Source organism: Carica papaya, chromosome 3 (genome assembly GCF_054855325.1).
Source record: "Carica papaya isolate Zhongbai chromosome 3, ASM5485532v1, whole genome shotgun sequence".
In the NCBI taxonomy this organism is placed as follows: domain Eukaryota; kingdom Viridiplantae; phylum Streptophyta; class Magnoliopsida; order Brassicales; family Caricaceae; genus Carica; species Carica papaya.
The window spans coordinates 2,239,504-2,352,419 of record NC_142311.1 but is presented as its reverse complement, the minus strand read 5'-3'; the positions used below and the strand labels follow the sequence as shown (position 1 = coordinate 2,352,419).

The window sequence follows — 112,916 nt, the reverse complement described above, 5'->3', positions numbered from 1 at the left end:
GTTCCACTGTGCATAAATACATATCCAACATTGTTAACTAACTGGCCGTCCCCATACTCCGTCCGATATGAACGTCAAAAATATAATTTTTTAATACCCCGTTTGGTATGAGGCAACGTTCACGGTAGGGTTTCATATGTACTTGGTCCGTCCACCATCTCTTATGATATCCAATAAGCCTACCATTCATCAATTAACATGACCAAATAATTTTTTGCTTACATATTAATTTCTAATTTTGCAAATTAACCGTATATCAAGTAATACATATATCAAAGAAGCACAATTGAATCGTTTAACAATTCTAATATATCATCATGTATTTAAAGTTGTAAATTACAAATCAGTTACACAGGACAACATATAAATTACTAATTAGTTTCGGCTCTATTAGTAACTTTTAACTATTCTCAAAAAAATTTATATAACACAAAATACCATATTATTGACTATTAAGCTTTAATTCCATAATAGAGAATAAAGTGAGAGATTGTTACCCGAATCGGTATCTGAAATACCAAACTTTATACTGCGCTTACTGCCAGTTCCTGAATTTTTTGAATTTTCCTACAAAGATTAACACACACTTCACGTACCTAAAAATACCTAAAAAATCTAAAATTGGTTTTAAAAATCTTTTTTCGGCAATTTTGGAACTCTGGCACGGTGGCACCGCCGTGCTCCGGCGATGGTACCACTGTCCGCGGTGACGGTTTACCTCAGCCTAGTTGTTTTCAGCAAGTTTTAGCTAATGTTGGCCGGTTTTATACCCATCTTTGCGAGAAAATATGTTAGAAAATCTCGATTGGCTGAAAAAAGTCAAAAAACAGAAACCAATCGACGGTAGAATTTTATGGTGGGGCGACTCCGTCGGCTCACCTTCGCGACTAGTTGTTTTTCTTCGGTCAACCTGTATAAAACAGAAAGATGAACGCAATGGTGAAAAAATCACAAGAAATGGGAAACGGGAAGGGGCTCATTGTATGTGGTTGCGGGTTCTGTCTCCAGTGGCATCCCCGGACTTTACCCGCAGTTTTTGCTTCATTTATCATTTTTTTTACTTCGCATGGGGGTGCTCGGAATCAAATTTCAAGCGGATAGGAGAATTTTTAAATTTTTTTGGCGGTCGAAGTAGGCTCTGGTGCGGCAGCGAGCGACAATCAACTCCCTTCTCCTACAACTGGTTCTTCTTCTCCAACGGGAGATTGGCGACTAGGGTTTGGCTTCTGAATGATGTGAAATATTTATACCCTTATCGCGTAAATTTAGGCCATTTATCTGTTTGATCGCGACTGTCTGATAGCGTTTAAATAGAAAATAAATTTAAACAATTCATCATGATTTGATAACGATTATCCGATCGCGTTTAAAGAGAGAACAAATATAGACCATTTATCGCGTTTAATCACAACCGTCTGATCGCGTTTAATCGCAACCAATCCAAACCCTCCACACCTGCGGGAATGCTTCCGGGCCATCCGATTGCGGGGCACGCGGATCACGAACATAGCCTCCTACGTTGCACTGAGTCAGTGCGCCTTGCCACATGGTGCACTTGGATTTATCGAGACTGCTAACTGGGCGGTTTTACGTGGCGTACTTTTCTTTAATTGTGTTATGATCCCCCAGTTTCTAATTTTTGTTTTCAAAAACGCATTCCGACCTAAATTTTCACCCATTTTTTTTGCAAAATTATTTTCAATTCCATCATCAATCAGTTTTTTCCATCATTCCTCATTAAAATAAAATTTATTAATTTTAAAAATAGGTTTTTTTATACATTCTTGATGTTAAAATTAATTTTGCACCAAATTTCGACTCCGGGTATTACACATGCACCTATTTATATATCATATATATTATTACTTAACATACCTACGTAATAAGCACAATATATACTCTTTATACGCACAATTATTATCTCAAATAAGTATATATAAACACGCAACACGTACGACATGAATGTACTTGTATATTTACACAAGGCGTATATATATATATATATATTCTATAAGCAAACACAAACAAGTTATTCACTCATATATACACACGTTACACAAACTACAATTATTCACACATATATATACGTCACACACACGTATAACTTGAGAACTAGCATGCAGAGGATATGCATATACCTATAAGTAGCAATATGAATACATAATTATATGTCATACACAATATCATGTAGGTTTCTAATCATATACAATTTCACACATGCAAATAAAATGAGTTCACATAACTCGTGGTAGAAAAATTAAACAGTTTATAAAGTCGGTAAACAATTAATTTTAACAAAAAAAAAAGTTCGTAAAAACATGAGGGATATTGAATGAGACTAACCAAATATCTTACCTACCGTCGAATCAGGAGGTGTAAGAATCCTTAGTGGTTCAAATGTACGGTCATCTCTAAATTTTGACTACTGTTTATATTATTTTCTCATTTACAACTAAAAACATAATTGTTAAATGAAAAAAACTTGCAAAAATAATTAAGATACAAAAGTGGATCAAGTTATTACCATAAATACACAATCTCATTCACCGAAATCGTCATACGCCAACACACGCACAGTTCACCATACACCACTACAAGACCACCGCCAAACCACCGCGCCCCACTGTTAGAATCGTCATTCACTATCGTGACTCGATTAGCAACCACAGTAAAATGCCTCATGCATTCGGATCTGGTACGGGTATGATGGGATCGCACTGAAAAATACCGTGGACCCACGGAATCTTACGATTGGCCACTACGCGCAAGCCTTCTTCTCTGGTAAATCCATTACGGTCTCCTCCTTTCTTGGTCGCACGTCGGGCCCCTTTGTTTTTTTGGATTCATGCGGCCGTCAGTAACACAGATTCTGCTATCGCATGCACTAGACATGTCTTATCTCTCTCTCTCTCTCATGAGTTGCTTTCTTTCTTTTCGTGATCCACTTTCTCTCTCCTTTTTTATTTCTTCTTTTTCTTTTATAAGGCGGGAGGACAGAGTGCCCTGCACGCCTTTTCTTCCTTCTAGGTGCAACTCCCGACTTCTTCCTCGTCTTCTTCCGTAGCAATAAGGTTTATTTCTTTTTTCTGTTTCTATCTGTAAAATGGCATCATTTTGATGTTCTCAAAACGAAGTCATTTTCACCTCCTTCCCTTTTTCCTTTCTTCATATTAAAACGACGTCGTTTTGGTTTTTTCTACTTTCTAATAAGGAGATTGGTTGAATTTTTTTATCTCAATCGGATTGTTATGATAAATAGTATCATAACAATTGATGCAATAAAAAATTCAAAGGTCATCAAGACCACACTTAGGGTTGAGATTTGACATCTTCTCGAAGTGATCATTCCCCGGCTGCCCTATTTAGTTGGGGTCTTCCTCTCCTCGTGTCCTTGTACCTACATTTCATAATAAAGGGTTGAGATTTTAGTTTTATTGAATTGTTCTAACCTTTTAGATAAGCAATGGTTTCGATGAACGCAGCTCTGATACCAATTATAAAGACCCAAAATGTAATTGAATAATAACTTTAAATTTATAAGATATTAGCGGAAGCAATTAAGAATTTATGATTTACATTCCTTGTATAGTTTAATAAGAATGTCAAATAGGATTACGATAATGTTCTTTGAAGGTAATTAAAATAACAAAAAGAAAAGTGTAACTAGAAATCTTTGGGGTTAACCTCCGCTATGCAACCGGTATGAAATGGGATACAACCTTTAATTGCTAACTTTCTTACTGCTCATGATTCAAATCTTGGTCGTCCTGATTTAAAAAGGTTGCTGAAGGAGAGTGAACTATACTAACTAGTAAGAATGTCAATACTTTACTACCAATACGGAAAACCAAAAAGTTGTAAAAAATTACAAAACAATCAATGGAACTATTTTTATTTTTAGATAAATTTATTTAATTTAAAATGTTAGTTTCATACTCAACTTTTAATTTATCCTATACTGCTTATGAATGAAAGAATTAAGATAGCAATATATTATGCACTTTAAGAAACAAACAATAATCAAATTTTACCTTTTTACTTACTTATCGATGTCGTTGAGGGTTCATAAGGGTACTTACTACACAAATACCTAATATATAATATATTAATCACCCGGTCGTCCCCATACCCTGTCCAGTAATGGGCGCCAAATGTATCACTACCTTAATACCCCATCCAGTATAAGCGTGAATAAAAATACTTTCCAACCCATTACGGTATAGGATTTTTCATTTGTGTTCAACTGAGATAACGTTCACGGTAGAGTTTGCCCTATATACTGGGTTCGTACACCATTTCCCATTATGGTTTGATAAACTTAACTAACACATACATGTCCACATCATCATTTAACCATCAATTACTTGCGACAATCTCATTTTATAATTACAGTACAATATGACGATAATTAAATAGACAATGTAATCTAATACACAATAATTAAAGGAGGTGAAATCACGGCATTCGTTCAAGCCAGTTAACTGATAGAGATAAAATGGTTGAGTAAACTAATAAGTGAGAAATCAATTAAACCTAATAAATTAAAGTGCATGTAGTAGTAGTAAACAAACAAAGTAGTATAATAATAAATAAGCAGTATAGATAAACTAGAATAATTATACACTGATCAATTACCTGCTCCATCAGTTACCTCTATTTAATTAATCATGGGTTGCCACTGTTTATAAGTTTCACCGTTTATTATTTATTAAATTTTAGTTAACGTAATGGGAGAAATGATGATAGATTCTTACTCAGTATTCGAAATATCATTTTTCACTACACTTCCCAGCGGTTTTCGATTTTTAAATTTCTTGGATTTTTATGCGAAAACGAAAAAACGCTTCAGATAACACGTGAATACTCGAGAAACGACCAAAAAAGGTTTTAAAATCTTTCAAGGCTCGTTTAGGGTTCCTGCGCAGCAGTGCTGCTGTGTTTTGGCGCCGGTTCCGTCACCTATGATGCTGTCTCCTCTCGATTTGGCTGGTCCTGTCCGAAAACTTAGAAAACTCGAAGTTAGGCGACCTCTGTTGGCAAAAAAAAAATCAAGACTTATCGGCTGGTGGGGTGTGGTAATTTCGCCGTTTCTCTTTCACGGTCGGGATTTTTATTCGGTCGCCCTGCACTAGAAATGAATGAAGAATCCAATGGTCGAAAAATGAAAGGAAACGAAAAGAAAATTCAGGCTCATCGGAGGGGTTCTGGGTCGTTGGTGCGACAGCTCGACCAAGCTCTGTCCTCTATTTTTGGCTTTTTCTTTGGCTTTTCGACATCGATATGGATTTGGAGTGACAAAGAATTAAAATATAGGTCGAAAGAAAAGAAAAAATTCACCTTCCTGCGTCGGCGAGGGTTTTGTTGCGGCAGTGACGGTGGCTAACTTCTCTTTCGACTGACCTTATTCTTATTCTCTGACGGGCTTGTTGCGGTTAGGGTTAAGATTTTGGTGGATGTGGTGTTTAAATACTCCTCCCCTTTAAATTCGTACCGTCTGTTTGAGGATGCGTGACCCAATCTCTGCCGTTAGATCCGTCTTATTTGGGGAACGTATCAAGACTGTATAGTTGAATGCATTAGGACCGTTCGATTGTGCTTGAAGAATAAATAAATCTGGATTGTTCATTCATGCGCGAGTGGATTTGGGTTGTCAGATCGGTTGACATGCGGGTTGACGCGAAGCTTCCCGCGTGTCTACCATGCGGTGCACGAAGATTGGTCGCGCTGCTGACATGGCGGTCCTAGATGGCCACTTTTCAAAATTTTTTCACTTTTGCTCCAATTTTTTGATTTTTTTTTTCGAAAAGGTCATTTTTTATTTATAGTTTGACCATGACTTTTAATTTTTTTTAGTATAAATTAAAATATAAATTTTCTAATTTTATTACTAATATAATTTTAATTATCTCGATCTTAAATTCCGAACTTTGGTGTTACATTACGTTTATGGCTTAAGAAAAAACTAATTCACAAATATGAATTATTTTGTGGGGAATTAATATTAAAATGCAATATAGTTTATATGCTTACTATGTGGTTTTTAAATGAATAAATATATTTTTTAACATAAAAACTATGTATTATTTTGATTTTATGATTTAAAAGTATTAAAATTTAAAAATAATTACAACAAAGATCTAGATCAAACTTTCAAGTATTTATATTTTTAAATAAATTAAAATTAATTTATTACGTAATTATTAGTTAATTGAAATTAGTTTGATTACTACCTTTATAAATAATAAAATTTTTATAAAATATTATTCGTATTTTCACTGACAAATGCAATCTAAAGACATTGTACCACCGCAACCTCTAAACCCTAAAATGAAATTAAAATAATAATAATAATAATAAAAACTCCATATTTTTAAATGTTACAAAAACAGAAATAAATATTAAATGTGCGAGTCAAGGGCGTTTCTTACACGCTCCAGTACATGGGGATCGAAGATGGATGCGCAGCGTGGGAACACAGGCACGCGCTACTGTTGTCGCTTCAGAACACGCGCCAGAACTAATTTATTCCTAATTTTTCATTAATTATATCGAGTAGTTTCATTTATGTTTTATTTTAATTAAAATAAAATATATAGATATATTTAATTTTACATTTTAAAATAATATATAAATATTTTAAATGATTAGTCTTGATTAATTAATAATTAATTTTATGAGTAGAAATGTTAATATTTCTATATATTTTTTTAGAAATAATTAATAATTATAAAGAAAATTAGTTCCTATATTTAAAAGAAAAAATGGAAAAAAAAAAAGAAAATGAGAGGATGTCATGTGACCTGAAACAAGCCATAAAACTACAAGAACAAGAGAACAAAAGTCTTTATACTCTGCTTTTCCCTCTCCATTTTTTTTAATCTCTTTCTCTTTCTATGCATCTCTGCTATTATAGTTAGTGCGATTATTGGAGAGAGAGACAGTGAGAGGTAGAGAGGAACCCACCTCAGTTTTCGCTTTCTAGGAGTAAGCAGCTACTGTATTGTATATTATATATCATCATGTGTAAAAGAATTTAGAGAGAGAAACACGAAAAGAGCTGAGTGATTAAGTGGGTGTTTACTGTTTAGACAGAAAAGAGTGACACATAAAAGGAAGAGGAAGAAGAAGAAGAACAAGAAGAAGAAAGAAGAAAGAAGAAGAAAACGATGATGGTGATGATGATGAAGAGAGAGAAAGGTGGTTGGCAGAACAGATAACAACAACAGAAGATAATACACAGACCCAAGATAGATTTTGAGAGAGAGAGAGAGAGAGAGAGATAGAGAGAGAGAAAGAGAGAAAAGAGGAAGAAGAAGAAGAAGAGTTGTTAGTTAAAAGCTTTTTGTTTTTATTTTATTTTCTTCCTCTGTATAATCATCATCAACAACAGCTACAGGAGCAGAGAGAAGCAGAGCGCTCTTTCAGAAATTAACTCATTCATTTCTCCTTCTCACTTCTCAGTCTCAATCATCCTCTACCTTTTTCCTTCATCAGAGAAAAAGTCAAAGTGACAGTACCAGTAGTAGTAATTCATAACCCACCACCAGATTTCAGAGATCTCTTCCGCTGCTGCTCTTCTCTGCAACTAATAACAAAGCCCGCCAAAACGAAGAAACCTTCTCTTGCTCTTTTTCCTTCCTTCTTTCTCCTTCTCTGCTACAATATCAGAAACCCCACTGAGACATAATACAGAAAACCCTTTGGATATTAAGGTCACTTTATTTTTTCGTACACATATATGTGCCCCTAACCTTATTGTATTTCTGTGTGATTAAGGGAAGCTGCACCGCCGCAACATCAGCAGCAGCTACCCGAAATTTGGTATTTGATCAAGGAAGACGATTATAACATCTGCAGTTGTGGCTACTACAAGGAGGCATCTGCCTTCAGATTCCGGAGCCTTTGCTGATTGGGCAACCTCGACTTCATCCGCAATCCGCGCCGCAGTCCCCGACGACCTTTCTCTCGGCTTCAATGCCGGACCCACCTCCGCTGCCGCAGCCGGCTCTGCTACTGGCCCATCCGCTGCGGCTGCCGGACCTTGGGCTTCTTCTTCTTCACGCCCTATCAATTACGGTCTCCCACACGAGATGGGCATGGTGGGTCTCCGAGATGTTTTCGTGGTGGCCCCAGCTTCCTCCTTCAACCACCACCACCACCACCACCATCATCAGCATCATGAACAAATCATGGGTTCAGCTTCTGATCCAATCAATGGACCCAATGGCGCCGCTGCGGCTACGGCACTTGGAGTCGGAGTCGGCGTGGGTGTCATACCGCTTCTCACTGCAGCACCGTGTTTGGCTCCTCCCCAGAATATGGAAGACGCAGATTTTTTAAGCAACGGTCGTAACAAGCTCGGTGGAATTCAGCTATGGCAGAATCAAAACTCTCAGTACCTTAAAAAACCAACGGCAATTCTCGATCACGGCAACAACGCTTCGATGAATCTGATAACAGGTTGCGGTGGTGGTGGTGGTGGGGGGAATAGTAACAGCGGTGGGATTGGTAGTGGGGGTGGGTCGGGTTCGAGTTCCGGAACAACCTGCCAGGACTGCGGTAACCAGGCGAAGAAAGATTGCAGCCACAGGAGGTGCAGGACGTGCTGCAAGAGCCGTGGTTTCGATTGTGCGACGCATGTGAAGAGCACGTGGGTGCCGGCGGCGAGACGAAGGGAGCGCCAGCTTATGGCGTCTGCGACCGGTGCAGCAGCCGGGTCTTCGGCCTCTACCTCTGGTGCTAAAAAACCCCGACTTATAAACTCACAAACCACCACAACATCTCATACTTCCACTTCCAACACCACTCCACCACGAAGCTTCGACACCAGCTCCAGTCACCAAGGTATGTACGTATGAAAACATGACGGCAGCGGATAAAACACATGGGTTTCGTCCGTTTAGGGTTGAATTTGAGTAGGGTTTCTCTTTTGTTTGTGACAGATGCAAGTTTCAGAGAAGGTTTGCCTGGACAAGTACGTGTACCGGCGGTTTTCAAGTGCGTGAGAGTTACTGCTTTGGAGGATGGAGAAGACGAGTATGCATACCAGGCGGTTGTAAAGATTGGTGGCCATGTCTTTAAAGGTTTCCTATATGATCAAGGGGTTGAACCCAGGTCAGAAACTTTTCCTAACCTCTCCGAATTGCATTTAGGTGGTGGAGGCGGGGGTGGGAGTACTGGTGGTGGTGGAAGAAATGGGGCTTCATCTTCGTCGCCCATGCTCGACCCATCCGATCTCTATGCTGCCTCGGGGGGAGGATTGCTTGGTGGCTCAGGTTATGGTAATCCAATTAACTGAATGAACACCATGAAAAGGAAAGTCTTTTGATTAAAAGCCAGTGAAGTCTCTGGGATGGATTGGATTTTCACTTCTTGGTCTAGTTCATCTCCAGCCTGCTAATTATGGATAGAGTTTTTGGTAAATTGATCTCTTATTTAGACCCCTTTTTTAACATATATATGCCTTTAAATTATCTATTAGATTTTTCAGCTTCTGGGTATTTGTTTTCTTCTTAACCCATATCATGCTTGATAGATCTTTTGTCATTTGCCTGGAAGGATCATCAACATCATATTCCCAGAAAGAAGCTACATTTTCACCTGTCGTTAGGATGATATCATGTGTTGTACCAAATCACAAGATATAGAAAAATAAATGTGAATCATCATCCTGTGTTAGAGAGAGATTATTCTATGATAATTTCTTGAAAGTCTTTAATTTATCTTATGGTAATTAGAAACTCCTTTGTTAAGTCTTTAGTTTATCTTAAAGTTGTTGCCTTTCCTTCAAATCAAACAACTAGCTCTTGGTGTTAAGTGTTTACTATTTCCCTTTTGTAATTCCCTTTGTTCAATTTGATTCTTGTTTGACAAAGGTGAAATCTACAGTGTAAAGTGATATTTTCATCATATGATAAGACATTTTGGTAAGGACCTTGTTGCCTTTTCCTTGTGATGGCGTATTGTCTTGCTTGTAAAAAACACTATTTTAACTCGTGTTGGACAAAGTGGTTTATTTCTTAAGATATTTCCCTATATGTAAGGTTCTTGAATGTGCTGTATTTCCCCTCATCTGTATTATTCCTTGCCATTAAATTTTCGTGGTTGGGATCTAACATAACCTTTGCCTGAGTAATCAGTCACTGCTGTGGTTTGTTTGGTTCATCAAGAACCAGAAGTAAATGCAGATTTCATCATTATAGTGTTGCTTTAGACTTTAGCATGGAAGGTAGCTGTTGGGTCACTGTCATTTATTGTTTAAGAAGAAATAGGATATATATATATATTACATGAATGTCCTTGTCGGCCCACTTTACTGCTATGATATTTTGACAAGCTTGCGATTGCATGCATTCATGAAAAAACGTTTGTTATCATGTACTTTCTTCTCATAAGTCAGTCTAAAAAATGTTTCTCTATCATAATTTCGGTGTTAAAGACCGGTAAAGATCAGACCTTTATTTTATTCTACATTTCAGTCTATGATGGTAAATTGCATCATGAATGGATAAGATTATTCACTCAGCACGTCTCTACATATCTTTCTTCTATTCTTAGCAGAGCTATTTTAAAATATTTTGTTGAATTTAGGTATGTAGAGACTCGGGTTTGAGAAACGGAGACTGTAGTTTTTTTGTACTTTTTCCATAGTGAATCGTGAGTATGAACTGCACAATTTTTTTTTTCTGTATTTTGTACTTTATGGCTCTTAATTTTCTTGATAATTTAGCACCTTAGGCACTATTACGCCTTAGTTCTGTACCCATTTGTCCCTTGTCTGATTTATAATCGACTTGCTAAACAATGTTGTTTGCATTATTCTTATTGGATGCCATTTACTCATGTTTCCCCAATTTTATATTTTGCAAGTAATTGAGAACTATTCAACGTACATGATATCTGGACAATATTGTATCTGTTTGTGGGTCTTGTGCTGTTGTCGTCTTCTTGTTTGTGTCTTTTTAGCTTACAAGGATAATTGCTGTCGGGGATTCTTGTTTGGCGTCTAATGATCGTTTTCTTGGTTATAACTGGCAGATTTAAAAGACTTACCCTCCTGGGATATGATAATCTTGCGTGCGAATGTTGACAAATGTGAATATAATATGGTGATGCAAGTTTTTAATGATTTGGTGCTTTTCCTTTCGGCCCTGTGACTGCTTATTGTCCCTTTAAGATATCTGTTTGTATATTATATGAATTCATAGATTTATCATGTGGATTGCATCATCTTACAATGTTTTCTATATTACTTGTATGGTGGCTACCTTTTTCGGGATGCTGCACCCATATTTGTGAACAAGGACTGTCCCATTTCTAGTGGTTTTTTATGTTTCTTTAGTTTATTAGACATCTCTTATCTATTATACATCATAATCACAGCCATACCTTTTTCTTTTATTTTAATTTTCTAAATCAATTCTTCAAATATAGAATTTTCTTTGTCTTGTTGGTATTTTCTGTGTGACCGGGTATTGACTTGTCATGCATGATTGATAGGGTGCTTGAGAAAAAGGATTTAATTGGTGTTTCTGGGTCTGCAAACTTACTTTTCGTTCCCTTTTTCCTTTACTTTCCCCCTCACTTTCAACTAACATTTCATGTTTATCTTATTAGGTTTGAATAGATTAAAATTTTCTCCATTTTCCATTAAGGTAGATGGAGGCTAAGACAGGAAATTTAGACGCTTTTTGCATTTTTTTAACTATATGGTTGGCTTATTTAGTGTTTAATATTTTCAGTTTAATGCTCATTATATCAACTGGCTTGATACCTTATACTGAGGTCCATGTTTTTCTCCTTACTTGTTATGATTATATTAGATAGAAATTTAATCTGTGCATGAGTTTGATTTTTTTCTTTCATTCATTTGTTCATAGCCTCACATTTTTCATCCTTTGTATGCCTCCTAGCTGTGGTACCAGAACTATTTGAGGGATCTTTGTGTTTGATAAAAGATTTTCGGGAGATCTTTTCTAGGCGCATTTCTTGAAGTATAGATGTGTTCATTATATCTCATTTTTGATGAACAATATATGATGCCTTTACACAATTGATATGTGGTATTACTACACCATTGGATTCACTTATAGTGTTTAGTAATTTACAAGATCTTAATTGAAGGTCCCAGATCACCAGAAGCTGTTGGATGTCCCAATGCATTTTATGTTATACATCGGTTTTAAGTGAAGGTACTTCAGAATTTTCTCTTTTAACTAGTTAGTACTTTAGATATTGAAAGAGAACTTGCCGAAAGGTGGTTAGTTAAATTGGCTAAATCCAATTATAGAGTATTTTAAGGACTTCGATGGCATTATGTAATTGTTGCACGATTTAGTCTTTGAGACTTAAGACTTGTTAGAGGAATTCAATGCAAAATATAATCTCTCATCTTAAAGAAATTATTTCGTATGGGATACTACTTAGCCTACACTCTTCTAAACTAAAATCTTGTTGTTTTCACGTTTTTAAGATCGTCCGAGATTCGCCCTTGTTGGATTCAGACTTCTTGTTGCTTGTTTATTGGATTCAGGTATAGAATTCTACAGTCTTGAAAAAGGTATGCATGACCAGAATCATCTTACATCTGTGTTTTTGTGGAGTTTGTAATTGTGCATACACGTTTATGTTTGTATAGTGGAATACGACGGTGCATTGTTGAAAGGAACAGGGCTGATTAGAATATATTGACCTGTCTATGTCTCTTTGCTTTTAGACATTGACGAGGGAACCATCTTAAAAGTACCATGCTATGCTTATGATGGTTTATGAAGATCAGATATACCTCTACATACATATATGCATGGCATATTTGCACGTACATATATATAATAGTATGTTTATATTGGTAGTCTTCGTTTGGAGATAGGCAAAAAGCATGTCTTCATCTGTGTTTGCTGTAGCTACTGTTGACTGAAAATTCTTCCAAAGTTTGTGGCAGAATGCTGCATGACTTTTTCATTGATAATGTGTGCGTATATATTCACATCAATGCAAGATACACATATAGATATATATGCATGTTGCCATCCTTCTTGATCTGGATGTTTTAAAGCAATTATACATGTCTTAGTTTCTCCCATAGGTACTGTTTGTGATGAAGTTTATGGGAAAATATTGCATGATGATATGATGTAGGGCATTTCATGTGATTTGAAATTGGTGGGTGCTAAATATGGTGTGATGTGGAGTCCACAGGTTGGTTGGAAATCTGATTGAATTCATTATATCCCTGACTTATAGCTCTCTATATATACGTAATATTCATATTACATATATTTGTATATATACCTATGCTTTTGTTGGGATATCATGTCATCAAAGAACAAATAAATTGGACGCATGCATGCATATTTTAGGGTTTTAATGGTGTGTGTTTGTGTTGTATGCTGCTGCTATACTTTGGCACGGATGTATAGAAATATATGTGCATGTATATATGTTGTTTGGGTTGTCAGTTTGAGTGTTGTGGTGGGGTAAAAGCACATATATGATGGAAAATTTTGTGATTTTTTCCATAATTATTTTGACAAATGCTCACGGTATCAGTGGCTAACTATATATATATATATATATTTTTCACAAGTTAGTAGTGTAATGAGATACGTAGATATGTATGTATATATATATATGCATGACCACATATATGTATTGTGGATTAGAATCGAGATAACTGTTGGGTTGAAGTCTGCTGGTTGTGTGTTTGATGTTATCGTATGTGTAATTTCCATTACAGATACATATATGTGTGTATGTATATCAATTAGAGAAGTCATTTACAGAGACGTGCGTATGCATATATCCGGAAATATCTATGGGGGTGTGCTGAGAATGAATTTCAGTGAAAGCAGATTGGCTCTAATTTTTATTTCTATACTTCAATTATAATTTCGAAGTACGCGATAAAGGTTTATATATATTCTTTCTAGTTAATTCGTCTCTGCCCTTAGAAAATATGATGTATAGAAATTATATTTTAATCTTTTTACAGGAAAAACATAGCACCGTTGGTATATATATATATATATATATGTATCTATGCATTTAAAATATTGATTATTTAGCCAAAAATAATGATTGATATATTAAAATAACACTTACATATATATATATATATATATATAAAGGTTTTCTTATAGGATGCTACGATGCCGGCATAATTAAGAAGGTAACCATTTATTCTAAAGTGGTATGGCATGTGAAATAAGAATAAACATATATGTATATATATATATATGTGTGTGTGTGTGCACTTACATTTAATATTTCATGATGGTGTATAAAGGAATCTCTTCTCTTAATTATATAATGTATGTTTTATGTACCCAAAAAAATTAGTGGGTTCACGTGGAACCTTCAATTTAATTTTCTTTCTCCAACTATTCAAAATAACCCAAAGAGGGAGATACATGAAAAATGATGTGTTGAAAATTACTTGCACCCATCCTTTCGAGTTTACTTTTTAAAGTAACATTTAGATTTTGTGAAATAATAGTGATTGGATTAAGTAATGTTTAATTCAATAAATACAAAAATTTAATTTATTAGTGTATCTAAAAAATATTTTAAAATGATTATATTATTTTAAGTGGGTAACCATAAAAAGTTAAAATTTTAATGTAATTTTTTAATTTTTTTTTTTTTTTTCAAAGAAACAAGAAAATATCATCTTCATTATTACTTCCAATTATTGCTACAGAAAAGCTATAAAAAGAAAGTTGTATGGTAAAGAACAGAATCTAATTGCCTTTTAGTCGGCTCGTGCCGGGCATAGGCAAAGGTGACTCTTCATAACAGGATAAGACACTTCTCAATACAAATGAAAAGATTCTGTTTCCTCGAGGGTTTTTGTTTCTTAAATCTATTTGAATATTTATATCATAAAGTTTATATAACTATTTACTTTAAAAAAAAATTGTTTTATATTTGATTATATCATGAAATGTATTCTAATATGCATGTGTTAGAAAATGATTTCCTATAAAATATTAAGAACAATATTTTTTTTAATTTCAATTTTCATTTCTAAAATGAGCTCTTTCAAATATGAAAATAAAATAAAAACTTATTAAACAAATTTTTTGAGGACTTAAAAAAAGCTTCATTCCACCAATCTTCAGCGTGCATAATTTTTAAGGTGAGACTTGAATTCTCAATATCAAGAAATTCATAGAATGGTAATAACTCATATGCTACAGGTTATATTACCATTATGCAATTAGATCTTAGTTGAGAATCTGAATCATAATTTTCAAGATGAAAGTTGAATTCCCGATATCAAAGAGTTTTAAGTGAGAGCGCAAACAACTTAAATACCTTAAATTATATTCAAATTATGCATAACGAAATCGATCTAAGAATTTTTTTAAACTAAAAATTGAATCAAATGCAACCTTGTAACTGACAAAAAAAACCAATAGATCATTTGAAGCTAATCAAAATTTCTCCACTATATATATATATATATATATATATATATTAAAAGATATCATGCACTGTAAAAGCAACCAAAAGAATATATCCGGCAATCTTACAAATATATATGAGAAAATGGATACATGCTTAAAAAAACGACCTTCTTTCATCAAAAAAGACAAAAAGACAACCTTCATTTGAGCTTATCATTATCAGGAAACTGCTACACCACTAAGCTCCACTTCTGCTACTGCTGCATTCATTGCATCAATTATGTCCATCCTTCCTCTGCTGACAGCTTCATCAATCGGAGTTCGATCATGGCTGAACCAACCACAGGAGTGGAATTGGTTATTTAGGACGAAAGAAAAAAGAGAATTTACGACCACGATCCCAGATTAGGAAAAATATTGCAACAGAAGTTTTTGGTTGGCAATAGCAAACCTGTTCAACATGCTTACATTTGCTCCTGCCAGAATCAATCTCTTAACCACCTGCAAAGCCCACCACCATATATCTCTTAAGTTGTTTAAAAATGATAATAACAATGATGATGGTGTTAATGTGTACTATGGTTATACCTCAATATGACCATTTAAGCAAGCCCAGTGAAGAGGTGTATTCTTCTCCTCATTAGCAGCATTTATATCCTGCAAAGATAAAAGCTCCACAAACTGAAAAAGTTTCCTCGTAGAAATCATGTAACTAATAATCAGGGATGCAGACTGTGTGAGTATTAAACAAAAGTGTTGACTTCAATCCCGTTTTTAGAAATATAGAAAAAAAGATAAAGAAAAAATAGTTCAAGATTTGATGCGGAGTTGTATAGAACTGTATATAATAACTAAACAAGGGCAGTTGTGGACGCCAACCATAGGCTTTCCAGGACTAAAAGTGGTGGGAAAGGATAAAATTTTCTGTCAAATGGCCTTCACAAAATTTTATCTTCCATTCTTTTTCCAGCATTCACTATTAATCATGGAATCTCGGAGAAGTTTAACCAAAAAACACAATGATATTTCTTCCACTAGTATTACGAAGCTACCAAGGAAACCAGATTGAACACCTCAAATTGGGGTTGATGCTCTCCTATCACGGGAGTAATCATGTCTCAGGAACCTGTCCTGATTTGTGAAGAAATAAAGGAAATAATTGCAGCAATAGGAAAAGATGGGATCAGAACTAGAATTTAGGAAGAAGAAAGAATAAGGAAGATGGAAAGAGAAGAGGTACATTGCTGTTTCAATGGGATTTTCAATATTACAATGCTTACTTCCTCAATTGGATTCACACCCTTTCCTACTCAATTCCACCGAAATTTGGCAACAACTTGCTAACAATGTTGATAGAAAAACAGAAAGGAAAACACAAAGATATTTCATGAAATAAGGAAATAAGAAAATTTAGAAAAATTAGAAATTAATAAATCCTTATTACAACTGTTACCCATGACTTAATTAAGTCAATCAACTCAGTCTAGCACAAGACACCGGATCATCAATGTATACATTCATATATAATTTCAACTTGAACAATCCAAGTCCAAGCGGGTCAGATGCACTTTGCAGGTCTCAAATCACAGTTATCTAGAAGATTCCTTTCTTGAAAATTTGGATACCACTAACAACCTATATCACTAAAGAACAAAAAAAGATGAGAAAAGGCAGTACAGTTCTGCCGTGTGGTTGATTGCTCAAGATAAGCTCACTAATTCACGAGGTTTGCTTGAGCTTTGCTCGCAAGATGATTTTGGAGCCTATGCTACAAAGTTTTGTTTTTTTTTTTTAAATTTGCTCTTGGGACCAGGCCACGACCAATTTTTATTGAATAATAAAATAGCCAGAAGTGCCATAATTAAAATTCACTATTGTTCATTTAAAACGAAAGAATATTATTTGGCAGGAGAAACGCAATTGGGCAATTAAAGCACTTGCAGATGAGTATAGAGAAGGATGATTTGTTCAAGGGATTGACTTTACTAACTGAAGACTTAATAAAGATCTATGAACCCAATTGACTGCTATAACAACAAAAAGAATCACGAGACCATCACAACAAGGAGCAACTATTACCATGAAATTCAAAGCACAGGGAGGACTTTAGCAACCGAGAGTGCCAGGCAATGGTTAGGACTTCTGTCATGGGTCAGTATCAATGGGTGTTAGGAGAGGAACATGAGACTGTTTGGTGATTCATACAGTGATCTAATTTGCGACAAATGAGAGAATATGTTGGTTTAGGTGTGTGGCTGTTGATGACTGAGGTCCCTCAGAATATCCACTCCTGGATGTCTGGTAATCCTAAAAGTGCCAATATACCTAGATAAGAGAAAGCGAGTACCCGGGAGGATAACAAGCTGACCATAATTTGAATTTTATTCTCATAGTGAATAAGAAATTTGTAAAATAGAGAAAGGATGTTTAATTATATTTCGAGATTCTGAAAGAAGGAAAATTTTATCCAAGTACACTGGAAATATGCTAGAAAGTTCTTTAAATGGGGTAAGGGAATTAATTCATTAGGCTGAACATACCTATAATAAAGAAATATATGCTAAATGTTCCCAAATGAACTACAGTAATATCACTACAGTATACTTCAAAATGGAATGGAAGGGTCAGTCTCGCATGGTATTAGAATTGATTCTACGATAGTTACTTACTGAGCACCCGAAATTCCTCCATTGAAAGAATGGCCGGGTATTATGCTATTAGCTATACACCCTACTAAAAGTTGCACGAAAAATTTCAAAGATAAACTACAAAAATATCAGTCGCCTAATTGTCAAAAATGGGCCTGGGCCATAGGATCTTACTCCACCTCACCAGTTAACTTATCAAGTAAGACTTCCTTTATTGAAATAGTGGGCTGCCACAGAAAGAGAATCAAGGCTGCAAAATAGAATCCAGTGTTGGGATCGAGACATGGCAAGGAAGCTCTCCATCAATTGGCTACCTTATAAGAACTATTCTCCACAGTACAATACTTGAAGCAGACGCAACAAACTGAATCTGGTGGACTGAGAATGTAAAAGAACATGCAGGCAAGTTTCAGATATTGAACAGATCAGTGCATTAGCAATCACGCATCAATTAATTGAAGACTCCATATACTCAAATGTTTGCAGCATTTAAAAAAAAAAGCAATTCAAGTGGTTTTCTCACCACTGATTTACTGATGAGGTACTCCACAATGGTAAGGTGTCCATTAGCTGCAGCCATGTGAAGTGCTGCATTAAAAATATTGTCCAACAGAATGTTTTCAGTAACTACAGGCAGAAGTGACAATTATATGATGAAGCTTCATTTGAATTTCATAAACATTAAAGTTTAAACTTGAGGGCCCTGAATTACAGTTCCAAAAAACATGGAATTATATCAATTTCTAGCAATAATCATTTAATTGTCTTCTCAAATCACGCACGCAACTGAAAATAAAAAAATCAAAATGGAGCTGCTAATCTAGAAGGAGTTGCTAGAATGAGTTAGCTCATTAGCATGTTATTGCAATTGGTTGCACACCATTTGAAATATTTAATGGCTTTGAATTTTCAGTTCGATTTGGAAAACAAAGGATTGAAACCATGAGGCTCATAAGGAAGCTATTTTTAATTAAATTAGGATAAGATCATAAATCTCAGTTTTAAGTGTTAATTCCAAACTATTTGGGAGTGTCATAACCATGGGTAAGCACAGAGAATAATGCAATGAGAACCCGTAAGATAGCAAGCTGTCAGGGAAAGCTAACTTTCGATCATGGGTTCATGATCACCAACTGAAAAATAGATATAATAATTGGCGATGCCATAAACACTACCAATAACCTGTTCGGCCTTCTGAATCTTTAGAATCGAGAGAGACACCGGCAGAGGCTAAGCTTATGACATCATCAAGGTCATTATATCTAGCAGCCTGTCGAGCATATGAGGCAAGAACCAAATGAATACCAAATAAGTACTCAGGGAATACAACTCTTACCGAAAAAGGATATATTAATTTACAATCTAGAAATTAATAAGTCAATAAAAGATAAAACTAACATCTATAGTTCCTAGCGATGAGGAAAAACAAGAAATTTAATAGGGATGATGATCTAACGTTAGCAATGAGAATATTAAAACTTTTAATTATTAAATATAAATCAAATACTTGCATAGAAACCTCAGTAGTTATTCAACTCTTTATCATTTATTTTACTTCCTGATTTTCTTGGGAATAAGGCCCCTTACCGAGAAGGAAACTGATCAAGGCTGCAAACAACTGAAGAAAGAAAATATATAATAAACCTCTGAGACTAATTAGCAGGGAACTAAGAAACCAAAACGACTTTGGTGGAACATATGAGAGTTAGAGTTACATTTATGGCTACTTATGCGAACCAAGCAGGAACAAAACTGAAGAAAATATAAAACCTAAGTAGTGCATATTATGAATTCAGAGCTCAAATTTGTACTCCTACAGCCACTTAATTGCGTTAAGAATGAATAAATGAAATAATCTGTAGAAAAAAAACACCGAGCATAACAAAAACCAGGTCGGGTGTAATTAGAGAAAATGTTCGGAGAGGAAACGAAGCGAGAAGAAGAAAGGGGTGACAAAACAAGGAGCTCATACCTCAAGCAAGGCCTCGACGTCCTCCGGCGTCGTCTCGGCTAGGGTTTGCTCCGTCGTGTTGGCTTCCACAGTCATCAGTTACAGACTTGCCTCAATCTCTGCGAAACGCAAGTGTTGGGAAGAGCCGAAATTGATTAAATAGTTTTTAATTAATTAATTGTATTAATATTTTTAAACACAAATTGATTATATTTTTTATGTTAAGGAAGATCCAAAATTAAAATAAAAAATCTAAACCAAAATTAATTAGTTTATATTAATATTTATTTATATAGTTTTCATTATAGCAAAAATTTAAACTAAAAGTGTTAGTCTAATTTTTATTTTTATAAAATTATTTCTAAAAATATATTATTTAATTTTAAAAATTAATTTATTGCAATTTTTAAATTTTTTTTTTAAAATTTGATCATATAAATTAAGTTATACAATCATCGGGACACCGCCGAATATACGTGGCAACATCCTATCATTTCACGTGGCAACATAATATCAGTACACGTGTCAAGCTAGTCCTTGTTGGCAGGTTCATCAGTTAGGAGAAAGAAATTGGAAAAACCAAAATAAATTTATTTTTTGTTTTTTTTTTTAATTAAGAAAAAAAATTAATTACTATAAAAGGCATACTTGTCATAACATCCACATACCTTCCTAGTGGAGAGGGTCCCTTCCCCTCTCTCTCTCTCTCTCGTTTGGCTAATCGCGGAATCAGAATCATTCTTTCGCATCTCTTCTGCCTGTTCAATATTTCTTTCACCATCTCTTCTGCCCCTTCAAGATTTCGTTAAATTCGGGGTAGATCTGTTAGTTATTTCATCATGAGTTCTGCGAAAGATCAGGAATCATCATCATCGGCTTCATTCCCATCATCTTCTTCTGCTGTAAGGTTTTTCTTTTTGGCCTCTGTTTTGATTGATCTTGTCTCTGTAGCAGATCTTGATGGTCGGCCTTATCTCCGTTAGAAGAAAATGGAATACATAGAGGAAAATTAGCAAATTCATTTACGTGTATTGACCGACTACTTTGATGACCAACAGGTCAAAAATGAAAAACAGAAGGTTGTGTTATTAGGTAGTTAGGTCTTTTATCTTCTTTTGCTTCTCCTTTCTGTAGTGATGGAGGATTAAGGCTGCATATTTAGGTTTTCCTTTCTTTGGGAGTTTTATTACGGCCAAGCTGGGTGTTACCGTTCATTTGTGCAATTTCTCTTTTGGTTATTTTTGTTCTTTTTTACTTGGAAATCCCTAATTTGTTTCTTTTAATTTTTAGAAAGAGAAGGAAAGTAAGACACTAATTGATGAAGTGGGGATGGGAGATTATGGTGGGGTTTGCGCTATCTGTTTAGATGAGATTTCCCTCAAGGAAACTGCCTTCGTGAAGGACTGCGAGCATGCCTACTGGTATGTCTTTATACGCGTCCTTCCTAGGCACTTTTTGGTGTTATTACTTCAGTAGTGTTTCCTTTACAATCTACGCTGTTTCTCGTTCACCCTATGTTGTATTTTTTATGTGCAAGGTTGCATCATTATATGTTTTTTGTTGCTGTTAACCGCTTTTCTGGTTGGTTTTCTATGTGGGAATTGTTTATTGTGGGTGTATTTCATTCTTTTAGAAGTTAACAGAATTTATCTATATTATGCCTCACGAAAGGCTTTGTTTATATATGTTTTCGACACTGCTGGTTCCTCTCCTTTTTGGTAAGAGAAAAAATTGCTAGTTTGTATTTTAACTGAATGAGGGGTTTCAGGAATTGGCTAGGGGAACCGACTTCTGATTGTGATGGTTTCTTTTCAGAATTCTTTGTTAATGATAGTTTCTGAGCTCTTCCATCCTGAAGTATTTCATTTAATCCATGGCATGTCAATGGTGAATCGTTGTATCTCTTGGCTTTATCTGGACCTATAATGATCATTATCTGCGTTCTTATATCTCCAGCTCCATACATTTATTATTTCACGATATTTTAAAGGTGCTATCCGTCTAAAGTTGTCTAGCATGCTGTGTTTCCCTCATCAATTGGGGTTAAATATCTTCTTTGTTGCAAGTATTTATGTTTGTTACATCAATTTCCACTTCGTGATGCAGATTAGGTCCTTGATTTGGGAGAGAAAACCTCTGGAAGTTTAGTGTAGCGAATATCAAACTGCTATTTGTTTTTTTTCTCTTGGTCTTTTTCCCCTCCAATATAGAATGCTATACCTTATTATCATTTTCCCTAAAATACGCTTGTTAGGATAATTCTATAACTTCTAATCTTCTGTTTCTCTCTATTTATAGGATGGTACTCAGAATGGTACTTTACATAGTTTTAAAGACTATTATGTTTTGTCTGATTAATCCTGTTATTACAAGCATATTAAATTTATTGATGTAACGGAGAGTTGCAAGAGGGTTATGTTTGAATAGAAAAATGGATTGAGTGGCGAATCATGTGAATGGGGAAAAAGATTTTGGCATTCTTTGACCCATCCGGAAATTGGAGGATTTATTTTTAGAAACTTAAATGCATCATAGTTTGGAATTCCTATGATCACAATTCATCTTTCTTCTTTGACCACCAAGTTGCTATGTCAACAGAATTCATGATTGTTACATTTATTATTTCACGATATTTTAAAGGTGCTATCCGTCTAAAGTTGTCTAGCATGCTGTGTTTCCCTCATCAATTGGGGTTAAATATCTTCTTTGTTGCAAGTATTTATGTTTGTTACATCAATTTCCACTTCGTGATGCAGAGTAGGTCCTTGATTTGGGAGAGAAAACCTCTGGAAGTTTAGTGTAGCGAATATCAAACTGCTATTTGTTTTTTTTCTCTTGGTCTTTTTCCCCTCCAATATAGAATGCTATACCTTATTATCATTTTCCCTAAAATACGCTTGTTAGGATAATTCTATAACTTCTATCTTTACGCGTTTTTTGGTAATTTGTGATTACTTGCATCTGTGATGAGGCCGGCACTGGACCTCAAAGTTGGGAAGTAAATTAGGATCCTGATTGCTATGGCATTATTGCCTTTTGAGTACTTGGTTTAACTTTCTACTGTCAGCAGGTTGCTGGAATTTAACGTAGAGGTACATTATGTTGTTTAGCTTGTGTCGTGAATGCTACTCTGTTTACTTGGGATTATTTGATGCCTTTGTTTTTCTAGCCTTGTTTGTTATTTAGTATGTTTACTTCAATGTTGTACAGTAAACATGAGTTGGCACTTTCATCCATTTCTAATATCAATAGTCTATAAACATGATAAAGTGAAATCCTTATATATGATTGATTACACAAAATTGACAGTAGTGTTCTTTATGCAGTGTGACTTGCATCCTTCAATGGGCCACATACAGTCAGAAACCAACATGCCCTCAGTGCAAACATCCATTTGAGTTTCTCAATGTCCATCGCTCACTTGATGGCCGGTAGGAATATCTTCTGTTTCTCTCTATTTATAGGATGGTACTCAGAATGGTACTTTACATAGTTTTAAAGACTATTATGTTTTGTCTGATTAATCCTGTTATTACAAGCATATTAAATTTATTGATGTAACGGAGAGTTGCAAGAGGGTTATGTTTGAATAGAAAAATGGATTGAGTGGCGAATCATGTGAATGGGGAAAAAGATTTTGGCATTCTTTGACCCATCCGGAAATTGGAGGATTTATTTTTAGAAACTTAAATGCATCATAGTTTGGAATTCCTATGATCACAATTCATCTTTCTTCTTTGACCACCAAGTTGCTATGTCAACAGAATTCATGATTTCATGTTTGAGGAGAGTGTGATCCTCCTCCTTAGAGCCTCATGGTTTAAACCTTTGGTGGTGGAGGATCAAGAAGAGGCCCACGATGAACTTGAAGATCTTTATCAGTACTACCATGAGGATGTAGATGAGTACATATATGAGAATGTGTATGAGGATGATGACATGGATGAAGCTTGTTTCGGTAGTTCTTCTAGTATTCGCATCGGTAACCGGAGATGGGGAGATAATGGTTATGTTAGGGCAGGGCGCCAAGAAGCAAGGCCAGTCCATCGATCAAACTCACAGAACTCAGCTGCAGGTACCTCCCGAGAGCCTAAAAAGAAAGAGGTTCTGATAAATAGAACAGGGCGGCGGGCAAAGCGAGCTCTCAAGCGCGAAGCTGCTGACAAGGAAGCTGCTGCAGCTGCGGCTGCGAGCGCAGTGGGACGGAAGTGACCTAGGTTTACTACGACTGTAAGTACACTCTACAAACCAGCCACCTTGTATCTTCCAATCCCCCCCCCCCCCCCCCCCTCTTGTACAGTTGCTTTTGCCTTGCATGTTGCTATGTAATGACATGGTAGTTGGTGATTAGGTTCTTGGAATAACTAGTAGGTTTCTACAGATGCAAACAATGCTGGTTCTCTTACTTTTTTAAGAACAACCCACTTCTTTAATTACAATAGGTTCATACCTTTGGAAGTAATGGTGGTTAGGGAAATGATTGTTAGAAATATATGCTGGAAGTTCATTAAAATAAAGATCGATAGTTGGTTACACATGGCACAAATTTGATTCATGCAAATGAAGTAATCGTCTTGTCTTTTACCATAAATTTGTGATTTGATTCTTTGCGAGATGCTGGTTCTGATTTGTTTTTTCTTACCCAACTAGTAAAAATGTGAATAAAGTTGGAGTGTGATAATTGTAGTTTTTTGTAATTTTATGATTTGATTTTTTTTCCTTTTACATAATACTTTGAAAAAAAATTGTAATAATTGTGAACTAAAATCTGAATTATATTAGCATGTTATAAGTTTTAATAAAATATAAAATATTTACTAGAAATTTAAAATTATCCCAAGATATAAAACAAACAAGAAAATACCTTAAGTTTTTTTAAAAAGTCCAGTCTTTTGAATTTTTTTCAAATTAAATACTTAAAATGTATAATGATATATAAAAATGAAGTATGCATTAGTAGAATATATTATTAGAAAAAGTATGGTTGTAGATGTGCAATAGAAGTGGGTTATAATTAATTATATTAATATTTATTTATACAAATTCCACCTCAGCACAATTAATTGTACCAGCTGCACTGTAGAAAAGTTTTTAATTTAAGTAAATATCTCTAACAATAAAATATTTATTTTATATTTACTGTTACAATTTTTTGAAAAGTCAATATATAAAAATAAGTAATAAAATGATATTTATATAATATTTATAATTTCATGTATAAGTGAGCAAAATCAGTCATTTTTCCTTTTACCTACTTAATAGAATTCCTTAGGTCTGTAGAGATGTATTTCTATTTGTGAACCCAATATTTAGATTTGTCAATTTACCTGACCGTTCTTATGCTCCGTTTTATAATGAGCGCCAAATACCATCACTTCGATACCCCGTTCGGTATGAGTTGAATCATATATCAAAAATCTTTTTAGTATGGGACTTTTCAGTCCCGTTCGACTGAGATAATGTCTACAGTAGAGTTCCCTATGTATCGGGTTCGTCCACCATTTCCCGTGATACCCAGTAAGCTTTCATATATATAGATTCTTATCGTCCAAACAACCACCAATCACATACCAACATCGCATTTTATATTTACATATTAATTTAAACGACATCTAAGCAAGCGATACAATTTAATTTAACTGAATAATCAAGTAACTAAATAACCAAATAAACAGTACAAGAGAAATAAAATAAACCAAGTAATCAAGAATACATTTTAAATTAAAAATTTAATGCACACAATAAAATAGTAAATATTTTAAACAACACAAGAGGAAATAAATAGTAAACCAGAATAATTGTATACTGACTAGTTTCAGCTCCATTAGTGATATATAATTATTGTTAGAATTTTTCTAATTTTCACAAAATACGATATTATTTATTATTAAATTTTAATTTACCGTAATAAAGAATAGAGTGAGAAATTTTTACTCGGATCGGTGTTTTAAAATGTCGTACTATCTACTATATCTCATAACGGGTCTCGAGTTTCTTGAATTTTTTTTGTAAAAATTAAAATACTCGGTACAAATCTAAAAATATTAAAAAAAAATCCAATACAAATGTTGAAAACCCTTTATGGCCAATTTTAGAGTTCCGATACAGCGGTAGCTACCGCTCATTATCGATTGTGTACTTTTTCTTTTGGTTCTTTCTGTTTTTTTTTTTTTTTTTATTTCAAAAATTCCCAAATTATTTCTTTTAATTTTTGGAAAGATAAGCAAGGTAATATAAAAGCGGTTGAAGTAGAGTTGGAAAACAAAGGTGGCGGCTGCGCGATGAGATTGCAGTCGAGCAAACGACATTTATCAGAGACCACTAGTCGTACTTACACAGTGTCTAATAAACTGTTGTGCGCTCAGTTGAAATCTCATCGAGACATACAACGCTAGCGCCACCGTTGTTCCGCTAAGTCTACTTCTATTTCGAAAAAAAAATTAAAATTAACAAATTAAAAAATTTTAAAATAAAAAATAGCAAAAATAACCCAAAAGAGAAAAGTGCAAGAATAAACAGTAACACCTAACTTGATCATTAATAAAACATATATATATATATATATATAAGGAAAAGACCTAAATTTGCAGTCTTAATCTTCAATTGCTACAGAAATGACAAGCAAAAAAAAGGCAGAAGACCCAACTATCTAATGAACAGAAGATGTATGATCCATGCAAATCAAATGATTTCCTTCTCTTTTTCTCAAAAATCTGTGATTTGATTTTTTTTTCTTTTCCTTACCCAACTAGTAAATGTTTGTTAGATTGGAGTGTAATAATTATATAATTTTTTAATCATATATAAATGAAGAAAATTATCACCTAAGATTTATATATTTGGTCATTTAATTGAGACAATATAGGTGATAATTTAGAAATTATAAATGTGTTATCTTTTTAGGATAAAACAATATTTAAATTAGGTATTATTATTATTATTTGAAGATAACAATATAAACTTATATATTTATACAAGACATGTATGTATGTATGTATATATATATAGGTTGATTCTGTTCCTGTCACGTGAATAAACGAATACTATTTACAATGAGAAAAACTGATGGATTGATTCTTCTTCTTTTTTTTTTTTTTTTTTGGTGGGCGTGCATTAAATGAAGTTGTGAATTTACTTTCAAAAAATGTGCTCCTAACAATCATGATGTAATTTAATTCAATAATAACCCTTTGAATCTACAACATAGCTAATAATTATAATTTCTTTACACTGTTTGTTTTAATTAGGAAGTGTCATAATTATCTTAATAATTATATTAATTAAGAAATATATTTATTAATACGTATAATAATATATACTAATTTATAGAATTTGTATAAATAAAATGAGTTATGATGCAAAATAACATCTGTGTACGCACAAGGGGGGAATCGTGGGGCATGTTTTCCATTTTCTCTTCAGTGGAGAGAATTTTTTAGTCACAAAAAGTGGAAGCTGCAATCCCAAGCAAATTTTTTTATTATTTTTTTAATTTTTAGGGTTTTCGCTCTTATCAAATAACTAAATCCCAAAAAAGAAAAGAAAGAACATCATCATTGCTCAGCTAGTGGTTTGGTTTGTCCGCAGTCATTCTGGTTTTAACCAGGAAATTTAGGGTTTTAATCTTCTTCTAAATTTTAAATCGAATATGATTTATTTATTTTAAAATTTCTATGAAAAAGTTGCATAACAATCCAATATTACACAGCGAACCCTCCCCATAACATCATCATTGCCGTCATCGTCATCATCGAAAATCATCTTCGAATTTTCTTTCTTTTTCTGTTGATTTTCACCTACTACCCCAAGCCTTCCTTCTCCTCCACCTTCCTTCCCTGCTTTCTTTCCCCCCCCCCCCCCCCCCACCCCTCAATTCATGGATCTACTTCCCTAGCTTCCCCGCAAATTCGTAGAACCACAGAACGACTGGGTTTATTTTCTTTTTTTTTTTTTGTGCCTGTTCAATTTGGTTTTTGTTCTGGGTTTGATGGATTCTTTCGATCCATCATCTGGGTTCACATTCAATCCTAACTCGAGCACCATGGGAGGAGCTGAAGGTGATTCTGACTTCTCTGGAATTCTCGAAATCTACGTTCACCATGCCAGGAATATTCACAACATATGCATCTACGAAAACCAAGATGTCTACGCCAAGTTCTCTCTTACCTACAACCCGGACGAGACTCTTTCCACCAGGATCATCGATGGCGGCGGCAAGAATCCCGAGTTCGACGAGCGTTTAATGATGGAAGTTACCCAGAACGACGCCGTTTTGAAATGTGAGATTTGGATGCTGAGCAGAGTCAGAAACTACTTGGAAGATCAGCTTCTCGGGTTCGCTTTGGTACCCGTTTCTCAGATTGTCGGCAAAGGAAAAGTCACCGAAGATTACAGCCTTTCCTCCACCGATCTCTTCCATTCCCCCGCCGGAACTGTCAAATTAACACTTTCTCTCGACGCTGTCAACTCCTCCGTCGGGGAATCCAACGTTAATTCCTCGTCTATATCGTCGGAAGTTGTGTTGCTTGATCGGAAAATTTCGGAGGTTATTTTAGACCCGGTTGAGTATTCGAGGATCGAGTTTCCTGACATGAAAATCGTTAAAGAGAATCAGCAAATGGTCTCTGAGTATTTTAGTGGTTTGAACTCAGCTGAGTTCGCTTCGTTTCTTCGTCTCGGTGCTTCTCCTCACCAAGTCGACGACTGTGAAATGACAATAATAGCCTCGTCGGAGGACATCCATGGCGGATCAATTTCTCCAAACGACAGCGTACAGAACTCCGGGTTCCTGAGTTCAACCACCACGAGTTTAAGCGACGATCGCAACTCAGCCGACTCGCTCGACAAGACCATCATAAATCACTCCTCGAGACTCACCTCCGAGACGAACCAGAGCTTGAACGGAGCTTCTCCGGACACTCCGACGTCGAAGAAAGAAACCAAGATCAGGGACGAGAAAGACAAGGAAGACGAGACGAAAAACAACAAGGTGAAATTCGGACAAGTTTTCACAGCTCCGTTAGGGAACATAAATCTGGAAGCAGAGCAATCCGCAATGCAGCAACAAATAGTGGATATGTACATGAGGAGTATGCAGCAATTTACAGAGTCTCTGGCGAAGATGAAGCTGCCCATGGACCTCGACAAGCCACCACGGCGCGAAGACCGTGAGGATTTGATTCAGAGCCAAACGAGCAACGAGCTCGACGGAGAGAAGACGAAGAAGAAAGATGGATCCAGAGTGTTTTACGGTAGCCGAGCTTTTTTCTGATGAAGATTCTGATGAAGTTTCGGAGTTAGTCATGGAGGTTTTTTCTTTAAAATCCTAGTTTTTTTTTTTTTTTAATTTATCAGCTCTTGAATTTCTTTCCAAAAAAAGGTAATTAATGACAGATTTTAATTTTATTTACAGTTTATTTAACTTCAATATTTTAATTACCAGAATTTTACGTGCTAGTGATGTAAAATCATGTTTTCTAGGGGGACTCAAAAGAAAAATTAAAGAAATTGTTGGGTACAAAAAAATAACAGCATCTTGGTTAGAAGAAGCCTGAAAATTTTAATAATGAAATTAGAATAATACAATACAATATAATATAATATATATATATATATTGTTATAGCAGATGTCACATTTTTCTTTGAGATTGGGTTTTCCCAAACAGAACCCATGAGGGGGATTTTAATTTTCTAAGTCAAGAAAAATAGATTGATGTGATTTACGAAGAAAAATCAGTTTACAGAAATTTGGATAATAATTTACTGTGTTTATTTTTAATTCATATTATATATATATATATATTTTTTTTTTTTACTGTCAAAAAGTTCATACCAACTTAAAACATATTATACGTGGGGGGGGTCTCTTCATTTTGCACAAATATTTTTTTTTTTCATTCATATTATATATCTTACAGAATAAAATAAAACTAAAATTTATACTTTGACGAAGTGAATTTATTCGCGGATAAGATTGAGTACGAATATGATTCCTTCAAAATTATGAAGAAGAGTTTTCCAGTTTTTTTTTTTTTTTTTTTAAAAGGTGGAAGTAAAATACGATTGGCGGAAAGTCATGATCAAATGTGAAAAGAAATTGGAGAGAGGATGAGCAGAATTTGTTGAACCCACTCAAATCAAATTTCTCTAGTGGGCATATGATTGTGGGTGGTGGTGGGGATCGATTTTGAGACGGTGAGGAGGAAATAAATAATTCGCAGATGGAGATAAAAAGAGAAGCAAAAAGGAATCCAAGGAGATATGTATACGTACATAAAAACCTGCAACACCAAGAATTCAAGCAGTTTTAAGTACATAAAAACACCTGCATGGCATACAAAGATGTTTTGTAGACTCGATTGGATTTTCTTTTTTCTTGAACTTAGAAGCCATTTTGTGGGGAAATGGTTTTCTGTAAAAATAAAATTCTTAGGACTAATGATAAACTCATTCGGAAAATAATCACCTACGCATGAGTAGAAAGAAAACACGAGCAGAGACTGGAAAATATATATACAGTAGGTTTTCTCCGCAGCCATGCCAGAGTATGCCTGCATTATAACTTGTTATTAGAGAAAAAACGAATCTCTTCAACAACAAATTTTGGTATGTACAACATAGAAACTCATGCATCCGTACTAGGAATCCTAAAGGCTGCATCAGTTCTTCCTTGCTAGAGCAGCTGCAATCCCGCCAGCAACCAGTCCAACGGCAGTAGCAGCTATTCCAATGCCTATAACACCATCTGCATAAATGTGCAAAAGAAAAAAAGACTCAAGTCAGAGATTGTTTGGCTTAACTATAGCTCATAACAACTTTAATACCTTATAAACTATTACTTCTCTTAAAAAAAATAAGCTGTTGAGTTATTTAAATAACACAAACTTATATGCTGTATTTTTTTATGTTTGATAAAAATAGAAGCTCGTCGTAACATTTAGATAACCAAAAAGAGCACCAGTATAACATATCCAAGATATTGGGACGTTAGACTGAACTCCCAAAATTATTTTGAAGGCATTATATTTACTTGGTACACATAAAATTTTATGAAGCTTTTAAGTTACCTAAAAACAAGCTATTTCCTATGATCTTTCTAAAATCCTTGCTGCAAAAGCTAGTAAATTTCTTAGCTTATAAGTGCTTTTCCTATTCGCCAAACATGTCAGGAAATAAAACAGGCTCTAGAGAGCTTACAAGTTCCTGTTGAGGGGAAAAAAAGCCCAACACCTCTCAACTAGAGGCTCCATTATCTCATCTCAGAAGAAAATCAAAAAGTAACCAACCATCAGTTCTTACCTTTTGTAATGCGGTTCTCAATAGCCTTCTTAAGGGAGCGTGCCTGCCTCCAGTCAGGTTCAATCTAGAGCCAAAAGAAAAAAAGCCCAATCAATGATTTAGAACATATAACATTTTCAGAAATAAGAAATTCCATTCCGAAACGAGGAATGTGGAACCAGACCGTCAAACACCGTTCCACAAGCTCCCTGCTCCTTGAATATTCACCACTTCTATAATGCCCAACTGCCAGAAGATAAAGCTTTTCTCTCATTTTCAATGAACTTGCAATGTTAGCCAATGAAGCTGCAAAAGACAATAGCGTTTCTTTTTAACAAAATGAAGATGGGGCGAGAAGCTAAGAGAGAAAGGAGAGAAGGGACAGCAGATGGCGGGGAAGCAGAAAGAACGGGGCTTTATTTATTTGTTCACCTTCAAGCATAGCTATTCCACGTTGAACGTCCTCCGGCCTTTTTGAGTGAACAAGAGCCCATGATAAGCGCATAATGCAATCACTCTTAAAGTCATCAGAAGAACCTTTTTCTGCCTCACGTACCTCTTGCTCACAGCCCTGCATATGGCACCAGTTTACAGATAAACAATTTTTCTGAAAGAAGAAATGAAAAATATATAATAAAATGCACCAAGGGGGTGCAGTACGTATTTAAAACATATTTACATCTCAGTAATGTTATTTATGACATGTCCCAAATCTTCAAATTTATACATGTTTTATCCCAAAATAGTAGAACCAAAATAGTGTAACCAACTATCCCTAATCTTTACAATATCCATTTCCACCCCATCAAACGCTCTCTTATTCCTTTCTTTCCAAATCACCCAAAATATAGTCAAGGGGACAGTTCTTAATGCTTTTTCTTCTTGTACATCCCACTCCATACCCACAACTCCTTCACCGAACCAGCCCCCACCCAGCTAATACCCATCAACCCATAAACCATTGTCCAAAGATTACGAGCAATAGGACACCATAAAAGTAGATGATTGCAAGTTTCTGCCGCTTGTTTGCATAAATAGCAGGCATTCACCATCACTCTATCCCTTGTCATCAATTTGTCAATGGTCAATATACAATCCCTCCCAGCTTCCCAAGAAAAAAAAGCAATTCTAGGTGGTCCATGAGCTTTCCAGATCTGTTTGTAGGGGAACTTCTGATTCGTGTGTTCATTTGAAGCCATCAACATATTATAATTAGATTTCACAGTAAACTTGCCATCCTTCTGCTGTTTCCACATTAAAATGTCTCCATTTGTACTCAATCTCACCTCAGAGCAACTGCAACATTTTCTCATACTCAGCCACCTTCCAATCATTCAAATTTCTCCCAACCTCCACATTCCACACCCCCCCACTGCCCCCATCATGAACATGCATCACAACACTGCTTTTATGTTTAGCAGTATCAAAAATACCTGGGTATACATCTTTAAATTTCCTGTTTCTATCAATTCATCTAGCCAGAAATGAATTTTGTCCCCTTTCCCCAACTGCCACTTCACATTTTGGGAGAACCTGTCGCAGTTCATCCCAATTTTCCTCCAAAAACTTAACCCACGAGGCTTGATCGAGAGACACCAAGAGTCACCCTTCACCCATTTACCCCATCTAGCAACCGCCACCCTTCTCCATAATCGATCCTCCCACATCAAGTATTTCCACAGCCATTTACCTTGTAACGCTTTATTCATTTCAACTAAAGATCTGATCACCAATCCCCCCAAACTCATCGGCTTCTTCACCTCCTCCCACTTAACCAAGTGGAATTTCCTTCTCCCATCATCATCCCCCCAAAGGAATCTACGTTGGATCCTTACTAAAATCTTTACCCATATTAGTGATAGCGGACAAGTAATAAATAGGTAGATTTGCTAAGGTGCTTTTAATGAGCATGAGTCTTCCACCTTTAGACAGAAAATTTCTCTTCCAACTAGCGAGCCACTTTTCAAATTTATCAACAATCGGTTCCCAAGTCCCAATATCTTTATATCTAGAACAAAGTGGAAGAACTAAGTATTTGATAGGTAACAGGCCTGCAACCCAACACATCCGGCAAGCCCTCAAAATCTTCCTGTCCTGACCATTTCAGATTTAGTCAAATTTATATCCAACCCAGATACTGCTTGGAAACACAATAGAACACAACTTAGCCCCTGTATAAACTTCTCGTCTGGTTGGGAGAAAATCAAAGTATCATCCACGAAGAATAAATGAGTAATTTCAATTTGTTGGTTCCTCTTCCCCATCCACACACCTCGCAAAAACTCCAACTCCTTAGCCCTCAATATTAGTTTATGCAGCGCTTCCATCACAACAAAGACACAAGTAACTTTAAATTGTTTTTCCCCAACTATTGAAATTCAAGTCGAAAGTTCAGGATCTTAATTTCCCAATGTTATCATAAAATGATCACTACTGCCAAATCTACACCATTATTCAACAACAAACACCAAAAACGTGCAAGTACACACAAACTACATTATACTCGTACATCCCGTACATATCCATACACACACACACACACGACATTTTACAAGATGAAATCAAAATTCCAGATTTAGAATTAAAACCCTAATTTCAGATCCTACCATAGAAATTTTGTGGAATTGAAAAAAAATGACAATAATAATGAACTTACAGCGACAATGTCGGCATCGCACCAAGGGAGCTCATCTCCACCAGAGAAGAAGTGGGAGACTGATTCGAAAAGTTTGCCTATCTTAGCTTCCATGATTTCGTCCTTATGATTTGCCTTCTTCTGTTTCTTTTCTCTTCTCCTTTATTGTTTCTTTTCGCTTCCAATCACGGAGATATGTCGCTGTATGGACGGAAGTCTTGGGAGCTAAGTTTACTTGTTTATTTATTTATTTATATTTTCTTTGTATTTACAAGTAACTGAAATTTTCTTCGCCTGTTTTTTTTTTTTTTTTGTAAAAAATTGATTATCAAAATAATAAAATTAAATATAAAGAAAACTAATGAAATCAGCCATTTAATGGGCTTGGTTTGGGACCAAAACGGGATTGGATTGGGCCTGTAATGGATTTGGTTTGGGCCCAAAATGGGATTGGTACGGCCCAAAACGGGGTTGAATTGGGCCTGAAAGTGTTTGATCTGGGCCCAAAATGGGATTGAATGGGCCCAAAACAGGTTGGCTTGAGCCCAAAAGCGTGGATTGGGCCCAAAATGGGCTTGACTTGGCTGGGCTTCGGCCCGAAATGGGATTTGCCCGGCTCCAAAATGTAAAAAAAAATTAAAATTAAAATTTTAATAATAATAATAAATTAACGAAACTATAAAACTGCAACAATTTTTTTTTAAATCAAAATATTAATAAAACAAATTAAAAAATAATTAAAAGATACAACCCGAGAGGCCCAATTGGTATATTTTTGGGCCTAGCCTGATCTGGCCGTTATAATGGGCCTAGCCTGGTCTATGGGCCCAACGGTGCCTACCCGTTCTTACGCTGATGCTTATAATTTAATGAAATCAACCGTTAAAACTGAAATAAACAGTTTTAATTTACATAAACAATCTTTGTCTTTTCTAAATTTGATTAGCAAAATCATAATCCTTTGATTACAATGAAAAATTTGAATTATCAGAATTATTTTTACTCAAGATTTTGTGGAATCTAATGATGACAAAGAGGAACATCCTAAATGTGTAATAATTAGAACTTAATTATAATTAATAAAATTTAAGACTAATTTATAATCTAACTTCAAACTACGAGTCTAAAATGAAAATAGAAGTTCATTAATTTTCTTTTATCCGGTATGAAATGAAATCATTATCAGAAAATACTAAAAAAAAATCTTAATAGTGAATTATATATGAGCGAATACTGTAGATATGTAAAATAAATGAATATAAATGAAAGACTTCTATACATTTCCTAAGACACAGAAAAGGCTATTTTGCTTAATTCAATGGCCATCGACACCAATCTTTTCACTCACGTTACAAAGCAATCCTTAAAAAGAAAAAGCCAAAAGCTATAATGTTCTTAGAAAGATGCAGATACCCTTTGTTGAAGCAGTCAGCTTTTGCTTCACTAGAATCCAGCTTCTTTCTGGGTCTTCTGAGAATCCCAGCTTTGCTGCCTCTATAGAAACTTTCTGCTTATTTAGAGTAGTGGAATAAGCACATGTCAAAAGAAAACTATCAATCTCAGTTTCTGCACAAAAAAGCATTCGAGTATTAACATTACTGCTAATCCCTGAGTCCACGAGCAAAGTTTAAATGATTAAACTCTGATATGTATGATGCTCAGGGCCTTGGAGCTAATAGTCACTCGAAAGCTCCCGAGGAAGTTTTTTCATTTCATTTATGAGCATCATGAAATTCGTACTGTTGAATCATCTGATTGGCATCACATTTATAAGTGTCCTCTTCTTGAATCTTGGAATTTAATTCGCCTGGTAACTTGATCAGGTGGGAAGTAATCTTTTCACCAGGTTTCCGGTCTAGTACGGTTCTTGTCTTCTTAAGCAAATTTCCTCACATTCTGACCCATCTTCCTCATCATACCTCAATGATTCACCATGTCCGTTGAAAAGTCCGGTGGATAGCGTAGGTGATAAGGGTGCATAGCCACCTGCACCTGCTTAACATTAATTGCACCAGAAGAATTCAAGACCATTTAGTGAATAATATGGAGAAAGTTGAAATGAGAAGATTGAATCAAGTGTCTAAAGTTGTTATAAGGAGTAAATAAACAATTCCAGACAAAGATGAAGTGAGAATCATAGACCTCTAAAAGATGAGCTTCTGTCAAAGTCCTTGGTCGAGTGTAGTAGAATTGTCCCAGAAAGCACGACAATAAAACCACATATTTCTGATATGATACTTCCCACACTTTCGCCATCCCAGTCCTGTCACAATGTTTCAATATGTCATCATCCCAACATATTCACGCTAAGGAAATGGTAATAAGTAGACAAATGTTCAACCATGTTCCATATCTGCCAGGACCATGCAGGCTTGTTGAGTCATTTAATTAGAAGCAAACTTTTTTTTTCCCAATTTGGGTTCACAAACTTATATTGCCTGGTAAGTCCGGGTATGCATCAGTCAATAGGTGTAATCACGTCATCCCAATGCACAGGTGGATGATATTGGTAGTAAATTACTTGAGTGTTCAATCAAAGTGTTTAGGTTGAATTTGGTTCAAATTTCAATTCTATAGAATATGAATAGGAGTAACTATAAATGGGACAAAGATTTGAATAGATATAGTATCCAAACTCCGAGTCAATCATATACTATTCAATTTTGATGTCTTTGTGATTCCTCAATTGACAAGTGAAAATATGAATATATCATTATAGAATCGAAGATATAAGTGTACATAATTTAATTATGCATCAAGAATGTAACTTATAATTAAATTCTACAGATCAAATAATTAAGAGCAATAGAATTGAAATAGAGTAAATTTGAATCAGTTTTTAATCTATTCATTAATTCCAGTTCTACTTTCAAGGAGTCATTGAAGAAGATTCCGGGTTCTTGATATCTAAATTCAGAAGGCTAACTTCAAATTGAGCTACACTTGACTGATATTTGCAAATCAACAACTTATTTAAGGGTCCAAAGAATGTCTTTAAAATACCTTGAACATTATGACACTGGCGAGGATTGTAAGTGACGTGAACAAAACATAATATATAGGGGAGACAAGTGCTGTGTTGAATATGTCGAGTGCCTGAAATCCACATCAGAAGAATTTTATTAGAACACATAATAATGCAAGAAAAAGAAAGCTAAAAATTCTATGACCAATTCAAGTTAAACATTTTTATGGTTCCTTCTTTGATAAGTGGACCATCCTCATAAGATATAATAGATATTTTGCTAGATATGTAAATATGTTTATATATATGGTTGCATACCCTTGGTGCTTAATACATTTAATCTTACTTCTCAAAAAAAAGTGGACCATCCTCGTTGCATTGAACTACGAGTCACGTTGGTTCACTTATGCATCAAATTTAAGTTATGGCTAAATCTTATATACATCATAATTAAGATTTAGGAATTAAATGAGCATAAAATTGACTTTTATCCAACATTGAAAATCTTTTCTTTTTGTTTCTAAGAGCCCGAGTGCCTATACAATTGGAAAGATTTTAGGAGAAAGGTTGTTTAGATGAGCAATAGGCTACTAATGCAAGCACATTAGCAGCAGTTTTTACAGTACTCGCCTTGTTGAGATAATTCATTTGTGTGATGATACATGTAGTCACAACAATTGTAAAAAACCATGTCTCAGGGTATATCAACTAGTTCTTTCCCTCAAAGGTTAATTTCAGTGCTGTCCCTAGAGCTTTGACACCCATCACCTGCATATTGACAATGAAAATATATACAAATATGATTTCACATCACAACATTATCGTTTAAAAGGGAGGGGTAAGGAAGGAAAAATAATAAAACTTTTTTCAGTCATCAGAGAACATTAACTTAGATTCATCACAGTTCAGAAATCCTCCCAACCAAAGTTATTGGTATCCTTGGAGGATTTTCTTTCCATCTTATAAACATTTTTCACAAAATAAATGACTCTTATCAGATATAATCCTCAACCACTGCTTGTCAAATTTACACCTCCACTCGAAATGTTTGAAGCGTTTCCTCAAAAAAAATAAAAAAAAATCTGAAGCAAAGACTCAAAGCAAAATCCTGCAATTAAGCTACAAATCAATGCCAGTTTCAGCAAGCTTCTAAAAGTACCATTTTATGGGAAGAAAGGAGAATGTACGAGCAGTAGAGTACAGACCAAATTTGTAATCAATTATTAACTAAAAGATTTACCGAGAGGGAGCCCATTAGTGAACAGATGCCAGTGAAGATTAACACATTTGTGTGTCCATATCTTGGTACAAAATGGAACACAAGAATGAAGACCAGCACAATCACCGAGCCCACATAAAGCAAAAAAGCTGAAATAAGAATGACCATATTTGTAATCAATGTAGCATTATTGATCAAGGAAAAGATAATATGCAGGTTAAAGCTAACCTGGTTGAGTGGCCATAACCCATATCTCCCGAACAGAAGTGATGGGAAGTTCCTGAGGTGCATGTATAACAATCACTATTGAACCAGCAATGCACATTACACACCCTAAAATTCCCAGCGGAGGTAACTTCTCCTTCAAAATGAAGTGAGCCAACACAGCACTACACACCACCATTTGAACATTTTCAAGCATTATTTCAGCAATTTAGAAGACAACAAAACTGATTTTATAACATGTGAAAAACTGGGATAAATTATTTGCACTACCTGACAATTATGCTAAGTGCACCAAGAGGGGTAACAAGAACAGCTGGAGCAAATGCATAAGCCACAAAGTTTGCAACTTCTCCAACAATCACTACAAAAAATCAGAAACCAGGAGAGGTTCTGCAAACAATCAGTGAATGGGGTAAATGCTAATCATAATCCACGATTTTGTAGTTTGTTCTCTCTTTGAAAACAGTAAAAAAAGAAACAAATAACCAATCAGAATCATTGGCTGGTTTAAACTGCCTTATCCTCAAAGCTGAGGAATTGTGTAATAGCTGAGATTTGGAGGGAAAAAATGTATTTATATATATATATATATGGTAATAATAATAATAATAATATATAAACATAAATATATATATTTGGGGAGAGGGAGAGTGACAGGGAGAGGAGTGAACGGTGTCGTTTGGAGGAGAGGGAGTGGACGGCTAGGATGAGTGTAGAGGGTGAGATGGGATGGACAGTCAGGATGAGAAGTAGATGAGATATAAATAGGAGGAAGGAGAAGAAAAAAAAAAAGAAAAGAAGGAAAGAAAAAGGAAAAACAGAGAGGAGGAAACGAGGAAGAGAAGGTTCGAGAGAGAGGGAAGTCGGAGTGGGAAGGAACAAGAAGAGAGAGCAGGAGAAGGAAGAAGGTGATGGTTCAAGTTACGGAGGGGCGGAAAGAAAAGATGGAGACTGGAGGTATAGTAAATTTAAATTTCGAGTGTAGGATGAGGATAAAATGTGGAATTGTGACTGTAAGTGTTGAAAAAATGTCTAACTAGCTAAGGAAATGGAGTTAGGAAACAATGATAGATGGAATATGAGAGCGGAAAGAGACTGTGAGTGGCGGAATCGTTGGTTGGAGCTGTGAGTGGAGAGAAATGGAGGAAGCCGCGGGAGAAGAGATCGATGAGTACGGTGAGTGAGTAAAGGTGAGTTTCGGCTATGGCTAGAGGAAGGAGTACAGTGATTGAAAAGGTGCAAGAGAGTCCGTAGGGAGGTGAGGTGAGTTGGAGTGAGTTTGGAGGAGCAGAACGCGCACAGGAGATTGTGAGGCGAAATGCCGAAAGAGAGAGAGAGGAAGAAGCGAAGGGCTGTGAGGGATTGGTGGAGAATAGTGCTAGAAGCCGAGACAAACGAAGAGGAGGAAAGAGAGGTACTGAGAGTGGAACGGTTAGAGGTAGAATGAGTACGGGAGGTAGGAGGCGAGATGCTGAACGAGGAAGATAGGGAGAGGCGGAGTGCTGTGAGAGAGTGGTATTGATAAGAAGAAGAGAACGAGAAGCCGAGAAAAACAAGGAGAAGGGAAGAGAGGGACGAAGAGTGGATTGGTTGGAAACAGTGAGTGTAGGCATGTAAGGGTGGGGTGTGAGTATTTTGAAAATTAGGGAGCAGTAAATGTAGGCCTGTAGTGGTTGTGTGTGTGAGTGATTGGTGTAGAGGTGTATTTGTATAAATGTGCTGTGTGTGAGTGTGTGTTGTATAGGAATGTGTATTGGTGTATATGCTGTAAATTTATGAATTGTATGGATGAGTACTTGGTGTAGGAGTATATTTGTGTAAATGTGCTATGTGTGGGTATGTGTTGTATGGGGATGTATTAGTGTATGTTCTGTAAATATGTTAGGGAATTTGAAAATTTCAAGACAATGTTGATGGTTTAGTAATAGCTTATGTTGGAATACCCGGCGTGTGGGTTAAGTATGCGAGTATACGGGGCATATTGAGTAGGGATGGGGTGAGATTGCCTTAGAGGTGGTTGAGCTGGGGGACACTGATATTGATTGTTGTTACCTGAAAATGGTAAGTTGATCGCCGATAGTAGTGATGTTTGGGGTTCTTGACGAATAATGTGTTGAATCGCCGATGGTGGTGATGGAAGAAAACAGTACAGGTGTGTGTGGGTGGCCAACTAGGGATTGAGTGGTAGAAAGGTAAATAATGGTCGCCGATACTGGTGACAGATGAGGGTAACCGTATGGGTGAGTGGCCGAGTCAGGGCCGAGAGGGTGATGTCAGGGGGGTGACCACACCTAGTATGAACGACGATTAATTACTGAGGAGACGTAGTAGTACTGTAGAGTTAGAGAGTAGGAAGAAAGCATGACTTAGGTAACAGGAAGGAAAAAGATATAAGAATGAGGTTTTAATTGGGTTTTTATGCTATACTTGTGATTTAAATTTACTGTACTGAGTTATATGTACTCATTCTCTATTATTTACAGATGAAGTAAGACTGGAGTCGAGATTGGATTTATCGGTTTCCGAACCTAGCATATAGAAGAAATGGAGTAGGGGTTACTACTGGTAAATTTGGATACTTACAAAGTTGGTAGTAATGTAAATCGCGTGTAACAAAAAATGTATAAATTTATACTCTACTGTATTGATGCGTTTACGGTTGAAGATTTCTATTAGACATTGAGTAATTGGTTGTGATATTTTCTTTTATGTGTGTGACTGATTTGAAATGAGATACGAGTGTTCTGCATATTGATCTATTTGAGACTACGCCGTTGAAAAAAAAAAAAAAACAGAGCGTTACAAATTGAGTCTTATCAAAGAGTTATTTGTCAGAGATGAGGATCATGGGGTGGTTTTAATCAATCTTATGTTTGTAGATGACATTTTACTTTTTGTGAAGCTACAAAGGAGAAATACTTCAACTTGAGATGCATGTTACTTGGGATTAATGCTGCTGATGTGGCTCAAGTTCTGGGTTGCAAAACTAGCACTTTCCCCATTAAGAACCTGAAGTTCCCTCTTGGTGCCAATATCAAGGATGCATCTTCATGGGATATTGTTATGGCTAAAATGGATGGGCCATTGGCATGGTGGAAAAAGAAACATTTGTCAAAGTGGGGCAGCCTCACACTCATCAAAAGTTCCCTGTCTAACCTCCATATTTATTTCCTTTCACTGTCCCCCTTCCCTGACAGTGGTTGCAAAAAAGATTGAAGCGATTCAGAGCTGGTTCTAGTAAGCTGACTTTAATCATCATAGGAAATTCCATTTAACCGCTTGAGATATGGTGAAAAAACCTTCGAGTTTTGGGGAACTAAGGATTAGATTGTTGGTATCTTTCAACAAAGCTCTTCTGGCTAAATGGTTGTGGAGGTTTCTCTTTGATGAGGACACCTTCTGGTGGAGATTCCTGAGAGCCAAATTTGGTCTGCATACCAACAGCTAGTGGTCTAAGGTAGGCACAGATGCTCTTGGTCAGAGTCTTTGGAGGCAGATTGCCAATAACTGTCATTTGGTTCTTGGAAGCACTCAATTAAGAGTTAGCTAGGGTAGTATCAGATTGTGGTATGATATTGCTCTGATAGTCCTTCGAGAGATTCCTTTGCTTCTATTTTCCCACTTGCAAGTTCTAAGGAGGCTAAAGTGATGGATTATTTTATTGTGTACACTGGTGGAATCCAATAGAATGTTCACCTTTTTTGCAATATGAACTACTGGGAGATTGATGATTGGGAAAAGAGGATCCAAGAGAATTATGTCCTGCAAGCTACAGGGTATTATAACTCATAATCTACATAAGCATAATGAACCATCTATCATTTCACCATTTCCATCCGCTTTGTATATGACAACATGGCCAGGATACTAAGGTCGATAAGAAACTCTGACTCCAACTGGTAAGATATTAAGATTGTGTTTGATTTAATTTCCATTCACTTCCTAGTCACTTCTTAATTTTAGTTTCATATTAGTCTTAATATGTAACTAAAAACATTATTTTTGTGTTGAAGTTGACATTTGGTGGAATTGCTTTGGTGTTGTTAGCTTAAATTCATTACATTATTTAAAATGATTAATATATAATTCAAAACTATTAATTGATGAGAAACTTAACGAAAATTACAACCAACGCAGCTACACAAAAGGAATAAAAGGAACATGTACTTGTAATCATGCCCAGCCACCATAGAGGTTCCAAGAGATACGAGAATCCACCGACACCTACACAAATTTCCAAGAATCAAAGACAAACCCATGAGAAAAATCCAAAAACCCATCAAGAAAAAAACCACAAAACCAAATTCGAAAAGGGAAATTTATACCAGCTCTAACACCAGAAGCTGCAGCTGCTCTTCTCAGGCCTTTTTTCTTAATAATAAAGCTTGCACCTATGAACACGCTTGACAACAATGCCAGAACAAAGCCTTTCAAATTATCTCTCGAGAAACCCATCTTCACTCTCCAATATTCTTCTTCTTTTTCTCCTCCTCCTCATTTGATTCTTCCAATCATTGACCTTCTGTTCATCATCTTGCAACTCGTCAATAATGATAGATTCATTTTAAATGAAGGGAGTGTCTAGCGTGTGAACCGATGTAGCTAATATCCGTATGAGCACACGCGATGAGTTGTTACTCATGCCCAGACCATATACGGTGGAGTAGTTTTAATCCATGATTATCCCCCATCATTTTTATCATTATTACTATAATTTTTTTAGTGGTAAAAATATTTTTACTGAACTTTTGGGTATTAAATTTTTTGATAAATAATTTTTTTAAAAAAATATGATTTGTACTACAAAATTAAAAAATAATATTTATTATTAAGAGTATAAATCCTAAATTTATAAATTATTTTTTAACAAATGATTCAACTTTTAGTTATAATTTTTACCTTTTTAAAATTATTTTTATAACTAAATAAGTAAAATACAACATATTTTGACAATAGTTAAAAGGTAAAATATACTTTTAATAATTTTAAAGTCAAAAGATATAATGTAGCTTTTAAAAATTTTTTACTAAAAATTTATATTTAAAAATATCAAAAATTATTTTTACTAAACACACAATTCTATTTTTTAAAATAACTAACACTTTTTATAATTATTTATACCAATATTAAATATTTTTAATTAACAATAATTTTACAACACTTAAAATTCATAAGGTATAATCGCATCTAACACCTATTAAAAATAAATTTAAATTTAAAATATTAATAAATAAATTTTATTAAGTTCAAAGTTTAAATTTTTGTAGCCAAGTTAAATAATTATATATTTTGTTATTGCAGATAAATATCTATTATTTAATAGGATAAAAAATAAAATATAACAAATACATTTAAATTTTTTGATTAAATTTGGTCATTTTATATAAAATATAAATTTCAAGTACGGTTCAAAATTGTAATAGGCATAAATAAAATTGTTTGTTAAAGATTAACTCCACAAATTTTATAAATATTAATTTGTTATCTGAATTTCTCTAATTATTTTAATTATTTTCAATCAATATTTTTAATCAATTTGCGGCTTCATTCGAAAACCGAACCTCCCAAACCCTCGCCAGTTACTGTATCAACTCGCTGTCTCTCATGGCTTCCAAGGACGGTACGACCGGCAAAACCAAGAAGAGGAAGCAACGCTATCGTCCTAACAATGTACGCTCTCTCTCTCTCTCTCTGTCGATTTTCCGCTAAAATTTCGGATTTGCTTATTTTTGTTTTACTGCAATACAGAAACCAGTGAAGAAGAAGGGTGCATACCCATTGCGGCCAGGCGTAGAGGGCTTCTTTATCACCTGCGATGGCGGCAGGGAACGCCAAGCCGCTTATGAGGCTCTTAATGTTATTGACACTGTATGTTTCCTCCTACTTTCTCTTTATGCAGCTGCTGAACTAAACGTTGTTATTTTCTCCTTTTTTTTTTATTTTCTGTTAACGGGTTTTGCTGAAATTAGCTGTTTGATAAGTTTTTATAGGCTATTCCATTGAATTTTAATGGAGAAAGTTTATTACTTTTGAATCAGTTCTGGTTTTTCTTTGGTGTTCTGTATGGGTATGCTAGTTGGTGCATTTCTCTTTCAGTTTCGAATTGAAAATTATACTAAACTCGCATAAAGTACAAAACTTTCGTGCTGGGTGATTTACCATTTTTGTACATATTATAATATTTCGTTCCTCTATTCTATTCCCCTAATCAAGTTTGAGATATTTTGAAGAAAGAATGCGGAGAAAAGTAAGTTTTATATATAAAGTGTTGTGCTTGATGTTAATATGTCATAATTGGAAGTTCATCAGGCTCTGCTAATTTTCATTGTAGTCATCATGCGTGCAGTTAAATGTGTTGATCTCCTTCTTGTTGATTCCTTTTATGTTTCTCTCCATGATAAGTATGTTGCTTTTGAATTTAAATACCAGAAACTAGTCAACTAGTATGTAAATCAGATAGCATTACCTTACCATGCAGAGGTTACAATGGAGATGGTGGAAATTAGGTCTAGCTCCGACAAGAGGCCGGATGGGAGCAAAATGTTTATGAATTTAATTCATTTAGGTTATGATCAATGACACCTTCTTAAGTTGAGCCAAAAAAAAAAAAATCCTCTTGTAGTCCATATGTATTAACTTCTGTATGTCGTCTATGGTTGCCGAAGAAAATTGGGTGTAGTGGACTGTGGACAACATGCTGTTAAATGTGTTGATCTCCTTCTCGTTGATTCCTTTTATGTTTCTCTCCATGATAAGTATGTTTCCTTTGAATTTAAATACCAGAAACTAGTCAACTAGTAAGTAAATCAGATAGCATGTACCTTACAATGCAGAGGTTACAATGGAGATGGTGGAAATTAGGTCTAGCTCCGACAAGAGGCCGGATGGGAGCAAAATGTTTATGAATTTAATTCATTTAGGTTATGAACAATGACACCTTCTTAAGTTGAGCAAAAAAAAAAAAAAAAATCCTCTTGTAGTCCATATGTATTAACTTCTGTATGTCGTCTATGGTTGCCGAAGAAAATTGGTTGTAGTGGACTGTGGACAACATGCTGCTTTTAGGTGTATGATTAATATAAGTCATCAAAAGAACAAGCATTCAGCTTGTTGCCGGCATGGGGAAAGTGGTGTATGGCCACATGTGAAAAGAAATAAAGCAGGGAAATAATTTGTCATTGTTGTGCTTTCCACAGTTGCTTCCTATTGAAGCAAATCATGATCATGTTATAGTTTGGTTTGAGAATTCCCAAGTTCTTTCTCTGGATGCATCTGGTAAATCAAGTGGTAGTAATGTCATTAGATACAAGTGGTAGCAATGTCATTAGATACATTGCTTGGTGGGGAACTGGATAAGTTCTTGAAAAAACTTGAAGGATTGAATGGCATGGAAAAAATAAATGATTGTCTCTTTTCCCTGTTTTCTTTTTTGATAGAGTGGATGCCAATGGTAAAAAGAAAGAAGAAAAAAAAAATGAAGAGGTTACAGAAAGGTGAATGCAAAGTAACTGAAAGATTTTATTTTTCATGGTTTTCTAAAATGAATGTATTTTTTATCGTATCTGATAAGTAATGTTCTTAAAGATCTGCCAAACCAATCCCAGTTTCTGTTCTATATTTTCTGTTTCCAAGGATGGAAAATTACTCAAAGAAGCATGTAGGTCTCTGTAATTTGCTTTCTCTAATGATTCATGTTCTTTGTAATGTGTTATATATTCTGCAAAGCCAACTGTTATACCAAGTCTGATCCTTTACTCGTGGTCTTATGCTATCCATTGAGTTTTGAATTTTTTATTTTTATTTTTGCAGTTTTATGAAGAGCTAGCTCATGAAAATGATTCAGCTGTGAGGCCTACAGGTTTACCCAATAAACTTATCAATAAAAAGATTACATTCTCATACAGTAGTGATGATGATGAAGGTAATGAGGATGAGGAGGAGGAGGAGGAAGAAGAAGAAGAAGAGGAAGAGGAGGATAAGGAAAGCGGAGATAAATCAGACTCTTGCAAAGACAGCAATTTCAATGATGAAAAATTAACAGATCAAGAACCAAATGAGCATAATTTAAATAATGAGTGCCATGGGAAGAAGACAGAAGAAAGTAGCAGTGATAATAGAGAAGGTGATGAAAAACATGCAAATGAAGCCCATGAGCCACCAAGAAAGAAGCAATGCCTTGAATCAGATGCATCAGAAAATGTTGTTAAAGATGAAGTGAAGGAGAAATCAGTTGATAAGCTGATTGAAGATGAACTCAAAGAACTTGGAGATAAGAATAAGGTATGGAGAAGCTGCTGAATATTGTGTTTTGTTCTAGTACCTCAATGTATATGATTGGCCAAAAATGTTTGTGGTGATATATGTCTTAAGTTGTGTGGATTCTGTTTGCATAATTTCATTTGACTAGGGTGTTTGCTATCTTCTTCCAACAGAGGCGCTTTGCCCACCTTGATTCGGGTTGTAATGGTGTTGTATTTGTTCAAATGCGGAAAGCAGAAGGTGATCCTGGACCCAAGGATATTGTGCAGCACATGATGACATCTGCTGCGTCAACAAGAAAGCACATGTCAAGGTTCCCAAATTTTTTAATTTTTAGGAGACATTACGCTAATGATACTGTTAAAATTTCGTACCTTTCTTTCCTTTTGTTTTGAAATTGTTAAAGGAAAGTAAATTATAGTGTTAAAGAGGAAGTAACTGAGGGTGTTAAAGAGAAACTAAATTAGGATATTAAAGAAAAAGTAAATTAGGGTGTTGAAGAATAAATAAAACAGAGTAAATTAGAGTATCAAAGAGGAGGCAAATCAGAGTGTTAGAGAAGAAACAAATCAGGTTAAAAGCTATAAGGGTAAAATTACACCCTTTGCAATTAATTTTCTATTTCCTTTCCCATTCTTGAAAACCTATATATATAGAGGTGTAATATTCAATAGAATACATATCAATAAAAAAACTATTCTTTATATGGTATCAGAGTTTTAGATTAATATGGTTACAGAGTTTTAGATTAAGAAATTCTTAATTTTTTTAACAAATTATATTCGGTCTTCATTATCGAAATAAAAAAAATCTAAAAAATGGTCAATCTTCATAACCGATCACCGCCCTCCTGCCGCTGGTCACCACAGGGCCAATTACCTCCACCACCAGTTGATTTTTATAGTAAGCTCTAGAAGCAGCAGCTGCTCCTTGCAGTGGCCACTCAGCCTAAGCACACCTCCCAGTTTGGCCAAAACTAGCCGCTGCTCCCTGCATCCACTAGTCACTAGCTGTAAGCCGTGACTCCTGCCGTGTTCCTCTCTGTCCAGCTGTGCGTCCAACAGCTGTGCATGCCGTGCGCAACTCTCTCTGTCGCCTTATTTGCGACCAGACATGGACGAGTTTATGTAACCATGTGTTCCGCGTAAAATCCTTTCGGTAATTTTTTCCTTTTCGACAATTAATTACCATCCAATTCTTAAAGGATGTTGAATGTAACATCTCAAAATACTGGAGCATATTCCCACATGGAAAATTGCACTCGTGAGAGTTTTAACCAATTTAGGCTGTGTACTAGTATTGATGAAATTCTAGTAAACTCCTCTATCCACGATGTCAAATTTTATTTCAATTGCCCTTCTCTAGAGAGTACCATTATATATCATGGACCACTGAAGCCACATTATTTATCACGAATGGTCTCAACACCAAACCACCCTAATGCAACAGTTTTTTAATTTCATTTCATGCCACTAGATGATATCTCCTTCTATCATTCGAGTCACCCCACAAGAAGAATCTATGTTGGATGGATTTTAATCTCTTTTCCGCGCTCACTAGGATTGTTAAGAGAGACATGTAATAGATAAAAAGGTTAACCAACATGCTTTTGATGAGATAAGCTGCCCCTTTTAGATGATAGATTTGTGTTCCAACCTGTCAACCTCCTGTCAAACCTTGTTGTGACCAGGTCCCACACTCACATTTTTTTCGAAATAAGAAAGTGTGAAGTGTATAATTAATTACATGCAAGGGGGGTGCAAACCATGTATAGAAGAATTTATAGATCAATTAGCATGTCAATTAGTTCTCTTAAATTCTCCATTGATTTGTTGCTTCATTGCCAAAATACCAAGGTTTGGAATCATCTCTCTCTAATTCTATCTAGACCTTCCTCCACCTCCTCAAAAACTCTCATATTATTTTCTTTCCATGGAATCCAAAAAATTACCAATGTAATAAGCCCTAAGTGTTTTTTTCGGCTCATGATATCCTTCTAAACTCAAATCTCATTGACAGTGCCAGCTTCTAGAATCCCAAAAGCCATGGACTGTAAGCTGTGTAGGACATCGAGTAGTATATGGTCGCATGTTTTTTCCACTGTTTTACATAAACAACACCAATTAACCATGATATTCTATCTTCTCATTAACTTATCAATAGTTAAAATGCAATGGAATGAGGCCTAAATGCTTGTTTTTTGGCACATGCTATCCTTCCAAGCCCAAATCTCCTCATTGACAGTGCTGGCTCCCATAATCCCAAAAGTCATAGAGCATAAGTTGTGTGCAATGGGAAACCTGAGTGGTATATGGTCGTATGTTTCCTCAACTGTTTTACATAAACAACACCAATTAACCATGATCTTCCATCTTCTCATTAGCTTATCAATGGTTAAAATGCATCCATGAGCTGTTTCCCAAGTGAAGAAAGCTATTCTTGGGGGAGCATTTACTCTCCATATTTGTCTAAACAGAAAATTACCCTCAATTGGCTCTTTCTTGGTTAAGTACTTGTAGAAAGTCTTCACTGTGAATCTTTTAGTTGTGCTAAGAGTTCATATTGGTTGATCATGATCATCAATAAGCGAAATTGAAGCCAAAGAGCTTAACAAAGATTCATATTCGTTTAATTCTTAGTCATTAAGATTCTGCATTACATCTACATGCCACTCCCTATGCCACTTGCCTTCGGCAAACACCTCTTAAACAAATATGTCCTTGTTTCGTGCAATAACAAAAATATGTAGAAACCTAAACTTAGAGCTCCTCCATCAAGCCAACTGTCGGAACAGAAACCAATTCTCTCACCATTTCCAACTCTTTACTTAAGACACTCATGAATTTTTTCTTTCCTGTACGAATCCTTTTCTACATCCCTTTCCCATAAGGTCTTATTGGCACTCTGGAAGCCCTTTCCCAATGACATGCCCAAGTACTTAGACTGTAGATCCACAACTTTACAATCTAAAGTCCTCGTTAATCTTCTGGTATTGCTCCCATTCCCTAGTCTAACCATTTTAGATTTTGTAAGGTTAATGTTGAGGCCAAACACAACTTGGAAACAAAGTAGTACGCATCTAAGATTTAGTAATGACCTCTCTTCTAGTTGATAGAACAAAACAAAGGTGTCTAACTTCCTTTGCTGTCTCTCATTCTCCCACCTTAATCCCTCAAAATAGCTCCAACTCCTTGGCTATAAATAATAGGGAAGATAGTGGATCTCTTTGCCTAGTACCTCAAGATGCTTTGAAACAAGTTGATGGACCACGATTCACCATAACTGGAAAGGAAGTTGTATTGTGCATGCATTGATCTACTTTCTTCACTTAACTCCGTATTCCATTCTCACTAGCATATAGTCAATAAAAGCCCAATTCACATGATCATACTTCTTCTCCATATCCAATTTGCATGAGACTTCATCTCTCTTCCTGTTGAGTTGATCATCCACTACCTCATTTACTACCAAAACTGGATCCATTATTTGCTTTCCTTTTATGGATGCATGTTGGCTCTCCGTAACCACTATGTTCGACACTTTAACCATTTGTCTATCTAATATTTTTGCAATAATTTATAGGAACACCCCACTAAACTTATTGGTCAGAACTACTTAACATTTATCACAACATGCACCTTAGCAATTAGTACAAAAAATATATAGTTGAGAGAGTTCACAAACGTTTCCGTCTCATGTAGATAATTGAAGAGTTCCACAACATCATCCTTAACCAGATACCAAAATTTTTGTAAAAAACCCATATTAAAACCATCAGGGTTAGGAGTTTTATCCTTTCTGCATTGCTTGAGAGTCTCATAAATTTCCTCATAGGAAAATTCTCTTTCAAGATACTCCCAACTCGCCTCATCCAACATACTAAATTTGATATCATCCAAGCTAGGTCTCCATTCAAACTCTTCATAATACAAGTTCTTGAAATATTCCTTGACCCCTTATCTCAAATTCTCATCACTGTTCACCTCCATTCCCTCTATATCTCCATTGTCTTCACATAATTGCACCTTCTATGGTGATTAGCCATACAATGGAAAAATCTTGTGTTACGATCCCCTTCTTTAATCCACCTCACTTTCGACTTTTGCTGCCATTCTACCTCCTTGCTCTGTAACCCGATCGCCAACTCTATCTTTAACCTTTACTTTCTTGCAATATCTTTGGTTGATAGTTCCTCCCCAGCTTCCATGTTGTCTAAAGCCACGATATCCTGAAATGAAGCTTGCATATCCTTGTTTCTTCCTTTGTTGCTTCTCTTTACACCATTCCTTTAATTGCAGATTTCATTGCCTTTAGTTTACTTGCTATTCTGAAACTAGTCTTGCTAGTAGCCTTGTTTCCCCTCCACCATTGTTCAAGCTTCTCACCAAAACCATTCACACTTAACCATTTATTTTCAAACTTGAACAGGCTTAGGCCCCATTTGATCACTTCAAAGTCCAGACAAATAGTATGAGATTATCCTCCGCAAGTGTTTCTGACAAATGCTTGCGACTTGAAGATGACACAAGATTGACACCAAAATGCCTATCAATATGGGAGCACGTCGAGTTTGTCCTTTAATTAGACCAAGTCCAATTACCTCTGATTAAAAGTAAATCAATTAGCTCAATTCTCTCCATAGTATCCTTAAATTCTTCCGCGCATAATTTGGAAGTTTGATTAAACCAAGTCCACTCACCTCTCCACAACAAGGATCTTTCACTTCCTTCCCCCTTATTAATAAATCCTAGTGAACACACCCAAAGTCCCCACTCTTTCAATTCTCAAACAGAAGAAATGGAACACTCACCCCTAATGCATTCCACACATCTGATTACCTCTGATTAGACCAAGTCCAATTACCTCTGATTAAAAGTAAATCAATTAGCTCAATTCTCTCCATAGTATCCTTAAATTCTTCCGCGCATAATTTGGAAGTTTGATTAAACCAAGTCCACTCACCTCTCCACAACAAGGATCTTTCACTTCCTTCCCCCTTATTAATAAATCCTAGTGAACACCCAAAGTCCCCACTCTTTCAATTCTCAAACAGAAGAAATGGAACACTCACCCCTAATGCATTCCACACATCTGATTCTATCTTTCTTCCACATTACCAAGATATCACTTGTTGTTCACATAGCAGAGAAAGCCTTCCAACTCATATCCTTAAACTTCCGTATACTTCGAACAATCCTATCTTGCATGTTTTCCTTTTTTGTCTCCTATAGACAAATAATATTTGGTCTCCATTTGCTCATGCATCCTATGATCACTTGCGCTTCTTATGATCATTGATACTTTTGTCATTCCCCCCGCCCCACCCATTCCTTCGCTCCTTACATTATCATAATTAATGCTAGATTGCAATCTTCTTAACTCTCTTGAGCCTTTCACACCCTACCTATTTTTCGTCTTTGATAGTTATTTGTTTCTTTCCATCTCTTTTTTATCTCCATAAAAGATCCATGAATAGTTCCTCTTGGCCATCAAAGGACACGCCCAACTTGCAACTGATTTTCTGGATATTCTGAATAACCCATTAGGAGTTTTCTTTTTCTTGAAGAGCTCCGATCGTCTCGTGATCTGAGGAATTTTTGGACCAACAAATCAACCTAGGTTGCTGACACCTTTTCCACAATATCTTTCCCATTTTGGCACCATGGCAAAGTTTTGTAATCTTGCTTGATGCTCCTCAAGCTGGTAGGGTTTTCCATCTAAGATCTTTCGTCTTTCGCAGGCTGTAGATGACATATATAGTTTGTAAATTTGTTTCCTGCAAATGAATCATGTCCGCTTTTCATATACTCATACAACCTCTAATCTCCTGTTGCTGCTTCTAGTCGTTCAATCCTCTAACATTCTAGGATATGATTCTTCCAACCATGAGTCCGTCTCTCCCATAACATCCCCCCTTTTGCCTCCTTATTTGAAAATTTCCATCTAACATCTTTTGTCTTCCATAGGTTGTAGATGACCCGATCATATATGGTTTGTAATTTTGTTTCTTGCAAATGAATCGCGTCCGCTTTTCATGTACTCATACAACCTCTAATCACTTGTTGCTGCTTCTGTCTCTCCCATTCTAGGATATGATTCTTCCAACCATGATTCTGTTTTCCATAGGTTGTAGATGACCCGATCATATATGGTTTGTAAATTTGTTTCCTGCAAATGAATCACGTCCGCTTTTCATATACTCATACAACCTCTAATCACCAGTTGCTGCTTCTGTCTCTCTCATTCCAAGATATGATTATTCAAACCATGATTCTGTCTCTCCCATAACACCCCCCCTTTTGCCTCCTTTTATGAAAATTTCCTAGTTAATACAAAGTTGTAGCTAGCTAGCTCCCAAAGGCATACCCAATACTTGATTAAAAGCTTCTCTATCTTGCGTTCCAAAACTTTAGCAAATCTCTTTATATTTGCTCTTTCAACCAGTCTCACCAGCTTAGATTTGGCAAGATTATCTTAAGTCCTGAAACCGTTTGAAAGCACAATAAAATACATCTTAGATTAAACTATATTCTCATTCGACTCACAGAAAACTAAAGTTTCATTTGCAAAGAAAAGATGCGGGGTCTTATCTGTCCGTTCTCCGACGCGTGCCTTTAGCCCTTTAATAATCCTTTTTCCTGAGCTCTCAACATCAACATATTGAAAGCTTCTATAAGACCATAAACAACGATGAAGATAATAGATCTCCTTGCCTATGATCTCTTGGAGCCTTGAAGAATGACGATGGTCCGCCATTCACTAATACTGAAAAAGATATCGTTGTGATATATAAACTAATCCACTTGCACCACTTCCCTTCGAAAACCCAATCTCATCAACATATAGTCATTGAATCCCTAGCTAACATGATCATATGATTTCTCCATATCAAGCTTGCATATGATCTTGTTTCTATTTTTCTTAAATAAAAAAAATAATATGTATATTAAATCACAAGCACCAATGGAGTGCCATTCATGTATAAAATTATTACAAGTTAGAGAGTGTTTATAAAATACCCAAAATCCTGTACGGTATAAATAAGATTCTGTAAAACCAAAGATTCCAAATAGTATAGATATTTGTCCCTAATTTTAGTAAAAAACTCATCTTCTATCATTTCAAAAATTCTATTACTTGTCTCTTTCCAAATCACGCAAAATATAGTAACTGAAATGAGACTCACAAATTTTCTCCCTTTACTAATTTCCTCCCATGCTCAAATCTGATCTCTAAACTACCTAGCAAAGACCCAGTTAATCCTAAATAATTCATAAACCATAATTCATAACTTATTTATTGTGGGGCACCATAATAAAATATGATTGTAGGATTCCGCTTCTCTCTTACACAGAAAGCATCCATTTATCATAATTTTTTCCTTTCTTATCAGTTTGTCAATAATCAATATGCACTCTCTTTCCACCTCACATGTAAAAAAAAAAAAAATTCTTTGAGAAGCATACACTTTCCATGTCTGCTTGAACAGAAACCTAAATTCACCCGTTGCTTCATTTCTTACCAAGTGGTTATAGTAGGACTTAACTATGAACTTTCATTTCTTGAGTTTTCAAATTGGCTAATCATTACGATTGCTAAGATTGACCCATTGAAAGTAAATGAAGCAATATCTCATATTCATCAATCTCTTAATCATTAAGGTTTCTTATCACATTAACCTTCCATTTGTTATTTCTTCCACTATCCCTAAGCCTCATCAATTATTTGTAACCGTGCAATGGAAAAAGTATGAGGGAATTGATTTTTAAGACTTCCCCCACCCACTCAATCATCCCTTGAAAACAAATTCTTTTTCTCTCTTCCAACTTTTCAACTGATACACTTGTAGAATTTGTCCCCCTAATCAAGCTTATCTCCTCCACAATTTACCATTTTCCTTTATGTATCTCCATATCCATTACCCCTGTAGGGCTAAATTCATTTCTAGAAAGGATCTCAGCCCTAATCCCACCCCTTTGTGACATAGGCTTCTTAATTCCCCTCACTTCGCCAAGTGGTACTTTCTCCTCTCATCCGCATCTCCCCAAGGAAACTTGTAGTGGATAGACTCTAGTTTCTTTGCTACTTTTTCTGTGATTGTCATGACCGACAAATGGAAGGTAGGAAGATTAGCCAACACACACTTTATAAAACCTTTCACCTTTAGATAAGAGGTTTCTCTTCCACATTGCTAATCTTCTTTTGAATAATTCAATCAGTTTATCCATATTCTCTCATCTTTGTAATTGGACCTTAACGATAGCCGTAGATAGTTTATAGGCAATGCCACCGTTTTGCAGCCCAACACACTTGTCAATCTTGATTCATGCCTCCTATCACCGAATTTCATAACTCTGACTTGGTCAATTTATGTTAAGCCCTTACATCTTTTGAAAGTAAAGAAGAACATATCTAGGGTTGAGCATCATCTTCTCATTCGGCTCACAGACATCAAGGTGTCACAAGTAAAGAAAAAATGAGTTACCTCCTACATGTGATCATTTCCTCCCATAATCACTCCCCTAAAAAACTCTAATTCCCTCGCTCTTACCAATAACCTGCTCAGCACTTCTATTACAATGATGAACAATAGAGGTGAAAGTGGATCACCTTGCCTCAATCCCGTCATTCACCAAAACGACAAAAGAAGTGGTAGTAATAAAAGTATGCATCCATTTTCGCCGATTTTCCCCAAATCCCAACCTTCTTAACATATAGTCAACAAACTCTCAATTAACATGATCATAGGTCCTCTCCATATTTAACTTATACAGAACTCCATTGCTTTTTCTATACAGGAGATCATTCACCACTTCATTTGCTATGCCATCTCTGAGTCCAGTTTTTGCCTATCATCTAGGAAAGCATGTTGACACTCTCCTATAACTTTCGCCAACATCTAGGACAATCTCCTGGCTAAGACTTCAGAAATGAGCTTGCATATACACCTAACCAAACTTATGGGTCTAAAGTTTTTCATATTTTTCATCCCTTTCACTTTGGCAATAAGTACCAAGAAGGAAGAGTTTAATGATTTTACAAATGATTATGATTCAAGCATATCCTTGAATACCTCTAGAATATCATCCTTGATAGTGTGCCATTTTTTTAAAATAAAAAATATACAAGTATATTAATTTCAAGCACCAAAGGGGTGCCACTCACATACAAAGTTATTTACAGGTCAATGAATATGTGTATAAAATTTCAAAATTCTTTATGTTATAAATAGGCTGACCTAATACTAAAGATTGTAAATAGTGTAGCCATCTGTTCCTAATTTTAGTAACCTTTCTTCTACCCCCCAAAAAAATTGATTGTTTCTCTCTTTCTAAACCATCCAAAATATAGTAAGTGAAATGAGACTTATATTTTCCTCTCTTTACTAATTCCCTCCCATGTCTAAATCTCATATCTAACTGACCAAACAATAATCCACCTAATCCCCAATAAAGTGTAAATCATAATCCATAGCTTATACACCGTTGGGCACCATAAAAGAATATGATTATAGGACTTCGCCTCTCTCTACATATGTAGCCTCCATTTACCATAATTTTTCCCCTTCTCATTAGTTTTTCAACAATCAATATGCACACTCTTCCCACCTCTCACACAAAAAAAGTAATTCTTGGAGGAGAAATCACTTTCCATATTAGCTTGAAGAGAGACCTAGCTTCAGTTGCTACTTCATCTTTTACCCAGTGGTTATAATAGGACTTGAATGAGAACTCTACTTTCTTTTTAACCATTTACAGTAGTTGGAGCAGTGCCTCATATTCCTCAATCTCTCAATCATTAAGATTTCTAATTATATTAACACCCACTCCCTATTCCCCTCGCCTTCCCTGTAAGTCTCCTCTACTGTGATATTCTTGAATCGTGCAATGACAATAATATGAGGTAATTGGTTTTGAAGAGTTGCCCTACCCATTCAAACATCCCTCCAGAACAAAATACTATTCCCTTTTCCCACTTTCCTAATAACACACTCCTAGAATTGTTATCTCTTAAAACTTATTTTCCTCTGCATACCCACCCCATGGGAACATTCACTCTTTTGAACCATCCTCTAGTCATGGACTCAAATTTAGCATCAATCACTCTTTTCCACAACCTCCCATTCTCCTTCATGTATCTCCATAGCCATTTCCTATGCAGAGCCGTATTCGTTCCTGCAAAGGATCTCAGTCCTAATTTGCCCTAAGTCATAGGCTCTATTCATGGACTCAAATTTAGCATCAATCACTCTTTTCCACAACCTCCCATTCTCCTCCATGTATCTCCATAGCCATTTCCTATGCAGAGCCGTATTCATTCCTGCAAAGGATCTCAGTCCTAATTTGCCCTAAGTCATAGGCTTCTTGATCTCGCTCCACTTCACTAAATGGTATTTTCTCCCATCCTTCATGTCTTACCAAAGAGATCTGCACTGGATTACCTCTAATTTCTTTGCCACTTTCAACAGAATTGTTAAAAACAAACAAACAGTATATAGGAAGATTAGCCAACATATTCTTTATGTGTCAATATTCCACCTTTAGATGGATTTCTCTTCCAACCTGCTAATATTCTTTCAAACAATTCAATCATCGGATGCCATGTTCTCTCATCTTTGTAGTTGGACCCTAATGGTAGTCATAGGTACTTAATAGGTAATGCTATTGTTTTGCAGCCTAGCACACTCGCCAATCTCGATTCATCACTCTTGTCGCCCAATCTTACAAGCTCTGACTTGGTCAAATTTATATTGAGCCTTGATACCACTTGAAAGCAAAGGAGAAAAACATCTTAGATTAAACATCATCTTCTCATTCGGCTCATAGAAAATTAAGGTGTCATATGCAAAGGAAATATAAATTACCTCCTTCATCTGATCATTCTCCCCCATGATTACTCCCCTAAAAAGCTCTAGCTCCCTCGCTCTTATCAATAACCTGTTCAATGCTTCCATTACAATTATAAACAAAAGTGGTGATAGTGGATCACCTAGCCTCAGACCTCTTCTCAGCATATATAATCAACAAACTCCCAATTAATATGATCATAAACGTTCTTCATATCTAACTTACATAACAGTTTCTCTCTTTTCCTATACAAGAGATCATCCACGACTTTATTATCACCATCACCACATGTAATATTTGTCTATCCTCCACAAAAGCATTCTGACATTCCCGGGTAACGTTTCCCAACACCTTAGACACTCTCCCAGCTAAGAATTTAGGGATGAGCCTATTTATACATCCAAACAAACTTTGGGTCTAAGGTCTTTCATATTTTTCGCCTATTTCACTTTGGCAATAAGTGCCAAAAAAGGTAAATTTAGTACTTTATAGATGAACCAGATTCATGCATCTCCTTGAATACTTCCAAAATATCTTCCTTTACAATGTTCTAAAATTCTAGAATGAAACCTATATTGAACCCATCAGGCCCAGAAACTATCTTTATTACATTGTCTCAGACCTTCAAGGATCTTCTCTGCAGTAAACTCACTCTCCAAAGAGGAATGTCTCACCACATTCAATTTATTAAACTGTAGTCTATCCAACTTGGGCCGCTACCTGAATTCTTCATCATACAGATTATTGAAGAAATCCTTTGCCTCACATCTCAATTCTTTCATTACCCTTGAGAATTCAGTTGCCTACCTCCGTCTCTTCAACATTATTGATCTTTTTATGAAGGCTAGCCAAGCAATGAAACAACATTGTGTTCTTATTCCCATCGTTTATCCACCCGACTCTTGATTTCTTCCTCCACGAAATACCTTGATGTGAGCATGGACGACATAAGTCATCCCAAACCCAACCCAAGCTAAGGAGAGAAAGAGAGGGGCAACCAAGAGAAAAAAGGATTCATGGGCGGCTAGGGGAGCTTCATAGGCGGCCATGAGGGAAGCTTGGACAGCCAAGAGAAGAATGCTTGTGACAAGGCCCCCTCAAGAGAAGATACTTGCGGCCTAGGAGGATTAAAGCAAAATTCAAATTATTTAAATGGACTTGGGTCACTTGAGAAGAGTATTATGATGCCAAGTGGGCCCATCACAAGAGAAAGAGATAAAAGACTCCAACAAGCCTTTCAATTCTTTGTTCAAGAATTGATAAATGAGAAAGGAGTTGGATCAAGCAAGGAAGCCCATAAGGGCATGGAAGCAAGTCCATTTGGCCAAGGGTACAAGGGGACATGCATTGTCTCAAAATGGAAGAGGAAACAATGGAAAAAGGGGCAGGCGGCAACTCTTTGTTCAATGATCGTTGCTTTGACTGTGCGGTTTGGTCTGCAGGCAGGGGCAGCAAAATTTTTTTCTGGACTGACCGTTGGTGTGGCCCAGCCAAGCTCCAGAACCGATTCCCACTAATTTATGCAATTTCCAAAGACAAAAACATGCCTGATTGAAAGAGCTTTTGATGTCGAAAATGGCAGAGGATGGAACATTGCAGTTAACAGGAACTTACAAGACCGAGAGTTAGAAGAATATGAAAATCTGTTATCATTATTGGCTGAGTTTCAACCCACCAATAAAGAGGATAAACTCCGCTGGTCTCTTGGCAACAATGGCAACTTCTCGGTCAAATCATTTTATTACCATCTGACTGGCCAAAATGAGGTGAAGAATTCAGTTTTTCTGGAAAAAATGATTTGGAAGACCAGCACGCCCCCGTGCATTTCCTTTTCGCTTGGGAGGCAACAAGAGAACGGATCCTTACCATTGTTAATCTTATGAAAAGAGGTATCATATTAACTAATAGATGCTATCTTTGCAAAGAAAATGCAGAATCATGTAGACTTCTTCTCCTACACTGCCCTTTCACCCAAAACTTATGGCCTATGGTCTTAGGCCTCCTCTGAATCAAATGTGTTACTGCTGGTTCTATAAATGATGAATTAAAGGCCTAAGAATTTTTGTGCAAAGGAAATAAGAAAATTCGACTTATCTCTCTTACCATCTTTTGGATCCTATAGAAAGAAAGAAATAATCGAGCGTTTGAAGGCAAAGAGGATAGCCTTGGAAGCATTAAGGACAAATGGTTTCACTTTTTTACGTCCATTATTCTAGGACATAAACTTATTAGCCTTGATGATTTTGATTTTATTGTAGATATGCTTGTTGACTTATAAATATTTTGTACATGGGCGGCACCCCCTTGGTGTCTACAACTTCCTTTCTTTTATCTAAAAAAAATAATGGAAAAAGGGAAAGAAAAGCCTTCCCACCGTGAGGCACCTCCCCAACTCGAGAGGGATGCTACCTTAAAGGGAGATTTTCCCTTTTTGTCTCCAAATAATCCTAAGCCGCAAGCTAGGATTCCTACTCAAGGAAGAATCGGCCAAGGGGGAGATTTCTCTTCCTAAACCGCACATGATTTCAAGAAAAAATGGGAAACTAAATCCCATGCTTTTATTGGAGTCTAAACCTCACCGTTTAGGAATATATGGGCAGCATTAATCATTCTTCAAGGCCGGCCCTAAATTGCCATATTCCTCCTATTTCTTCCTTAATTAATGAAGATCCTTTCTACTTAAAAAATTTCCACAAAGGGATGTCGTATCTACCTTATTTTGGTCATAATGTTCTTAATTGTATTTGTTTTCTTATTCTTGTTTTGATTTAATTGCTTGTAATTTACTACAATTAAATTAAGAGATTTCTTTTCTTATAATATACATAACTTACAACTATAAATGCATTTAATTCATGGTTGTAAGCATGGAGTTCAAAGTAATAAAAATACAAAGTTTTTATCTTTCAACAAACGAAATGTTCATCTTTGTCATTGAGCGAGTAATTTGGTCAACTTATCAAGGTAATCTTGTGGTGTTTTTTCAAATCTTTAACTTATCCCAATTACTTTAGTTGATATCACACATTAATAGTTGGGTTAAGTAAGGAGTATTTACTTAGAAATTAAATCTTTGTTGCTAACTGAAATTATGTGAATTTTGGATTGCATTGTTAATTATAGGTTCTGCATCATCCCCTCCCTTTTGTAAGCTGTTTGCCAACTCCATTTTCACGGATTCTCTATGTGCTAACTCATCTTTTTGTTTTCTGCTCCCCATTCCTTATTTTTTATTTCATTTTACTCTAAATGTCTTTAAAGAACTCTATTCCCTTACCCTCTAAACCGTCCATTTTAGTCTCTTGCAAAAAGATGATCTCTGGTTTTAGTCTGTTCATACAACCTCTAATTACCTATTTTGTTCTATAATCATTTATTCTCCTACTATTTCAGGATATGATGTCTACTTTTTGTAAGTTGTTGGCCAATTCCATTTTCAGGGATTCCTTATTTTTTATTTCATTTTACTCTAAATGTCTTTAAAGAACTCTATTCCCTTACCCTCTAAACCGTCCATTTTAGTCTCTTGCAAAAAGATGATCTCTGGTTTTAGTCTGTTCATACAACCTCTAATTACCTATTGTGTTCTATAATCATTTATTCTCCTACTATTTCAGGATATGATGTCTACTTTTTGTAAGTTGTTGGCCAATTCCATTTTCAGGGATTCTTTATGTGCTAACTCATCTTTTTATTTTTTGTTCCTCATTCCTTACTTTTTTCTCTCATTCTATATATATTTTTTAACAATTCTATTTCCTTATTCTCTAAACCCTCTAAACCACTATTTCAGTCTCCTGCAAACAGACGATCTCGGGTTTTAATTTGCTCATACAACCTCTAGTTACTTTTTTTTGTTCTATGATCATTTATTCTCCTAACATTTCAGGATATGATGTGCCCCAACATTGACTAATTGTTGTCCAATATCCCCACTCTTTTCTTGCACCATGCCTCTGGTCATCATAGTTGATACTGAACTACAGCCTTTGCCGTTCCCTAGATCTCTTCACACCGTGTTTGTTTTTCTTTTTTGTTTTTTGCTCCTTACTCTTTACCTTTTATCTCCTACTCTAAATCTCTTTAAACATTTCCATTGCCTTGTCATCTAAACCCATTAAACTCTCCATTTTAGTTTCTTGTAAAGAGATGATCTCTGGTCATTTATTCTCTTAGTATTCGAGCATATGATGTGCCCCAAAATTGATTAATTATCGTATAATATCCCCTCACTTTTCTTCTAACCATGCCTCAGGTTACTAATGTTTATACTGAACTACAACCTTTACAGTTCTCTAGATCCTTGCAGATCTTGTTTGCTCTTCTTTTTTATTTTTTGCTCGTCATTCCTTAGCTTTTCTCTCATACTCTAAATCTCTTTAAACAACTCCATTGCTTTATCCTCTAAACCTTCTATTTTAGTCTCCTAGAAACAAATGATCTCTGGGTTTAATTTGCTCGTATATCATCTAATTACTAGTCTTTTTTTATGATCATTTATTCTCCTAACGTTTCAGGATATGATGCGCTCCAACATTGATTGATTGTTGTTTGATATTCCCTCCTTTTTCTTTCCACCATGTCTCGGTTAGTATAGTTGATACTGAACTATAGCCTTTGCAGTCCTTAGATCCCTTCACACCTTGTTTGCTTTTTTTTTCTTTTTGGCTCATCATTCGTTACCTTTTCTCTCATTCTCTTTAAACAACTCCATTGCCTTATTCTCTAAACCCTTTATTAATCTCCTACAAACAGATGATCTATGGGTTTAATTTGCTCATACTTCACTTAATTACTAATCTTTTTTTGTGATAATTTATTTTCCTAATATTTCGGGAAATGATATACTCCAACATTAATTAATTGTTATCTAATATCCCCTCCCTTTTTTTTTCCACTATGCCTTGGGTTACCATAGTTGATATTGAACTACAACCTTTGCAGTTCTCTAGACCCCTTCACATCTTCTTTGCTTTTCTTTTTTATTTTTTATTCCTCATTCCTTACTTTTTCTCACATAATCTAAATCTCTTTAAACAATTCCATTGTCTTATCCTCTATATTGTCTAAGCCCTCTATTTTAGTTTACTGCAAACAAATGATTTATGGTTTTAATCTGCTTATACATCATCAAATTAGCCGTCTTTTTCTATAATCATTTATTCTCCTAAAATTTCAGGATACGATGTGCCCCAACATTGATTAATTGTCGTCCAATATCTCCTTTTTATTCCACCATGCCTCGGGTTACCATTGTTAATACAGAACTACAGCCTTAGTAGTTCCCTAGATCCGTTCACACTTTGTTTGCTTTTCTATTTTGTTTTTTGATCCCCATTCTTTACAACGTCTCTCATTCTACTATAAATCTCCTTAAACAACTCCATCGCCTTATTCTCCCCTTTAAACCCTCCATTTTAGTCTCATGCATATAGATGATTACTGGGTTTAATATGCTCATACATCATCTAATTATTAATTTTTTTCTATGATCATTTATTCTCATAACATTTCAGGATATGATGCGCTCAAACATTGATTAATTGTCGTCCAATATCCCCTCCCTTTTCTTTCCGCCACGCGTTGAGTTACCATAGTTGATACTGACCTACAGCCTTTACAGTTCCCTAGATCCCTTCACACCTTATTTGTTTTTTTTTTGTTTTTTACTCCTCATTTTGTACCTTTTCTCTTATTTTGCTCTAAATCTCTTTAAACGACTCCATTGCCTTATCCTTTAAACCCTCTTGGGCCTCTTTTTTAGTTTACTGCAAATAAATGTTCTTCTCTAGGTTTAATCTGCTCATACATCATTTAATTACCAGTCTTTTTTTATGATCATTTATTCTCTTAATATTTCAGGATATGATGCGCCCCAGCATTGATTGATTGTCGTCCAATATCCTCTCCCTTTTCTTTCCACTATGCCTCGAGTTACCATTGTTAATATCTTCTTCTTTTTCTTTCCACCATGCCTCGGGTTACCATTGTTAATACTAAACTATAGCGTTTGCAGTTCCCTAGATTCGTTCACACCTTGTGCTCATACATCATCTCCTAACTAATTTTTTTCAATGATCATTTATTCTCATAACATTTCAGGATATGATGCACCCCAACAATGATTAATTATCGTTCGATATCCCCTCCTTTTTATTTTCATCATGCCCCAGGTTGCCATAGTTGATACTGAACTACAACCTTTATAGTTCCCTATATCCCTTCACACCTTGTTTGCATTTTTTTTTTGTTTTTTGCTCCTCATTCCTTACCTTTTCTCTCCCACTTTAATCTCTTTAAATAATTCCATTGCCTTCTTCTCTAAACCGTCTCCTGCAAATAGATGATCTCAAGTTTTAATCTACTCATATGTCTTCTAATTACCTGTCTTTTATATGATCAATTATTTTCCTAACACCTTGTTTGCTTTTCTTTTTTATTATTTGCTCTTCATTCCTTACCTTTTCTCTCATTTTACTCTAAATCACTTTAAATAACTTCATCGCCTTATCATCGAAGCCCTCTAAACCTTATATTGTAGTCTCCTGCAAACAAATGATATCATTTTTTAATCTGCTCATACATTCTCTAATATCTTGTCTTTTTTTTATGATCATTTATTCTCCTAACATTTCAGAATATGATGTGCCCCAACGTTGATTAATTATTGTCCAATATCCCCTCATTTTTCTTTCCACCTTTGCAGTTTCCTAGATCCTTCACACCTTATTTGCTTTTTTTTTTGTTTTTTGCTCCTCATTCCTTAACTTTTTTCGGCTTCTACTCTAAATATCCTTAAACAACTCCATTGCCTTATCCTCAAAACACTCTGAGCTCTTTATTTTAGTTTACTGCAAACATATGATCTCTAATTTTAATGCTCATACATTCTCTAATTACCTGTCTTTTTCTATGATCATTTATTCTTCTAACATTTCAGGATACGATGAGCCCCAACATTGATTGATTGTCCAATGTCATCGTTCTTTTCATTCCACCATGCCCTGGGATACTATGTGCCCCAACATTGATTAATTTTCATCCAAATTCTTCTTCCTTTTCTTTCCACCATGTCTTTTAATATAATTGATACTGAACTATAGCATTTGCAGTTCCCTAGATCCCTTAACACCTTGTTTGGTTTTATTTTAATTTTTTTTTTTGCTCCTCAGACCTTACCTATTCTTTCCTACTTTAAATCTCTTTAAAAAATTCCATTACCTTGTGCTTACTTGACCCTTCATTTTAGTTTCGTGCAAACAGATCATCTCTAGTTTTAATCTGCTCATATATCATCTAATTACATGCCCTTTTCTATGATCATTCATTCTCCTAACATTTTAGGATATGATGCGCCTCAATATTTATTATTTATCTTCCAATATCCCCTCTCTTTTCTTTCCACCATGCCTCGGGTTACCATAGTTGATATTGAATAGCCGTTGTAGTTCCTTAGATCCCTTTATACCTTGTTTGCTTTTCTTTTTTTTATGCTCCTCATTCCTTACCTTTTCTCACCTACTTTAAATCTCTTTAAATCTTTTAATCTCTCTTTTGTTTTTTGCTCCTCATTTCCTACATTTTCTCTCATTTTATTCTAGATCTCTTTAAACAACTCCATTGCCTTATCTTCTAAACCCTTTCATCTCTTTTTTATTTTTTGCTCGTCATTTCTTACCCTTTCTCTCCTTCTACTATAAATCTCTTTTAACAACTCCATTTTCTTATCCTCTAAACCATCTAAGTCCTCTATTTTAGTCTACTGCAAGCAAATGATTTTTGGTTTTAATTTGCTCAAACATCTTCTAATTGCCTGTTTTTTTCTTTGGTCATTTGTTCTCCTAACATTACAGGATACGATGTGCCCCAACATTTATTAATTGTTATCCAATATCTCCTCCTTTTTCTTTTCACCATGCCTTAGGTTACCATTTTTAATGCTAAACTAAAGCCTTTACAGTTCCCTAGATCCCTTCATACCTTGTTTGCTTTTCTTTTTTGTTTTTTACTCCTCATTTTGTACCTTTTCTCTCATACTCTATATCTCTTTAGACAATTTCCTTGCCTTATCCTCTAAACCTTTTAATATCTTTTTTTTTAAACTTCTCATTCATTTCCTTTTATGTCCTACTTTAAATCTCTTTAAACAACTTTACTGTCTTATCCTCTAAACTCTTTAATCTCTTTTTTGTTTTCCCCCCTTATTCCGTACATTTTTTTTTTTACTCTAAATCTCTTTAAACAACTCCATTACCTTATGAACCATCTAAACCTTCTATTTTAGTCTACTACAAACAAATGATTTCTGGTTTTAATATGCTCATACATCTTCTAATTACTTGTCTTTTTCGATGATCATTTATTCTCCTAACATTTCAGGTTATGATGTACCCCAACATTGATTAATTGTCATCCGATATCCGATTTCCCCTTCCTTTTCTTTTCACCATGCCCTAGGTTACCATAATACTAAACTACATCCTTTTTTCTCCTTCTATTCTAAATCTCTTTTAATAATTCCTTTGCATTTTCATCTAAACCCCTTAAACCTCCCCATTTTAGTCTCCTGCAAATAGATGATCTCTAGTTTTAATCTGCTTGTACGTCCTCTAATTACATACCTTTTCTTTATGATCATTCATTCTCCTAACATTTCAGGATTTGTTGCGCCTGAATATTGATTAATTATCTTTCAATATCTTCTCTCTTTTCTTTCCATCGTGCCTTGGTTTACCATAGTTGATACTGAACTGTAGCCTTTGTAAATCCCTAGATCCGTTTATATCTTGTTTGCTTTTCTTTTTTGTTTTTGCTCCTCATTCCTTACTTTTTTTCTCCTTCTACTCTGAATTTCTTTAAACAATTCGATTGTCTTATCCTCTAAACGCTTAATCTCTTTTTTGTTTTTTGCCGCTCATTCCTTACCCTTTCTCTCCTTTTGCTTTAAATCTCTTTAAATAAGTCCATTGCCTTATCCTCCAAACTTTTAATTTCTTTTTTGTTTTTTGCTCCTCATTCCTTACCTTTTCTCTCTTTCTATTCTAAATTACTTTAAACAACCATTGCCTTATCTTCTAAACCGTCTAAGTCCTCTATTTTATTCTAAATGATCTTTGGTTTTAATTTGTTCATACATCCTCTAATTACTTGTCTTTTTCTATGATCGTTTATTGTTATAACATTTTTGGATACAATGTACTCCAACATTGATTAATTGTCGTCCAATATCCGTCCCTTTTCTTTCCACCATGCTTCAGGTTACAATTGTTAATACTTAACTACAGTCTTTGCAGTTCTCTAGAACCCTTCACACCTTATTTGCTTTTCTTATTTGTTTTTTGCTCCTTATTTTTTATCTTTTCTCTCCTACTTCTAATATCTTTAAACAACTCCATTGCTTTATCCTTTCCACCCTCTAAACCTTCCATTTTATTCTCTTACAAGCATATGATCTCTAATTTTAATCAGTTGATACATCTTCTAATTACATGTCTTTTTCTATGATCATTTATTCACCTTAAATTTTAGGATATAATGAGTTCCAACATTGGTTTGTTGCCCTCCTTTTTATTTCCACCATGCCTCGGGTTACCATAGTTGATACTGAACTACAACCTTTGTAGTTTCCTAGATCCCTTAATACGATGTTTTCTTTTCTTTTTTGTTTTTTGCTTCTCATTCGTTACCTTTTCTCTCCATCTACTCTAAATCTCTTTAATCAACTCTATTGTCTTATCCTCTAAACTCTTTAATCTCTTTTTTATTTTTTGCTTTTCATTTCTTTCCTTTTCTCTCCTTCTACTCTAAATCTTTTTAAATGACTCTATTACCTTATCCTCTAAACTGTAAGTCCTTTATTTTAGTCTATTACAAGCAAATAATTTTTGATTTTAATATGCTCATACATCCTCTAAGTACTTGTCTTTTTCTATGATCATTTATTCTCTTAACATTTCAGGATACGATGTGCTCCAATATTAATTAATTATCATTCAATTTCCTGTCTCTTTTCTTTCCACCATGCCTCGAGCTATCATAGTTGATATTGAACTACAGCCTTTGTAGTTACCTAGATCCCTTTATACCTTGTTTGCTTTTCTTCTTTGCTTTTTGTTCCTCATTTCTTGCCTTTTAGCTCCTTCTACTCTAAATCTCTTTAAACAATTCCATTGCCTTATCCTCTAAACTCTCTAAACCCCCCATCTTAGTCTCTTACAAATAGATGGTTTGTGTTTTTAATTTGCTTATACATCCTCTAATTAAATATCTTTTTCTATGATCATTCATTCTCCCAACTTTTTAGGATCTGATGCACCTCAACATTGATTAATTGTCTTTCAATATCCCCTCTCTTTTCCTTTCACCATGCTTCGAGTTACAATAGTTGATGCTGAACTACAGCTTTTGCAGTTTCCTAGATTCCTTTATACCTTATTTGCTTTTCCTTTCTGTTTTTTGTCCTCATTCATTACCTTTTCTCTCATTCTACTGTAAATCTATATAAACAACTCCATTGCCTTATCCTTTAAACCCTTGAATCTCTTTTTTTTTTTTTTGCTTCTCATTCATTACCTTTTCCTCTTATTCTACTCTAAATCTCTTTAAACAATTCTATTGAGTTATCCTCTAAACTCTTTAATGTCTTTTTTGTTTTTTTGCTGCTCACGTGTTACCTTTTCTCTCATTCGACTATAAATCTCTTTAAACAACTCTATTACTTTATCGTCTAAGCAATCTAAACCCTCTATTTTAGTCTACTGCCAACAAATAATCTTTGTTTTTAATATGTTTATACATCATCTAATTACATGTCTTTTTCTATGATCATTTATTCTCATAATATTTCAAGATACGATGTGCCCCCATTTTAGTTTCTTGCAAACAGATGATCTTTAGTTTTAATATGCTCTTACATTCTCTAATTAAATGTCTTTTTCAATGATCATTCATTCTCCAAACATTTCATGATTTGATGTGCCTCAACATAGATTAATTATCTTCCAATATCCCCTCTCTTTTCCTTCCACCATGCCTCGAGTTATAATAGTTGATACTGAACTACAGCCTGTGCAGTTTCCTAGATCCCTTTATACATTGTTTGCTTTTTTTTTGTTTTTTGGTCCTCATTCCTTATCTTTTCTCTCCTTCTACTCTAAATTTCTATAAACAACTCTGTTGTCTTATCCTCTAAACCCTTTAATTTTTTTGTTTTTGTTTTTTGTTTCTCATTCCTTTCCTTTTCTCTCATTCTACTCTAAATTTCTCTAAACAATTCTATTGAGTTATCCTCTAAACGCTTTAACCTCTTTTTTGTTTTTTACTCCTCATGCATTGCCTTTTCTGTCCTAATATAAATCTGTTTAAACAACTCCATTGCCTAATCGACTAAACAGTCTAAACCCTATATTTTAGTCTACTTCAAACAAATAATCTTTGTTTCTAATATGTTCATACATTTTAGGATCATTTATTTTCTCTCCTAATCCCATTACGTGTCTTTTTCTATGATCATCTATTTTCCTAACCTTTTAAGATACAATGTGCTCCCACTTTAGTCTTTTGCAAACAGATGATCTCTAGCCTGTTCTTACATCCTCTAATTAAATGTCTTTTTCTATGATCATTCTTTCTCCTAACTTTTCAGAATATGATGTGCCTCATTCCTTATATTTTCTCTGATTCTACTCTAAATCTCTTTAAACAACTCCATTGAGTTATCCTTTAAACCCTTTAATCTATTTTTTATTTTTTGCTTCTCATTCCTTACCTTTTCTCTTCTTATTCTATGATCATTTTCTCCTAACAGACTAAACCTTCTATTTTAGTTTACTACAAACAAATGATCTCTGTTTTTAATTTGTTCATACATAATCTAATTACATGTCATTTTCTATGATAATTTATTCTTCGAACATTTCAGGATACGATATGCCCCCATTTTAATCTCTTGCAAACAGATGATCGCTGGTTTTAATACGCTCTTATATCCTCTAATTAAATGTCTTTTTCTATGATCATTCATTGTCTTAACTTTTCAGGGTATGATGCGCTTCAACATTGATTAATTGTCTTTCAATATCCTCGCTCTTTTCTTTATACCATGCCTCAGATTTACCATAGCTGATACTAAACTACAACCTTTGCAGTTCCCTAGATCCATTTATATCTTGTTTTCTTTTCCATTTTGTTTTTTGTTCCTTATTCCTTGCCTTTTCTCTCATTCTCCTCTAAATCTCTTTAAACAACTTCGTTGTCTTATTCTCTAAATCCTTTAATTTCTTTTTTGTTTTTTACTCCTCATTTTTTTCTTTTTCTCTCATTCTAGTCTAAATCTCTTTAAATAATTCCGTTATCTTATCCTCTAAACCCTCTCATCTCTTTTTCGGTTTTTGCTCCTCATTCCTTACTTTTTCTCTCTTTCTACTCTAAATCTCTTTAAACAACTTCATTGCCTTATCCTCTAAACAGTCTAAGCTCTCTATTTTAGTATCCTGTAAACAAATGATCTCATGTTTTCATCTGTTCTAATTACCAGTCTTATTCTATAATCATTTATTCTCCTAACATTTCAGGATATTATGTGCTCATATTTTGTCTCCTGCAAATAGATGATCTCCGTTTTTACTATGTTCATGCATCCTCTAATTAAATATTTTTTTCAATGATCATTTATTTTCCTAACTTTTTAGGATATGGTATGCCTCAACATTGATTAATTGTCTTCCATAGTTGATACTGAACTACATCTTTTGCATTTTGTTTTTTGCTCTTCATTCCTTACCTTTTCTCTCATTCTGCGTTAAATCTCTTTAAACAACTCTAATGACTTATCCTCTAAACTTTTTATGCTCTTTTTTGTTTTTTTCTCATCATTCCTTATTTTTTCTCTCATTTTACTCCATATCTTTTTAAACAACTTTATTGCCTTGACCTAATCCTTTAATCTCTTTTTTGTTTTTGGTCCTCATTCCTTACATTTTCTCTCCTACTCTAAATCTCTTTAAACAACTCCATTGCCTTATCCTCTAAACCCTTTACTTTTTTTGTTTCTTGATCCTCATTCCTTACTTTTTCTCTTATTTTACTCAAAATCTTCTTAAACAACTCCATTGCCTTGTCCTCTAAATTCTTTTATCTCTTTTTTGTTTTTCGCTCTTCATTCCTTACTTTTTCTCTCATTCTACTCCAAATCATTTTAAACAACTCCATTGCCTTGTTTTCTAAATCTTTAAATCTCTTTTTTGTTTTTGCTTCTCATTCCTTACATTTTCTTTCTTACTCTAAATCTCTTTAAACAACTTTGTTGTCTTATCCTCTAAACCCTTTAATCTCTTTTTTGTTTCTTGCTCCTCATTCCTTACATTTTCTCTCCTACTCTAAATCTCTTTGAACAACTCCGTTGCCTTATCCTCATGCCTTGTCCTCTAAACCTTTTAATCTTTTTTTTGTTTTTTGTTCCTCATTCCTTACTTTTCTCTAATTCTACTCAATTTCTTTCAATAACTCCATTGCCTTATCCCATAAACCTTCCAATCTCTTGTTTGTTTTTTACTCGTCATTCCTTACTTTTTCTGTCATTCTACTCCAAAATCTCTTCAAACAACTCCATTGTCTTATCTTCTAAACCCTTTAATTTTTTTTTTGCTCCACATTACTTATTTTTTCTCTCCTTCTATTCTAACTCTCTTTAAAAAACTCTATTGCCCTATCATCTAAATAGTCTAAGCACTCTATTTTAGTCCACTGCAAACAAATGATTTATGATTTTAATCTGTTCATACATCCTTTAATTACATGTCTTTTTCTATAATTATTTATTCTCCTAACATTAGTATTATGATTAATTGTCATCCGATTTTCCCTCCCTTTTCCTTTTACCATGCCTCAGGTTACCATAATACTAAACTACAGCCTTTTCTCTCCTACTCTAAATCTCTTTTAACAACTCCATTGCCTTATCATCTAAACCCCCCTAAACCTCTATTTTAGTCTCTTGCAAATAGATGATCTATGGTTTTAATATGCTCATACGTCCTCTAATTACATGTCTTTTTTTATGATCATTCATTTTCCTAACATTTCAAGATTTGATGCACCTCAACATCGATTAATTGTCTTCCAATATCCCCTCTCTTTTCTTTCCACCATGCCTTGGGTTACCATAGTTAATAGAGAACTACAACCTTTGTAGATCCCTTTATACCTTGTTTGCTTTTCTTTTTTGTCTTTTGCTTCTCATTCTTTACTGTTTTTCTCATTTTACTCTAAATCTTTTTAAACAATTCAATTGCCTTATTTTCTAAATCATTTAATTTCTTTTTTGTTTTTTTCTCCTCATTCCTTATCTTTTTTCTCCTTCTACTATAAATGTCTTTAAAAAACTCTATCGCCTTATCCTCTAAACAGTCTAAACCCTCTAGTTTAATTTGCTACGAACAAATGATCTCTGTTTTTAATTTGTTCATACATCATCTAATTACTTGTACTTTTCTATGATCATTTATTCTCCTAACATTTAAGGATACGATGTGCTCCCATTTTAGTCTCTTGCAAACAAATGATCTCTGATTTTAATATGCTCTTACATTCTCTAATTAGATGTCTTTTTCTATGATCATTTATTTTCCTAACTTTTCAGGATATGATGCACTTCAACATTGATTAATTGTCTTCCAATATCCTCTCTTTTCTTTCCACGATGCCTCGAATTTACCATAGTTGATACTGAACTACAAAACCTTTGCAGTTCCCTAGATCCCTTTATATCTTGTTTTCTTTTCCTTTTTGTTTTTTGCTCCTTATTCCTTTTCTTTCCACCATGCCTCGGATTTACCATAGTGATACTAAACTACACAGCCTTTCCAGTTCCCTAGATCCTTTTATATCTTGTTTTCTTTTCCTTTTTGTTTTTTGCTCCTTATTCTTTACTTTTTTTCTCCTTCTCTAAAATCTTTAATCTCTTTTTTGTTTTTTGCTCCTCATTCCTTATTTTTTCTCTCATTCTACTTTATATCTCTTTAAACAACTCCATTGTCTTATCCTCTAAACTCTTTAATCTTTTTTTCGTTTTGTGCTCCTTATTCCTTACTTTTTCTCTCTTACTTCTCTTAATCTCTTTAAACAACTCCATTGCTTTATCCTCTAAATAGTTTAAACCCTCTATTTTAGTCTACTGCAAACAAATGATCTCTAGTTTTAATATGTTCTAATAACCTATTTTATTCTATGATCATTTATTCTCCTAACATTTTAGGATACGATGTATTTCTATTTTAGTCTCCTCCAAACGAATGATCTTTGATTTTAATTTGCTTATACATCCTCTTATTAACTATCTTTTTCTATGATCATTTATTCTCATAACTTTTCAAGACATTATGTGCTTCAACATTGATTAATTGTCTTCCAATATTCCCTCTCTTTTCTTTCCGCCATGCCTCGGGTTACCATAGTTGATAGTGAATTGTGCCTTTGCAGTTCCCTAGTTTCCTTTTTACCTTGTTTGTTTTTCATTTTTATTTTTTGCTCTTCATTCCTTACCTTTTCTCTCCTTCAACTTTAAATCTCTTCAACTAGCTCGATTGCCTTATTATCTAAACTCTTTAATTTTTTTTTTCCTCCTTATTCCTTATCTTTTCTCTCCTTCTACTCAAAATCTCTTTAAAAAATTCCATAGTTGATAGTGAATTGTGCCTTTGCAGTTCCCTAGTTTCCTTTTTACCTTGTTTGTTTTTCATTTTTATTTTTTGCTCTTCATTCCTTACCTTTTCTCTCCTTCAACTTTAAATCTCTTCAACTAGCTCGATTGCCTTATTATCTAAACTCTTTAATTTTTTTTTTCCTCCTTATTCCTTATCTTTTCTCTCCTTCTACTCAAAATCTCTTTAAAAAATTCCATTGTCTTATCCTCTAAGCCCTTTCATCTCTTTTTTTGTTTTTTGCTCTTCATTCCTTACCTTTTCTCTCCTACTCTAAATCTCTTTAAACAACTCTGTATTGTTTTATCCTCTAAACCCTTTAATCTCTTTTTTTTCCATCATTCTTTACATTTTCTCTCATTCTACTCAAAATCTCTTTAAAAAATTCCATTGTCTTATCCTCTAAGTCCTTTCATATCTTTTTTGTTTTTCGCTCCTCATTCCTTACATTTTCTCTCATTCTACTCTAAATCTCTATAAAAAACTCCATTGTCTTATCCTTTAAATCTTTTAATATCTTTTTTGTTTTTCTCTCCTCATTCCTTACCTTTTCTCTTATTCCACTCCTTTTCTTTTTTGTTCCTTGTCCCTTATCTCTTTTCTCCTTCTACTGTAAACAAATGATCTCTAGTTTTAATATGTTCTAATTACCTACCTTTTTCTGATCATTTATTCTCCTAAAATTTCAGGATACTATGTGCCCCTATTTTAGTCTCCTACAAACATATGATCCTTGGTTTTAATCTGCTTATACAGCCTCTAATTAAATATCTTTTTCTATGATAATTGATTATCCTAACTTTTCAGGATATGATGCACCTCAACATTGATTTATTGTCTTCCAATAGCCCCTCTAGTTTTAATCTGTTCTAATTACTTGCCTTCTTCTGATAATTTATTCTCCTAAAATTTCAGGATACTATGTGCCCCTATTTTAGTCTCCTACAAACATATGATCTTTGGTTTTAATTTGCTTATACACCCTGTAATTAAATATCTTTTTCTATGATCATTGATTCTCCTAACTTTTCGGTATATGATGCACCTCAACATTGATTTATTGTCTTCCAATATACCCTCTCTTTTCTTTCCATTATGTTTCGGGTTACCGTAGTTGATATTGAACTATAGCCTTTTTAGTTCTTTAGATCCCTTTATACCTTGGTTGCTTTATCCCTTTATACCTTTTCTCTTCTTCTACTATAAATCTCTTTAAAAAACTCCATTGTCTTATCCTCTAAACCCTTTTATCTCTTTTTTGTTTCTTACTCCTCATTCCTTACATTTTCTCTCGTTGTACTCTAAATCTCTTTAAACAACACCATTGCCTTATCATCCTCTAAGCCTTTAATCTTTCTTTTGTTTTTTTCTCTTCATTCTTTTTTCTCTCATTCTACTCCAAATCTTTTTAATCCTCCAAACCTTTTAATCTCTTTTTTGTTTTTGCTCTTCATTACTTATAATTTTCTCTCCTTCTACTCTAAATCTCTTTGAACAACTCCATTGCTTTATACTTTGAACCCTTTAATTTCTTTCTTGTTTTTACTCTTCATTCCTTACATTTTCTCTCTTTGTACTCTAAATCTCTTTAAACAACTCCATTGCCTTATCCTCTAAACCTTTAATCTTTCTTTTGTTTTTTGCTCCTCATTACTTATAATTTTCTCTCCTTCTACTCTAAATCTCTTTGAACAACTCCATTATTTTATCCTTTGAACCCTTTAATTTCTTTTTTGTTTTTTTCTTCTCATTCTTTACTTTTTCTCTTATTCTACTTCAAATCTTTTTAAACAATTCCATTGCCTTATCCTTTAAACCCTTTAATCTTTTTTTAGTTTTTGCTACTCATTCCTTACTTTTTCTCTCATTCTACTCTAAATATCTTTGAACAACTCCATTGCCTTATCCTCTAAATCTTTTGATCTCTTTTTTTTTTTTTTTGGCTCTTCATTCTATATTTTTTCTCTCATTCTACTCTAAGTCTCTTTAAAAAATTCCATTGCTTTATCCTCTAAATCCTTTCATCTCTTTTTGTTTCTTACTCTTCATTCCTTACATTTTCTCTTCTTGTACTCTAAATTTCTTTAAACAACTCCATTGCTTTATTCTTTGAACCCTTTAATCTCTTGTTTGTTTTTTTCTCCTCATTCCTTACCTTTTCTCTAATTCTACTCTAAATCTCTTTAAACAACTCCACTGACTTATTCACTAAACCATTTACTATCTTCTTTGTTTTTTGCTCCTAATTCCTTTTTCTCTCATTCTACTCCAAATCTCTTTAAACAACTTCATTGCTTTATTTTGATCCCTTTAATATCTTTTTTGTTTTTATCTCCTCATTCCCTACTTTTTCTCTCAATCTACTCCAAATCTCTTTAAACAACTCCATTGCCTTATTCCATACTTTTTGTCTCATTCCCTTAACCCTTTATTTTTATTTTTGCTCTTCATTCCTTGCTTTTTCTCTCATTCTACTCCAAATTTATTTAAACAATTCTATTGCTTTGTCCCCTAAACCCTGTAATATCTTTTTTGTTTTTTGCTCCTCATTCCATACTTTTTCTCTCATTTTACTCTAAATCTCTTTAAAAAAACTCCATTGCCTTATCCTTTAAACCTTTTTATCTCTTTTTTGTTTCTTGCTCTTCATTCCTTACATTTTCTCTCATTGAACTCTAAATCTCTTTAAACAACTCTATCTGCCTTATCCTCTAAAACTCCCTAAACCGCCCATCTTATTCTCCTACTAACAAATGATCTCTAGTTTTAATCTGATTATAGATCCTTTAATTAAATATCTTTTTTTACGATCATTGATTTTCTTAACTTTTTAGGATATGATGCCCCTCTCTTTTCTTTGCATTATGTCTCGGGTTACCATAGTTGATACTGAACTATTGCCTTTGCAATTCTTTTGATCCCTTTATGCCTTGTTTGCTTTGCTTTTTTATTTTTTTCTCCTCATTCCTCACCTTTTCTCTCTTTCTTCTCTAAATCACTTTAAACAACTCCACCACCTTATCTTCTAAACCCTTTAATCTATTTTTTGTTTTTGCTTCTCATTCCTTACTTTTTCTCTCATTCTACTCCAAATCTATTTAAACAACTCAATTGCCTTGTTCCCTGAACCCTTTAATATCTTTTTTGTTTTTTGCTCCTCATTCCATACTTTTTCTCTCATTCTACTCTAAATCTCTTTAAAAAACTCAATTGTCTTATCCTTTAAACATTTTCATCTCTTTTTTGTTTCTTGTTCCTCATTCCTTATATTTTCTTTAATTGAACTCTAAATCTCTTTAAACAACTCCATTGCCTTATCCTCTAAAACCGCGTAAACCCCCCCATCTTAGTCTCCTACTAACAGATGATCTCTGGTTTTAATATAATTATAGATCCTTTAATTAAATATCTTCTTCTACGATCATTGATTTTCCTAACTTTTCTTGCCCCTCTATTTTCTTTGCATTATGCCTCGAGTGATGATAGTTGATACTGAACTACTGCCTTTGCAATTCTTTTGATCCCTTTATACCTTGTTTGCTTTTCTTTTTTATTTTTTTCTCCTCCTTTCCTACCTTTTCTCTCTTTCTTCTCTAAATCACTTTAAACAACTCCAACATCTTATCCTCTAAACCTTTTAATCTCTTTTTTTTTCCTTAATCCTTACCTTTTCTCTCATACTACTCTAAATCTCTTTAAAAAACTCCATTACCTTATTTTCTAAATCCTTTTCTCTTTTTTGCGTTTTACTCCTCATTCCTTATATTTTCTCTCATTTTACTCTAAATCTCTTTAAAAAACTTCATTGCCTTTTCCTCTAAACCTTCCATCTCTTTTTTGTTTCTTGCTCCTCATTGCTTACATTTTCTCCCCTTCTACTCTAATCACTTTAAGCAACTCTATTGACTTATTCTCTAAACCTTTTACTCTCTTTTTTGTTTTTGGCTCCTTATTCCTTACTTCTTCTCTCATTCTACTCCAAATCTTTTTAAACAACTCTATTACCTTATCCTCTAAATTCTTTAATCTCTTTTTTGTTTTTGTTCGTCATTCCTTACATTTTCTCTCCTTTTACTCTATATCTTTTTAAACAACTCTATTGCCTTATCCTCTAAATCCTTTAATTTCTTTTTTGTTTCTCGCTCCTCATTCCTTACTTTTTCTCTCATTCTACTCCAAATTTTTTAAACAAATCCATTGCTTTGTCCTTTAAACCCTTTAATATCTTTTCTGTTTTTGCTCCTCAATCCTTACTTTTTCTCTCATACTACTCTAACTCTCTTTAAACAACTCCATCGCCTTATCCTATAAATCCTTTAATCTTTTTTTTGTTATTTCCTCTTCATTCCTTACCTTTTCTCTCATTCTACTCTAAATCTCTTTAAACAATTTTATTGTCTTATCCTTTAAACCCTTTAATTTTTTTTTTTTCCTCCTCATTCCTTACATTTTCTCTCCTCTTACTCTAAATCTCTTTCAAAAACTCCATTGCCTTATCCTCTAAATCCTTTCATTTCTTTTTTGTTTCTTACTCCTCATTCCTTACATTTTTTCGCCTTTTACTCTAAATCTCTTTAAACAACTCCATTGTCTTATCATCTAAATCTTTTACTCTCTTTTTTGTTTTTTGCTACTCATTCCTTATATTTTCTCTCATTATACTCCAAATAGTTTTAAACAACTCCATTGCCTTATCCTCTAAACCCTTTAATCTCTTTTTTTTTGGCTCCTCATTCTTTACCTTTTCTCTTTTTGTACTGTAAATCTCTTTAAATAACTCCATTACCTTATCCTCTAAACCCTTTAATCTCTTTTTTATTTTTCGCTCCTCATTCCTTACTTTTTCTCTCATTCTACTCCAAAACTTTTTAAAAAACTCCATTACCTTATCCTCTAAATCCTTTAAACTTTTTTTATTTTTACTCCTCATTCTTTACTTTTTCTATCATACTATAAATCTCTTTAAACAACTTCATTTGCTTATCCTCTAAACCCTTTAATTTCTTTTTGTTTTTTTCTCCTAATTCCTTACATTTTCTCTCCTTCTACTCTAAATATCTTTAAATAACTCCATTGTCTTATCCTCTAAACGCTTTAATCTCTTTTTGTTTTTTTCTCCTCATTCATTACTTTTTCTCTCCTTCTACTTTAAATCTCATTAAACAACTCTATTGTCTTATCCTCTAAACCCTTTAGTCTCTTTTTTTTTGCTCCTCATTCCTTACCTTTTCTTTCCTTGTATTCTAAATTCTTTAAACAACTCCATTGCTTTATCCTCTAAACCCTTTAATCTTTTTTTTTTTTTTTCACTCCTCATTCCTTACTTTTTCTCTCACTCTACTCCAAAATTTTTTAAACAACTCCATTACCTTATCCTCTAAACCCTTTAATCTCTTTTTTATTTTTGCTCCTCATTCCTTATTTTTTCTCTCATACTACTCTAAATCTCTTTAAACAACTCCATTTGTTTATCCTCTAAACTCTTTAATCTCTTTTTGTTTTTTTCTCCTCATTCCTTATCTTTATCTCTTTCTTCTCTAAATCTCTTTAAACAACTCTATTGCCATATCCTCTAAACCCTTTAATCTTTTTTTTTTTATTTTTCACTCCTCATTCCTTACTTTTTCTCTCACTCTACTCCAAAATTTTTTAAACAACTCCATTGCTTTATCCTCTAAACCCTTTAATCTCTTTTTTATTTTTTGCTCATCATTCCTTACTTTTTCTCTCATTCTACTCCAAAACTATTTAAACAAATCCATTGTCTTATGCTCTAAACTCTTTAATCTCTTTTTTATTTTTGCTCCTCATTCCTTACTTTTTCTCTCATACTAGTCTAAATCTTTTTAAACAACTCCATTTACTTATCCTCTAAATTCTTTAATCTCTTTTTGTTTTGTTCTCCTCATTCCTTACCTTTTCTCTCTTTCTACTTTAAATCTTTTTAAAAAATTCCATTGTTTTATCATCTAAACCTTCTAATCTCTTTTTTGCTCCTCATTCCTTATATTTTCTCTCCTTTTACTCTAAATCTTTTTTAAAAACTTCATTGCTTTATCCTCTAAACCCTTTCATCTTTTTTTTGTTTCTTGCTCCTCATTCCTTACATTTTCTCTCATTCTACTCTAAATCTTTTTAAACAACTCCATTGCCTTATCCACTAAACCGTTTACTATCTTTTTTGGTTTTTCCTCCTAATTCCTTTTTCTCTCATTCTACTCCATATCTCTTTAAACAATTCCATTGTTTTATCCTTTGATCCCTTTAATCTCTTTTTTGTTTTTATCTCCTCATTCCTTAATTTTTCTCTCAATCTACTCCAAATCTCTTTAAACAACTCCATTGCCTCATTCCATACTTTTTCTCTCATTCCCTAAACCCTTTCATCTCTTTTTTGTTTCTTGCTCCTCATTCCTTACATTTTCTCTCCTTGTACTCTAAATCTCTTTAAACAACTCCATTGCCTTATCCATTGCTATAAATCTCTCATTCTACTTTTTCTATCATTCTACTCTGAATCTCTTTAAATAACTCCATTGCTTTATCCTTTGATCGCTTTAACCTTTTTTTTATCTCCTCATTCCTTACTTTTGCTCTCAGTCTACTCCAAATTTCTTTAAACAACTCCACTGCCTTATCTCCTAACCCTTTAATCTCTTTTTTGTTTTTCATTTCATACTTTTTTTCTCATTCTACTATAAATTTCTTTAAACAACTCCATTGCCTTATCTCCTAAGTCCTTTAATCTCTTTTTTATTTTTTGCTCCTCATTCCATACTCTTTCTCTCCTCTAAGTCTCTTTAAAAAACTCCATTGCTTTATCCTCTAAACCCTTTCATCTCTTTTTTGTTTCTTGCTCCTGATTCCTTACATTTTCTCTTCTTGTACTCTAAATCTCTTTAAACTACTCCATGGCCTTCTTCTCTTAGCACTTTAATCTCTTTTTTGTTTTTTTCTCCTCATTCCTTACTTTTTCTCTCATTCTACTTTAAATCTCTTTAAACAGCTCCATTTGCTTATCCTCTAAATCATTTAATCTCTTTTTGATTTTTCTCCTCATTCCTTACCTTTTCTCTCCTACTCTAAATCCCTTTAAATAGCTCCATTGTTTTATCCTCTAAACCCTTTCATCTCTTTTTTGTTTCTTACTCTTCATTCCTTACATTTTCTCTCATTCTACTCTAAATCTCTTTAAACAACTCCATTAAACTGTTTGCTATCTTTTTTGTTTTTTGCTCCTAATTCCTTTTTCTCTCATTCTGCTCCAAATCTCTTTAAACAACTCTATTGTTTTATCCTTTGATCCCTTTAATTTCTTTTTTGTTTTTATCTCCTCATTCCTTACTTTTTCTCTAAATCTACTCCAAATCTCTTTAAACAACTCCATTGTCTCACTCTATACTTTTTCTCTCATTTCCTAAACCTTTTCATCTCTTTTTTGTTTCTTGCTCCTCATTCCTTACATTTTCTTTCCTTGTACTCTAAATCTCTTTAAACAACTCCATTGCCTTATCCGTTGCTATAAATCTCTCATTCTACTTTTTCTCTCATTTTACTCCAAATCTCTTTAAACAACTCTATTGCTTTATCCTTTGATCACTTTAAACTTTTTTTTTTATCTCCTCATTACTTACTTTTTCTCTCAATCTACTCCAAATCTCTTTAAACAACTCCATTGTTTTATCCTTTGATCACTTTAACCTTTTTTTTTTATCTCTTCATTCCTTACTTTTTCTCTCAATCTACTCAAAATTTCTTTAAACAACTCTACTGCCTTATCCCCTAAATCCTTTAATCCCTTTTTTGTTTTTTATTCTATACTTTTTCTCTCATTCTACTGTAAATCTCTTTAAACAACTCCATTGCTTTATCTCTTAAGTCCTTTAATCTTTTTTTTGTTTTTTGCTCCTCATTCCATACTCTTTCTCTCATTCTCTAAATCTCTTTAAAAAACTCCATTGCTTTATCCTCTAAACCCTTTCATCTCTTTTTTGTTTCTTGCTCTTGATTCCTTACATTTTCTCTCCTTGTACTCTAAATCTCTTTAAACAACTCCATTGCCTTCTTTTCTAAGCACTTTAATCTCTTTTTTGTTTTTTTCTCCTCATTCCTTACTTTTTTTCTCATTCTACTTTAAATCTCTTTAAACAGCTCCATTTGCTTATCCTCTAAATCCTTTAATCTCTTTTTGATTTTTCTCCTCATTCCTTACATTTTCTCTTCTACTCTAAATCTCTTTAAACAACTCCATTGTTTTATCCTCTAAACCCTTTAATCTTTTTTTTTTTCCTCTCATTCCTTACATTTTCTCTTCTTCTACTCTAAATCTCTTTAAAAAACTCCATTGCCTTATCTTCTAAAACCTTTCATCTCTTTTTTGTTTCTTACTCTTCATTCCTTACATTTTCTCTCATTCTACTCTAAATATCTTTAAACAACTCCACTAAATCGTTTACTATCTTTTTTGTTTTTTGCTCCTAATTCCTTTTTCTCTCATTCTACTTCAAATCTCTTTAAACAACCCCATTGCTTTATCCTTTGATCCCTTTAATCTCTTTTTTGTTTTTATCTCCTCATTCCTTACTTTCTCTCTCAATATACTTCAAATCTCTTTAAACAACTCCATTGCCTTATTCCATACTTTTTCCCTCATTCACTAAACCCTTTCATCTCTTTTTTTGTTTCTTACTCCTCATTCTTTACATTTTCTCTCCTTATACTCAAAATCTCTTTAAACAACTCCATTGCCTTATTCTCTGAGCACTTTAATTTCTTTTTTTGTTTTTTTCTCCTCATTCCTTAGTTTTTCTCTCAATCTACTCCAAATATCTTTAAACAACTCTATTGCCTTATCCATTGCTATAAATATCTCATTCTACTTTTTCTCTCATTTTACTCCAATTCTCTTTAAACAACTCTATTGCTTTATCCTTTGATCACTTTGATCTTTTTCTTTTTATCTCCTCATTCCTTACTTTTTCTCTCAGTCTACTCCAAATTTCTTTAAATAACTCAATCGCTTTATTCCCTAAACCCTTTAATCTTTTTTTTCTTTTTTGCTTCTCAATTCTATAATTTTTCTCTCATTCTACTGTAAATCTCTTTAAACAACTCCGTTGCCTTATCCCCTAAGTCTTTTAGTCTCTTTTTTGTGTTTTGCTTCTCATTCCATACTTTTTCTCTCCTATTCTAAATCTGTCCATTGCCTTATCCTCTAAACAGTTTAAGCAATCTATTTCAGTCGCCTGCAAATAGATGATCTTTGGTTTTAATCTGCTTATACATCCTCAAATTAAATATCTTTTTCCATGATCATTGATTCTCCTAACTTTTCAGGATATGATGTGCCTCAACATTGATTAATTGTCTTACAATATTCCCTGTCTTTTCTTTCCATCATGGCTCGGGTTACTATAGTTGATACTGAACCTCAGCCTTTTCAGTTCCTTAGATCCCTTTATAACTTATTTGCTTTTCATTTTTTGTTTTTTGCACCTCATTCTTTACCTTTTCTCTCCTACTCTAAATCTCTTTAAACAACTCCATTGTTTTATCCTCTAAACTTTTTAATTTCTTTTTTGTTTTTTGCTCCTCATTCCTTACCTTTACTCTCATTCTACTCTAAATGTCTTTAATCAACTCCATTGCCTTATTCTCTAAACTGTTTAATCTCTTTTTTATTTTTTACTCGTCATTGCTTACCTTTTCTCTCATTCTCTAAATCTCTTTAAACAACTCTATTGCCTTATCCTCTAAATCCTTTAATCTCTTTTTTATCTTTTGCTCCTTATTCTTTACATTTTCTCATCTACTCTAACTCTCTTTAACAACTCTATTGCCTTATTGTCTAAACTCTTTAATCTCTTTTTTATTTTTTTGCTCCTCATTCCTTACCTTTTCTTACCTTCTACTCTAAATCTCTTTAAACAACTCCATTGTCTTATCCTTTAAAACCTTTATTCTCTTTCTTGTTTTTTGCTCCTTGTTCTTTACTTTTTGTCTTACTCTAATCCTCTAAACACTTTAATCCCATTTTTGTTTATTGCTCCTCATTTCTTACTTTTTCTCTCCTTCTACTCTAAATCTCTTTAAACAACTTCATTATCTTATCTTCTAAACAGTTTAAACCCTCTATTTTAGTCTAATGCAAACATATGATCTTTGGTTTTAATATGTCCTAATTACCTGTCTTTTTCTATGATCATTTATTCTCTTAATTTTTCAGGATACGATGTATCCCTATTTTAGTCTAACGCAAACATATGATCTTTGGTTTTAATATGTCCTAATTACCTGTCTTTTTCTATGATCATTTATTCTCCTAATATTTCAAGATACGATGTATCCCTATTTTAGTCCAACGCAAACATATGATCTTTAGTTTTAATATGTCCTAATTACTTGTCTTTTTCTATGATCATTTATCTCTTAATATTTCAGGATACGATGTATCCCTATTTTAGTATTTTGCAAACAGATGATTTCTTGTTTTAATATGCTCATACATCCTCTAATTAAATATCTTTTTCTATGATCATTTATTCTCCTATTTTTTCAGGATATCATGTGCCTCAACGTTGATTAATTTGTCTTCCAATATCCCCACTCTTTTCTTTCCACCATGCCTCGGGTTACCATAGTTGATACTGAACTACGGCCTTTGTAGTTCCCTTGATCCTTTTATACCTTGTTTGCTTTTCTTTTTTGTTTTTTGCTTTTAATTCCTTACCTTTTCTCTCCATTGCCTTATCCTCTAGATTCTTTAATCTTGTTTTTTCTCCTCATTTCTTACCTTTTCTCTCATTCTCTAAATCTCTTTAAACAACTTCATTGCCTTATCATCTTATTCCTTTATATCTTTTTTATTTTTTACTCCTCATTTCTTACCTTTTCTCTCCTCCTACTCTAAATCTCTTTAAACAACTCCATCGCCTTATCTTCTAAACTCTTTCATCTCTTTTTTGTTTTTTTCTCCTCATTCCTTACCTTTTAATCTCTTTTATGTTTTTTCTCCTAATTCCTTACATTTTCTCTCATTCTTCTCTAAATCTCTTTAAACAACTCCATTGTCTTATCCTCTTATTCCTTTATCTCTTTTTTACTTTTTGCTCCTCATTCCTTACCTTTTCTCTCTTCCTACTCTAAATCTCTTTAAACAACTCCATTGCCTTATCCTCTAAACTCTTTCATCTCTTTTTTGTTTTTTTCTCCTCATTCCTTACCCTTTCTCTCCTACTTTAAATCTCTTTAAACTACTCCATTGACTTATCTTATCTTCTAAACTTTTTAATCTCTTTTTTGTTTTTTGCTCTTCATTCCTTACTTTTTATCTCTTTCTATTCTAAATTTCTTTAAACAACTCTATTATCTGGTTTTAATCTGTTCTAATTACTTGTCTTCTTTTATGATTATTTATTCTCCTAACATTTCAAGATACGATATGCCCCTATTTTAGTCTCCTACAAATTGATGATCTCTTGTTTTAATCTGCTCATACATCCTCTAATTAAACGTTTTTTTCTATGATCATTTATTCTCTAAATAGCCTAAGCTCTCTATTTTAGTCTACTGCAAACAAATGATCTCTGGTTTTATTTTGGTCATACATCGTCTAATTACCTGTCTTTTTCTATGATCATTTATTCTCCTAATATTTCAGGATATGATATGCCTCAAACATTGATTAATTGTTGTCCAATATCCCATCTCTTTTCTTTCCACCATGCCTCGGGTTACCATTGTTAATGCTAAACTACAGCCTTTACAGTTTCCTAGATCCCTTTACACGTTGTTTGCTTTTTGTTTTTTGTTTTTTGCTCCACATTCCTTACCTTTTCTCTCCTTCTGTTCTTTAAACAACTCTATTTTCTTATCTTCTAAAACCTCTTATCCCTCCATTTTAGTATCCTGCAAATAGATGATGATGTCTGCTTTCAATCTGCTCAGACATCCTCTAATTACTTATTTTTTTCTGTGATCATTTATTTTTCTAACATTTCAGGATATAATGTGTTCCAACATTGATTAATTGTCATCTAATATCCCCTCACTTTTATTTCCACTATACCTTGAGTTATCATTGTTGATACTGAACTACAACCTTTATAGTTCCCTAGATCCCTTTACACCTTGTTTACTTTTTTTTTTTTAAGTTTTTTGCTCCTTATTCCTTACCTTCCCCCTTTTACTCCAAATCTTTTTTAAATAACTCCATTATCTTATCCTCTAAATCCTCAAATGATACTCCCAGCATGTAACTACTATGGATATTTCACAAGATCTCCTCTCTTTCTTTCCACCATGCCTCGGTTAATTATAGTTGATATTGAATTGCAGCTTTTGCAGTTTCCTTCCTATTCTGAATCTCTCTAAACAATTTCATTGCTTTATCCTCTAAACTCTCAAAAGATACTCCCAACATGCAGCTAATCCTCTGGGCTCGGGTTATTATTGATATTGAACTGCACCCTTCGCAGTTCCCTAAATCTCTTCACACCTTATTCTCTTTTCTTTTTTGTTTTTTACTCATTCCTTACCTTCCCTCTCCTACTCTAGATCTCTTCAAACAACTTCATTACCTTATCTTCTAAACCCTCAAAAGATACTCACAGCATGCAGCTAATCCTCTGGATATTTCGCGATACCCGCCTCGAATTTTCTTTTCCAATGAGATCCCCAATCTTCTCTCGACTCTCCCCCTTCACCATAACCACCCCTCCCTGGATATTTTTTCCTTCCCTTCCCCTGTATGCATTCAGCCTCTTCATTCTTCACTGGTATTATTGCCAACCTGCAATCAGTCTCCTTAACCTCCCTCTCCTTCCCATCGCAACTCGCCACCACTGAAGTCCCTTTGGTCACCCTCTCTCCTGATTTCATTGTCTCTCTGTGTCCCTCTTGGTCTCTGCCATGTTCATCTTCTGTTTGCTCACCACCCTTCCTTCACTTGATTCTCTCATATCTTTGTATCTCAAACACATTGAGATTGGTAAATATTTCATCAAATAAAAACTTGACAACAGCCTAATGTTTACGACATACATGTCCTCTAATTCTTAACTTGCGGTTATATTAAGTAAAGGTGTAAGTAATCTAACATTCTAAACTCTTATTGGCTGGGAATAGACAATATTTATTCCTCAGTTTGAAAAAGAGTGTTAAAAATAAAGTAAATCAGAGTATTAAAAATATAGTAAATTAGAGTGTTAAGAAAAAAGTAAATCATGGTGTTAAAAAAGAAGTAAATCAAAATGTCAAAGAAGAAGTAAATCTGAGTGTCAAAGAAGAAACAAATAAGGTTAAAAAGTATAAGGATAAAATTACATCATTTATAATTAATTGTTTATTTTCTTTTCTGTTATAAAAAACCTATATATATAGGGTTATAATATTTAATAGAATATACGTCAATCAAAAGATCATTTTTAACAGAATTCGAATACTTTGTGATTGTTTAGGTTCATCTTAAGAGTTTTACCAATTGAAGTTGCATGCTATGCTTCAGAAGATGAAATTGCAAAAGCAATTGAACCTCTTGTGGCACGCTATTTTCCCGTCGAAACTCAAAGTTCTCAAAAGGTATTTCATTTATTAGTTTTTTTGTTACTTAATTATCATTCAGGTGTATGCCCGCAGGGATGCACTAATTGTATGAGCATGTGCTCGTATATTCAACAAGTCCATTCGGTGGAGGACATGATAGAATTAGAGGAGTTTAGGGTTTGGAAAAGAATGGGGAAGGAATATGGTGAGCGGACACAATTAGTTGAGAAAGATCAAGACATAGATTTCCTAGAAGAAAGGAGAAGAGAACAGAGAAAAAGATCAAGGTAGGTATATCTGAGGAAGGGGAAGAAAGAGGAAAAGAGAAAAGAACAGAAGAAATTGAGAAAGAAATTGGAGAACTGCAACTATATTAGACTGGAAATATACTCTACTCAAACCAACCGTTTCACTGGGTTTCTAATAAAGAAAATGTCAAAAGTTCCTAAACCTAGTCAAAATTTCTTAAATGATCTGTAGTAATATAATTACATAATCATTACAAAGGGCACCCTCAGGGATAGATAGTTTTTAGGTGCATATATTAATTAGAGCAAAGACCTAGGCTTGAGTCCCTCCTCCCCTACATTGATTCCTATAAGGAACAGCATAATTATGACATAAATTCCTTTTACAACTAAAAGTATTCCTATTTAGCTTCTTCTCATCATGCATCACCAACAGATGCATGCGTGAATGGCACGCCCAGATTGAGAGTTTCATTTTTGCTTAACCATCTAAAAACTAGGCAACTGAATACAAAGTTTTTTCCCAAACTTATTCAAGTTTCTTTGGCTAAATTATACCGGTGAGTTGATATCCCTTTGTATGTGCTAGTTGGTTCATAATTTTTTTTGGTAAGTGCAGTTTGCAGTATTGTATGAGGCACGTGCAAATACCGGCGTTGACAGGATGAAAATCATAAATGCTGTGGCAAAATCTGTCCCAGGACCTCATAAAGTTGACCTGAGCAATCCTGACAAAACAATCGTAGTTGAAGTGGTGAAGGTAAGAGAGTCTTCTCAGAGTTTGTTAGAGAAGAAATATTTGCCTAAGCTGCTCATTTCCTGCATGCCTCTAAAAGTTTCAACTTGGTGCATGCCTCTAAAAGTTTCAACTTGGTCTAAGTTTTTGTTGCTCATTTGCCACATGCTTCTAAAACTTCTCATATTTTTTAAGCTTGATTTGTTTAAGTTATGTAAAAATTAAAAGCTTGTCTTTTTAGCTGGGGAGTACGTCCGTGGCTTGAGCTCCTTCTCTTTGTTTTTACAGACTGTATGCTTGATTGGAGTTGTCGAAAAGTACAAGGAGTTAGCCAAATACAACCTGAGGCAGCTCACTTCACCAAAATAACCAACTCATCTCATTTTTTAAGCAGGGAAAGTGTGAGTGGGTATGGCTATTGTGGGCTAGCCAAATACAACCTGAGGCAGCTCACTTCACCAAAATAACCAACTCATCTCATTTTTTAAGCAGGGAAAGTGTGAGTGGGTAACTGGCTATTGTGGGCCAGATAAATCTTTCATGCTTCAAAAATTATTTAGATCTACTTTCTGTTTTGAGGGGAAAAAAAACAGCAGGCTGCAAACATCACCAGCTTATGTGGACAGATTCTTAAATTTTAATTTCATGCCTAGAAAATTGCTAACTGGTGAAATTCTACAGAATTTTTTCTCCAGTACTTTTTCATTCATGAGATATTGAATGAAAAATATACTGAAGAAAAATAAAATTTTGAATCAAAATAATATATATTCCTTCTTGCAATAGAAATTCACAATTAAACACAAGCAAATTTGATTTGGACATCAAATACATAAATTGACATCAAACACAAGCAAATTTAATAAAGTTCCTTTTTCCTATTCTTAACATTGTAAGATCTATGATCCTATCAATAAGCAAATTTATTGTTCTGTTTATTACTTAGCATGTTAAATCATATCCTAATTGAACAAAGATTTCTCTGTCAAATCGTGCTATAATCATATCATGAGGACTGGACAGAGACATGATTTCCTGGCTCACTAAATCTGGAAAATCAGAGGTGCTTCCTAGAATCATCTTTTTCGCTTGAAAGGCTAGTCGAGAATGCATCTTGACCAAAAAGGTCAGAACTATGGACACCACAAAAAAATGTGGTTGCATCTTGACCAAAAAGGCTAGTCGAGAATGCATCTTGACCAAAAAGGTCAGAACTATGGACACCACAAAAAAATGTGGTTGCAAAATTCACTGCATTCATGCATTACTGCAGTGAATTTTGATCTATGGTGATGATATATGGTTTCTAAAAAGACCACATTTTTTTGTGGTGTCTTACTGCATATCTATGGTGCATGATATATTGGGGTTATGACGGGTTCAGCCAACGAGGAAATATGGGCTTGGAAAGGGAATAATTCCCATTCACCATTTTTAGGTCTTTTGGAAATAAATTGTAGAATTTTTTAGAGTAAAGAGGTAGGGAATAATATTTTGTTAGGGTTAGGGACGAACACTTTAAGAATATCAGTGACACTCTAACACAATTGTTAATTTTTTGTACATGAATGTACTACGTCCTTTGATACATTGTTAATAACATTTAAAAAAGGAAGAAAGGTTGTACGGAATGAATAATGATTCTCAAAAATTTGAAATAACTGTCATTTAATCATTCATCAAGAATAAAAAGGCCCTTGATCTGTAAAAGGTACAAAGAATTGAAGGAATGAACCATACAACTATCAAGTTTGTACTAACTTGATCAAACAAAAACAAACTCCTTATCATCCTGAAAGTCATTATGCACTGGTAGTCATTATGCACTGGTAGGAGGTTTGTACAACTTCTCAACCATCTTCCTGTATTCTGCAAAAGACAAACATAGATGTGTTAAAAAAGATGTTTTCTCATCACAAAACCTTAGAACTGTGAATATAGTCCACTGCGTATTTTCTTATATTCACCTTCTTGATTGCTCCAAAGTTGGGCTGCTTGAGTGTTTAGAGGTGAGCTGATGTTTGGTTCTGAACAAGGAATTATAAGGAAAAAAAGTGAAAAATTGGATATTGACCAACAAACTAGGATCTTTTTCTTTTTCTTTTTTTTTTTAATGTTTCTAATTGAATGGACGAAAAAGAAATTACCTCCAAGCAGACTCTGGATTGATAGCAGTATGGTTCTCACATCATAAGCAGATGACCACTTATCCTACATAACCAACACACGTATATTATGTACTTATATATATGTACACGCACTTGCCTAGGAAGATAGACCGCAGAAGTACCTGAAGAATGTCCAAGCAAATATTGCCATAGACATCAACATTGGGATGGAAGCAGTTGGTGTCGAACTTCACTTTTGGAGGTTTAAATGGATAATCACTGGGAAACTTAAGGGATAGTCTGTATTCTGTTCCCTCAAACACTGTGTCCTTGCTTCCAGTGATTGTCCCTTTCCAGCAGAATATATTGTCCTCCTCTGGGAAGGCAGATATCCCAGTATCTCCACTCATCTGGTAATCGAATTAGAACATAATAAAGATTCAGTTGGAAAGTTTAAGTCACTTCAATTACTTTTTATGGATGCTAAAAGCCGAACTAGTTTTGAATCAGTAATAAAGAAAGTAGTAAAACTCATATGGGTTTCACTTTAGTTTATCTGAGAATTGAATTAGAACATAACAAAGATTCAGTTGGAAAAGCCTAAGTCACTTCAATTACCTTTCATGGCTACTAAACGCCTAACTATTTTTGAATCAGTAATAAAGAAAGTACTAAAACTAATACGGGTTTCACTTTAGTTCTCTTCTGAGAGTTGAATTAGAACATAACAAAGATTCAGTTTGGAAAGCCTAAGTCACTTCAATTACCTTTCCATGGATACTATACGCCTAACTATTTTTGAATCACCAATAAAGAAAGTACTTAAACTCATACGGGTTTCACTTTGGTTCTCTTCTGAGAATTGAATTAGAACATAACAAAGATTCAGTTTGGAAAGCCTAAGTCACTTCAATTACCTTTCCATGGATACTAAACGCCTAACTTTTGGGATCAGTAATAAAGAAAGTACAAAAACTCGTATGGGTTTCACTTTAGTTTCCTCAGCAAAAGAAATGGTTCTTACCATCAAGGCCATCAATTCTGATTGCAACCTGTGGTAAAGACAAGAGGGAAAAAATTAGACACCCACAAAATCAAACTGCAAAAACCAGTAATCAAGTAAACAATCAAACCCTAAACCAAATCCTAAACCCTAAACCAAACTATTGAAGAAGTGAACAATCAAATCCTAAACCCTAAAATCAAACCAATCATAAAAGTAAACAACAAACCCTATACCAAACCAGTGAAAAAGTAAAACAATCAAACCCTAAACCCAAAAACTAGTAACAGAAGCAGATGCAGGGTGGCGCTCATAAAAGGCAAATAAAATTATAAATTCAAGCATACCCAAAAACCCTAGAGAATTTTATCTAAAATAAGCTCCCTTCCGCAAAAACACAGCAAATCCCCTTGTCAAGATCAGTCCAAGAACCACAAAATTAAACCCCCTCCCTTAAAAAAAAAAACAAAATTCTTCACAAAGCTTGTTATTTTTTTCCCAAAAAGATCAGTAGATTGTAGATACCAGATCTAATCTGAATAGAGATCAAATGATTAAATTGAAAAAAAAAAAAAAAAGAGCCAAAAGACTGGGTATCGAAAAAACTCGTATAGCTTTCGAGACCTTTTGAGTACGGATTGAGTATCAACGCTCTTCGCCGGCGGAACAGCCTGCTTTGATCCAGTCGCAGCAGGAGCGGCCACCGGGGTATTGCCTTGGTACTCATTAACCGCCGCCATATCTTCTTCTTCCTTTATGTTGATCAGAAAAAACCAAAAGAATTTCAAGAAATGATGCTCAAAGCAAGGAAGTCAAAAGAAAGCACAAGAACACAATCGTCAACTTTGATGGAAAAAAGAGTAAAATCGCGGAGGCAAAGAAGAAGAAGAAGAAGAAGAGACTAGAAAAGGCTTCTTTCCCTTCTTCTTTCTTCGCGAGCGAGAGAGTTTCAGGCGCAGAGAATGAGAGACTGAGAGAGAGTGATGAGATAGAAGAGGCGGTGGGTCTGGCTTTAAAACGACGCGGGGTTAAAGAAGAAACGATGTCGGTTTGACAGAAAGAGATTTCAAAATATAATTTTCGAACGTTAAAAGGACGCGGCGGAGATTCGATTTGTCTCACAACGGCTAGTTTTTTTAAGGTACTTTACGATTTGCTACCACGCACCTGAGGTGTAATCGCCAAAGATTTTCCTGATTTGATTTGATTCTTAAAATATTTGTTTTCTTATTTTTCTAAAACCATTTTTTTATACCATTATGTTATTTAAATTGTTTTGTTAAAACGTTTTATTTTATTTTTATTATGAGGAATTAGCCCATATTTATTATCTAAAAATATTTAAAAATTATTTTTCTTTACAAATAAAAAAAAAAATAGGATATTAGCTAAGGAAATAATTTGAATATTTCATAAATATAAAATTCAAGTTTGAGATTCATATTGAGACTGTTTGTTTAATGTATAATGTGTTTGGGAGACTTTAATTGGTTGGATTTTAGAAGGGAAAATAGGATTTAAATACATTTATTGAATGTGTCACATAAACTATATTTTTTTATTAAATTGTAATAAAAAATAATAGTGGACTTACAGTTGTATTTTTAAGTTTCCTTCAGTACTAATTAAATATAATAATAAAATTATAGTAAATTATTCTTATTACAAACTTAATGACGTAATGTAATTGCAATCTTTACCTTTTTACTGCTGAGTGATTATTCAATTATAATTTTATTTTTCCAGCAATGTAAAAAATATAAATATTTATTAAAAAATTATTAAATTAATCAATATTTATTATAAATCTAATTTCTAATATTTTTCTCCTTGCAATTTAGTCCAACGTTTTATATCTGTAAAATTCTTATGTTTTAAACTGTTCTTATGGGGTTAGCTTATTACGCTGTCTCAACCGCAAGAATAATCCAAACAGAGAAAAAAAAAGAAATTAGTTAAGGAAATTAAAATTGGTTTTCAAGGTTAATATATATATATATATATTTATACATAACAATAAATTCAACATACAAACAGGAAATTAATAAAGAAAATCATATTTATTTCTAAAGATTATTAACATAAAATCTTTTAACCTAATAAATATTTTTCAACCAACTAGACCAGAATGAAGGTTGTAACAAACAGCAAGAAACTTGCACAAACTTTCACTTGTCAATCATAATTGTTCCCCAACAGAACAGCTTTATGTAACATGCAAGAAAACAATGGGATCACTAACTCTGTTAATATATTTTCCTCAGTGGCACATGTATATACGTATTATATAAATATAAATATGTATCTGTTTTTTTAAGAGAAAACCAACATGCACCTAATAAGAAAAGTGACATCACAGCAGTTCATCACTTGCTGTGTCTTTAAAAGGATAGATTTGTAGATGAACAATCCTAAAAAGTAAATAACTAAGCAACTAGAGAGAGCTTAGAGGAAAAAGAGACAGAGAGACATGGAGCATTGGGTTAGATTTGTTGTGCTTATGGTTTGCCTGTTTTTTCCACCTATGGTCGAATGCAAAGTTCGTCGCTACACCTTTAATGTAAGTATATTCTGCAAAGATTAATGCTATGTACAAAAAACTACATTGAAATAAATCATTTAAATAGCAATGCAAGTGTATAATCTACAGAACATACTATATGTAGAAGACTTCCATTAAAATAAATCACTTTAATAGCAATGCAAGTGTATAATCTACATCAATGAAATTACTAATTTTTTTTATTTAATCAGCTACCATATCAGTTTGTAGAAAAACTTCTATAAAAACCATTACACGGTTAGTATTTTTCTTTCATAAAGTATGTCAGAATAACTTTTTCTGTTGTCCAAATAAACAGGCTTTTCATCTCAAATGATGGGATTAAACTAATACATAAACCGAACAAACGTGCCACTTACCTAAAGCTGGTTTCATACCTCTAAATAACTTATTTCAAATGGATATTTTCTTTCAACATTAGTAAAATGATATATAATGACCATGAGTTAATGGAATTCTTCCATTTATTTCTTACATACCTACACGCATGATCCATTATAAACTATTCCTTCCTGCTAATGATTATGAGCAGGTGATGACCAAAAGCACAACTAAACTCTGCTCCACCAAGTCCATCGTCACCGTCAATGGACAATTTCCAGGACCCACTTTATATGCAAGGGAAGACGACACAGTGCTTGTCAATGTCGTCAACCAAGTCAAGTACAATGTTTCTATTCACTGGTGAGAGAATTAACAGCATAAATTTATCTTTCCTCTCAATGGTTTAGGGTGTTTAAGGGACAATATATAGAGGACATTCTCCTCGTGAATATTTTAGTATCTGCATAAATGGTTTATCTTTGACTGAACAGCAAAAATATTTAGTTTCAGTGAACGAACATTGTTTTGATAGCAACCTGACCATTAACCAAAAAGATCTCTTATGTATTAACTGCTAATTACTTGTTTGACTTTATTACTATTGGGCAGGCATGGAGTAAGGCAACTTAGAACAGGGTGGGCCGATGGGCCAGCATACATAACACAGTGTCCCATCCAGCCAGGCCAAAACTACCTCTACAATTTCACCATCTCAGGCCAGAGGGGAACCCTTCTTTGGCATGCACATATCCTCTGGCTAAGGGCAACACTCCATGGTGCTATTGTTATCTTGCCTAAGCGTGGGGTGCCCTATCCCTTCCCTAAACCTCACAAGGAAGTAGTAGTCACATTAGGTAATTGCTTACAACATTATCTAATTTTACATCCAACCGAAGTTTTTACTTATTTTTTACTCTAAAATGCCAGGTGAATGGTGGAAGTCAGACACAGAGGCTGTAATCAATCAAGCTCTCAAGTCAGGGTTGGCACCTAATGTCTCGGATGCACACACAATCAATGGACATCCAGGGCCTCTCTCTAACTGTCCTTCACAGGGTATTTAGCCAAAATGTGTATGAGATAGTTTTTACAAGACTTGCTTTGAACACAGTTTAAATGGGTAACCCTACTTGTTTATCATCTGCAGGGGGATTTACATTGCCAGTCCTAAGTGGCAAAACCTACATGCTACGGATAATTAACGCTGCACTCAATGAAGAACTCTTTTTCAAGATTGCTGGCCACAAGCTCACTGTTGTAGAAGTCGATGCCACCTACGTAAAACCATTCAATACAGACACAATCGTTATTGCCCCAGGCCAAACAACTAATGCCCTGATTGCCACTAACCAAAACACAGGTAAGTACTTGGTCACTGCCTCTCCTTTCATGGACTCCCCAATTGCAGTGGATAACATGACAGCGAAAGCTACAATCCACTATTCGGGCACACTTGCTAGTACGGCAACAACACTCACTAAGCCACCACCACAAAATGCAACCCAGGTTGCTAACAATTTCATAAACTCCCTCCGCAGCCTTAATTCAAAAAAATACCCTGCAAAAGTCCCACAAACCATTGATCACAACCTTATGTTCACCGTGGGTTTAGGGGTCAACCCATGCCCGACCTGCAAAGCCGGCAATGGCAGCAGGGTGGTGGCTAGCATGAATAATGTCACATTTGTTATGCCAACCACAGCCTTACTTCAAGCACATTATTTCAACATCAGTGGTGTTTTCACCACTGATTTTCCTAGCAAGCCAGCACATGTATTTGACTACACAGGCAAACAACCGAGAAATCTGCAAACCAAAACTGGAACTAAAGTTTTTAAGCTGGCTTACAATTCTACTGTTCAGCTTGTTTTACAAGATACAGGAATAATATCCCCAGAAAATCATCCTATCCATCTTCACGGGTTCAATTTCTTTGCCATTGGTAAGGGTCTCGGGAATTACAATCCAAATAAGGATCCCAAGAATTTTAATCTCATTGATCCTGTCGAGAGGAACACAATTGGAGTACCGTCTGGTGGATGGGTGGCTATCAGATTCCGAGCAGATAATCCAGGTACACTAGTACCATTCTTTAAATAAACTGTCTTACATTTCCACAGACTATCAAGTTTCAATTTTTTTTCGTTTGCTTAGTTCTTAGATTCTACAATTCTTTACATATACTCTTTTTGCAGGAGTTTGGTTCATGCATTGCCATTTGGAAGTGCACACAACCTGGGGGCTGAAAATGGCTTTCTTGGTGGCGAATGGCAAAGGCCCTAATGAGTCAATTTTACCACCTCCACATGATCTTCCGAAATGCTAAAACCGCCAAAAGAACTCACAATGATCACAACTATATAAGGAGAAGAGATTTAAATTTTTGACATGTAGAGGCACAGCAGAAACAAGTGTTACAAAAAAGAAGAGAGCACTAGTGCATGAATATATTAAGTAAACAGGAGTTAAGAATTGCCAATTCTTTATAGAGCAAATAGAAGACCTTGATCAAATTCATTTGAATAAGATTTGTATCAACATTTAGTTATTGAAATGACAACCATATTTGGTCAGCACTCCAAGTCAGGAGCTAATTAAATTGCCTAAAATGACCTCAAGTTTCCCGGCAGATAAAAATTATTGAATGCATTTTTAGTAAAATTTTGCCATTAAGAAGTTATAAAATCAAATAAAGCCCACAGTATATGCATGTAGTTTGGCCAAAATGAACTTAAAGTGCATGCAATTGTATCCAGTCTACATCCTACAAAAGATATCTTTCATATCGTAAGGGAATGTGCTTCTTTTACATGAGATCTTATATGCAAATAGGGAAAAGCTCAATCTCTATAGACTACAAGCAAACTTTACAATGGGCCTATGAAGGGCACACTCTCACAACTGTCTAGGAATGTGGTATAAAAATTTTCACTTTGTCAGAGAGCAACAAATCTAAGAATTAGATAAGAGCAAAGAAAGCAGTACCATTAGCAATGCAGCTTGATTACACGGGCTACCCTTTCAAAGAAGATCGGGCACATGCTTGTGCTGAACATCAAAACCTCTCTCATCCACTCTGGTGCTACTCTTTCAAATGTCCCAAGTGATAATGCACGGTAAAGAAGCTGTCTTTCATCACTAGTTGCTTTGTCTATCCAAGTTAGACTGAACGAATAACCTGTTAAGGCCACAATCAAGGACAAATAAAATTTATTTTTTGGTGTTGTAGCAACAATGAGAAACTTAGAATGATTCTCAGTCCAGACCACAAAACCCCCGATATATTAATTTCAGATTTGAACATGCTAATAACTTTGATAAAATAAATTGAACAAAATCTCAAAATTTGAGACCTAACAATCTAAAATCTACCCACCCAGACTATGACCGCTAAACAGGAATCAACAGCTTGATTTTAGTGTTGTTACACAAAAGATGAATACAGTTGTCAGAATAATATAGTGCTTCCCAAGTAACCAGGCATGAAAATTCTAGAAAAATCATCCTATTACCAGGTGAAAAAGTAAAATAGTTATTTCCGAATCCAAGTGTTTCTACTAGACAATTTGTTAGAATTGCCTATTTTATATACCCACTGGAGGGTATTTGCCTTTTATCCATAACTAGGTTGCATAACTGTCACCAACCCTGATAAAAATTTTCCATAACCACCATGAAGTATAATTGATAAGAGGTGCAAAGAAGAAATAAAACAACTAAGACTTGAAAAGCAAAACATAATTGACAATACTCAAATCTCAAGGAGCTGAAATAACCAAAGTAACAATAATTACCACTTGATTGATGCAAAGCTGTAATACTTATCCCTTCAGCTTGAGTAATTATAGAAAATTTCATACCCATCACGTACTCGATAAGAGCTCGAAACATACAGTCTGCAGGGCCACTTTCAGTTAGACCAATACCTAGAAAACAGAAACATATGGCAAATAAACCAATCATATCATGCCCTAGTAAGAGTAGTATAAGAATAGCACCTCTGCCCTACCTGATTCATAAAGAGTTCTTTTACAGCATTCCGGCTGGATAACCAAACAATGAATGTCAGAGTGTGTTGGAAAAACTTCAGTTAAAAAAAATATATGATCAAGGAGATACCTGTTCATCATACAAAACTCCTTTTGATAAGTCTTCTGCCATTTCTCTAACCATCACATCATCTGGATCCTTGGAGTCAGGCATAAGATAGGCTTCTTCTTTGCTGTGCTCAGATTCACTGCTACGCTTTTTTGACACTCTTTTGTTTAACTTTTCGGGCACATTTTGTAACGCAGTTTCAGGAGTATTCTGTTGAATAACACCATAACTTCTGTCCATGCAAGAAAGTCCCTCTTGATGCAGATTCTGGAGTCTACCAACTTCTTCAGAAAGTGCTTTATCTGCCACAAATTTGAGCCCCTGAATCACAGAAACTACAGGCAAATACTCGACCAGAAATTAAATGACAAATGGACCAGAATGTGCAACATTTTAATCAGTGATGCTATTCTTGATACACTGCAGACTTGATTTGGCTGAAGGTGGTAGAATTTGCTTGGGCCTATGAAATTAAGATAGATGATTGAAGCTTACAGATTCAGTAATATGTGAAGTGAGTCCGCAAATAGAATTATCATGACAAACAAATACCCATGACGCAATAAAATGAGGAAAGCCGAATATGACAGATCAAGTTCTTTACATCTGATATCTAGCTTAACCTAGGAACACCCAACTGTCTCTGACAACTCCCAGACCTTACAAAAAGCATCAGGAAGTTTCTATGTTCATTTAGAAGGGGAAAAATCAAGAAGCAGGTCAAGAAAAATAAGGATACAAATGTTTTAAGAATATGTATGCTAGCTGAGGACTGACAACCAAAATTTATCAAGAGAACAATTGTTTCTTACTCTTCTGACTCTCTTCCAGTAAAAGCTTTTGGCACTCTATAGATTCCCTGTCCTTCGAAGATCTAGAGGAAAAATAATTAGCAAATATCAGATTTGCTCTTTGTGCTTTGAATTATAGTTGGAGATTTTGAACTTACCACAAAAAAGTTACACATAACAAGATAAGTAGTTGTGGACGGATACCTGAGTGAGGCCACTTCAGTTCTCAAATCATTAACTTGGGTTTGTAATTTGTTATTTTCACTTTTCAGGTGTTGAATCAACTCCTCTGCAGCTGCAACGACAAAATTGAAAGGGAAAAATATCACTTAAGGGGCTATCGGAAGTTCAACAGAATTATATAGAGGGTAAGCAAAATCCTAATCTGCCATTACTTAACCCAAGCAGGGGTGTAATATAGTTAACATCAGAACAGGTTACCTTAATGCTTCACTATTATCACAAAATAATCACCACCATGAACTTGTAATGCAGAGTAGAGTTTTTAAATAACTGTACATGATGAAAAGTAGTCATTTTGAGCTAGCACTAAATCAGTTATCAGGATTTAGATTTGATAGCTAGAAATGTCAAGGAAAGGAATTGAATTAACAGAACCTGAAAGAACCTAACAATTTGGGAAGTTCATATTTGTGCCCCAACACAGACTTCAAAGAGCGAATACAAAGAAAGGCTTTTGAATAAGATGCTCATGATAATTCCACATTGATAATTGTGTCAACCTCTATAGGTGCTACATATATGATGCATCAAGTTACAATCACTAGCACCTATTAGAAGCTAGTGAAATACAATCTAAATCTGTCTCATCACAAAAGATTTGGACATTGAGATAACAATTTTTGTTTCTCTCACCTTTGACTAACAAATGACAGTTCCACATAAAACAACTCAAAACATTTTGAATTTAAATGGGGATTTAAAACTGGCAGTTATGATAACAAGAAACATGTACCAGCCACGTAATCCAAAAATTTCACTTCTTGATCTCTATTAATCTCATCCATCTCAGACAATCTTTTCTTCTGGAAAATGAATAAAACACAACTAGATGAGAAAAAAATCAACTATGTACGGTTCCTAAGAGACCAAATCAAAAGAACCACACAAACGAAGCTGCGACACCTTGAGTCGTTCATATTTGTTATGGAGCTTCCGATACAAAGCCTCCATCTGCAATAAAAACACCACTATTAATTAAGGGTCTGTTTGGTAAAGTAAACGAGTGAAAAACCCTTCCACTTCAAATCCCCGCGTTTCCAGTTCAAAATTTTCCTGAAATAATAAACAGTCCCCAAATATAAATGCCAAAGATGACGGACAATTTCATCGAGGATCAATCACAAGACCCGCTATAAAAAAATCACACAATAAATCTTTAACCCTGCCAGCAAGGGTGTTATGGTCTTTAACTCTGTTGTCAACTAAGTATCTGCAGGAGTATAAAGACTGGGGTAGTTGGTGGATCAACGGTGTTGGCCCGGCAGTCGAGCAACGATCGCAATGGAGTAGGGTTATGGAAGACGGTAATTGCGGAAGACGAGGAGAAAAATCTAAAAACGCGTGGCTTAAAACAAAGTGCGTGACCGAGATCGAAAACAAAATAAGTTAAGTTACCAGACAGTGTACAGAAAAGAGAGAGAGACCTAGCAACAAGAGCAGAAGACGAGTAAAGAGCCGAATACTGTCTACTGTGCTTGAACATATACTCAAAATCTGACCAGATAATCTGTCAATATTTGAGCATAAATGAGAAAATAATGATGATAATCAGATTATAATGCAATTACCGGTTCCTTGGAGCAGAGAAAGCGCGGGAAAATGGAGTTTCTGAAATTGCAAGAAGCAGGTCTCAGTCTCACTCCCACTCTTATCCTGCGGAAGGAAGATATCCAACTTTTCAAATGTTCGAGAGGAGAATTGAATTTCAGCCGAATGGAAAAATAAAAATCCGCTGGAACAGTCATCTGTCCCTCTTACTAAAAATAACCAATGAGAAGAGAACACGTGGGTCGAAGTTGAACCGCACAAGTTGGGCTTTTCGTTCGAGTTTTTTTTCCACATATGATCCAAGATGGGATTTTTGTTCAGTTTAGACATTTCCGCTTGTTTGACGCATAGAAGACATGTTTTAATTTTGTGTAATCATTCTACTTCTTATAATTTAATATTTTTTATCGCAGTTTGAATTAATTTAACTGTAGAAATTGGAGGATTACACTAATTTTTTTTTTTTTGGGAACAATTCAATCCTCTGTAATTTATTTTTTAAAATTTACATCAAATTAATATTTACCAGTAAATTATCCATCTCAAAAAGAACATCTTATTTTACATGAATAAGAAACCATATCTAAGTAAACTGAATGTTACAAAAATGAAGTGAAATTTAGGCAATAAAGAAACAGGAACTCAACAATTTTCTCACAGCCAAAAAGATGACAACAAGAGGGGATTAAACACAGACAGTATACATGTACAGCTTGTTCAAGTTATTTTGCAGATTTTGACAACCAAAATTATAGGGCAATATCCCATGTTGGGTTGATAAATTAAAAAAAATATATATATTAAAAAAGCTAAAAATCATGAATTTTTCAAAGCTGATAATGCCTCCTTAGTTGTAGCCGAGATGACAGCATCTGAAGCGTTTGGCAGGTAATAATATTTACCTATAAAGAAAGAAATTTTGACTTGATTTTCAATCAAATTATCAAGTGGATGGAGATACTCAAGCAAACATACCTTGAGCAACTCTTGCAATTTCTTTGGCAAAACCAGTTGAAACAAACTTGTTTTCTGTGTCGATGACAAGAAGCGACATCCCTGACTTGTATATTTTCCCAGCCACCTCAAGAATCTCATCCTTTATCAAACAGAGAAAAAAAACAAGGCATGAATGTTATTTAGAAGTTGGGTTGGTATAAATAATTTAGAAGTTGGGCATGAAAGTCAGAAGTGGATCAGTGGAAATAACTTAGAAGTTGGGCATGAAAATCATTAATCGCATATGTAATTTCATTTAGAATTAGAAAAATATATTCTAAATTCGATCAAAGTTTATTATAAAAATTACAACATATTGTTTAAGTTTTACATAGAGTTCGATATGAGGTTAATGTTAATAGTTTGTTCATGGAATTCACATGCTCACATAGTTAAACTAGATATTGACTTTGTGAATGGATTTTTAAAAAATTCTGGATTTGTTGCATATATAGCCTAAATATTTCAGCGGCATCATCACAATTTTGGAATGATTTTGCAGCCTACTTACTAGAATAACTACTTCGAGTGCAACAGGAGATTGCACAGACAGTTGCTAGAGAGGCGTCCTGCATGAGTGGTTAGCATCAAGCAAATTAATTACATTACTCAACTTACCTTCAACTCTTGGGCCGAGGGTCTAGGGGCATCAGAAACAGCTTCAGGATCAGTGGATCTTTTCAGTGATATATTGGCTCTGCCATCAGTAATTGCAACAATCATTACACGGCCAACATCACCACTCTTTTCTGCATTTAGCCCAACTCTGACGGCCTAAGCAGATTTAAGTTAATGAAGAATTAGTTAGAAAAGAGGAATATTGAAAATGGGAAATTGTAGTGCCAAAATTCTATAACACAATCCCCTACCAATCTTAGGAATACATTAGATGACAAAGTAGCTAAAAAAACAAAAGAATATGTACAATTCACAAAATGTATAAGGAAAATATTAAGCATAGAGCAGTTCTCCATCAAGTGGAAGGGAAAACCATCCAGGGTTGCAAATTGCGGAATTGAATGATAATTTGTTTGGTGAACAAGAATATGTTTTTTATATGCTAAACTCTGAACCATTGGAGCCTTCCAGTATTAGTGAGATTTTTAACCATAATCCATTGAAAGTGTACATACTGTGGTCAAACCATGAGCTAGGGGAGAACCGCCACCGCATGGAAGCCTCTCAAGACGTTTTCTTGCCATTGCAATTGATCTGGAAGGAGGCAGAAGTACTTCAGCAGCATCTCCACGGAATGGAATTATGGAAACCTACTTAACATAACCAATAAACTAAGATGAAATTAATTCCCAGGGAAAATTAGAGGATATATTTTCATATCAATGTTGATAGGGGGTCATCTGAAAATTTTATCAAATCATCGGAAAAGATGTAAGGAGAAGAACCAGTTTAAGTTTATGGATTAAAGATTCAATCATCACAATAATTCCAATGACATCATGTGAGCAAATTTTCCCTAACATGTGCTCCAAGTTTTCAAGAATATTTTCCATTCTTGTGATCATTATTTTTCTACTTTTTGCATTTTTAAAAATTCAAAAAACTCCATTGACCTGCTGCTTTCAACACCATGCAATATAGTTTATTGAGCACCACAGGCTAACACTTTGAACTATTTATTGGAACCATTGCAGTTTCCTCTCTATTTTATATCTTCCTTGCATAAGTTATGCAATAACACAAAAGTGCCGTACTATCGGAGATTTAGAATGGTGTAGAACCTAATTTATTAAGGAGATTGACAAGGACTTAACAGAACATGACATCAGGACACTTATAACTACTCTCTCCAGCGGGTAATGGAAATAGCAGAAGGCTAGCACAGAAACATTTACATCAGAGCAAATCATATTAGGTAGTAGATGAAATCTTTTCCATTAAATAAATTATACCTGGTTTTATAAAATAAATGAATCTGGGGCTCAGCAATTCAACTGCATTATTTTATTTCTTGTAACACGGTCAGAATCAACAAAGACACATGGAGATTTATTTGTTAAACCTTAGAATTGTTTGAAGGAATGAATTATTTTCAAATATTTCAATCTGCCTATTGAATTAAAAGAAAACTTCCTTTTTTTGAAGAGGGAGTGGAGCAAAACTGTGGCAAATTATCTTCGGCATTGTTCTATATAACTATAAAGTTCAGTGACAAACTAATTCTCAACAATACCTGATCTCTGCTTGTATAACTCTCAGCCAGCAATTTAAGAGCGGCGCCTTTAGCATTTTGCATACGGTTCAATGCCATGCTCCCACTTGCATCAACCACAAATATCACCTGTCATTAGTAAATAATACTGAGAATTCAAAAATGGAAAACATGGCGTGCAGACACGTGACAGGAAAACCATATAACCTAAGCAGGAAACATGAAAAACATTATTTTCGACAAACCAACTGCTTAAAAATTTACATCTCCATCTATATATGTAATATTTTTGTAAAGGAAAATTCCTCCTCATGTAGGACTAGACAATACGATACTTAGATTTCCTTTTTGGCTTTTGACAAATGATGCTTAATGAGGTTTAAAACTTTCATGCCTCGAACTTCTGTACAGAGGTATACCAAACTAGCTTTGATGACTATGTAGCATCACTGAACATGAAATAGATACCATCACAGCACAGAAGAGGATTTTGCATCCATAATTTGATCTTAAGAAAACACCTATAGGATGAAGGCAAGAAATAAAAGGATCCATCTACCAGTGCTCCTGCTTTCCTTGCCATTCTTTTGGCCCTCATGTCAGTTTTCTCAACAAAAACTTTCCTGCTTGTTTGAGTGTTCTTCTCTTTACGCAATTTCTGATATGGTGCTGCTGCCCTAAGGGTTGCATCAACGGCTAATCGCTTTACAGGACCCTATAAAAATATATACATCTTAATCAGCAAAGAGAGAAAAAAAGCTCACTTATGCACTGAGAATAGAGGATATAATTTTTTATGCTAATGTTAATGCTGTGAGAAAAGAAAAAATGATTGTACTAAAATAAGTCCGTTTTTCACTTCTAAGAAAATATCAATAAGTCCTATAAAATTCAAAAAGCTTCAATGAATAAAAAAGGTACCCTTTTCTTTGGGAAAAAGCATAACTATCAATATAGCATGTGTTTTTATCTTGTTCACCATGATGACATGCAAGGGGTTGGGGAAGGGAGAGAGAAGGCAGGAGGTCTAACCTTCGGAAGCATGGGCTTAATGTATCTGCCTCTATCCTCTGAAAATATAACATTTTTTGCTCTTCCAGCCTTACCTCGTCGTCTCTGTGCTTGTTGTGCAAAGAAAAGGAGTTTTTCATCCACCAAACCCCCTTCAGCATCAAAAATAAATTCTTCAGGTATTTGATCTTGTTGTTGCTCATTTTCTTCATCGTTTTCATCCTGATTTGAAAGAAGCCTCGCATTTTAGAAATTCATATCTGCATTTTGTACTTTAACTTTCAAAGGAAGATTACTGGATTCCTCAAATCATGTTACAAAAATTGACAGACTAGTCCATTATAACCGACAAACAAGAATCAATACAGAGTGGGGAAAACATAAAATATCGGTATATTTGGTGCATCAAGCTAAAATATTGACAAGTACTGGTCCAACCTCTTGATCTTCCTCCTCATTCTGCTCCTCCCCAGAGTCCTGATTTTGTGGAGGAGGTGGAGGAGGAGGCTGTTGGTTTTGCTGTTCTGGTGGGTTCTCATTGACAACTGAGCGAGGAAGAATAACCAGTTCAACCTGGATCAGTTAATCAAAAAAGTTTTTTTCATATAAGCTCTCCAACATAAGCAAATTAGAATACAGACCCAGCATCCACAGCAAGTTGATAATGCGCATATTCAGATTCTGCAGTGTTTGACAATGGAATAAAGGTGGTGCAGAACTCCTTTTTTGAGAAGAAGTGCTGTAAAATTCACATAACTCTAAACGGATAAAATATCTTGTTAATGGGTGCTTCTTATACAGCAAGACAGATGAGGTGTCTCAACAAAATATTTTGTTGTGCTCGCAGAAAGGAAGCTGCGGATACAGCCTTGCAGTATTGGGTGTGAATTAATCCAGCAGCTGAGACAATTATTGATGAGATTTGGGCCCAGGACAGGATAAGAGGTGAATAAAGGAGAAGAAGTTGATAGCATTAACTCCACCATATTTTCTGGTTAATCTGGAAAGAGAATTAATCTCAATCCTCTACCCTGTGGTAAATGGTCATACTAATAAACAAGGGAAAGTTACTAGACCTAGTAAACTTTTGTTTTAAACCTAGTTAAACATGTCACTTTGTCTATGGGTGACACCCACTTGTAAACTTCTGTGCTAATTACTTGTTCCATCCAAAAAATAAGAAACGGGAGGAACCTCAATAAGTTGCCAGAAATGGAAGCATTGTATCACATCAGTCCATCAGAAACATGTGAGGTAGGAAATTTGTTCAGAATATGCAGAGCAAAGGAGGAAAGAAAGGCAAGAGAGACTGGAAAGAAATCGAGAGGGAGGAGAGAGAATTGCTAGCCTAAGTGGCTGGTGCAATTTCACAGCACAACCTGTTCCAGCAACAAATCTTAAATTGCTGGTCTATGTTTGAGAACAGAGGCATCATGATATTTCAGAATAAGACTTACAGCTTTTTTCAGGTCATCGACATTGACCTTTTCACGTCCTTCCAAAGCAGCTAAGCATTTTGCAACACGGGCAGCATACAACTCAGCTCGATGCCCCTGTATTTCATAACAAAGAGTTACAAGGCATGTAACTGTGGTCGATACAAGAGAAAAAGTCGCTGTTTCGTAATCAGTAATTTTTTTTGAGATAGAAAGTAGAAAAATATATTAGAGTAGGCACCAAGGGGGTGTCACCCATATACAAAAGATTTACAAATCTAAGAGTATATCTACAATGAAAAATAAATCATCAAGGTTACAGAGGTGATGTCCCAATAATGTGGACCCAAAAAAGTGGAATCATTTGTCCTTGATGTTTCCAAAAGAATCCTCTTGGTAATCAGTAATGCCCAACATTATTTCTTTTTATCAGATATTCATGTAATGCATCAGAAATAATAGAAACACGTCTGCTTTCATATTTTCTTATGCTTGACTGTTATTTCAAAAAAAAGTATTTTCCCATGCTTGACTGTTTCACATACTAGTTATATTTAGGGCTGTATAGATGTTATAATTTTACCTCTCTCATTCCTAGCTTGATCAAAATCTTTGTTCCTCATTCAAGTATCAATCGAAAATCATGAACTATTCAACATTATCACTACCGACATTTTTAAGTAACTTCTAGTGCTTATAGCTTTTTTTCCCTTTTTCTCCCTGATTTTTCTCTCTTTCCATCTCCGGGAATTTTACTCTCATGAGAGATAGTTATTACCATGATAAATGCCAAAGCTTTATAAAAATTTCAGTAAAAAGCTATGAATCATATTTCAATCCAAAAATATTTTGTTTCTTCTAAAGTTCAATATCTCATGTCCAGGTATAACCACCATTCATGGGAAAACTGAGGTGATAGTCCATCTATACATACAGCCTATCCATAAAGACTAATCAAAGAACTAGATGGCAAACCAAACTACAAATATTATCTGGCAGTTATATAGAAAGCATGGACCAGTCTCTCCTGTATCTCTAGCTAAATTTAGGGACCAAGAGTCAACTTCTAAAATAGACTTTCAGGGAAAAAAAATGAGGCAATAACAATATCACGAGCTTTTCTCAAGCTTTCACTTGGTAGAATCAGATCAATTTTTTTCCCAGAAGGGCCAATAAACAAAATATACACAGGCATTTAGTAGAAATTGAGAAACTTTTGAGGATTAGCACCTGGCAACCACCTCGAAGAGCTTCCATCACCAGGTACTTCAACTGCTCCCTGCTAATCGTAACATCCTTCAGATATTCTCTTGCCAAAATAATCTAAAACACATGAATATATGCAAATAATCAAGCATTATTTAACCGGAAAGATCAACTTAAAATGTCAAAAGCACAACTAAAAAAAACTGAAAAGCTTCAAACAGCAGCCCAGGAATATCATCAACTAACACAATTTGGCATGAAGACATAAGATACCATTTTCTGCATTTCTTTTTAAGAAAAAGACGATGACATTAGAAGGCACCAAGGGAATGGTAACTATGTAGAAAAATATTTATATTTCTCCCAAAGAGAAAAGATCTATAAGAAAAACAAAATTAGCTCCCACACAAAAAGGATGACCTTTAGGCAAAAATGCCAATGATCCTGGTTCTAAACAAGGGGCGAAGAAGAATTTTTTAGATGCTCTAATTTTTCCTCTCTTTTCAAGTGACCCAAAAAATGGCATGGGAAATGAAGGAGAAAAACTTCCTCCTACCTTTGCCTCTGGAATCTCATTCCAAGTACCATTTATCATTTTAAAGTAAGGAAAAAACTTGGTAATCATACAGAGGCCATCGAAGCATCAAAGAACCTTCCTATTTGCACATTGTTTTTGGATTAATGGATGAACTACTATTTTTTCCAGTAGAAAATAAATTTCGATTCAAAAGAAACTAACAATGTACACCTTAGAACAAGCAAGTAGATGAATTAGTATTATGTGTTTATTGCTCCCCATATATACATTGAAAGAAATGATAATAACCACATTTTATAAACATATATGAAGAAATTGGATAACTACATAAACACACATAAGCATACATGTGCATGTATGCATCATGCATATATGTGCTCACGGGTGTGTCTGTCTCTGAGTTCGCAAAAACATCTAACTCGCAAAAATTGGCCACTATTGTATGGTCACCTGGGTCTTTGCATACTCTGTTTCTTCCTGAACCATTCTGAAAACTTCATTACTTTGCTCCTGAAACTGTGTTGCAATTCCAACTGCTGCAACACGGTCTTCAAAAGTCATTGGAAGATCTGCACTGCATGAGAGCCATATTAGTGTTGTAATACAAATAAAAAGTTAAAGATACAGGATTCATGGTACTATCATTATACAATTAATACCTCAAATTGATGGCAATACGATCTAATAAGTGTTCACGAACAGCACCCTCTTCTGGGTTATATGTAGCTATCAAAAGTGGCTTGCATGGGTGCTTAAAACTGATTCCCTCTCTTTCCACAATATTCACCCCTTCGGTCAAGACATTAAGAAGCAAATTACTAATGCCTTCATCTAAAAGATTGATTTCATCTACGTATAAAACACCCCTATGAGCTTCAGCCAAAAGCCCTGGCTGGAAAACAGTTGTTCCTGTTTTCACAGACTCCTCAACATCAACAGATCCAATGAGTCTGTCCTCTGTGACTCCAAGTGGAATCTGTAGCATGTACATAGAAGGATAGTTTAGGAATAAAAAAGAAGACAGAATTTCAAAGCCCCCTTTTTTTCATAAAATATACCTGAACGAAAGGCGATTTGACGATCTGAGTCTTAATGTTACTATCAGAGTCATATTCTGCTTGCTCAGCTAAGCCATCTTCCCACCTTTAGAAATAAAAACTGAATGAATAAGTCCTTTACCGTCAAACGAATGAGAAAAGTTGTTCTTTCACTCAATTAGGAAACAGCAAAAATCATCCACAATCAGAAACTTCCACTACAGCTGCTCTGGCTTTCAGCTCAAATTAAATCTGTCATAGATATATCTTTCATGATTAGACACCAGTTGCCACATTTGAATACTTTGAGTGCCACCAAAACATTGTGGGTAAAAGGACTAAATAAATTGTATAGAAAAAACTCAGGTTATGTTATTTTTTTTAAAATGGAATTAAAGACATTTACTTCGACTAGGAGATATGAAAAGCACTAAGAACTAATACTTCCAGTACAGCTGCTCTTCCTTTCAGTTCTAATGTCAATATTCCATTCATTACTATATACAATTTGCCACATACTTGAGCGTCAATGTAACATTGTGTTAAAATCTAAATAAACTATAGAGGTAAAAACTTAGGCCATCATCGGAACAGATGAACTATTTTTGGAGAAGTCATTTAGAAATTCACAAATTTTTTTAATGGAATTAAAGATGTTTAATTTGACTAGTAGATCTGAAAAGCACTAACAATTAATACTTCCACCACAGCTGCTCTTCCGTTGAGTTCTAATGTCAAGTTCCATTCATTACAATATGCTATTAGCTACAATGTCAAATTCCATTCATTATAATATGCTACTAGCCACATACTTGAACGTCAACGAAAATTTGTGTTAGAATCTAAATAAACTGAAGAGGTAAACACTTAGGTCATCATTGGAACAGATGAACTATTTTTGAGAAGTCATTTAGAAATTCACATTTTGTTAACTAGTAGATAGTGAAAATGCCATCTAAAAGAATAAAAATTGACATTATAGAGAATTCAACTCCACATGAAAATTCCTAAGAGATTATTTTTAATTTTCGTTTAACAAACCTTCAATTTTTACTAACTGAATTAAGTGACGATTTTTAAATGAATTCTGAAAAGAATTGTTCACTTGTTCCAAACATAGCCGTAATTAAATTGACAGCCTAAGTTTTTGGTTTGAACCCTCCCTTTCCCTTCAAGATCCGAAACCTGAAAATGCTCTGCAATCACAACATAGCAACAAACAATTTGTTCCCAGAACTATGCAGAGTTACTGTTTCAAGACACAAAAAAAATCACATAATTCTCTCTAAAGCTATTACTTACATCAGCAATCGTTCCTCTGATGAATTTCTGACTAACTTCTCAACCATTTTTCCACTAATTTCTATTTATGGTTAAAGACCAGTTCACCTTATTGGTATATGTTGAAATCTCTACCCACAAACAACAGCATACGTAAATGCAAGACACATATGATAAAAGAAAGCAACAGAATAAGGAAATGCAGCTCCGAACTTTATCAAAACGAAAGAATCAATAGAATTAACAAACTAAAGAATTCAAGTGCTAATCGCCCAAGTGCCCGCACGGAAATAAATCACAGTAACTTGATCCCCTTACTCTTCGGGGAAAGCGGGGTCTGCATTTGCAATAGAACCAACAACTACTTCAATGGGAGGCAAAATTGCATGTAATCCACGTGCCATTACTGTTTTAGCTGTTCCTCTCCTTCCTGAGATAGCAATCCCTCCAATCTCACGATCAATAGCCCCAAGCAGAAGAGCAGTTTTAATTGCATCCTGTAAAACAGTTGGCATTCTCAACCACCATGTACCGCCTACCATATGAGAAAGTAGGTCAAATTAACAACCAAAACACCACACACAGAGAACAAATACAAGACCTGGCCAACAACAGCAGCCAATGGGAAGAACAGTCGACCGTAGGAAGAGGTGTCACGCTTCTCCTCCGTAAGAACAGCGCCATTTCCGGATTCTACAGCTGCAGTCGCAGAAGCACGAACACTGACCGCACACTTGATGCGTTTCCTTCGAGTTGAAGAAGAAGACGAAGTGGAGAAGAAAGAAAAGAGAAGAGGATATGACTTCAACGATGGAACAAGTGAAGGGAATTGCAGCTGCTGAGAGAAACATGTAAAAGTTGCAGCAGACAGTGTAAATGCCATCGAAACAGAGAGAGAAAAAGGAAAGAGACAGCGAGAGAGAGCGAGAGAGAGCGAGAGAGAGCGGATTCTTCTCTGAGTTCTCTCCCTCCTTTTTCGTCCCTTATCTGTTACGAATGGGCATGTCGTTCGTTGGCGCGTCGGGTCGGTCCGGATTATCCGGCCCGGCTCGTAAATGAGGGAAATGACCTTTAGAAATTAGTGTTTTTTCTTTAGACAATTCTTGAATTTTGGTAATTGTAAGAATTTGATTTCTAATATTTTTCGTTAAAATTAATTAATAATATTTTTTATAAGCTATAAATATTAATTTTTTTATATTTTATCACAAAAAAAAACTAAATAAATAAATCATATTTGATATTTTAAAAAAATGAAATTAATTAATAATAAAAAAATACTTTTATATTATTATTAATTTAATTAATTAATTAAATTTATTCTTTCAAACTATTTTTAAAATTTCAAATATAATATAGCTATTTTAATTTTTTATACCACAAAATAAAAAGAAATTATAATTTAAAACAAATGAAAAATTTAAAGAATGAAATTATAGTTAAAAAAAATATTTATTATCAAATTATAATAAATATCAAATTTTAGAAATTAATTTATTAATATGTTCTTTTTATTTATCTTTTATTTTTATTATTCTCAATAGTCATATTTGAAAATACTTTTGATATTTTTTTTAGAAAAAATCATTTTTAACCTTCGTAATTACTATATAATAATTTTTAAGTATAGTGTTCGAAAATTAAATTATAACATTATAAATATCATAAGAAAATTACTGATTATCTAATAAAATAATAATTTATTTTCTATAGTACTTTTTCCACTTCCTTGAGACCTCTTTCAGTTATGTTATACATCAAAAAAATTATATTGCTTTATTAGAGAAGTAAACTTTGGAAAAGTAGCCCTTCAAAACTTGTTAATTGCTGAATCAATGTGATTATAGAAGATTTAGTACAAGCTGGTGCTTCTATCGGTAGGTTTTCCTCTTTGTCTATGTATCAATATTTGTACTTCTGTTCAGTAAATATTTAATTATATTTTATTTCATTAGTTATTTTTATTCGTAATTCATCAATCTACTGAGATCGCAATTCATTATCATGATAAATATTTGCTATAAAAAATATGTATTATAGGTATCAAAATGTTAACTTATCTTCTTCAATAATCTTTCTTCGGAATCCTTTTTTACTTTAGGCATCAAAGTGTTAGTCAATATAAGCAAGATGATCTCAAAAACGCTCGAGTTGTGTGTCACAAAAAATTGGAGAGATGCAGATGAGCATCAACAAGATGTAGACAGACGATTATGTGAGAGCGAAAGACTGGCAATTAGAAGACAATGAGAAATAATTCCTTAAAGATGTCTAAATTGTAACTCTATCACTTTTCTTTACTAATTTGAAGCTTTCTTTTTCATCTAAAACAGTAAATTTTTCAATCGTCCATCGTGAAAATAGGGGGAGTGGAGTAAGCATAAGTTGCAGAACCCCGTAATTTTGTGTCATAACTTCATATTTTGGCTCAACCATGGGCCAGGTTCCCAAAGCCAAGACATGCCAACATCTTTAAAACTGAGACATAGGCTTTGTTCTTTCTACAGTAACATATACTTTAGCTGATGTTATGCTAAATAAAAATCCTGAAAGGAAGAAGTTCTATGGAAAGAGCAACTAGGCATCTGTTGTAGCTGCCATGTCCAGCAAATAAACAAAGGGAACGAACTAGCAAGATCTTAAAAAGAAAATGAAACTGTAAATTAGCGTGGAATGTTATAAGATATGGAAGATCAACAAAATCACTCGGTATAAAAGCAGCAATTCAATCACAGAAAGTGGAATTTGGGGCAGCCTTTGGCTGAACCCTGAAATTTTGGATGCAGCAATACACTGTGCTATTCTTTCCAGAATTTTATAAGTTCTTCAACATTTCCAGTTAAACAGTTAATGAAATTATCAAGCACCAGAGCTACATTTCATCTTAACTATGAACATCAAAACCA

General features: G+C 34.5%; 10 protein-coding genes and 1 pseudogene across 24 annotated transcripts; 5 read left to right on the top strand and 6 right to left on the bottom strand.

Annotated features, from left to right (window-relative positions):
- The first annotated feature begins 6,867 nt into the window (after positions 1-6,867).
- On the top strand, positions 6,868-11,455 carry LRP1 (Lateral root primordium (LRP) protein-like protein). Of its 3 annotated transcripts, none has more exons than XR_015817568.1 (3): positions 6,868-8,844; positions 8,943-9,418; positions 11,038-11,455. XR_015817568.1 is itself a non-coding variant. In XM_088215036.1 (2 exons), exons 1-2 carry the CDS (start codon positions 8,091-8,093, stop codon positions 9,296-9,298), a joined length of 1,110 nt encoding a protein of 369 aa, XP_088071162.1. In that variant the 5' UTR covers positions 6,868-8,090; the 3' UTR covers positions 9,299-9,930. The 3 variants fall into 3 exon arrangements, 1 of the variants encoding a protein (XP_088071162.1); XR_015817567.1 differs by lacking the exon at positions 11,038-11,455 and adding an exon at positions 9,536-9,930; XM_088215036.1 differs by lacking the exon at positions 11,038-11,455 and having other exon boundaries at positions 8,943-9,930.
- Positions 11,456-15,475: 4,020 nt separating this feature from the next.
- On the bottom strand, positions 15,476-20,186 carry LOC110822104 (ankyrin repeat family protein). The gene is made up of 6 exons (XM_022052114.2): positions 20,028-20,186; positions 19,238-19,325; positions 18,579-18,643; positions 15,996-16,064; positions 15,859-15,908; positions 15,476-15,738 (listed from the first exon to the last, which is right to left on the bottom strand). Exons 1-6 carry the CDS (start codon positions 20,100-20,102, stop codon positions 15,627-15,629), a joined length of 459 nt encoding a protein of 152 aa, XP_021907806.1. The 5' UTR covers positions 20,103-20,186; the 3' UTR covers positions 15,476-15,626.
- A 479-nt stretch (positions 20,187-20,665) lies between these two features.
- LOC110822095 (RING/U-box superfamily protein) lies at positions 20,666-24,539 on the top strand. Its single transcript, XM_022052103.2, has 4 exons — positions 20,666-20,908; positions 21,297-21,427; positions 23,333-23,437; positions 23,771-24,539. Exons 1-4 carry the CDS (start codon positions 20,846-20,848, stop codon positions 24,216-24,218), a joined length of 747 nt encoding a protein of 248 aa, XP_021907795.2. The 5' UTR covers positions 20,666-20,845; the 3' UTR covers positions 24,219-24,539.
- A 3,322-nt stretch (positions 24,540-27,861) lies between these two features.
- Positions 27,862-29,422, top strand: LOC148266597 (Calcium-dependent lipid-binding (CaLB domain) family protein). Its single transcript, XM_088215033.1, has one exon. The coding sequence runs from the start codon at positions 27,994-27,996 to the stop codon at positions 29,275-29,277; it is 1,284 nt and encodes a 427-aa protein (XP_088071159.1). The 5' UTR covers positions 27,862-27,993; the 3' UTR covers positions 29,278-29,422.
- Positions 29,423-30,482: 1,060 nt separating this feature from the next.
- Positions 30,483-34,153, bottom strand: FIS1B (Tetratricopeptide repeat (TPR)-like superfamily protein). 2 transcript variants are annotated; one of them, XM_088215035.1, is made up of 6 exons: positions 33,940-34,153; positions 31,716-31,854; positions 31,468-31,589; positions 31,305-31,368; positions 30,645-30,750; positions 30,483-30,556 (listed from the first exon to the last, which is right to left on the bottom strand). In XM_088215035.1, the coding sequence occupies exons 1-5, from the start codon at positions 34,030-34,032 to the stop codon at positions 30,665-30,667; spliced, it is 504 nt and encodes a 167-aa protein (XP_088071161.1). In that variant the 5' UTR covers positions 34,033-34,153; the 3' UTR covers positions 30,483-30,556; positions 30,645-30,664. The 2 variants fall into 2 exon arrangements, with proteins under 2 accessions (XP_088071161.1, XP_088071160.1); XM_088215034.1 differs by having other exon boundaries at positions 30,483-30,750.
- A 1,843-nt stretch (positions 34,154-35,996) lies between these two features.
- On the bottom strand, positions 35,997-43,010 carry LOC110825140 (putative magnesium transporter NIPA3; annotated as a pseudogene). The gene is made up of 8 exons (XR_015817566.1): positions 42,653-43,010; positions 42,495-42,551; positions 38,598-38,688; positions 38,331-38,491; positions 38,124-38,251; positions 37,514-37,651; positions 36,922-37,014; positions 35,997-36,181 (listed from the first exon to the last, which is right to left on the bottom strand). The product of XR_015817566.1 is annotated as a putative magnesium transporter NIPA3 (transcript).
- Positions 43,011-43,856: 846 nt separating this feature from the next.
- LOC110811894 (THUMP domain-containing protein) lies at positions 43,857-88,321 on the top strand. Its single transcript, XM_088215032.1, has 7 exons — positions 43,857-43,997; positions 44,076-44,195; positions 46,137-46,607; positions 46,760-46,899; positions 86,589-86,709; positions 87,541-87,681; positions 87,946-88,321. Exons 1-7 carry the CDS (start codon positions 43,932-43,934, stop codon positions 88,024-88,026), a joined length of 1,140 nt encoding a protein of 379 aa, XP_088071158.1. The 5' UTR covers positions 43,857-43,931; the 3' UTR covers positions 88,027-88,321.
- A 974-nt stretch (positions 88,322-89,295) lies between these two features.
- On the bottom strand, positions 89,296-91,778 carry LOC110811799 (ubiquitin-conjugating enzyme E2 20). Its single transcript, XM_022038371.2, has 6 exons — positions 91,393-91,778; positions 90,790-90,817; positions 89,948-90,175; positions 89,805-89,868; positions 89,625-89,684; positions 89,296-89,526 (listed from the first exon to the last, which is right to left on the bottom strand). The coding sequence occupies exons 1-6, from the start codon at positions 91,506-91,508 to the stop codon at positions 89,477-89,479; spliced, it is 546 nt and encodes a 181-aa protein (XP_021894063.1). The 5' UTR covers positions 91,509-91,778; the 3' UTR covers positions 89,296-89,476.
- A 1,031-nt stretch (positions 91,779-92,809) lies between these two features.
- Positions 92,810-100,680, bottom strand: TTN9 (titan9). 8 transcript variants are annotated; one of them, XM_022038482.2, is made up of 10 exons: positions 100,356-100,491; positions 100,212-100,281; positions 99,691-99,738; positions 99,521-99,590; positions 98,749-98,839; positions 98,566-98,627; positions 97,775-98,055; positions 97,665-97,698; positions 97,450-97,581; positions 96,418-96,833 (listed from the first exon to the last, which is right to left on the bottom strand). In XM_022038482.2, the coding sequence occupies exons 3-10, from the start codon at positions 99,736-99,738 to the stop codon at positions 96,643-96,645; spliced, it is 909 nt and encodes a 302-aa protein (XP_021894174.2). In that variant the 5' UTR covers positions 100,212-100,281; positions 100,356-100,491; the 3' UTR covers positions 96,418-96,642. The 8 variants fall into 8 exon arrangements, with proteins under 8 accessions (XP_088071154.1, XP_088071155.1, XP_088071153.1 ...); XM_088215030.1 differs by lacking the exon at positions 100,212-100,281 and having other exon boundaries at positions 100,356-100,515; XM_022038481.2 differs by lacking the exon at positions 100,212-100,281 and having other exon boundaries at positions 99,691-99,840.
- LOC110811873 (laccase-4-like) lies at positions 93,193-96,316 on the top strand. The gene is made up of 6 exons (XM_022038478.2): positions 93,193-93,328; positions 93,864-94,015; positions 94,265-94,509; positions 94,583-94,711; positions 94,803-95,729; positions 95,851-96,316. Exons 1-6 carry the CDS (start codon positions 93,239-93,241, stop codon positions 95,979-95,981), a joined length of 1,674 nt encoding a protein of 557 aa, XP_021894170.1. The 5' UTR covers positions 93,193-93,238; the 3' UTR covers positions 95,982-96,316.
- Positions 100,681-100,962: 282 nt separating the features above from the next.
- ALB1 (ALBINA 1) lies at positions 100,963-110,986 on the bottom strand. Of its 4 annotated transcripts, XM_022038483.2 has the most exons (15): positions 110,612-110,985; positions 110,329-110,507; positions 108,751-108,835; positions 108,352-108,668; positions 108,143-108,266; positions 107,179-107,271; positions 105,970-106,065; positions 104,951-105,085; positions 104,534-104,734; positions 104,061-104,216; positions 103,523-103,630; positions 102,465-102,599; positions 101,950-102,105; positions 101,311-101,431; positions 100,963-101,237 (listed from the first exon to the last, which is right to left on the bottom strand). In XM_022038483.2, the coding sequence occupies exons 1-15, from the start codon at positions 110,891-110,893 to the stop codon at positions 101,152-101,154; spliced, it is 2,274 nt and encodes a 757-aa protein (XP_021894175.1). In that variant the 5' UTR covers positions 110,894-110,985; the 3' UTR covers positions 100,963-101,151. The 4 variants fall into 4 exon arrangements, 3 of the variants coding, with proteins under 3 accessions (XP_021894175.1, XP_088071150.1, XP_088071151.1); XM_088215024.1 differs by lacking the exon at positions 104,951-105,085 and having other exon boundaries at positions 110,612-110,986; XR_015817565.1 differs by lacking the exon at positions 100,963-101,237 and having other exon boundaries at positions 101,404-101,431; positions 101,843-102,105.
- Between the last annotated feature and the right edge of the window lie 1,930 nt (positions 110,987-112,916).

Bases quoted from the DNA above. Each gene is read 5' to 3' on its own strand.
- ALB1 (XM_022038483.2), bottom strand. From the start codon at position 110,893: ATGGCATTTACACTGTCTGCTGCAACTTTTACATGTTTCTCTCAGCAG. The intron at 106,066-107,178 runs GTGCTAATCCTC...TATGAAATACAG, and splicing joins CTCTTCGAGGTGGTTGCCAG to GGGCATCGAGCTGAGTTGTA. The intron at 101,238-101,310 runs GTATGTTTGCTT...CTTTCTTTATAG, and splicing joins AATTGCAAGAGTTGCTCAAG to GTAAATATTATTACCTGCCA.
- FIS1B (XM_088215034.1), bottom strand. From the start codon at position 34,032: ATGGAAGCTAAGATAGGCAAACTTTTCGAATCAGTCTCCCACTTCTTC. The intron at 31,855-33,939 runs GTAAGTTCATTA...TGCCATATGCAG, and splicing joins GCGATGCCGACATTGTCGCT to GGCTGTGAGCAAGAGGTACG. The intron at 31,369-31,467 runs GTCTGGTTCCAC...TTTTGGCTCTAG, and splicing joins TTGTGGAACGGTGTTTGACG to ATTGAACCTGACTGGAGGCA.
- LOC110822104 (XM_022052114.2), bottom strand. From the start codon at position 20,102: ATGACTGTGGAAGCCAACACGACGGAGCAAACCCTAGCCGAGACGACG. The intron at 19,326-20,027 runs GTATGAGCTCCT...TATGCTCGACAG, and splicing joins ACGTCGAGGCCTTGCTTGAG to GCTGCTAGATATAATGACCT. The intron at 15,739-15,858 runs GTTTGCTATTGC...TGGTTGGTTCAG, and splicing joins AATGTAAGCATGTTGAACAG to CCATGATCGAACTCCGATTG.
- LOC110811894 (XM_088215032.1), top strand. From the start codon at position 43,932: ATGGCTTCCAAGGACGGTACGACCGGCAAAACCAAGAAGAGGAAGCAA. The intron at 46,900-86,588 runs GTTCCCAAATTT...GTGATTGTTTAG, and splicing joins ACAAGAAAGCACATGTCAAG to GTTCATCTTAAGAGTTTTAC. The intron at 87,682-87,945 runs GTAAGAGAGTCT...TTGTTTTTACAG, and splicing joins TCGTAGTTGAAGTGGTGAAG to ACTGTATGCTTGATTGGAGT.
- LOC148266597 (XM_088215033.1), top strand. From the start codon at position 27,994: ATGGATTCTTTCGATCCATCATCTGGGTTCACATTCAATCCTAACTCG.
- LOC110811873 (XM_022038478.2), top strand. From the start codon at position 93,239: ATGGAGCATTGGGTTAGATTTGTTGTGCTTATGGTTTGCCTGTTTTTT. The intron at 94,016-94,264 runs GTGAGAGAATTA...ACTATTGGGCAG, and splicing joins TACAATGTTTCTATTCACTG to GCATGGAGTAAGGCAACTTA. The intron at 94,712-94,802 runs GTATTTAGCCAA...TATCATCTGCAG, and splicing joins CTCTAACTGTCCTTCACAGG to GGGGATTTACATTGCCAGTC.
- LRP1 (XM_088215036.1), top strand. From the start codon at position 8,091: ATGGGCATGGTGGGTCTCCGAGATGTTTTCGTGGTGGCCCCAGCTTCC. The intron at 8,845-8,942 runs GTATGTACGTAT...TGTTTGTGACAG, and splicing joins CACCAGCTCCAGTCACCAAG to ATGCAAGTTTCAGAGAAGGT.
- LOC110811799 (XM_022038371.2), bottom strand. From the start codon at position 91,508: ATGGCGGCGGTTAATGAGTACCAAGGCAATACCCCGGTGGCCGCTCCT. The intron at 90,818-91,392 runs GTCTCGAAAGCT...TCTTTACCACAG, and splicing joins ACTCAATCCGTACTCAAAAG to GTTGCAATCAGAATTGATGG. The intron at 89,685-89,804 runs GTAATTTCTTTT...TTCCTTGTTCAG, and splicing joins AATCCAGAGTCTGCTTGGAG to AACCAAACATCAGCTCACCT.
- TTN9 (XM_088215028.1), bottom strand. From the start codon at position 100,665: ATGTCTAAACTGAACAAAAATCCCATCTTGGATCATATGTGGAAAAAA. The intron at 97,582-97,664 runs GTAGGGCAGAGG...TCTGTTTTCTAG, and splicing joins AAGAACTCTTTATGAATCAG to GTATTGGTCTAACTGAAAGT. The intron at 96,834-97,449 runs GTAATTATTGTT...TGGCCTTAACAG, and splicing joins AGCTTTGCATCAATCAAGTG to GTTATTCGTTCAGTCTAACT.
- LOC110822095 (XM_022052103.2), top strand. From the start codon at position 20,846: ATGAGTTCTGCGAAAGATCAGGAATCATCATCATCGGCTTCATTCCCA. The intron at 20,909-21,296 runs GTAAGGTTTTTC...TTTAATTTTTAG, and splicing joins TCCCATCATCTTCTTCTGCT to AAAGAGAAGGAAAGTAAGAC. The intron at 23,438-23,770 runs GTAGGAATATCT...CTATGTCAACAG, and splicing joins CATCGCTCACTTGATGGCCG to AATTCATGATTTCATGTTTG.